This window comes from Rosa chinensis, chromosome 2 (genome assembly GCF_002994745.2).
Source record: "Rosa chinensis cultivar Old Blush chromosome 2, RchiOBHm-V2, whole genome shotgun sequence".
Classification (NCBI taxonomy): Eukaryota; Viridiplantae; Streptophyta; class Magnoliopsida; order Rosales; family Rosaceae; genus Rosa; species Rosa chinensis.
Window position 1 is genome coordinate 12,791,325 of NC_037089.1, and position 126,931 is coordinate 12,918,255.

The following is a 126,931-nucleotide window of genomic DNA, read 5'->3' on the forward strand; positions in this document are numbered from 1 at the left end:
ATGTCATGAATCCAAATTCCACAGAAAAAAGAAAAAAGAAAAATATTACTCGAAAAAATTCAGAAAGAGTAATCAGAGAAAGAATTGGAGATTCAAGAAAAGCTCCAATTACAAGAAGCAACAGGATGAAGATCCAAAAAAGAAATTCTTCAAGAAAAAGAAGAATACTCAGCAGCATAAACAACCTAGCAAGAAAGCTTGCAGATGTTGGTTGTGTAAAGCTGAAGGGCACTATGCCAATGAATGCCCAGAAAAGGGTAACAGATCTACTAAAGCTCTCTTTGAAGAATATGAGCAAATAGTAGAGGTAGCAAACATGAAAGGCTACGAAATAGCCTATTCTGATGATGAAGATGACGACAGGTCAGTTTATTCTGCCTGGTCCGAAGAAGAAGAAAGTTCATCAGAAGAGTCTGAGATAGATTCTGAAGTAGAGTACTTCGAATCCAGACAAATGAACGTTTTGAAAGTCAAAAACTGGGAAGAAAGCAAGACAGAATCCTTCATGTCTTCTTATCAGGTGAACCCTGGTTCATTCGTCTGTGACTACTGTTTATGTCACGAGAAGAATGGTCTCCCTATGTTCTGTGAAGAGTCTAAAAAGACGTATCACAAAGAATGCTTCATAGCTGAAGCAAGAAGAAAAACCAAGAATGGTCTTGTCAGCCAATGGGTTGAGCAAGAATATGAAGAGTATTTCGCTGAGAAAAAAGCGAAAGAAGTTGAAACTCTGTTCCAGGAAACCATGGAACAAACAAAGAATGTTGCAGCAACTGTAGTCCAAGAAACGACTATGGAACAACCATCTTCCTCAGAAATAAAGGAAGAAATCATCGATGAAGATATTGAACTGGTTGAAATACCAGAAAAGGTTCATCTCTTAGATAGACAAGAGATAGCTGCGGATACTGATACATGGGATCTACTTGGCCAACCTTCCGGCAAGTTTGATTACAAAGTCAGATATGATCCTCCCCCCTGGTTCAGTAATCCAGACAACAAGGAAATAACTCCTACAGATTGGGATGATGATGACAAATCACCCACTCAGGAAAATGTTCCAGAAGAATGTAAACCATTCATTCCAACGGAACAAGCTCAAGAAAATGAGCCTCACCAATTGAAAGTCGTCTCTACAAGTAGATACAGCAACTACATAGAGATCGGACTCAAGTTCCCTGATCACAGGAAATATCATCTACATGCTTTTGTAGATAATGGATCAGGTTTTACTGTTGCAAAGAGATTTGCAATTCCAGACGAACTCTGGAACGAAGACACGAAAAAGTCAGCTACTGGTGTTACATTCGATGGAAGCCATCTCACCATGAAGAAAGTAGCAAAAAATGTTCATATCACCATTGGTGGAGGAACATTTATCATCCAGAATGTTTGGCAATCTGAAGGCCAAGGATCTGATTTCTTGTTGGGCAATGATTTTATTCTCCAACAAAGATTCATTCAGGATGAAGAAGCGATAGGCTTCAGGAAAGGAGAACGGGTGTTCTGGGCTGACCGCCTCCCACATGCATTCAGTGTGACCGGTCCCGGTTTTACTACTCAGTATCAGAGATCGCAACAGAATAGTGGTGATCTTACCCCCTACAAACCCAAATTTCAACCCATACTCCAAATCAAACAACAAGAAGAACTGCTTGTTGAAGAATCTTCAGAAGAAGAAGAAGAAGCTAGTGAAGATGAAGAAGCTAGTTTCATCCACGAGCACAACCTCAAGCACTTTCAGAACAAGCTTGAGTCTCAACAAACTCCCACTCTTGACAAAATCAAGAAACTACTCGAGCAGAATGTGGATACAAATCCTCAGAAGTTTTGGGAAAAAGACCCAGTGGTCTGTGAATTGAGATTGCATGACATGAATGCTATCTGCCATGTCAAAGCCATTCCTCAGTACAAAGAGGAAGATCAAAAAGAATTCAGAAGTGATATTGAAGATCTCCTGAAGAAGAGATTAATTCAACCTTCCACTAGCCCTCATCATGCTCCAGCATTCTACGTGAGAAATCATGCAGAGAATCTAAGAGGAAAAGCTAGAATGGTTATTGACTATAGAGATGTCAATAAGAAGACTGTCAAAGACGGATATCAGATCGCTCAAGTCAGAGTCCTGATCAACCAGCTCAGAGGAGCTAAAGTCTTTTCGAAATTCGATGCAAAGTCGGGTTTCTGGCAGGTCAAGATGCATCCTGAGAGTGTACCTCTCACTGCATTCGGAACACCACAAGGTCATTACGAGTGGCTAGTAATGCCTTTTGGTCTCAAGCAAGCTCCCTCAATCTTTCAAAGAAAGATGGACAACATCTTCAAGCATGTAGCGGAGTTCTGCGTCGTCTACATAGATGACATCCTGGTCTTCTCCAAAAACAGAGAAGAACACATGAAGCACCTCCACGAGGTAACAAAGCTGATAGTCCAGCATGGAATTATCCTAGGTGAGAAGAAAATCTTCTTTATCCTCGATGAAGTTGATTTCCTAGGAATAAACATCAAGAATGGAGTCATAAAGCTCCAACCTCACATCCTTGAAAAGATCTGGAAGTTCCCAGACAAAATCCCTGATGCTAAGAGTCTAGAGAGATTCCTTGGTGTCATAAATTATGGGAGAGATTTCATCCCTAGAATCTCAGGGTTAACAGCAATGTTATCTCCCAAGACAAGTTCCAAAAGGAAATGGAACTTCACAGAAGATGATGAAAAGATCGTGAAGCAGATAAAAAACCTCTGCAAGAACCTCCCTCCTCTTCAACAACCAGAAGAGAATGATGAAATTATCCTCCAGACAGATGCGAGTGATAATTACTGGTCCGGTGTTGTTCTGGCGAGAGCGCCTGGAACTAACATTGAAAAAATCTGCAAATTTTGTAGTGGCAAGTTCAGCCCTGCAGAACTGAATTATCCCACAGGGGAAAAGGAAATTTTAGCTGTCAAGAAAACGATTTTAAATTCTCCAGCTTATCTGGGAAAAACCTTTACTGTCCGCACCGATTGTGCTAAAGTAAAGAATTTTAAAAATTTTAAACTTGACAAAGCTGCTGATAGAGGAAGATTAGCCAACTGGCAATTGTTTCTTAACCAATATGATTATACTGTTGAATTAATTGCAGGAAACAAGAACTATCTTCCAGACGCATTGACCAGAGAACTGGCAATGTTCAGCCAAAGAGAAGACGACGAAGGTCGTAATCCCAGAAGCAGAAGGACTGGGAAAGAACAGGAATCTGAAGAAGATCCAAAAGAAACCAAGGAGAAAATCCTTAAAAGGTTTCTGCTAAGCTCTAAAGGCTTGGCCTCAACTGATCAATCCCAGGGTAAAGGATTGGCTAGCCCGTCTCAAACGGCAGACGGTAAAGGCACATCAAGACCGTTGACGGCTGCTGCTTTGCCAAAAAGCAGACCAACTCCTAGTGGAGTTATAAATGTTTTTAATTACGAATTAAGAACTTTTGATACTCCTGTGTTCAGAACTGGCAGGAGACTAGCGTATCACCAGAAGGCAATCCTGGACAATCTCTTATTTGCCTTTCAAGAAAGAAGCAGTGGATTAATGTTCCCAGCTCTGTTTGCATTAGCTGAAGAACTCTACGAGAATGGTAGACCACAAGGTGAAGAGCTTCATACACAGCAGAGTGCTGTAAGGAAAGAAAAACTATCCTTCCTTGAAAGTCCAGAAAGTGCTAGGGTCCCTATCATAGCACTCAATGAATCAGATTGGTATGAATTCCATAATCTGATAGGAAGGCACAATCCTGAAAACCTAGTTCCTCCAACCCTCTTTATTGTCTCAGGACCATATGTTGGAAGATACCTGGTAAATGTTCAGAGTGAACATCCTCAAGAACACAAGCTATGGCTTGTTGAAAATGGTTTTGTCCATAATTTATGGACTAAAACTAATGATGATCTGAGAGGCTTGCCGCCTATTATTGTCAACACGGTCAAGAACATCAGAAAAGACAACTGTATGCTTCGTCTGAAGTTCAGATCCACACCTCCTGAATGGATCCAGAAGACAGATGGTGAAGTTGAATATATTCCTCCATATCATTATGTGAGAATTATTCAAAGAAGATATCTTCAACCAGCCTGTGTAGCATACAACGGCCAACCAAATTCTAGCATTCCCTGGATAAAGGCCATGGCTCTTGACTACATCAAAAAGATCATCTCTGAAGACATCAACAACACATTCCTGGCAGCAGGAGAAAAGACAATTATCACTGCTTACGATCATCCTGACGTAGTCAGCAGCGATATATTCCTATCTCTAACCAGAAAAGAGATAGACTCGACAATGGCATGCATGCGTTGGGTGGAAAAACTTGAAAATGACAACCACTACAAGATGTATGTTGATACAGACGTCGAGGATAATGCAACAACAACTCGCATGGCCCAGACAGACAACAACTCCTTTGTCTTTGGCCACCATTCTGAAACAGACGAGAACATGTGAAGCTACAGGTGAAGAATCAGCACCAAAATAGCAACTGTAGAACTTTAGACTTTTCTAAAGCTACTTTTGCTTTTTCCTTTTCAAAAAGAAAAGGTTAAGTGAAAAACATTTCACTTTTTCCTTTTGCTTTTCCCTGACCGACCTCCACCAGCAGGAGCACTACGAAAAGCAGAAGTCACGGAGTTGTCCTGTACATTTTTGTATTTTGAATTCTAGTTTGAGTTCCGCTCCCTATATAAGGAGCTTCAGCTTCTCTTAGAAGGCATTCGAAGAGAAAGGCACTAGTTCTATATTCGAAAATTAGATCAGAAAACTCCTCTGATAATAAAAATAGTAGAATAGCAGTGTGCTTCCTTTCCTGTTTAGGAGTGAAGTAGTGTGCTTCCAATACAAGTAAGTAACTGTTCTCATTCTTATGGATAGCTAAACAGCTTTTGCTGTTTACCTAAGAATGAGGCTCTGATTGTTTAAAGTTTTATATGTATATTTGAATAAATAAATTCAGATGGATGTTCACCCACTTCTTTAAATGTTTATGTCATTATCTTTACATCTCGTATTCATCTTTATCATGCATAAGTTACTATGTCAAAGTTTGAACATTCGAATGCATGCATCCCATGGAAAGCTAAAGTTCTAAAACTTTACTGTTCAGCCAAAAGAATCAGTTTTAAAACAGAAAAATTAGGACAAGCAGCAGTGATTCCGCCCTGTGAGTAGCCGTTTAGACAGGAAGTCGTTAGGCGAAATGTGGCATGTTGAAGGCTAGTCTTGTTTTTGTTTTAATGTTTTTTGTTGTTTCCTTTTGACTGAATAGAACGGTAGAAGAATCTAAGGTCAACATAGGATACAGATGGCATTTGTTTGTTAAAACTATCCCTGTTAGTCTTTGTCTTTCATCAATAGTGAAATACCAAAGTGTTGGGCAGTTGGGAAAAATACCAAGGATTTTTGGGTATGCGGGAATTACCCCTTCAATTTATGTATTTTTACTTTTGATTTTCCTAGTTAGAATCATTCTTTAAAAAAAAACAAAATTAATGTAGAGATCATATTTGCGAAAGTTCAAGCAAATTAAACTTTCATAATGAATCTTGATTCTTTCATCTGGTTCAATTATTTATGATAAAAGTGGATGGTTAAATGATCTTAGATTATTCGATAAAAAGAGAAGGAAAAAAAACAACTATAATTGATTAATTTGGTCTGGAGATGATATTTAACTGAATGAATGAACGTTTCAAATTATGAAAATCAAAAGTGAAAATATTTAAATCTCGAATAAAGAATATAATGTACAAATGTAAAGAGTGATTGTTATATTTCGAATGACATCAAACAAGTTTCCCCTGAATTCTATTGATAATGGTTGCAAATTCATGTGGCCAAAAACCACAAAAACAAAAAACTTTTGTTGCCTTTCATTTAATTCTTAGCGTAGAATAGGCTCTTTGTTTCATGCATCAAGTTGCCAAAACAGTAGATGCATGAAAATTCATACTGGCCCAAAAGAAATATGCAAGTTTTAGATGCACTGAATTTGTTACACTATGGGATGCCATATATAAACAACACTAATTTAAAGGAAAAGCAATAGATGCATAAAAGTGCCCACCATATAATAAGACAATATCACATTGATGCCACAAATGAAAAGTGCATATACCAAATTTGATGCATTGTGTGCATGTGATGGCAACCCGGTAAGCATTCCCGCCCCACCAGCACTAATTACTCTATCAGGTGCAGGAGAGGAGGCACCAAACTATGACGCTGACGTGCTACACCAATATCACCTCGCTGAAGTTTCAGAAGCTGGGAATAGAAGCATAGTAGTCCGACATCGAAAATAAGGAAGAGATCAGTCACTTCCCCACCTATAAAGTATAAAAGGTCCACTCATCTCTCCTCATTAATTACGCATTTACTACTTATCTAACGTTATTTTGTCAACACAAATACATTGACTGACTTAGACATCGGAGTAGAGAAGACCGCCAACCGCGGTCTCCCTCTGACGCTCTATGTATTTTATTTGACAGATAGCGGAAGCAACAAGAACGTCGCAAGTAGCGGTCCACCCTTCGGACCCGCTTTAACCAAGGTTCTGCTAATCTTAGACATTAACAGTAACTTAATTTTATTTTTTGTTTTTAATGAAAATTTCAATAAAAAAGATAAAGAAAGAGTGTGGATTTCAAAAATATACTTTCTTTTAATGGGGAGTGTGGATTTCACTCCCCATATGATAAACGATACGTTAAACTTATCTAGTCATTTTGTTTATCTCGTTTAGTAACAATTTTACTGTGAATTCAAGCATAAATGATAACATGAAACGCAACTTATACCAAATGACATGAAACAACACAAAAATGTAGCGTTGACATAACTCTTGCTAAACAATTAAGTCTTGAGTTAAGCGAGTCAATTGTAACAAAATATACTTATTTTAGCTTATCAATTTTCAGTTAGTGAGTTGTGACCTATTTATAAGTTATAATTCCAACATTGTAGAGGTCATGAGTTCGATTCTTAATTACTTACATATGTAAGGGTGTGGTGGATTTAGGGGTTTTTAAAAAAAAACTAAAATAATAAATATAAAAAAAGTTGACACGAAACACGATTAGCATAAAATTAAACATGATAACTTCACACAATGTTGATGTGTCATTTATGTCACAATGTGATATCAACATTAACATATTGATGTAAACCAAACCAACTTCCTATCGTGAGCCCATGATAACTAACTCAAGACAAGCTAAGCTAGTTAATTAACTAATGTTTATAGCCAACCTACCTCTATATTAAACTGTATAAATAATGTATCCATACATTGATGTACGATAGGTAAACTCTATAGTAGAAATTTGGGTCAAGAAGACAGTATTAAAGCTTGACCTGACCCGTTTCTAGGGCCTCTGACAAGTACGCGGGTGAATCAAACTATCATCTATCAGACGCAACCCAATAGCTTAGAGGCAACCATCATGAATTCATCGTCTTGCTCGTTTTGGTTATCAACACTTGAATTCCTAATTTCAGGCAAAAGCATGGTGGAATGATTGAAAACTCAAAATGTCATGTTTCAGATCAGAAAGAAAAAGAAGTTGAATTAAAATCAAGTTAAATGACATGCTAACATCTTCATATCAATAAAACATAATCAATAGAACCATCCCAATTTTGATAGGTTTATAGAAATACACGATCATAACATATCATTTTCATGTAAATGAAAAATATTAAATATCAGAGTTACAGACAGACATCAACTACTTTTGACCTCTAATTACAATATCCCAGGAGAATATTTTGTTATCACTAAAATAGCACCTTGCTTGTGACAGTGTACTCTAGGGTTCTTCACGATGCATCCACTTCATCTGGTCCACATACTTTGCCCTTGCCTTCCTTCTATTTAAGGGGCAGCTGAAGAGAAATAGAATACAAAAGAACTAACGTTTAATAACTTGATTTGATTAATCTTCTCAAAAAAAAAAAAAAAACTTGATTTGATTAATGAAAAATGAAAAGTTTCTTTTCAAAGATACTCCAATTTGAAAATAATTAAAAAGAAACAGAGAAGAAATTATACTAGTGAATGTCATCTTTTGATATGTAGTACATAATGACTGGTCATTCAGATCTGGACTATAAAAACAAAAACTTTATCAAACACATTATGCAACCTGCAGTATATTGCATCATGGAAATGAAGCCTGGTAAGGATGCCACTATCAGATGCATAAGCAGGTGATTATGTTATGTGCGTTTTCCCTGTTTCAAAGGAGGCAATAGCCTTTGCTCCCTTATGTCGTTTATAGCAAAGCACAAACACAGACTAAAGCAAGAACATATCAAAGTTTGGTGATGCCTTTTTATAGCCACTAAAAGTCACAACCTAAAATTGACAAAATCAAATGGTATGATATTATTGGATTCAAACAACTACAAATGTGAAAGAAACAATTGCAGTGAATGAAGAAATTAAAGATGGGGTTGGAATTTGAAAATGAGTGACTAACCAAGCCAAGTAGAGTCTCTTCATATGCAATCATTTCCATGAGATATGTATTCCTGCTCAACAGATGCATTCCGGGCTTCTGTTTCGTATGACCAATCCTTATCAAATTAAGAAACTTCTGTTTCCCGAGTATAGTCGCTGTGTGCATAACTGTACTAGTTTCCATTACAGAGAGTGGCAAAAAATACATTATATTCTGAGGCTGATCGGAAACCTCTAAGTTAAAGAGCTTGGTCCATGAGTCAGCCACGCCATATTTTTTCATCACCCACAAATCAATGGAGCCAGCAGTATAAAATTCTGCACAATCAAATGCACACAGACAGTCTCCGAAAGCCCCGAGATGCTTAACCTCACCATCTAGAATAGGCAGCGGCATTCTTTGGAACTCCTCCTTTGCTAGATCAAAAGCAAAGATGCCAAGTTCATCCAGCCAATGGAGTGCCTCATTCGAAAGAGTCCCCTCATATTCAAACTTGTAGTCGAAGAGAGGGGCTTCAGTCCTTTTCCAAATGTTGGCTCTTGATGAGAAGATGTGCATCTCCTTGCCCTTCACCTCATCAACAGAACTGACTCTGAAGTCAGCAACAACTCTGTAGTCGTCAGTGGCCGACAAATAGCCAAAACCACAGCCGAATAGACGAGTTTTTGAGGGACGATCAGCTGGGTCAGGTAATTTTTTGAAGAATTGAGTTGATGGGTTCCAGATATAAATGTGTTCTTCTTTATGAAGAGTTGCGAGTATCAAACCATTGCAGGAGCACAGTGGTATGACATAACGGCCCCCCGGTTGCGTGAATGGGCACCTAACCGAAGAATTGTATCCCAACGGCGACGGCGCATCCAAGTCTAGTGAGTTGAATTCAGATTCACAGGCGGTGGAGAAGAGGAGCCTGTGACGGAGGGTTTGGTGTTGAGAGGCTATTTGGAATTGGGTCTTGGCGAATTCTGGGTCGGCCAATATGATGGAACGCCAGCGTTTCGAAACGCAGGTGAAGCGGATTAGGGATTTGATCTGCAACCTCTCCAGGATCCGAACTATCAAGTCTTCAGGTAAGTAATCCGCCATTTGCAAATTGGGTGCAAAGAAATGATGGTTTAGCTTCTGTGGGTTTCTAGATTTTGTGTGAGATTTACGTGACTCAACTGTCCCTCTCTTTATTTTCTAATTCAAGCACGGAGAACTTCATACTAATACAATGATGAGCAAGAAACTCTAATTATTTGCTAACAAATTTTGGTCTTGAAGTTTTCGAATTAGTATTTGGTTTAGTCACGCTCAATTCATGCTAATATTCCAATTCACGATTATGATGCGTCAAAGATTTGGTAACCATGAATATGACATCACATGCATGTTAATATTGGATCGAAATTATGTAGTGGTAATTTGTGTTAGTGGTCTTATTTATCGTGCTATTATGCCAAACTCATCCGCATATGATAAATGGTATGTTGAACCTATAGTCATTTTGTTTATCTTGTTCAGTAACAATTTCATTGTGAATTCAAACATAAAAAATGACATGAAATATCATCAAACGACACCATATAACACGAAATAATTCAATTGATACTAAGTAATGTAAAATAACACAAACTGTAGCATTGACACAAGTTGTGCTAAACAGGTAAGTCCTGAGTTAAATGGGTCAACTCTAAGAGCAAGTTGAACTGTCTCAATTGTAACTGGTCTCACTCATCAAAGTGACTTGAGTCACAAAATTGATGATTTCCACTTTCCATTGGTAAAAAAATCCAAAGACCAGTTAACCGAGGTCAATTTGTAGGTCACCGAATTGACTCAAAGACTAACCCAGAGCAACTGGCCTCTAGAGTGGCTCAAGCCTGATCGTTGCTGTCATTAGCGAAAATTGCCATGAACAACAATCTCAGAGACCGCCAATGACACCCAAAACGACAATTCATTAAAACCCAAAAGGCCAAAACTGATTATACCAAAACATAGAGCATGAAGAATAGAAGGATTTCCTCACCTTATGCATCACCGATAAAGGTCGAAGTTGCTAAAATTAATTGAAGAACAGGCGGAAAACCCGAAACTTTCGAGCCTCAATACTCCTTCCTCGATTAACGTATGACTTCATTGCGACCAGAAGTGTGTCCGCAACGATGACATGAACTGAATTGCACCGGTGCACCACCCTAAGGTAGTTAGATGACGAAGTTTCGGTCAGGTCACTCTATCGGGTCGTTGGGCTGGAGAAACGGGCCGCGAGCTCATAAGCTTCTAGGTCAATCTGGAGCGTCCACTATGATCCCCACCATTATAGTACCTTTTAAATGATTTTAGATGGCTCCAACGAAGCGGTGTTTATTTTTGACTCCCTAGATTGCACTGCAGAATTTTCTTTTTATTTAAAATGAATTTTCATAATTCCCAAACTTCGGAAATTCATAATAAATAGTTTAAGTGTCTAAAAAATTCTCCAAAAATTTCCATGTACTCGTCGAGTCTCTTGCTTTATTATCGGACTCTTAAGTTGAAGATTTCACCTTGTGAAAAATTTTGAAATATATTCCTAAGCACATTAATAATTAACGAGATCGTCAAATAGTTTTCGAATGATCTCACCTTAACTCATTAAATTTTTCCGGGGCTCACAATTTACATAATATATTTCTTATTTACAATAAATAAATTAATAGAATATTGAATGAACAATGTCCTGACCTAGTAACCTAGACCCAATGGGTGGAAACAAACATAAAAAAGCAGTTAACAATATAATGATTTAATGACCTAGTGACTTAATGAGTGAACTTCCTCTAACACAATATGCTTATTTTAGTTGATCAATTTCGGGTTGACACTAACTGACATGAAAACCAATTAATTAGCATAAACTTAAACTTGATAACTTCATGCAATTTCAATGTGTCATTTAAATTGCACTCTAATTATAGTCAACATTGACGTAACGATACATTAAATGTAGACCAACCTTTTATTGTAGCAGACTAACTCCCTACAATGATAGACTAACTGAAGATTAGGATAAACTAGTATATACTAATACGTAGAGCCAAGTCAGCCAACCAACCTTTGTATCAATACATTAATGTATCGGAGGCGAATCTCACGTGATAGAAATTTGGTCCAAGAAAACAGAAGTAAATCTGGGCTGCTTGACCCGACCCGGTCTCTGGGCCTTCTGACTAGTACGCGGGTGAATCACACCCTCCTTTATCAGACGCAACCCAATAGCTTAGCGGCAACCGTCGTGATTTCCTCGTCTTGCTCGTTTTGGCTGTCCACGCTCGAAACCCTAATTCCAGGTAAATTTCCCGCTATTCTTAATTCACCTTCCAAATCGGTCATTTCCAGTTCAGCTCCGCCCTTTTGATTCCTCACCGCTCGCAATTTTTCTTCTTCTTGACTTCCCATTTTTGCTTTTCATAGAGATTCGCGGCGAAAATCACAACCCCGATTCCGATGGAGGGAATCGGCAGCGACCGAGCCGCGGAGACGTCACCAGTGGCCCAATGGAAGAGCGATTTCTCGAGAGCATTCCAGTACTATCTGGATCGGTCCACGCCTCACACGCTTCAGAGGTGGCTTGGAACCCTAGTTGTGGCGATGATCTACATTCTGCGTGTCTACTATGTCCAGGGCTTCTATGTGGTCTCGTATGGGCTCGGAATCTACGTCTTGAACCTCTTGATTGGCTTCTTCTCACCCAAGGTTGACCCGGAGCTTGAACCTTTGGATGGGCCTTCACTGCCTACCAAAGGTGCTGATGAGTTCAAGCCTTTCGTTCGCCGCCTCCCCGAGTTTAAGTTCTGGTAAATCTCTTCATGCATTTACCTCCATTGTGCAGTAGTGGTGTGTATAACAATCATATTTGACTGTATGAATAGATGTTAAGTAGGGAAATGGAGTTCACTGGATGAATCATCAATCTGTTAGCTAATTTCCCTGTTTTTGGACCAATGAGTGGCCACCTTAACTGTTTCGGTAGTTCACAGTGAGCTTAGCTCTGTGCTTTTGAAGGATGATTCTGCTGTCAAAGCGGTCTCTTAGCTGCTGGCTTATTGCGATCAGGTTGCAGAAATTATTGCATGCCTTTTCTTAATGGGGTGCTTATCTTTCTGAGTTTAGGTTGCAGAAGTAATTAGTTAGTATAATCAAGCATTAAATTTCAGATTCTTGCTGCAACTTAATTCATGGTCCTGGGCAGTATACTGCATTGGTCCTATACCCTAGCTTCATGAAAGAACTGGTTACGTCATAAAATCAAAATCAAAAGCAATTAGCAAAGTGAATTGTCATTTGTTCAGGATTTTGGAGTTATTAAGTATATGGATGTTGTATTGATTTTGTACTCACCGGTTCTTTTGACTTTCAGGTATTCAATCACAAAGGCTTTCGTTATTGCATTTATCATGACCTTCATCTCTGTACTGGATGTGCCTGTTTTCTGGCCGATATTGTTATGCTACTGGTTTGTGCTATTTGTCCTCACAATGAAACGACAGATCCTACACATGATCAAATACAAATATGTCCCATTTGATATTGGAAAGCAGGTGAGTTCTTATCTCTGTGGTTGTTCCACTTCATTCATCCTCAGTATTTGTTGAAGCAGCTACAATATCATCTCCATTTTTTTTTTGACAGAGGTACACTGGAAAGAAGTAACCTGGATAGAAGCGGTTTTTCTACATATCTAAACACAAACCCAGAAAAGTGCTGTCGGTTTGTAGACCTTGTGCTAAAGCAAAATGATAATTTTGGGATCTTAAATACGCTTCTGAAGGTAATATTGTTAGTGCATTTGTAACATGGGTTAGATTCTCTAGTTTAGGAGAAATGTATGACAGGTCTTGAAACACATTTAATGTTTACTGTAATCTTTCTGGTGTTGTGTGTGCACTTACGGGGGCATGCACCCAATGTCCGTGTGTTTCTTGTAAGCAAATTCTGAAGCATGATAACTACTTCATATTCCAGATTGGCCTTTGATGTGTTCTCATAATTATTTCACCTGCCTTTTATTGTTCATGTTAGGAGAAAGATTTACAAACCAAACCTAGAATGAGAAGCTACTATCTATTCGTTTTAGGCTAAACAAGAGATTGTGTGATTTTGGGCTATATCTGAATCATTCTGACCCTAGGAAATGGCTTCAGGGGAATTTGTCTATAAGTCTGACTTCCTCTATCAGCTGCAGCTAGACAATCTTGAGAAAGACCTGTGGTAGGAAATTCTTGAGTATTGCCTGTGAGTGAGGCTGTATACACTAAACACACTGACAACTGTTGGCACTCTTCTGGTATATGCTGATGAACTTGGCCACAAACTCTGCATAAAAACTTCACAGTTAGTCATAGATGTGCTTAAATAGGGTGAAGGATTTGGATAGTTTGTGTTTGTTACCTTCTAGTTTCAGTAAAGCACTTGCTCCTGCTGGGAGTCTTTTCTCCTGTACGGACAAGTTTAAGTTAGGTTCACCTTCTTACCCAGGAAAAATAAGGTATGAGGGAGATAACTCCCATTGTAAGCATGCCAGTAATATAGGTCCCTTTTACCACCATCCATTTCTTTAAGGAACTGTTCTACCACCTTCTGCATGTTTGAAAAGTGCTACTCTTATCACAAGATTGTACATTAGGAAACAAGTAAATTTACAATAGAGGTTTTGACGCATTACCAGTAAAATCAGTTTTGGATGTACACAAGAAGCTTTTGAAACTTTCCCTGGCTGAAAATAACAGGACAAACACTTTATATGTTTGGAAGATTAGTGATAATGTAATTCGTCCACATAAGTGTCAGTAACCATGCATTGCTGATTGATGTGTAGCCCCATTTTAGGTTTCACAGCAATCAAACGATTGATGATGAAAATGTTTTTCAAAAATCTGAACTTCACATTTTGAGAAGCCATAAGATTGCTTAGCATAGGTAATAAAAACATTAAAACTATTTACTGTTTTAGTGATGGGCCAGCTAGGATTTCTGCAGCAACTTCCCTAGTATCTCTTCTCATATGGTTGGAATTGCTTGGTCATCTACCAAAGGATAGCTGCATGGGTAGTTCAAGCCTAGGTAAGTGAATAAACAATGAAGTCAAATTTCTTGACACTGTTTTTTCACTGAGTTCTTGTGTGCTCTGGTTGCTTCAGGACCTATGATTGCTTTTCTTAGGTACTGCTTAGATTTATTAGCAATCTTATAAGCAAAGTTGATAGGGAAGTCAATGTCTTCCTTGCCATCTTAGCAAGAACTTATATAATCTGCCAAATGAAGTGGGGTTATTGGTAAAGGGAAAAGTGAGGACATAGACATAATTATGACAATGTAAGATTTACTTGTTGGGTCACAGGAGCTTCAAGCTTGATATTTTTGCATCAATTTCTTTACTGTTCCAATGGTGTCTGCATCATCTTCATAGCAGAGTAAAATTTACTAGTTTGAGTAACAGACCACTATCCATTTGATCAAATGCTAAATATGCTCTGATGCTTGGTCAAGATGATGAAGAAGCACTGGAATGAAAAAGTAGGAAATGTTGTAGCTTTGAGTAAATGAATCAAACTGGGTTTAGAGGGATATTATGCATATATGTGTTGAGAACTTGAGAATGGACCTTATGATTTCCCTTGAAATTGAAAGTGCCGAACCTATTGCATTCTCATTGTACATTGAGTTCGATATGGTGTACAGTAGGGCTGGATTCAGAGCTGTTGGGGCGGTTTTTGGCTCGGAACCGATGACTGAACCGCCACAGCGGTTTTCCAGATTTGCAACACCGAAAAGTTCATATATTCTCGGAACTGACTTAGTTGGTTTAACAAACATCGAGTTCGGTTTCAGCTTTCAGAGTGGCTTAACTGACGCTGATCAGCGCAAGCCCATTGAAGGTCGGTGAAGGGTAATTGCGGTCTTGGGTGACGCCGTATTTTAAGGTCCGTTGCGGTCTTGGGTGCTGGACTCTTCGTCTTCTTCGGCTAAGAGGTACTTGTCGTGGTGGCAGCGGAGGTGCAGCGCCTTTGAATTGAGGAAGAGGTCAATTCCGATTCGGAACGTGTTGGAATTGGTCTAAAAGAGACGTAAAAAATGAGTTGAAGGGATTGAAATTGGTTTGATTAGATTGGTTTCAGTTTCAGACAAATGGTGTGAACATTTATATCTTGAAGAGAAGAGAAAGAAATTGGATGACGACCGGAGAAGAAGAGAGAAATTGGAGAGAGGAGGGAAATGATAATTACAAAGATAGGTCATGAGGTGATGAGAGTGAGTCGGAAGAAAAGAGGTAGAAGAGATGTATTTAGGTTAGAGATTAGGATCTAGTGTGTGCTAGCCCTACCTTAGGGAAGCATATAACAAAAATAATAAAAAATGATAATTAAATATAGAATACCAGTTTGGTTCAGTTAAATCGATTTTTAATGTATAAAACTGAAAATCGGCACTGAGATGGTCGGTTCGGTACAGTTTCCGGCACCAATAAATCGGTTCAGTCTGATTTTAGTTTCTTTTAGCTAGTCCGATGCGGTTAATGTCAGTTTTTAGTTTTTCGGTGTCAAATTGTCCACCCTTAGTGTGCAGGACCTACACTAGGTTATGCAAGTGAATCTAAAAATGCTTTTGTTAGAACTCAACCTACTATTTGAGAGCAAACTCCAAGCATGATAAATGGTACGTTAAATACTTAAACCTATTTAGTCATTTTGCTTATTTGGTTTAGGAAAAATTTCACCGTAAATTCAAGCATAAAAGATGACATGAAATGTCACCAAGTGATATCAAATGACGCAATTTATACCAAGTGACATGAAATAACTCAAAAATGTAGCATTGACACAAATCGTGCTAAACATGTAAGTCTAGAGCTAAGTGAGTCAATTCCAACACAAAATGCTTATTTTAGCTGATTAATTTTGGGTTAACACTATTTGACATGAAACACGATTAGCATAAACTTAAACATGCTAACTTCATGCAAGGTTGATGCATGCATCATTTAAATTGCACTCTGTACAATCAACATTAACGTATCGGTACATCACATGTAGACTAACTCAATATCAGACTAAACTAGTCCTACTAATACGTATAGCCAACCCACCTATGCATCAAAGTGATGGATCAATAGGTATCATAGGCGAATCTCCAATGATAGAAATCTGGGCCACGGAAACAAAAGTAAATCTGGCCTGCTTGACCCGACCCGTTTATAGGAGTTCTGACGAGTACGCAGGTCCTTTATCAGACGCAACCCGAAAGCTGTAGCGGCAACCGTCGTGACTTCATCGCCTTGCTCGTCTCGAAACCCTAATTCCAGGTAAAATTCTCAATTCACCTTCCAAAACGGTCATTTCCAGTTCAGCTATGCCCTTTTAATTCTTCACCGCTTGCAATTTTTCTGCTTCTTCTTCTTGACGCCCCTATTTTTGCTTTCACGGAGATTCGCGGCAACTCGATTCCGATGGAGGGACTGGGAGGCGACGGAGCGGCGGTGACGTCACCAGTGGCCCAATGGAAGAGCAATTTCTCGAGAGCATTCCAGTACTATCTAGATCGGTCCACGCCTCACACGCTTTATAGGTGGATAGGAACCCTAGTTGTGGCGATGATCTACATTCTGCGAGTCTACTATGTCCAGGGCTTCTATGTGGTCTCGTATGGGCTCGGAATCTACGTCTTGAACCTCTTGATTGGTTTCTTCTCACCCAAGGTTGACCCGGAGCTTGAACCTTTGGATGGGCCTTCATTGCCGACCAAAGGTGCCGATGAGTTCAAGCCTTTCGTTCGCCGCCTCCCCGAGTTTAAGTTCTGGTACATTTCTTCATGCTTTTACCTCCATTGTGCAGTAGTTGTGTGTATGACATTCATATTTGAATAGATGTGAAGTAGTCTGAAATGTTAAGCAGGGAAATGGAGTTTACTAGGTGAATCATCAATCTGTATGCTAATTTCCCCGTTTCGGACCAATGAGTTGCTACTTTAACTGTTTCGGTACTTGACAGTGAGCTTAGCTCTGTGCTTTTTAAGGATGATTCTGCTGTCAAAGCAGTCTCTTAGCTGTTGGCTTATTGGGATCAGGTTGCAGAAGTTATTGAATGCCTTTTGTTGATGGGGTGTTTATCCCTCTGGAGTAATTAGTTGACAACTTAACATAACCAAGTTATAAATTTCAAGTTCTTGCTGCGACTTAATTCATGGTCCTGGGCAGTATACTGCATTGGTCCTATACCCTAGCTTCATGAACGAACTGGTCATCTCATAAAATCAAAAGCATTAAGGAAATTGAATTGTCGTTTGTTCAGGATATTGGAGTTATTTAAATATATGAATGTGGTATTGATTTTGTACTCACCAGTTCTTTTGGCTTACAGGTATTCCATCACAAAGGCTTTCATTATTGCATTTATCATGACCTTCTTCTCTGTGCTGGATGTGCCTGTTTTCTGGCCAATATTGTTATGCTACTGGATTGTGCTTTTTGTCCTCACAATGAAACGACAGATCCTACACATGATCAAATACAAATATGTCCCATTTGATATTGGAAAGCAGGTGAGTTCTCATCTCTGTGGTTGTTCCACTTCATTCATCCTTGGTATTAATTGAAGCAGCTATAATATCATATCCATTTTTTTGGCAGAGGTACACCGGAAAGAAGTAACCTGGATAGAGGCGGCTTTTCTACATATCTAAACACAAATCCCAGAAAAGTGCTGCTGGTTTGGGGACCTTGTGCTAAAGCAAAATGATAATTTTGGGATCTTAAATACAATTTGGAAGGTAATATTGTTAGTGCATTTGTAACATGGGTTAGATTCTCTAGTTTAGGAGAAATGGATGGCAGGCCTTGAAACACATTTAATGTTTACAGTAATATTTCTGCAGTTGTGTGTGCCCTTACGGGGCATGCACCCAATGTTTGTGTGTTTCTCGTAAGCAAATTCTGAAGTGATAACTACTTCATATTCCAGATTGCTGCCTTTGATGTGTTTTCATTATTATTTCACCTGCCTTTTATTGTTCATGGTAGGAGAAAAATTGACAAACCAAACCGAGAATGAGAAGCTATTGTCTATTTGTTTTAGGTAAACATTTTTTAGGCTATATGTGAATCATTCTGACCCTAGGAAATAGTTTCAGGGGAATTTGTCTACCAATCTGACTTCCTTTATCAGCTGTAGCTAGACAATCTTGACAAATACCTGTGGTTGAAATAGTCTCGAGTATTGCCTCTCAATGAGGCCGTATACACTAAACATACTGACAACTGTGGGCACTCTTCCGGTATATGCTCATGAGCTTGGCCACAAACTCTGCATATAAACTTCATAGTGAGGCATAGATGTTCTGAAATAGGGTGAAGGATTTGGGTAGTTTGTATATGTTACCTTCTAGTTTCAGTAAAGCACTTGCTTCTGGTCTTATATCCTGTAAGGACAAGTTTAAGTTAGGTTCACCTTCTCTTGTATGAACTTGCATAGTAAGCATGGCAATAATAAACTTTCCTTGGATGAATAACCTGACAAACAATTTACATGTTTAGAAGATTAGTGGCTAATGTAAGTTGTCCACGTAAGTGTCAGTAACCATGAAATGTTGATTGCTGTGTAGCCCCATTTTAGGGTTCACAGCAATCAATGACTGATGATGAAAATGTTATTCATAATCTGAACTTCACATTTCGAGAAGACATACGAGTGCTTAGCATTGGCAATAAAACTATTTACCTATTTGGTGATGGGCCAGCGAGTATTTCTGCAGCAAGTTCAACTAGTACCTCCTTTACCATATGACTGAAATTGCTTGGTCATCGACAAAAGGATGGTTGAATGGGTAGTACCTCCTTACCATACAATGAAGTCAAATTTCTTGTCACTTTTTTTCAACAAGTTCTTGTGTGCTTTCGTTGCTTCAAGATCTGTGATTGCTGTTCTCTTGTTCTGCTAGAGTTATTAGCAATCTTATCAGCAAAGTTGATAGGTAGGTCAAAGTCTTCCTTCCTTGCTATCTGAGCAAGAAGCCAAGAACTTACATATTCTGCCAATTGAAGTGGGGTTAGTGGTAAAGCGGAAAGTCAGAACATAGACATAATTACGACCGACATGCAAAACTTACTTGTGACCACAGGAGCTTCAAGCTTGATATCAATTTTTTTGATATTCCAATGGTGTCTGCATCATCTTCGCAGCAGGGTAGAGTACACTAGTTTCTGAATAACAGTCCATTATCCATTTGATCAAATGCTGAATAACAGTCCACTATGCGCTGATGCTTGGTCAAGATGTTGAAGAAGTAGCACCGGAATGAAAAAGAAGGAAACGTTGGACCGATGAGTAAATGAATCAAACTGGTTTAGAGGGATATTATGCATATATGTGTTGAGAGAATGGACCTTACGGACTTCCCATGAAATTGAAAATGCTGAAGCAATAGCATTCTGATTGTCCATTGAGTGAATGAGTTCTATTTGGTGAAAAGGACCCATGCTAGGTTATGCAAGTGAATCTGAAAATGCTTTTGTTAGGACTCAAACTTACAATTAGAGCAAACTCCAAGCATGATTAATGTTAATTGTAGCAGGATTTTTTATATTTTTTATTTGTAAAAACAATATATGTCTCACACATTTCTCTATAAAGCTAAGCCTATTGCAAAAAAAAAAAAAAAAACGAAGCCTGGATTTTGGTGTCACAACGTCACAGAAATGAGAAATCTGATAGTGGTCTGTATCACTCACTGTATGGTATGCGACACAACCGAACCGATCATCGTCGTTCCATTCATTGTGATTTGTGATGTTCTTCGGTAATAAATAAAGGATTATTTCTTCTAAAAGAACCCTACGTATTTACGTCCGTAAAATTTGGGCAGTATCTTTCACAAAGGAGAAAAAGAAAAAGGAAAGAAGGAATAAAATTATAAATCCTACTTGGTCAAAATCTTCTTCTTCTTTAACTTCACCTGTTCTCACATTTTCAGATTTTGATCGATAATCTTGGCCAGAAAGTGCCTTTCAATGACCAGCCAAACAGAACGTCCTTCTTCTTCCCCTCTTGGATGGACATACGATGTGTTCCTCAGTTTCAGCGGTGTAGATACACGCAAAAAATTTACAGACCATCTTTACACTGCTCTGACGCAGAAAGGGATATTCACATTCAGAGATGAAGAGGAACTTGAGAGGGGGACGGCAATCAATCCAAAGCTCTTGAAAGCCATTGAAGAATCAAGATATGTAATAGTCATTCTTTCAAAAAATTACGCCAGTTCAAGATGGTGTTTGGATGAGCTTGCAAAAGCCGTGGAGTGCATGAAAGCCGTGGGACAAACAATCCTGCCGGTGTTCTACGATGTGGATCCATCTGATGTGCGAAAACAAGCGGGGGATCATTTCGGAAAGGCCTTTCTGAAGCACAGAGAGGACTTTAATCCAGACAGGGTGCAGAGGTGGAGAGATGCTCTTTCTCAAGTAGGCAATCTCTCCGGATGGGATTTGCGAGATGGGTAATCTTACTAGTCTTCTTTGGTTTCTTTTATAGTTGAAATTCTGGGATTTTTATTGTTCATTTGACTTGGTAATTTCTGATAGCTTAGTGAAGTAATCTTTTCAAGCAACCAGATACAGCGTAACAATAGTAAAGAGTGAAATCTCTTTTCTTTTTAGTCGATAAATGTATTAACTTTAACAAATTGAGAGCTAAGCTCAGAGAGAGAGAGAGAGAGAAGACGTGAAAGAAAAGAAGTTCTGTTGTATTGTTACTCGATCAATAGTTTTTCTTGGCTATTGATGGAGTTTACATTGACAATTAGGCAACAACCAAAAGCTGTTACATCATACATTTACACACTCACAGACTCACGTACAGATGTTCCCAATAGTTGTAACTAGTTTCCCTTTGTTGTAACATGACAACTTTACTTTAATTTTAACATTCTTGCAAGTCAAATGCTGGTTTATATATATGCTCCATAACATATGGATCGATCTCTGGTTGACACAGGTGTTCACCAACTTACCATGGGACTGCAATAATTTCTTTATTTTTTCCTTCTTGCAGATATGAATCAAAAGTAATTCGAGATATAGTTGGAAAGATTTTCACTACATTAAATCAGCTGGCAATACCCATATTACCGTCAACTCCTCCTCCTCCTCGATGGAAATACGATGTATATGTCAGTTTCCATGGGGATGGTCCTCACTTGGGTTTTGTTGATCATCTGTATGATGCACTAGATAAGAATGCAGTTGTTACCTTTAGAGATGACAAAATACTTGAGAGAGGATCATCCATTTCTTCAGTAGTTCTTAAGGCTATCGAGGAGTCAAGAGTTGCCCTCATCATTGTTTCAGCAAACTATGCTTCTTCATCGTGGTGCTTGGATGAGCTTTGGAATATTTTTCAATGCAAAAGTATGGAGCGAGATATCATACCAGTCTACTACGAAATGAATATATTGCTATTACGGCAACAAGGGGGAGTTAATAAGATCCTTTTGAGACCGGAAGTAACGGAACATGAAGAAGTTTATTGGGAGAAATGGGACAAACTAAATATGTGGCAACAACAGTGCAGGGATGCTTTGGTACAGCTGTGCTACATAGATGGGTTTGCTCTGGACTCCGAGTACGTACACGTATTATCTCCTCTACACTTTGATATGTTTTCTGTATTTTATTTGTTACAATTAATGCTTGATTCATGCTGACAACATTTTATTTCTCCTTTTCTTCTTCTCAGGAATGTGCCAGAAACTATAATAGGTCAAATTTGTGGCGAAGTAAAGAAATCGTATACACCATCTACAAATGTACACAAGGGCATGGTAGGACTACAAAAGGGCATGGTAGGACTGGAATCCCGCATTCATGATTTAGTACGTAATTATGTATGTCCACATTTTCTTAACGTACGTATCATAGGAATCCATGGAATGCGAGGAATAGGTAAGACAACTGTTGCCCGAGCTGTTTATCATCATATTCGTGATGGTTTTGAAAGTAGCTGCTTTCTTTCCAATGTTAGAGAAAGGTCCAAAAAGGATGGTCTAGTCTCTTTACAAGAAGAACTTCTTTCCAGAATGCTGTCTACAGAAATTGGAGTAGAGGATGAGTATGCAGGAACTGCTCTGATAAAAAAATGGTTATGCAGGCGAAGAGTACTTTTTGTCATTGATGATGTGGATGATCTAACACAATTGGAGAATTTGGCTGGATGTCATGACTGGTTCGGCCTGGGGAGTAGAATTATCATAACTACCACAGATGTTCATTTATTGAAGGCATATGATGATGGTGTTGATGGTATATATGAGGCGACTGGATTACTATATGGTGAATCTCTTGAACTTTTATGTTTGAAGGCTTTTAAGAAGAGCCAACCACCTGAAGATCATTTGCACCTGTGCCACCATATTTTGAATTATGCATGTGGGCTGCCATTAGCTCTTGAGGTCATTGGTTCCTTTCTATGTGGTAGAAGCATGGGAGAATGGGTAAGTGCCATCGGTAGGCTAAAGAATAAACCAGAAAGAAGTATTATCGATGTGCTTCAGATAAGTTTTGATGGACTAGGGGAAACAGAAAAGGAAATATTCCTACATATTGCATGCTTTTATAAGGGGAAATCCAGGGATCGTGTAATACAAATACTAGACTACTGTCAGCTTTCCCCTGTTATTGGTTTAAGTGTTCTTGTTGACAAATCTCTCGTTACTATTTCCAACAACAAACTGTTGATGCATGATTTACTACAAGAAATGGGCTGGGAAATAGTTCGCCGAGAGTCTCCTAATAATCCAGGCAAACGTAGTAGATTATGGTCTCATGAGGACATCCACACTGTGCTGAAGAAAGATAAGGTAAGAGTTCATTTGTCTAGAATAAGCATAAATAGGCAGATTCATTTCATTTGTCTGACCTGTTTAGGTCCAGTGGTATTTTTTCTTTACTCTGGTATTTTCTTTCATAATCAGGGAACAGAAGCAGTTCAAGGCATGGTGATGGACTTGCCCAAGTTAGAAGTGGCTCAGTGGAAACCGGAAGCCTTTTCAAATTTGTCTCAACTTAGTTTCCTCCAAATTCGAAATGTGGACCTTCCCAAAGGCCCCACTTGTCTCTCTAATTCGTTGAAACTCCTCGAATGGAGTAGATTCCCTTTAAGGTTTCTCCCACAAGATTTTGAATCAGATGAACTCATTGAACTTAACTTGTGCTACAGCAACATTGAACAGCTTTGGCAAGGAGCAAAGGTATGACTGTTAGTTAATAGACTAGTCTTAATTGTTCATTTGTGTAAAGAAAATTGTCTGTTTTGCTTCGCAGCTTACTGATTTCATTTTGTTTAATATACATGTACTGAACAGAACTTTGACAAGTTGAAGTTCCTCAAACTCTGCCATTCTGAAAGCCTTTGTGAGACCCCAGACTTCACAGGCGTTCAAAATCTTGAACGATTAGATCTTGAAGGATGTAAAAAGTTGGTTAGAATTCATCCATCCCTTGGAGTTTTCAGAAAGCTTATTCTATTGAATCTTAAAGACTGTGAAAGTCTCATGAGTCTGCCAGATAAAATCGAAATGGAATCTCTCGAAACTCTAATTCTTTCAAACTGCTCAAGTCTTAAGAAGATCCCCGAGTTTGTTGGATATATGGAACGTTTGTTGGTGCTTAATCTTGACAAGACTGCCATTGAAACACTGCCTCCCTCAATTGAGCGCTTAAGTGGCCTCGTTTCCTTGGATTTAAGCAACTGCAAAAATCTTGTTTCTCTTCCTCACACCATTAATGGATTGAACTCCCTCCAAAATCTAAGTCTTTCTGGATGCTTGAAACTTGGCGAACATCAGGGTAGTGTGAGGGAGACGGGGTATATGGAGGGAAATGGTGCAAGCAGAGCTGCTGTAGCAGAATTGCCATCATGGAAAGATAGTTTAAGCCATTGTTTTGAAGTGGTTCGAGAGCATTTCTCATGGTCCTTGCCTTCTAGATCAATGCAAAGAGTCAATACAGAACCAATGAGTATGCAGTTGAATTTATCTGGTCTCTGTAATTTAACACATCTAAACATAAGCAATTGCAATCTCGGTGATGGAGCATTTCCCAACAACTTTGGCTGCTTTCCCTCATTGATGGCATTGAATCTGAGTGGAAATGATTTTGTTAAGCTTCCTTCAAGCATCAAATCATTTCTTAAGCTTGAAAACCTTAACTTGGAGAATTGCAAAAGGCTTAAAGAGTTGTCGGAGCTTCCATCAAATAGTAAATTGGATGTAAGGGCAGATGGCTGTTCATCACTGGAAATGCTGTTTGATGCATCCAATTTCAATAGATTGGAGAAATCATATTTTAATTTCATCAATTGCTTCAGACTAAATGACAGTCAAGGCTGCAGTAACATAGCATTTGAAATGCTGAAGACATTCATTCCTCAGGTACTCTCTCTCTCTCTCTCATGTACATCCTATTTCTTATTTCTTCTCTCTCTCTCTCTCTCTCTCTCTCTCTCTCTCTCATGTACATCCTATTTCTTATTTCTTATGGCATAGGTAATCTCGAATGCAAGGGAAACTTTTCAAATTGTAATTCCTGGAAGTAAAATTCCTGAGTGGTTTGATCATCGAACTGTTGGGAGTTCATTAAGTGTAAAGTTACCTCCATTTTGGAGTAACAGTAAGTTTATGGGGTTTGCTTTTTGTGTTGTTTTTGTAATCCATGAGCTCCATGGGTTTGGTATACCGCATGAATTCAAGACTTTCAACGCTACACATCATCTTGTATGTTGCATGACCCTAAATGGGTTTGAGTTACAACAAGTATATGGCAAACAGCCTGCATTTCGCTTTAGCGAACAGTTTTGCCAGGTCGAGTCAGATCACCTTTGGACATTCTATGTATCCCGTGATAAATATTTTGCTGCAGAATGGTGGAATAGCAGTTGCAGTCAGCTTGAGTTCTTATTTAAAACCAGAGGGCCCGGTCTGAAGGTGAAGGAGTGCGGGGTCCATTTGATATATGAGCAAGGTGTACAAGAGTTGAACCAAAAAATGACTCAATTGAGCAAAAGGGTTTCTCCTTGTGGGAATATATTGATTGATGTTGACAAACCCGTTGAAGAAGAGGAAAAAAGAATAAAAAAAGAAAAGGAGAGTAGAAAAAAGAGAAACCAGTTGAAGCAAAAGCCAGTGAAACTGGTTCCAGAACCTGCAGACTAGAAGAACTGTATAATTGGGACACATTACAATATGCTTAACCAGAACTCCCTTGATGAAGTTGGGAGTGTAGATTTCTTTCCTGAGGTAACCATTGTTTTTCAAGGGACACAGGTGTCCTGTCCTATTTACTTAAAGGCCAATCTCAGTGTACTGATGTATTGATATTGACCTACTGTTTCTTGTTTATTTCAGGTATTCCATCTCAAAGGCGTTTATTGTTGCATTATCATGACATTTACTTCTATGTTGGATTGTTGGATGTACCTGTTCTCTGGCCAATATTGTTATGCTCCTAGGTTGCCTATTTGTCCTCACAATAAAACGAAAGATCCTACACATGATCAAATACAAATATTTCCCATTTGATATTGGAAAGCAGGTAAGCATATCGTTTTGCTTTCTTCCCATTTTTGTGCAGGTTATCCATCCTCAGTATTAATTGAAGCTGCTACTATCTCCATTTTTTTTGACAGAGGCACACCGGAAAGAAAAACCTGAATAGGAGTGGCATTTGTACAACTATAAACACAAAGCCAAGAAAAATGCTGCTGACTTGTGGACCTTGTGCTAAAGAAAATTGATAACTTTGGGCTCTAAAATAGACTTTTGAAGGTAATATTGTTAGTGCATTTGTAACATGGGTTAGATTCTGTAGCTTAGAAGTTAGAAGAATGGACTGGTCTTCATGTGTTTCATTCTTGCATACTGAATATTATTTCACCTGCTGTTTATTGTTCATGTTAGGAGAAAGATTCACAAATGAGTGTGCTATTATTTATTCTTTTTAGGCTAAACAAGAGAACATGTGTTTCTGTGCTATATCTGAATCATTCTGACCCTGGGAAAAAGCTTCAGGGGAATTTGTCTCTCATTCTGACTTTCAGTATTAGCTGCAGCAAGACAATCTTGACAAAGACCTACTACCTATAAAGGTGGTAGGAAATTCTTGAGTGTTGCCTCTCAATGAGGTTGTTGACACTACACATACTGACGACTGTTGGCACTCTTTCGGTATATGCTCATGAACTTAGCCACAAATTCTGCATAAAAAGTGCATAGTTAAGTATAGATCTGATAAAATAGGATGTACTTTAGTGGTTTGTGCAAGTTACCTTCTAGTTTTAGTAAAGCACTTGCTCCTTCTGGGAGTCTTTTCTCCTGTGAGGACAAGTTTAATTTAGGTTCGCATTTTCAGCAAGTCAAATTAAGTATGAGGGAGAGAACTTACATAGTAAGCATGCCAATAATATAGGTCCCTTTTAGAACTACCATCCATTGCTTTAAGGAACTGTTCTACCAGCTTCTGCATGTTGGAAAAGTGCTACTCTTATTCCAAAATGGCCTTACAAAATTGAAATGGGGAACAAGCAGATGAACAATAGAGGGTTTGATGCATTACCATTAGAATCAGTTTCGGGTGTACAAAACCCACAAGAAGCTTTTGAAACTTTCCCCGGATGAAAAATAACCTGACAAATATATGTTCAGAACATGAATGGCTAATGTAAGTTTTCAATATAACCGTCGGCAACTATGAATTGTTGATTGATGTGTAGCACCCTTTTAGGGTTCACAGAAATCAATGACTGATAATGAAAATGGTTTTTCATAATCTGAATTCTGAACCTCACATTGTGTTAAGACATAAGAGTGCTTAGCATCGGCAATAAAACTATTACCTCTTTGGTGATGGGTCAGCTAGGATTTCTGCAGCAACTTCAACAAGTACCTCTTCCCATCCAATTGGAATTGGTTGGTTATCTACAAAAGGATAGCTACATGGGTAGTACAACCCTAGGTAAGAGAATATACAATGAAGTTAAGTTTCTTGACACTGTTCTTCACTAAGATCTTACTTGTGTGCTTTGGTCGCTTCAAGGCCCATGATTGCTTTTCTCAGGTTCTGCTTAGATTTGTTAGCAATCTTATTAGCGAAGTTCGTAGGTAGGTCAAAGTTTTCCTTCCTTGCTATCTGAGCAAGAACTTCCGTAATCTGCAAATTGAAGTGTGTTAGTGGTAAAAGAAAGAGTCAGAACTCAGACATAGTTGCTAAAATGTAATACTTTACTTCTTGAGTCACAGGAGCATCAAGCTTGATAACTGTGCACCGGTTTTTCACTGATTCAACGATGTCTTCATCATTTTCACAGCAGAGAATGAGTTTACAAGCTTCTGAGTAACAGTCCATTATCCATTTGATCAAATGCTGAATATGTTCTGCTGCTCGGTCAACATCGTAGAGAACTAGCACTGAAATGAAAAAGAACTATGTTAGCTCTCGATAAATATATCCAAGTGTTTTAAAGGGGATTACGCATGTATGGGAGAGAGTGAACCTTTATGATTTCCCTTGAGATTAATAGTGCTGATTTCAGGAGCAATGTCATTCTCACTGTTGATTTCCTTTACTAAACCCATCAATGCATATCTAGCATTTGCTTCAACACGGACATTAAGCTCTATATGGTGAGCACTGGATGTCAATGGAACCATTACTTGCATCGACATTTGTTCCTGCCAGCATTAGATAACAAAATGAGGTCCAGTATCAGGTTATGTAAGTGACACCTGAAAATTCTGAATAGGTGTACTATTGCAATTTTGATGGTAATGTGCCCCAAATTAAGTTGAACTAGAAAACTTTCACATGGTTCCTTCAAATGATGGAGAAGATTTGGTTACTCACTCAGTCATGCTATTATATTTCATATAAGTAATACTCATAATTTCCTAGGAACAACTTGCAAAATCTAAGGCTTAACTAATATTTCAAACTTGCAATGTTGACAGTTTGTTCTTCAGTTCAGTATCTATTCGAGTACAGAGTACCTGAATCTGGAAGCATCTTAAATCATGAGATATCTGCAAAAAAATAAGGTCACATAGAAGATCAATTCAGCCAATATTCAAGGAAAAACAAACATTAATTCATCTTTATTGCATTAGAAGGAACCAAACATACTTCCCAGCTTGCATCACCATATATCTCTCTTAAGAAAGCCATTGTTAGAGCTTTTTTCCCAGAACCAGGTGGTCCAGATAACAAAATGTGGGGAAATTTATTGTCAATTACCTGCAAAGTTCAATAAATAGAAGTAAGAAACTACCAAGGAAAACATATGCATGAGGGAATATATTATATATTCACATAACTCACCAGATCCTTGAGAAGTTGAGCTTCTTGCATGTGGCAAGTGAATCCATTCAACGAAGCCGGTCGATGGTTATCAGCCCAAAACTGCCTAAGACTTTCATCCACAAATGCCTTCTGTATAAATGAAGCTTCATTGAAAACAGGAGAATGCTCAGGTGATTTTGTTTTCCGACAAGACCCTCCCTTTCTCATACAAGCAAACAGTGAGTGACTCTCACTTTTCTTTCTATTTGCTGTGAATTTCTTGGCACTAGCAGTTGTGCTCCCACTTGTACCACTCATCTTACTGCTTTGCCTGCTCAATGCTGAGCTTGATGTTGTTGTGGTTGTCTGTGACAAATTATAGCTTAATGGAGTCCCTCGAGCATTCTGATCGAAACCATTTCCTCTTGGGGTAACCATTTTGACATTAGGACTAATTAAGCGGTTCTCAAAACCACTACCATTCTTTGGTTTTGGTATGGGATTGACAGTTTTGGGCAGTGCATTCTTTGGTTTTGGTGTGGGATTGACAGTTTTGGGCAGTGCCAAGATTTTGCACTCACGAGAGAAGAAGATATCACCTGGTGCAAAAGACTCTGAACTTCCGAAAGCTAATGGAGAATTAGCCTCCAAAGGAGTTCTAGCAAGCTTTGCATTGGCAATCATCTCATTGATCTCACCAACAGACGGCGATTTTGTGTGTTGTCTTTGTTGCTGGATCAACCCTTTTGAGATTGGGGATGGTGTTCTCTCCCTTGCAGTTGGTGTTGTTAATACCGGGGCCTTTGACAATGGTGATGGTGTTCTCTCCCTTGCAGTTGGTGTTGTTAATACCAGGGCCTTTGACAATGGTGATGGTGTTCTTTCACCTTTAGTTGGTGTTGCACTATAGTTGCCTTTTTTTTCTACTTCTGATCTTGCTCGAACTCTCGGGGCAGTAGATGATCTTCTGCTTTGGGGGTCTCTACCGGGCCTTCTTTGGCTTTGTTTCCTGTTTGAGTTCACAATTTGATCAGCATCATTCACATCATGCCCTTCTTTTTCTGGTTTCAAAGGAGAAGCACCTCTTCTGCGCTCAGCTTTTGACAAGGGACTGATATTTCTGCGAGTTTCAACACCTGCTATTGGTGAACAAACAGTACCATCTTCTCTTCTTTGCTTGTATGGTGACTTACTGCTGGTTCTTCTTCGGACCGGGCTTACTACTGCATCATTTCTTGCAGAAGAAGCATCATATTCAAACCTGGAAGCGTGCCTCCGGCTATGTTTGAAAGGGCTAATGTTTCTTGCCAACTCCAACCCTGCAGCTTTTGTCACCTCAGATTCTAAGCCTCCACTGATCTTCCTATTGTGGCCATGCCACGGCGTTTCTAGGAAATCAGTCTCGTTGTCAGATGGTTCATAACCACTGCGCCGGGTCTTCAGTGAGGTCTGAGAAGTTCTGCTATGCCTTGAAAAGTGATTCTCCATTTTTACCAAGCGCCAGAGCTTACAACAAATCCAGGCGAATACTATAGCTATCGGCTGATTTTAAGATGGAATGGAAGACATAACAAGGCCAGAATCAAAGAGTTGAAGCTGAAGTTTTGGATTTCAATACTCCAAATATTCATAGAGACAAGAACTTTACGGTTTGGACCATTTGAAAACCTGAGAATATTCTATTATATAGAAAACAACAAGAACAACTACAAGGAAAAGGATATCTAACAAAAGGGCTATTGAGGTAGGCATTCATTTAGGAGGGAGGTGCTTAAAACGTGAAGCAGCGATGCTTACGAAGAAGAGATATTGGTGAAGGTAACAATGTTGGATATGCTGGCCTGCTGGGAATGTCAAATATACAGCTAAATAAAGGGGGTAAAAAACAAAAGTCTTTGTTTTTCCTGTAACTTCTAAGGATTCGTCTGTGTCTTATCTTTCCTCTGGTAAAGATAGTAACATAGAACGGAATCACTGCTCGGCATAGCATCACGCCATGACAGCATATCATTTGGATTAGTCTATCCTGGACAAATGCTGTGGCGTCTAGACAAGATATCCTATGAGTTCAATGAAGAAAGAACAAATTTATAGAAGGCAGGTAAGATGACTCAAGTAGTACTTTGATAAATGGATTTACAAGTGTATTACAAGTATAACCTCAGATCAAGTATGAGAGGCATTGCTAAGCAGCTAAGAAACTTGTATTGTGTTCAAACTGTTTGGAGAGAGGCTTCAGCTGTCGAAGTTGATAGCCATTCTAATAAAGCCTTGTTTACAAGCTCTGGAACTTCATCGTGTGGACAGTGGCCAGCCTGCAAATTTACCAAAGTCGAATTTGGATAGAACTCTTTGATTCTGTTAGCCTTGGCAGGACCTACCCATGGGTCCAAGTCACCCCAGAGCAACAACAATGGGCAAGACATCTTGCTTAGGATACTGTCAAGAGTATACTTGGTCTGGTTTGACATGAACCGCGTCATCAATCTGCACAAAGAGAAAAAAAGAGCACCAGAAATAGAAAGTTATCAGACGCCACTTTTGCTAGACAAAGTTTATGAACAAATTTTCAGGATTTCGCTATCTTCTTCATTCTTAGTCGGACCATCTGATTTCATGCGGAGAAGAACATGACATGCATGTTGGAGAGAGATCTTCACATACCTGTAGTAGACTTCTCCGGCATTGGGGTCAGCTGCTGGCATTGTTATGGATTCTACCAGATAGTCATCCACATTGGAGGTATTTTTGTACACCTGTGTTGGAGAAAATAAGTAATTTAGACATACGATTTCATAAAATTTTATGAAGGATTTTGAGGGCAAATAGATTACATGAGGCAGTAAATTATCAACTGGCAATATCATAGGAACTAGGGATCGCGATGAAGCTGCATAGGAACTGGGGATTGGGATGAAGCTGGACTCATTACTGTGAGCTAAACTTCAGGCTTGGTAAGCAGCCCATTTATTAATTTTATTATTTAAACTAAGGCACTAAGCTGGATAATATACTCAAGACTACAAGGAACTTACACTCTTTAAAACGGATTCAATGCGAGCGGGCTGCTTTGCTTGCCAGAATAAAAATCCAAGTACTACTCGCTGGAAAACTTCCTTCAGTGGCTTTATGATGAACTTCTGTAGGACTGTTTCCTCGTCAGACTTCTCAGGTTCACTATTTGCATTTCCAAACTGTCCTGCTGAATTCAATAGTGCAACTCCAACTACTTGCTCAGGCAATCCAACTGCTGCAACCAAAGCAGTAAAACCTCCTAGGCTGAAAATTTACAGTGAGTGGTAAATCATTATTTCAAATGTCATCAGAAAGAATACAAATACTACATGTTTTCCAGCTTGCAATTGTGAATTTAATGCAAGTTGGTCTCTAAAGAAGATTGTATGATAATTCAAAATCACGATCATCCCCATTCACAAGTCCTCAAAGTCATTAAATTGGCCACATAGGAATATTCAGATACCACAGTAACACTTTGAATTTTAGATTGTTACCTATTTCCAACCAAAACTGTTGGTTCTTTCACTATCTCCTTCAAGAAGTCCACTACTTGATCTTTCCAAATCATGGCATCATATTCAACCAGTGCTTTTTCACTCCAACCGAAGCCCAGCAAGTCTACAGCATAAACCTTGTACTTTTTAGCCAACTCTGGTATGTTGTACCTGTTAAGTGGGAGATCGGACAGCATGAAAGATACTACACATACAGCCACCCTTAGAATAACCATATAAATAGTAATAAGGTTACGACAAGAAAAGAGCCAACTTCTTGCAACTCAATGCTAATTGACAGCAAATGGTTTTGAATTGCAGAAGCAAGAAAAACCAAACGGTGGACCAAGCTAAAGGACTATGCAAGCAACTATAAACACATAAACTGAAGCTAAAGGAATATACAAGCAACCATGCCAATGCACTTGCAATAAACCATGAACACTAAAGGAAAGACTGGAGCAGATGGGTTTAAAGAAGCAAACAAACCTCCAGTGAAATGAAGAAGCACCAAAACCATGAATAAGAAGAACAGCAGGCCCTTCTCCTTGCACGACATAATGAATTTTATGACCTCTCCAAGTCCAAAAATTGTACCCCTCTGGTTTGAAAGGCAGTCTTTCAATACCTATAGCCAAAAAGAAAACCCCCCGCACAGTGAATCATAAGAACTAAAACAAAACAACAAATGAGATAAGGTAGCAAAGAAATGGATTAACCTTGAGCAGGCTCAGTAGCCAAAGAAGAAGAACCCACTACTGAAAGCCCTGCAGCTGCAACTCCTGTAAAAGCAAAACCCCTCCTGCTCATCACACATTTACTTCCTTCAAAGTAAACCAACAACAACCCGGTAAATTTTTCACTACCCAGAAGCAAAAGATTCAAACTTTATTGACTGAAAGTAAAATGAACAAGCTTACTATGGTACTGAAATGGTCTTGTAGGGGCAATGAACCTGTTCTCAGGCACTGAATTAAACAACTGTGTTCTCACTGAAGTCGAAACCGCACACGAAGACGACATTGGAATATGGCTCTCAGAGAAGGATTGTGGAGGAAGAAGAGACTGTTAAAAGTTTCAACCTTTTTCTTCTTCTGTGGTTGGTGTACAATTGGAGTTGTGGAGGACCCAAAGGACACTGTTCAGGATTCTACTGTTCATAAGGAGATGTGGTTAATTGGTGGCCATCGGATATTTAATCGAGGGATAATAATAAAAATCAAGAATTATCAAGGAGGAAGGTAGGCAAGCACGGGATCCGGATCCCACTTTACTGTTTGTACTTTCGTGAAGACTCGTACAGTTCTACTCGGCTTCCACACGTACTCAAGTTTTGTTTTTTTGGGTCTCATTTCGTTCTTAGGAAGGAAAGCAATTTTATTGTCATTTTATAAGATGAGAAATTAATTTTTCTACAATTTTCCGGTGCTTGGTAATGTGAAGATTTTTTGTTTGAAAGGAAATTTGAATTTTTCTTGATAATGTAAAGATAGTTGTCAAGAAAGTTGTTAAAAAGTTTGTGAATAATGAAATAAAATATTAGAAAGTCAATAATAAATATAAAAAAAAGAATGAGATAATTTGAATCATGTTGTAAATATTATATGTATGTGGCTGTCTACTGTAAATACTCATGAATTATGTCCTTATGATGGAAATAAAGGATTTAATGAGAATGAAATACATATTTTTACCTCCTCCAGTTCTATCTCTCATTTGTTCTCTAGTTTATAACAAATTATATATTTTCAACAATATTTTCTCTTCCGTCGGAGAATATATATATATTTTTTTTTTAAAAAGGGAAAACATGATTGAATTTTCTTTTGCAAGACTCCAATTCCGTGACCCAAATAAAGACTCATTTTGGGGCCATAATCATGTTATCTATCTCTACTACTATAAAGCCAAGCGATCCTTTTGTGTCAAAGGCTTCACCAAAAATAAGAATGCCTAAAAAACCATACAAGACATAACTAGGCAATGAGGTACACCGAAGCAAAGCAAATAAATACAAACATATAATCTGCAAAATTCAGAAAATCACGAAAACCCAAATAAATTAAATTCGAAATGTGGGAACACTTATCAAGTCTGACCTCAAGTGAATTAGCAACACTGTCAACCGAGTTCCTCCATACTTTCTATGCGTTTCCGGTTTGATCGAGAATCCGCTCTGCAGACAAAGTACCTAACAGCGATAATCCAATCCAAAGAGTAACAAAGAATACCAGATATATCAGAAATAGGATACCCAAATCAACGGAGAACGAAATCTGAAAATTACCCAATAACAATTGGCTAGGTGAATCTGGAATCACCGATTTTGGTACTAATTTCTTCCTCTTTCTGGGTTTGATTTTGCGCTGCTCCTCTATCCCTTCGCTCCTTTTATATGAACCGTAAATTGAGAGTGGGGTGAATGGTGATGAAGCCATATCTACTCCGATCATCTCCCACATTCGTCTTCTGTCTCCAATCGTGCTCCCGGGCAGTAGTTCTTGGGGAGATCGTGCAAACTGCTGGCAGTTTCTGTTTTCGTCTAATCATTCCGTATTTGTTTTTTCTCAATTGTTTTTTTGTATTTTACGTTGTTAGCCTTCTTTCATGTTTTTCATTTAAGTCGAACTGTTCATATATGATGGGTAGTATGGGGAGTTCACTTTTTGGTGAAGCCTTTGACACCAACTCTACGCCTCCATTTCTAATCATGTTATCTATCTCTACTACTATAAAGCCAAGCGATCCTTTTGTGTCAAAGGCTTCACCAAAAATAAGAGTGCCTAAAAAACCATACAAGACATAACTAGTCAATGAAAAAAGAAAATTTGTTTTGATGGGCATTATGGTAAAACCAATACTATATACCTACAGCAGACGTTTAAAAAAAGAAAAAAGAAAAGAAAAACTGCCATAGCAACCATACGCACGAACTTTTTCACGAAACGAAGACTTTAGACATCGTGGGAGATGATTTGGGAAAAGATGGATTCAACTGTCAGATACAAATTATAGAAAAGGAGATTGAAACCCAATAAGACAGAAAAGAGGCATATTCAAACCTAGAAGAAGAAAGAGGAGGAGAGTACAATTACTGGTAGGCCGCGCCTTTACTGCTAATAGTTGGTTCATTGTTAGATTTGTTTGCCAGTTTGGATTAGGGATTTCCTCGGTTGAAACTTTACCTTTTCACTATTTGAATTTGGTCTTTATATAGTAATTGATTGTTTTTTGGTGAAGATACGTAAGGAGGTTATTTGTTTGTTCAAATGGAAGAGTGAACAATAGGTATCCCTTAATCTTGGTTCCATATATGTCAATGGCGGATCCAGGATTGGAACCTTGGACGGGCTAAATTTCTTAAACAAAAAAAAAAAATTATATATATATATATATATATATATATTATGGAGAATCTCGACGGTGCGAGAGAATTTTATAAATTAAAAAAAAAGTACATCTAGTCAGGGGGGACGTAGTGAGCCTTACCCCTCAAATGCATATCTATACAAAAATAAAAAACAAAATCAACAACAAAATAAACGTGCAATGCAATACAAGAACCTAAACTAACTAAATCTAACTCTACGAGTTCCACAAGCTTCAAACTCTTTGATCACCGATTCATTGTCAATAGATTCAGCATATTCTTTCTCAATGTGAAGGACCATACAATCACCAAGAAACTCATCCTCCATTTTGTTTCTAAGTTTATTCTTAATGATGTTCATAGCTGAAAATGCCCTTTCAGTGGTCGCCGTAGAAACAGGAATAGTCAAAACTAGACATTTTACTCTAACACCTATAAATTAAGAAATTAACTCTGAATTAACTACTTTTCATAATAACTAATTTAACATAAATAAAAAACCACAATATAAATTATATGAAAGAGAGTTGTTGGTAACGAAAGAAGCTGACAATAGTGATTAGGTCGAGCATGTTGATGGTGCAAAGACAAAGACAAATAAACTAAAACTAGCTGGCCCTGGAGGTTTATATATATGTGAATACAGTGAATTGCGAAAGATGATGAGCTTAAATAGAAAGCTGGAAATTTCTCATTCTCATTCTATATAATTGGTCCCTACTTTCTTGTTTAGTAATCGATCAACTGATCAAGTATATATGTTTCTCTACTCTAACACTAGCTGGTTTATACTTTATATTATTCTTAAATCCCATTCAATCATATCTACTCTAACACTACTTTCTTGGTTTATATCATATCCATCATTCAATCATGAATAAAACCACCTACCCAAAATCCCAAATCCACCTTAATTACTAATGCACAATGAACAGAACACACCAGCCCTACCTAAGAAATTGCAGAACTGCAGAACCCAGAACTGCAGAACCAAGAAGTCGGAGAGAAATCAGAGCTGCATACCAGATTTCCAGAATTCCAGACCAAGAGACAACCTTCATTCTTCAATCCATGAAATCATCAATCCAATACAACCTACGAAATTGAATTTCACATCAATCCTTAACCCTAGAAATTGCCCCAAATTGGATTGATTCAATTAAACAAAATCTTACATTCAATTAAAGGAGGAGGACTGGAGGCGAGTCAGGCGACGAACTGGAGGAGGAGGACTGGAGGCGAGTCAGGCGACGAACTGGAGAAGGAATCGAAGCACTTTGGGGAGGAAGACTGAACTATTGATGTCTTGAACTCTTGATCTCTGAGACTTGAAGTGGAGAAGCCGACTAGCCGAGCTCTGCTAGAGTTTAGAGGAGGAGGACTGGAGGCGACGAACTGGAGATTGGAGAAGGAATCGAATACGAAGACACGAAGTGGAGAGGTCGACTGGAGTAGTGGAGTTTGGAGTGGGTTTAGGACGGGACCATACCTAATAAAAAAAAAAAACTAAGTATATATCTATTTTTTTTTTAGACCCAAAATTTTCGGACGGGCTCCAGCCCGCCCAAGGCTGTATGTAGATCCGCCACTGATATATGTATTCATATTTGTATTGTTGTAGTTTTTCTCTTTTCTCCTCTGTTTAATTGACCTTGGTTTTCCCCAATTGCTTTTTGGTTTCAGCATTTACGTTTTTTTTTTCCCTTCATGTCTCCAGAGTTTGAAAATATGCATCTCATAATGGTGGTGAAAATATGCCCATGCTATGATTGTGGTATGAACAAGACAGTAGTAAGCTGCAATTATTCTCGACTATTAATTCTCTCAAGTTGGTTGGTTCTGGCAGTTTCCAATTTATTAAATCTGAGGGGTACCAAGCTAGGAACCTCTATGACTTTTATTTCCATTTCCCATCAAGCGTCACTATTCCTTTGGAATTTAATGAGTTCAGCATACGTATAGGTATATGTCATGCCCCTCCATTTTCTCTTTCCAATCAGCAATTTGATTAGCTGTAAGGACTATTCTTTCAAGGTTTCCATGTAAGGTTCTAGAGTTCTTCCTGTTTGTTTGTCTTTTTTTTTTTTTTTAGGGACAATGGTAATTTTTTCTAGGCTTTATATATGTTTGTTATTTGAATATTCAAATCTCTGTAACTCATACTTTTGGATAATTTTGGTATCATATTTTTCCAAAGCATGTTCAGCAGTTTATGCAAAAGTATTTTCTGTTTTGTTTTCCATTCCAACAAATTTGGTAATGCAATTGTATTGTTCATGAAAATGCAGCAGTTTGCCTTTCACAATTTCAGTGCAAATGGGGAAGAGATAGATCAGAAAACAAACACAAGACTTGAGCTATGGAGAGGCACTAAATATCTCAATTTGATTGAAAGGTATTTTACTTGCTGTTAGCTATTAAGTTTTGTTTATGTCAATAGTTGCTGCAAATTTCAGTCTTTTATTTTTTTGCAGCTCATCTGTATTTTAATTACTAACAGCCAAACATAATATATAGGCATTGGAGATCAAGCCTTTGCATTTGAAGGTATCTAAATTTTATTATATTTCTGTATGTTGTGAACATAGAACTGATAGAAGTATCGTGAGTTTATCTTTTTGTTCTTATTGTTTTTTACTGATTTTGTTAATAATGACAATAGGAGTAATGAACTTAATTTGTGTTGTTTTTGTAAGAGATCATGTTTTTATGTAGTTAACTTCTTGATAGATCTATGGTGCTGCAGAATGATTTGGCTTTAAAGTCTACGAGCTGTATGGAGTATGGAAAGCTATAGTTTGGTTTAATACAAAGGCCATATGATATATTACATTTGGAGATTACACTGCAACTTCTAAGTTTTGATTTGTTCTGCACTTTGATATAGTTGACAATGGCCAAGGCGCCTAAAGATGTAGTTGACAACGGTTCATGTTGGATTTTAGCAAATTAAGTTCATGTATTTGTTCAAAATTTATCATAAAGTGTCCTAATATATATGCTTCCCTTCTAAACAAATGTTTAAGAAGTAAATGGAAATATAGACCATCCATAGAAATTGTACCAAAAGTATCTAGAGTTGTAACTATATAATTGATGTGCGAGGACTGAATAAGAATTAGAGACCCTCGACGTCGAACCGGATGACTGAAACAACTCACAGCGCCGAATTTTCTCCATTATCTCTTTTTTTTTTCCGTCATAATACTCTTTACTCGAAGGAGTAAAATTGATGGTTTGCATTACTAAAATAGCAGTAAGGGTTCAAAGTAGACTGGTACATGAGCTGACACCAACCAATAAAATAAGAAAAAGAATTTCCAAAAGCCCAGATATGCGTGTCTTCTGTTTAAAAAACAAAACAAAAAAATTATGTTGGGTCCCTGACCCAATGCCGAATTTTAAACTCACTTACTCAACTAACAGATGTGTTTGCCCATTCACCCAATTTAATAGTAAAATATCATTTTTAACCTCAACTTAATTATTAAATTGTCAGTCAGTCATATTCAAAGCGCCCTTCTCAAGGCCTTCATCCGCGACGATTCTCTCTCCTCACAGCCTTCATCGGCGACGAGCATGGAGGCGAATATGGCTCTGATGTCAATTCCGGCGAGGAGGTCGAAGAAGTCCTCTCTCTCTCTCTCTCAGCCTTCATTTGCGACCAGTTCTCCGTCGTTGGCCGGGTTCGGCCTGAAGATCCGGTGCGCCGATCAGAGCTTCCTCTAACTCAGTTTGGTTCTCCGCCGAAGAGGGGTGGATTTGGGTCTGATATGCAGGTAAAAAAGAGATCTTGAAGAAGAGAGGTTGAAGAAATAGAGGGTGTGTGGTTGTAGGTCTGCAACTTGCTGGCATATGGTGGGATAATTGGTTCGGTGGGTGAGTAAAATAGAAATGGATTGAGTGGAGTGCTGGCGGTGATTGCAAGAAAAAAAAAAGAGATGGTTGGGGTGAGGAAGAGAGAGCTAAAGAGTGAGGTGAGGTCGTGGTGTTCAGTGTGTGTGAAAGGAAAAGAGGACGAGGTGATGAATAATAGGGTGGGGTGGTCTAGTGGTGATGCCCAGGAAGGAAAGGGTGAGGTTGAATAATAAGATAGAGTCAAAGCTTAGTGACTTGTCGTGTGTAGTGTTACTATATGGCCTAAGTTCCTGACCATGTTCATTGATCCCTAAACTTTGTTTTCACGGAGCTTTCTTGTTTGTATCTTTAATTCTTGTTTGATTATCATTGTGATTTAAAGTATTTAGTACTGTGAAGTAAGTTAATTATGTAAATGCATAGTTCTTTGCTGTTAACATGCTATATAAATATGGGAAACTATCCCTTGTTTTGTTAATATGGGAATCGTACGGCCCTAAGCTCCTCCTCGGCTGCTCCGATGGATCCCTCAGAATCTACGCTCCAGATTCCTCCGGCTCCCGCTCCCGCTCCCCACCCTCCGACTACCACACTCAATCCCTCCAAAAGGAACCCTACTCCCTCGAGAGAAACATCGCCGGGTTCTCTAAGAAGCCGCTGCTCTCTATGGAGGTCTTGGAATCCAGAGAGCTCCTTTTGTCCCTCTCCGAAACGATATCGTTTCACGGCCTCCCGAATTTGGGCACCATCGCCGTGATCACCAAGGCCAAGGGCGCCAATGTGTACTCCTGGGACGACCGCCGCGGATTCCTGTGCTTCGCCAGGCAGAAGAAAGTCTGTATTTTCCGACACGACGGTAATCACGTCATTTCTTCTTCAAATTTTACCAAATTTTACTGAGGTTGGATGTAACTTGGAATGATTTGTTTCAGGTGGAAGAGGTTTCGTGGAGGTGAAGGAATTCGGAGTTCCGGATGTGGTGAAGTCTATGTCATGGTGTGGAGAGAATATATGTATAGGGATTAGGAGAGATTATATGATACTCAATTCTACAACTGGTGCATTGACTGATGTGTTTCCTTCGGGGAGGCTGGCTCCGCCGCTGGTGGTTCCTATTCCTTCCGGGGAGCTTCTTCTCGGCAAGGTATTGCTTTTAGTTTGTGTTTCCCATTTGATTTGTATGTCAAGTGAAACAATTGCTGATTTGGTGATTCAAATTTCGTGTGTTTTAGGATAACATTGGGGTTTTCGTGGACCAAAATGGGAAACTTGCTCATGAAGGCAGGGTTTGTTGGTCTGAGGCGCCTACGGTTGTTGTTATTCAGAAGGCCTATGGAATAGCTCTGTTATCGAGATATGTTGAGGTAGTTTGCTATGACTCGTATTTTAAGCTTTGTTTGCTCTTCTTTGTTTTCTTTTGTAAGATGCTAGGTGATGATGGCAATTGTGTTTTGCAGGTTCGGTCCCTACGAGCGCCATATCCATTGATACAAACGGTTGTTCTTCGAAATGCTCGTCGTCTTCTCCAAAGCAACAATGCTGCTATTGTTGCATTAGACTATGCTGTTTATGGTCTCTTCCCTGTCCCTCTTGGTGCCCAGGTATTCCTAATGCTCTTGCTAACGGTAGCTGACTACAGCTTGTGGATGCATAATCTCTTTTGGTTCGTGTGTAAGACTTGTATATTTTCCTTGTAGATTGTACAATTAACAGCATCTGGCGAGTTTGAGGAAGCTTTGTCATTATGTAAGCTGCTTCCGCCTGAAGAAGCAAGCCTTAGAGCTGCAAAGGAGGCTTCAATCCATATAAGGTGATTGACTGGCTGCATTGTTAATCATGCTCATTCTATGCCTTTTTATTATATATTAAAGGAGTTTCTGTTATTATGTTACAGATGCGCTCACCATCGTTTTGATACTGGGGACTATGAGGATGCCATGGAGCATTTCGTGGCATCTCAAGTAGATATAACCTATGTACTTTCTATGTATCCTTCTATTGTTCTTCCTAAGACAACCATGATATCCGATCCAGACAAACTGATGGATATACCTGGGGACTCATCATATCTCTCAAGAGGTTCATCTGGTATGTCAGATGATACGGAACCCTCTGCACTGTCACATGTGCTGGAATCACAGGAGAGTGCAGCACTTGAGTCCAAAAAAATGAGCCATAACACTCTCATGGCTCTCATTAAGTTCTTGCAGAAAAAGAGATTCAGCATAATTGAAAAAGCTACTGCTGAGGGGACAGAAGAGGTTGTTTTGGATGCTGTTGGAGACAAATTCTCATCCCATGAGTCTAATAGGTATAAGAAGACAAACAAGGTAAATAAGTTGTCTTTCTCTAATATGTGCTTTCCATATTTCAGTATGACATATGGTGTTGATTGACAAAGTACATATGCAATGTTTGATTAGCATTTTGTAACCAAATTTAGTATGCTAGATTTTCTTTGCTGTTTTTTCTTCTTCTGTTCAAACTTAAATATGATGGAAGAGTTCTACTTCTGAAACTGATTCTTATGAATCTTAATTAAAAGAAAAGGCATAGATATGTTTACTTTACTTAAAATCAGAGTTGTTATAGTAACAGATGGAAGAGTTCTACATACCTGTACACTTTACCATAAATAACTCAAATTCCAGAAGTTAATTTTCTTCAATTAAGTCTAGTGACCTTGTGTGTTGTGTGTGTGCTGAATCTAGCACAAATTGAATAGTCCTTCACTCCTTTGTCTAACGCTAATTTGAAACTGTTCCCGGTCTTAAGTTGTGTAACAACAAATAACTGACATTATATTTGGTACCTAAGGGGCGTGGCAGCATTCCAGTTACCTCCCGTGCTAGGGAGATGGCAGCTATACTGGATACAGCCCTACTTCAAGCTCTACTTCTTACTGGACAGTCTTCAGCGGCCGTGGAATTACTGAAAGGTCTTAATTACTGTGATGTAAAAATATGCGAGTAGATTCTCCTAAAAAGCAATCATCATGCTGCTTTGTTAGAACTTTACAAGTGCAATTCAATGCACCATGAAGCTCTCAAACTTTTGCATCAGTTAGTAGAAGAGTCAAAATCTAATCAAGTGCCACCTGAGGTGATCCAAAAGATAAAGCCGGAGTCAATTGTTGAATATCTCAAGGTATGTTATTTGCTTGTTTATTTGATCTTTTCTGTAATCAAATGTGCTAGTTGTATTACGGGGAATTCAGATATAGTAGTGGTCCTGTGTTAGTCCTTTACATTGGAGTTTGGAACAAGATGGGGAATATCTTGATTACATCTTTCATTGATTTTCTTATGCAGCCTCTTTGTGGCACTGATCCCATGCTCGTCTTGGAGTATTCAATGCTTGTCCTTGAAAGTTGCCCAACGCAGACAATTGAGCTCTTTTTGAATGGAAATATTCCAGCTGATTTGGTAAACTCTTATTTGAAGCAGCATGCTCCAAACATGCAGGCCAGATACTTGGAACTTATGCTTGCTATGGATGAAAATGGGATATCCGGGAATCTGCAAAATGAAATGGTAAAGATGCCTTCATTGTTTACAAATTATAGAACTAATCATTAGTTGGACTTTAAGAGCAATTTGGAGTTGCCAAAAAGCTTTTTGTGCCACCAGTTTAAGCTACCCTGTAATACTATCTATAAACTTAGATGTTGGCAGTTATGTGCCTGTTTTTACCAATTAAAACTGCATTCTCATTGATTTAGTGATGGGCAGGTAAATATCTATCTATCAGAAGTCCTTGACTGGTATGCCGATTTAAGTGCTCAGCAGAAATGGGAGGAGCAAACTTACTCCATGACGAGAAAGAAATTATTGTCTGCTTTAGAGAGTATATCAGGTTATAGTCCAGAGGCTTTGCTGAAACGTCTTCCGTCTGATGCTTTATATGAAGAGCGTGCAATTTTGCTGGGCAAAATGAACCAACATGAGCTTGCCTTATCCCTATATGTTCACAAGGTATGTTCTTTATGTTCACCATCCAATAACTCATGTCCTTTTTAGTTCTTGCGTGTCTTTATCATCTATTATTTTTCTTATAATTCCGGTTGAATAGATTAAGTTCTTGATCTTTGTAGCTTCATCTTCCTGAGATGACACTGTCCTATTGTGATCGGGTGTATGATTCGTTGGCGCATCAACCGTCTTCAAGATCTTCTGGCAATATATACCTTACTCTATTGCAAATTTATCTTAATCCGAAGAGAACAACCAAGAACTTTGAGAAGCGGATTACGAATTTGGTATCGCCGCAGAACATAGGAACACCAAAGGTTGGTTCTGCAAATACAGTTAAAAGTAAAGGAGGTCGCGGAGCTAAGAAAATTGCTGCAATAGAGGTGGCAGATGACATAAGAGTCGGTCAAAGTGGCACTGACAGTAGCAGGAGTGATGGAGATGCAGATGCAGATGCAGACGAGTCTGGTGAGGAAGGAGGGTCAGCAATCATGCTTGATGAGTTTCTTGATTTGTTGAGCAGAAGGTGGGACAGAATAAATGGAGCTCAAGCTCTCAAACTTTTGCCAAGGGGGACTAAACTACAGGTACTGATCATATATGTATTGCACTATCGCATAACTAAAGCTGATCATGAGTGTCACTCTCCTTTTATGCCCTCATAGATAAAATCATAAAGAGTTATCTTCATGTTGTGGTAAATGAAATCATAAAGAGAGCAGAAAAGAATCACTCTCAGTTATGACTTTATCTACCACAACATAATATGCTTACGAAAGTGGAAAAGAATCTTTCAAGTTTGTCCTTGAATATTATTATTTGATTGTTGAATGTATGATATTGTGCTGATGTCATGTATTATTGTCATTTATCTGCAGAACATGCTTCCGTTTATGGGACCTCTTTTGAGAAAATCTAGTGAAGCTTACAGGAACCTTTCAGTGATAAAAAGTTTAAGACAAAGCGATAACCTGCAGGTATGCATATATCTTGCTTATACCCTTTAGTTGGTTAGGATCAAGAAAACCACTTATAGCATATGAGAAGCAGGCTATTTGTTTTAACTAAATTGAACCTAGACAGCTACATACACTTCTTCTAAATAAATCAATTTGTAAAAACAGGTTAAAGAAGAACTCTACGAAAAAGGGAAAGGGGTGGTAAAGATCACGAGTGACAGCATGTGCTCCCTCTGCAGAAAGAAAATAGGGACAAGTGTTTTTGCTGTGTATCCGAATATGAGTACAATAGTGCATTTTGTTTGCTTCAGGGACTCCCAAAGTATGAAAGCAGTGGGCAGAGGATCGCCCTTAAGGAAGCGACGAAGACCAAGTATTAAATGGTGCCAAAGATCACCAGTGAGAGCATGGTGCTTCCGTTGCAGGAAGAATATAGGGATGAGTGGTTTTTGCTGTGTATACCAGACAGGACGACAATTGTGCAATTTTGTTGCTTTAGAGACTTGATCTCCACTGAGGAAGTGATGAAGACCAGGTAATCAATTTGGGTAAAAGGATCGTTTCCTCTGCGATTGGCTAGCAAATACCGGAATATGAGCATAAACCTCGTCGGTTGGCTGTAAAGGCGGGGGAAGGGCTAGACTGTGCAGGCACTCCAACCATGCTCAATTTGACAGTAAATTTCTGGTGCGCCACCGACAAGACACGTTGTACATTGTGTGAGAGTTGTGAGTTTTGATTGTTTGGTTGTCGTCTTGGTCTTCTTCTAGAGCGGCCATTCAGATTCGGTTCGTGCTTCCAAATTAAGTAGGGCTTGTTTGGCGCAAAACTTAAATATTTATAGCGCTTTTTTAATTGGATGAATTCCACTGGTTTGGGCCCACATACAGCCAAGTTGGGTCATGGATGCTCCATATTTTTGAAATTACGAATACACCCCCTACTTAAAGTCGAATTTACTGATTTTACCAGAGTGTATATATATACAAGTGTGGATCTTCATCTGAATTTTGATCGGAAACTCAGAAGTGGTGGAGAAGATGATACGAGCGGTGATGGTGATAAATACTCAGGGCAAGCCTCGCCTTGCTAAGTTCTACGAATTTCAGGTCCTTCTGTTTTCGTTTTTTCCTGTTATTTTCTGCATTTTTTTTTTTGGTTTATTAAGATTTTTGTGTAGAAAAATTGGCTGATATTTCCAGTTTTTTGAGGTCAGCCTGTGGAGAAGCAACAGGAGCTAATACGCAGCGTCTATGGAGGTTCTTTCTCTCTCGTAATTTACATATTTTTTTTTGTTTCTTCTGTATAATCAATCTGGTTCTCTACTATAAATTAGGTTTTAAATTTGGATTTTTGTTTTGCTGCAGTGTTGAGCAGTAGAGCTGAGAATGTGAGCAATTTCCTGGATGCGGAGTCTATTTTTGGTCCGGTATTTTAACTAATTTTTTTTCTTCAATTTCTTTCATTTGTTATGTTTCTGTGTGATCTGAATTGAAGCAATTAATCGCGTTCTATCAGCTTTGCTTGCTTGAATTGGGTGCTGTGTATGAATCGGTTTCTTTCTGGTGCAGGACACTCGGCTTGTGTACAAGCATTTTGCAACTTTGTACTTTGTCTTTGTTTTCGATAGTTCTGAAAACGAGCTTGCCATGCTCGACTTGATACAAGGTATGTAGCATTTACTAGATTAGTGGATAGCTGGCATAGAGTTCACTGATTGACTGATTGCAATTCATATCAAATTAGAAGAAACTGGGAAACTCCTGTCACTGGAATTTGGATTAGTTTTAGAGACTGTTTTATTAATAATTGGACATACAATTACTAAAGTGATTTGCTGTTGAACTGTTAGTTCTCATGCTTCGTTATATTAAATGTTGCTTTGATTGGATAATTTGATTGCTTTAATTTTCATTCCTTCAGTTTTTGTGGAAACATTGGACAAATGCTTCAAGAACGTATGCGAGCTTGATGTGGTGCTCAATTACAGCAAGGTTGTTTACTCCTCTTATTTGGCTGTGACTAATGTTGTGATGTGTTGCATCTTGCATGTGTTTGTAACTTTGTAATACCTAAGAATTATGGGATTCTATTGAAAGTAGAAAAGAGGCAAAATTCATCAGGAACTTAAGTTAAAGAATTTGGTGTTGCTGTGTGACTGAACTGTCGTACACAAGGGTGGAGATGTAAAATCATTATTATTTTAAGAGATGTTTTCGGAGAAAATGTTCATGTTGTGCCTTGTGTTTCAAAGTTACTTGATGGGTTCAGAGCATTATACCTCACTTAGTTTTTTCTTCTTTTCAGTTGCATACTGTATTGGATGAGATAATTTTTGGAGGTCAAGTGCTGGAAACGAGTTCCACCGAAGTTCTGAAGGCAGTTGAAGAAATCTCAAAGTGCCTTTTGTGTCCCTCTCCCTCCGTCTGTCTGAATATTCTCTTTGAAGGTGGTTTGTATACCTGTTCTTGTTTGGATTGGAATGATTAATAGATGCTGTTTACTTTTGATGCAGGTTAGAAACAGCTTCAAACGCTATTTCATTGGTTCCAAAATCTGTTTCTAGCTGGAGGAGTCGATGGTATACAGTTTGAGTAATGTGTTACAATGCAAGTCTCTTGAGCTCACATCAAAGTGCCGAACTTCAAGAGGAGAAATTGACCGCTCACCTGTGTGTTATATGAATACCCCTATTTTTGGGGGATGCATTTACAGTGTCTTTTTATGGTACTTCCTCTTTCATAGAATTTTTGAATATGGAATGAGAGATTGTATCTACACATCTCATTTTTCTAAATGCACACCTCACGTTTTTGTATAACTTATAATTCCTATTTTCTTTTTCTGACTTAAAACAAAAAAACTGCAAATGAAGATTGATAATAAATAAATTCAAGCAACCTGCAATTTTAAGATTAGTACTAGGTATAATTAGCAATAACCTGCAATTTACACTCAAAATGTTTCAGTCCAATATTTTTTTAGATGGGTTTATCGACAACAATTGATTTGTTGATACCTAAGCATGATGATATATTGTCATTAAAAACAAAAGCATGATGATATTTTTCATTTCATCAAAATCACCTTTAGTATGGGTTGATCGACCATGGTGAAAGAGATCGAGGGTTGTGAGAGACGGTGGAGGCAGAGAAAAACCCTAGCTCCGGAACAGACTCTCACTACAATATAAATTTACTGTTTCTTCAAAAAAAATTCCAGAGTCAGAAGTTAGAACAGCAGAACAGGTCTTTGGTCTTTTGGTATAAAAATACTATACGAGTTGTGATATAAAAATTCTACGAGTTTCCTTGCAATTTCCTTGGTACGACGTGCACAGAAGGGTATCTCACTTGCATTTTCCATTTTGTTGAAAGATTTTCATTCAGCAGAATGAATTAACTTTAATGGGTTGGGAGATGATCCCCTTTTTCATGCATTGGAGTGATCACTAAGTACTCTTCATATTCTGCTTAATCTTGGTATGTTTCTTACTACTATTGCTAAAGCATATTTCAGTTAGATAATTAGTTTTCCAACATATATGTTATTCTTCATTTTTCACTATCATTGCTTTAATCTGTGAAAGGAAAACCAATCAAAATCATTTTTGCTATCGCTGAAATTATTCACTGAAATTGGTTTTGCATCTATATTGTTCAGTTCTAGAGACATCCATTAAACTACAAAGGTCCCCTAGCCATATATGGCCTCAGCTCCAACAGACCTCTTGATTGGCAAAATTGTGAGCAAATTGAAACGAGATTGAAATGATGTCCAGAAAGGTAAACAAAATCGAAGGAGGAACATGAAACCTGACCTCACTGACTATGTTGGATCCGAGAAGCGCCATTTTGTCCAGGCAGAGGAGAGAAACTGTTAATTTAGCTTTTCCGCAATGGCGTTTTAATAAGGCTGGCAAATTCAACCGATCCAAACCAGCCAACCGAATCCGTCCCGAACCAAGGATGTGTCGGTTACCGTCAATCTCGGTTACTAAACTTATGGTACGGTATAACTGAACCGAGAGGCTGTAATTGGTACGGTAGCGTTATTGAATCTTAACGAAATACAGTATACCGTACTGTACCACATATGTAATATAATATTTAATTATTTTAAATATTTCTTATATAATCAATCATAGTCGTTGATTTTCTTCAGTTTTATTCCATATTAACTAACAACCGTTAGATTAAAACTTTCCAAACCCTAATCCCTCAGTCCCTCTCTCAGTCTCTCGACGACTCACCTCGTCTCTCTCTCTCTCTCTCTCTCTCTCTCTCTCTCTCTCTCTCTCTCTCTCTCTCTCTCTCTCTCTCTCTCTCTCTCTCTCTCTCTCTCTCTCTCTCTCTCTCTCTCTCTCGAGCGAGCGAGCGAGCGAGGTTCTGACTTCTGAGCCTCTCTAACTCTTCGAAGAATCGAATCGTTCGACCCATTCGATTTCATTTCACGTCAAATCAATTCGATTCACATTAGTCGAAGTGTCGAACAATTGCTGCAGTACTGCTGGTAAGTACGAGCTCGGAGCTTCAATTGTTTTGGATTAGAAGCTTTGGATTGTTGAGTTGAGGTTCGAGACTTTGATCTACCCAATTTTAGTAATTCGATCTTGGATATGTTATATATTATCTTTAGATTTACCAATTTGTTATGGGTTTTAAACTTTTAATGGTTTTTCTTTTGTGCTTGGAGGAGCAAGAGCATCGAGGACTAAGTTTGATGTTTGAGGGAGAAGAAGGCAAAGTCAAATCAATTGAAGGACTAAGTTTGTGGCTCTCGATGGTGAAACTCTGAATTGTAAGCAAGACTCTATTCCATTGAAGGTATAATTCGATATATGCATAATTCTCTGTTTGAATTTTGATGACTATGTGTTGTTCTCTTTGTAAGAGCTTTTATCTGATTATGAGACTAAGAGTTGCAAAGCATTTTAAATGGAATACAGATGAATTAGAAAATGACAACCCAAGACTCATTTACAATTTTACATGCACCACAGCATTCACAATTTCATTATGATTCGAGTTTCCCTACTTTATATGTTGCTTTTCTTGTTTGGTCTAACATGCTCTATTTGGAGTTTCTAATCCATAATCTTGGTTCTATTGTTGCTTGGAGTTTCTAAAATGGATTTTTAGAAACTTTGAGTCTTTGAGTGAGGCAAGGAGCACAACAAGCAATATGAAGTGACGATGAGATGAAATTTGAGTCTTTGAATACTTTGTTTTCAACTATTGTCCACTTTGTTATTGTATCATTCATTCATTTGTGTGAACTGTAAGTGATATATGAAGTGATGATGAGATGAACTGTAAGTGATGATGAGATGAACTGTAAGTGATGATATGAATTATGAAGTGATGAACTGATGATGAGAGTTATAAGTTATTTGATTGTTTTACATTTGCTTATGGTCTGGGCCTTTAAATTCATATAAGTTATTTGATTGTTTTTCATTTGCTTTCAGTTTTTCAGTTGCTGACAGGTTTGGGATTTAAAATTTTCATTTGGGCCGTAGCTGAAAGCTGGCCCAATCTTAAACTCGGTTGGAGGCCCAACCAACCGATACCGAGAAGTTGGTATACCGACTTAGCTGGCCGGTAATGGTAGCTCATTTTGTGTACCAATAACCTCTAATACGGGAGGTGGTTTTGGCCTTGAAGGTCTGGTACCGTACCGAACCCAGCCCTACGTTTTATATACTCATGTGGGCTTTGTTTTCCTGGTGGGTGTTGTTTATTGGGCCCGGCCGGGCCCAAAAAAGAAGATGAAATAAAATATAAAAGTGACTCCACTCCAAAACCCTATCAAGTCCCCAGACCTCATCTCTGTCACTCCTCTCTCCCTATATTGCTTCACAGGGGAGAGGATCCTCTCCTGAGCAACTTAATGACCTGAGCTACCTGAGCTCTCTACGAGAAGACGACACGTGTCCAAACTCATCAAACGGTTTACATAGTGCCACATTGACTCTCCCAACTCTTCTATCTCTCTAACCCATAGAACCACTGCCATCAGAAGCATTGGCGACACCATAGCCTCGTCCTCACTGATGCTACCGTCCTTAGCTTTAGCTTCGATTCCTTAATGCCATGTTCGCATCCGATTCGAAATCATTGTTCATTATAGAGATCTCAATCACAACCAAGTTCTATAGAAGATTCTCTCTCCTCGACACTGTTTCGCAGATTATACTCTCTTTATTATCCAAAACCTAGTTTCGCAGGTGCTCTCTCTCTCTCTCTCTCTGTTAAGTTTTTTGACTCGTTCTTATGAGTTTTGGTGGTTGCTAATTTCCTTCTGGGATTGGTTGCGATTGAATTGATGGGACGAAATTGCTTGGGATTCAATTGATGGGTTCAATTTCTGGGGCTAGGTGTTCAAAATGATGGGTTTCTTCCCAGTAAAATTTCATCAACTAATACCTGGGTACTGGGTATGAATGACCCATTGCAATTTTCAATTAATACTAAATTATTTGGGCTTGTTTTTCATCCCTCGAATTTGGGGATATGCATTTTAGATTGATTTGTTCAATGATTGAGTTGTTTGGACTTTTGGAGCCAGAGTAGTGGATTTTGGAGTAGCTAAGGTGGTTGATGCAACTGGAAGGGGCTAAATCCATGTCGGTCAGTGCCGGTTCTTGTGGTTACATTGCTCCAGCCTCCAGGTTAGTGATTGAATTGCTCATTGGCCTACTTAAATTTCTATTTTTAACATCACTTTTATTCAAATATGGGATTGCCTTGAATTAAGTTCATGTTATATACCCATGTTCTTGTAGAAAGTTTAGATTTTGGACCTGAAATTTTAGTTCTTTATTCTCCATAATGATCATTTATGTGCGCACAACTTTCAGATTACAAACTCTACTTTAAAGGTTGTTGTATCGTTCTGTACCAGTAAAATAATGAAGTTGCAGAATATGCATACACACTGGCTAACCTCCCAAATGTAAGCTATCTTTTCTCATCAGTTTTCGAGCTTTCCAAAAGCTAACCCCCCAAAGTTCAATTCAACCCCTCTTGGTGTTTGGTTTGAGGGAAAAGAAAAAAAGCTAACCCCCCAATCTGTATGGAAGCCTGCACTACACAATTGCCTTTCCATTTCTTATAAAAATAAAAGGGCCAAATTCAGTTTACCCCCCTGAGGTTTGGGGGTAATTTCATGTTAATTCCTATCCTTTCAGTTTAATCAGTTTACCCCCCAAGCTTTCCAATTTCAATCAACCGTGTCCATTCCGTCCAATTTGGAAGTTAAGTCTCACTTTTCAGGGCTAAAATGGTCATTTCAAGACAAAAAAAAATTTCGTTTTTTTATTTTTTATTTTTTTTCTCTGTTTTTTTATTTTTTATTTTTTCTGTTTTTTTATTTTTTATTTTTTTTTCTGTTTTTTTATTTTTTATTTTTTACACAAACATTTCTTACCTTTATTGGTGATATATCCTAAATTCTTCCCTTTATCGGAGATATATCATAAATATCGTAGATCATCAAGCGACTTTCAACCACCTAGAGTATATTTTTGTTTTTATAAACCTATTATAACTTGTGGAGTATAGGTTGAAGACAAAATTTATATATATATAAAAAAAGAAGATAAAAAATTAAATAAATAAAAAAAGATAGAAAAAAAAATTTAATGAAAAAAATTTATTTCTTCACTATTTTACACTTTTTCTGTAAATTATTCTTTACAAAGACATTTTTTCACTTTATTGGGGATATATCCTAAAATTCTTCTCTTTATCGGATATATATCATAAATATCGTAGATCATCGAGCTACTTTAAACCACCTAGAGTATATTTTTATTTTTATAAACCTATTATAACTTGTGGTGTATAGGTTGAAGACAAAATTTATATATATAAAAAAAAAGATAAAAAAATTAAATGAAAAAAAAAAGATAGAAAAAAAAATTTAATGAAAAAAATTTATTTCCTCACTATTTTACACTTTATCTGTAAATTATTTTTTACATAGACATTTCTTCACTTTATTAAGGATATATCCTAAAATTCTTCTATTTATCGGATATATATCATAAATATCGTAGATCATCGAGCGACTTTCAACCACCTAGAGTATATTTTTATTTTTATAAACCTATTATAACTTGTTGTGTATAGGTTGAAGACAAAATTTATATAAAAAAAAAAGATAGAAAAAAATTAAATGAAAAAAAACAGAAAAAAATAAAATAAAATAAAATAAAAAGGAAAAAAAAATTTGGGAAAAAAAATTTTATGAAAAAAAAATAAAAAAAGGAAAAAAATAAATAATTTTTTTTTTAATTTTCTTTTTGTCTGAAATGACCATTTTAGCCCTCAAAAATCAGACTTAACGGTCTAAATTGGACGGAATAGTAGAAATTGGACACGGATGATTGAAATTGGAAAGCTTGGGGGGTAAACTGAGTAAACTGAAAGGACAGGGACTAACATAAAATTATCCCCAAATCTCAGGGGGGTAAACTGAATTTAATCCAAAATAAAACGTAAGCCTGGAACTCTTCTCTTACAAAAACAAAACAGAATGATGCACAACCTGCTAAGAACAAACCAAATAGACCATATTTCATATAAATTACTCAACTAAAAAAGAACAATTTCTGCAACCAATTTCTTGTATAGTAACTATAATAATCTGCAATTGACAATTACTCAACTAAAAAAGAACAACCAACACATAGAACACAACCAACACAACAAACCAATTGTCCCCTATATCTCATACTTTTCACTTTACTAAGCAAGGCATTTTTTTTTTCAAAGCTAAAGCCAATGCTGCTACAGATCAATCAACAATCAAACAATAACAATGAGATCAAGATCATGAGGAAAACAATTCAACGACAGATATTCACAATAACAATCTACCACTATAGATTACGCCAGATAATTTCACATGTAATAAGTCAAATTGTCATGTTCAAAATCATGTAAAATAACTTTTACAGGTCTTGAGAACTAGCCTAACTCTTGGTATAACCTTATAGATTACGCCAGATAATTTCACATGTAATAAGTTAAATTGTCATGTTCAAAATCATGTAAAATAACTTTTACAGGTCTTGAGAACTAGCCTAGCTCTTGGTATAACCTTAATTTGGAGTAGTTAGATCATAATACCGAACATAGTGTTCTTAACTAAACTAATGAGATATCTTCCAAAAAACAAGAAATTAGGAATTCCTCTTCGTCAATATCAAATGCAGAATTCCTAAACTCTAAGACACACAATATGAAGAGAGAACTTTCAAAAGAAAACCCAAAATAAAGGAGTATTACACTTACCTGTAGCAATGAAATGCAGGAGAAAGTAAGATAGAAGACTCAATGCTAAAGTTTTGAACTTTTGATTAGATCTCCCCGCACACACAGCCATTGAATTTAAAGACTGAAGACTAGTGTTTTTTTATTTCATAGTATAAGAGGCCAAGAACAAAAGAGAGAGAACGCGGGGAAATGAAACCAAGAGTGCGGCAACATAAAACTCAAAAAAATTGGAGACAGAAAACCTAAATTCATTGCAGCCATTAGATATGAGTTTGGACACGTGTCGTCATCTCGTAGAGAGCTCAGGTAGATGGGTCATTAAGTTGCTCGGATCCTCTCCTGCTTCACAGAACCCTAAAAGCTACAGCGCCGAACCCTTTTCTCTCTAACACCTATCCTCACCAATCTGTAAGATGGAACCTCACAAAGTAGACACAGCGGCCGGCGTTTCTCCAATCGCCGGAAGCTCGGTCCTCCGCCTGCAGACCAGTGATGAGGATGGATTGGAATACCAATAGTTTTACAGCCCGGTGGGTTTCGGGTCAGCTATCATATCGTCATCGTCGTCCTCAGATGACTCTGCTTCGCACCGAGTAGCGGCTCGCCGTGCCCGTCTTGGCCTTCTCTCGAGGGCCCGCGCCCTCGTCCGAGCCATCCGCCGCGCTCGTGGAGGGGCTTCACCGGGTTCTGGAGTGGGAGGGGTTCACCGGGTTCTGGAGTGGGAGGGGTTCACCGGGTTCTGGAGTGGGAGGGGCTTCCGGAGTGGGAGGGGCTTCACCGGGTTCTGGAGTGGGAGGGGCTTCACCGGGTTCTGGAGTGGGAGGGGTTCACCGGGTTCTGGAGTGGGAGGGGCTTCACCGGGTTCTGGAGTGGGAGGGGCTTCTGGAGTGGGAGGGGGTTCTGGAGTGGGAGGGGTTCACCGGGTTCTGGAGTGGGAGGGGTTCACCGGGTTCTGGAGTGGGAGGGGCTTCACCGGGTTCTAGAGTGGGAGGGGCTTCTGGAGTGGGAGGGGTTCACCGGGAGGGGTTCACCGGGTTCTGGAGTGGGAGGGGCTTCACCGTCTTCTGGAGTGGGAGGGGTTCACCGGGTTCTGGAGTGGGAGGGGCTTCACCGGGTTCTGGAGTGGGAGGGGCTTCTGGAGTGGGAGGGGGTTCACCGGGTGGGAGGGGCTTCTGGAGTGGGAGGGGCTTCACCGGGTTTTGTTGGTTTTGTTGGGACACTGGGTTCTGGAGTGGGAGGGGCTTCTGTGGGAGGGGGAGTTGCTGCTATCGACATGCCTAAAATTCCGGTCCGTCTCCAGCATGACTTTCTTGATTCACAGTTTGCCCAGGCCTCCAAGGATTTCAGAATTGGAATGCTCTTGGACGGCATTCTGATGACGGGTTTGGAGATTTTGGTTGTGATAGGAGCATTTTAATGCGACGTTTTAACTGTTATTTCCCTACATTTCTTGCGTTATTTCCTTATTAAAACTCTGTTTAGGGAAGTTTCCATTCTTTGATTGGGAAAGTTCCTAATTGTAGAAAGTTTCCGTTTTCTAGTTTCTATTTTCCATTTTTAGAAAGTTTCCATTTTAGTTTAAGAAATTTTCCATTTCTTATTTTAGAAAGCTTCTATTTTCAGGTTTTTGGAATAAATAAGCTGAATTGAGTTCATAAATGGAACGACAAGTTTGATGAAGATGACATGGCAAGGAGGGATTCAAGGAAGAGTTTTTAAAAAAGGAAAATACATTTTCCTTGGGAATTAAATTTGCCGTGTAATACTTAAGGAAAAACAAGGTGACAACGTGGGAATTGAAGATGATTGATTGAGGATTTCAAGGAGAGATTTTCTTGGGAGATTTTTATGGAAAGAAATATTGTTGGAGGAGTAAATTGGTGTGATTGCCAACGTGAAAATCAGAAATAATCAAGGAGATGACGGAAAGAGAGATTCAAGGGAGATATTTATGGAAGGAAAATATGTGTGCACCAAGGAAAAGCTCAAAAGGCGTCCAGATTCATCCCTAAATTCCCTATAGGAATGTTGGCCGAAATTCATGAAGAAAATCAGAATAATTTCAAGGAAATTCGGCAATTAAATATTAGGGAGGTATTTTAGAGAATTATGATTGGTTGGAACACATCACAAGGCTTACTTGGCATTCTATGATTGGTTGGACCACATCACAAGCTTACTTGGCATCATACCATTGGTTGAAGTGATGTGGAAATTTCTGATTGCTTGGAGAACCCTAGCCGTGCCCCTATATATTCTCCCCTTTTCTCAACGTCAAGGGTTCCTCTCCCCCATACAATTTACACTTTAGAAAAAAATCAGAAAATCTTCTTAGCATAGCCTTGAGTTTCTCCATCCTCTAGTCATCTCCACGAGTTCAAGCAAGGCCAAGGGAGAAGAAGCATAGCTGTGAGCATCCATCATCCATCTCCAACCTTGAAGCTTGCTTTCAAGATTCAAGAGACCACCACATCAATCGTTCATCACCATCCCCATCTCACGGTGTAATCCGATTCTCCTTTGTAACCTTTGCTTTGAATTTCGTTGGTTATGAACTAGTTGACATATGTGTTTGAACAAATATTAATTTCTGGAATTTTTATGATTAATTGAGAATTTTCAGATTCATATTATTGTGATTCGAGAGTTGCTTATGTGGGTTTGTTTAATTAAATTTGAGTTATAGATAACTTTTGTATTTTAATCTTATGTGGTTGCAAACACTTAGGGTTTCGATATAATTGGTGCTAGGTTTAAGAACATGAAATCGACTTTTCGTTTTGTGTAAACTTGAATCAAAGTAGTAAAAGTTTTGTACAAAGATCGAATTTAATTAACGAGGATTGCAATTAGGTGGACTTTTCCATACTAAGTTGTACACTTGAGTTGATAGCCTTTCTCTATGTGTAATGCGTTAAACATGACATGATTGACTAGCTTTCTAGGGTTTGATTGCATGTTTGATAGTATTAATCTAGGTGCTTTCGCTTAGGTTAATTAGCATTGAAAAGTAAAAAATGGGAATTCATTTGCTTTCGAATGTTTCACATGATCAACTCCTTTCTCATGACTTAGATGAACAATATTAGGGTTTGAGTCAATTTTAATCATATGTTTCGATTTTGATCTTTGTTCTCTCATTCCATTCGTATTTTTATGTTTTTGCATTTTAATTGTTTTGTTAACTTAGGATAATTTTCGAAATCAAAAACAAAATCCCCCCTTTTTCGTGTACAATGTTTACAGTTGTGAATATCTTTGTGAATATTATACTTTGTTTTAATTTTAATTGTTTAATTGTTTGACAATGACAGGTGTACCCTCAATCCCCGGAATAGAACGATCCCTATTTGCTTATACTACTAACGATATTTTCAGGGTTAAATTATGCGCTTGCTTTCAGGCGCATCAGGTTGACGGTCCTGGAGATACATCTTCTCGGGTTATCTTGTACTCATGTTACTATATGGTATTCTATACCTGGACTTTCTTGTTGAGGAAGAATCTGAAGAAACTACCTGCTAGGATGGAGTGGATGGCTGGGCTGTGCAGATTGATCTTGCTAGGAGTGCTTATGGCGCTGAATTCATTGGGAATTTCGATGGCAACTGAGAATGTGCTATATCTATTTGTGTATCTTTTTTTTCGTTTTGCAATGGGCATTGTGATCAAGTTTTACTCGGCATGGATCATTCTTGGATTTGCTGAAGAGCGACTTTGCTTGGGAAAAGATCATTTGGATAGGCTGGAAGAGCTGATGGATCAAACACAAGGTAAAATTCTTTAGTTTTGAAAAAACAGATGCATCGTTTATGCTTTCAAAACAGATGCATTGTTTATGCTCATCCCAATTTCCCTTGAACTTTTCAGGTGGTAGATAAGTGGAGCTTTGGGTCCTTGAACTTGTGGTTAGTAGTTAAGTGGAGCTTTGTGATACGCCCAAAATAGACGCTCAATTTAACCCTGCAAGAATGTAGTCGTCAGTAGTAAAGGATAAGCAAGGATCGTTCGATGCCAGAGATTGAGGGTAACAATATTATTCACACAAAAGAAAACAAAACAAAACAAAACTAACACTAAAGAAAACGTCACACACAAAAAGAAAAGAGAAAAAGAAGGAGGGACAGAGAGGAGGATTGCAGAGGTGTTGCAATCCTGAAACACACTAAACTGGGGGTTTTTGGGTTTTTAATGAAAATAAACAGAAAATAAAGTAAAGAAAAACGATTTTGAGTTTAAGGTTTGAAAAGATATGGATGAAGATGTTAGGAACTCGGAAATCCACCACCAAAATATGCTTGAGACAAATTTATCATCCTAGTTTCAATTACTAAGTCGTGAAAAAGGTTTCAATCAAGAACAAACCATGAAGCATGCGTGAGTTCTTATTACTTCCCTAGATTACTTAAGCAAGATGAACGCACCATTACTAAGCCTTTAGAATAAACAATCAAGGTATAGAACGCTATCCTATCAACAATTTATTCTAAGCATTAATCACATATAGAAGTTTGATTGAACAAGTATGCAAAACTAGTGTGGAACGCCTACCTAGCATGCAATCCTTTTTATTTGGTTTCACCTATTGTCCTATAGGTTTTACTACCATTGAAACAAGCATTATTAACCGTTTAGGAGATTAAAATACCTATTTCTAGCCCCACTTACAAGTTCATAATGTTCTATGCACGCATTCATGAACATAAACAAGTAAGAGTTATCTGTAAACCAAAACCAAATAAACAATTTCACAACAAAGCAATCACAAAACTAGGAATCAAAATATTGTCAAAAACATATCTTAGGGGCTTCAAACCTCACCCCTAACAAAAGTAGATTAGCCACACATTGTCTCAAAATTCACAACTAGAAACATATAAGTTTGAATTACAAGAAAATAAAAACCGTAAAGGGCAGAAGATGAGAGCCACGACTTCACTTTTAGGCAGCCTTGAACGCAAGAACCCCCCTCAAGATGGTACACGGCAAGGCTTGATGAAGATGGATGATGGTGTGCACGGTTTTTGCTCTTGGAGGACTTCGGAATTTCAAGATTTTGTGTGCTAGGGTTTATGGCAGGAGATGGCGCTGTAGGGTGGTATTTTTCAACGTTTGCAGAAGCCCTATGTGTATGTGGAGCACCCTCAAGATTCCTTTTCCAATTCTGCTTTGAAAACCTCCCCTAGTTGCTTGAGGATTACTCTGATTGGTGCACAATTAAATGATTTCCAAGCCATAATAATCTTCTAAAAATCTTGAGGAATCCTTATAGGACTCTCCTTCATATTTGCAGAAGCAATAACCTTCCAAAAATGCCCTGGAAATCCGTCCAAAGAAGAATCTCGGCCAAAATGCCCTGTTTTGACTAGGATTCAATTTCTGTCTTTGAAGCTTCCTTCTTGGACAAGGAACGACTTCTTTTTGCCAAGTTTCTGGATGGTTCTTGACTCCCACGTGCTCTATGACATCATATCATCTAGAATGATTAATAACCTTCTGGAAGAACTCCAAGAAAATCGCCGGAAAAGATCTCCCAAAAAGCTTCGTGAAAAGCTGACAGTTTCTGCCTTATCGGGAAGCCTAGTTTGTGCTTGATTTCCTGCTGCCTCGTTGACACTTCTGACCAGTTCTTTGGCTCTTGTTGAATTATAAAATCATTTCTTCAATGATCACTGGCCCTTTCTGCAAAGGTGCATCTGGAAGGATGCAAGAATTGCTCCTAAAAACCGTTCCCAGAAAGCTGATTCTGAAACTGCAGTTTTCTGCTTTGCAGCAACTGTTTTGCACAATGATTTCCGTCATCTTCCCTTGTAATTTCTGGCCAAAATGTTTATCAAACTTAGTCCTCTGCATCAATACTTCATGATACATGGCTCCATTGCTCCCTTTAAGCTCTTATTTCTCTTGAATCACTCCACAAACTACCTAAAAGAAAAACAAAGTTAAAACAGACTTTTTAAAGGAAATAGCTAAGAAAAGTGTAAGGGATTTCACACTATATTTATCACATTTATGCTCCTATCACTTTGATGGTGTAGATTCTGGATTTTGAAGCTTTAGCTCTACTTACCTTTCTCTTTTCATTTGCGTTTTCTTATATGTTATATGTTATGTTTTAGTAAATCTTCAAAGTTAAGTTGTTCATGCCTAAACTTTCCAGGCCACTTATGACTCACTAAGTAATTTCTCACTAAGTATCTATTGATTGAACTCGGATGTATTATATGTCAAGTCATGATCAGCCAGCATAAGTGAACCTATTCTTTCTGATGGTTTTATTATATCACTATGAGATTTATTCAAAGTATCATTCATTAAATTCAGATGTATTGTTATGTCAATCATGATCCCAGATTAGTGAACTCTTCCTTTAAATTGTTTGGTGGTTGTGTTATATTCTTTCGTTAGCATGGTACTTGTGCAGATTGTTATATGATGAAAAAGGGTTTTTGGATATGACCTGATCTCAATGAAATAAATTTTGATACATGGTTAAGTTTTTTACAAGAAGTTTTACATTTTGCTACCATGGTTGTACTCATTTCTATCTGCGATTGATACCTAAATGAAATTCCTTTGAAAGTTAAATTTGATTATTTGTGTTTGATTTCAATCCTTTTGAGATTTAAAGGTGCACAGTTCCTATGAGCGATGTCTTTGGAAAATCAACTGATTTCAGCTTTCACATATTCTACTATATATATTTTGTTCCTTTTTTATTTTTTATTTTTTTAGTCATTGTTCCCGTGTATGTTGTTTTTGAGCCATATTTGGTCCCATTGTTCCTTTCAAAGTTAAAATCGATTATGTGTTTGATTTCAAGATCTTGAGATTTAAATGGGTGCACAGTTCCTATGAGCCAAATCCTTGGAAAATCAAATGATTCAGCTTTCATATATTCCACTAAATTTTAAACCTTTTTTTTTAACCAGTTTGCAAATCATTGTTCCCCTTTGTATGTAGTTTTTGAGCCATGATTTGGTCCTTCAAATTTTTTTTTTTTGCCGATGTTTCCTTCTTTGATCTTCTTTCTTCTTTTTTTAATGAATTTGCAGGTTCATTTTTTTAATGGCCAGAGAGTCGTGATTTGGTCCTTGGAAACGTTTTCTTCACAGTAGAAAATCCGACTGATTTCATGATTTTGTCCTTTGAAATTTTATCTTCAATGATTTTTTTCAACTGGTTTGAATTCACGGTCTTGTTTTGTGTTTAAAATTCAGAGGTTGCCCTGGTTTGCCTGCACTCCAACTGTTGTTTTAGCCCAACTGCTTTGAATTCTTGCAGTCTCTTTAAAATTCACCAAGCAGGTTTGCATGGTTGGCATTCAATTCATCTGTTGTTATCCTGCTGTTAGTGCAACAATTTTGTTAACCAGAGTTTGTATTTTCCCAACGTTCATGATCCTTGTATATTTTTATCCCCATACTACAGCTGACTTGAATTGCTCAACAAAATAATTATCTGAAAGTCTTCAACAATTAGCAGGGTTCTGGTGGTTCGAATCCACCCAGATCTACCCTGAATCACTGATCTATATGGGCTCTTCCTAAAATATGGACCACAACTTCTGGCTAAATGATGAGTTTGACAATTTAAGGTGATGAGCTTATGACACAGCCTCTCATATGGAAGATTTAGTGCATGTCTTCACTTTGCCTGCTGAACACTGGCATTGTAGCATCTTTTAACATTTATAGTGTGCTTTCTAAATCTGCTTTGATAATTTCGGGAGGGTCCTTCGTTTTGGCCGGTAGAAGGGGACCTCAGCGGAACACCACATTGATTCCTGCTTTTCTTTCTTTTCTTTTTTGGGCTTTTCTGAAGCATTGGTGTTTTGTCTTTCATTTGGTTTACGTTTACCGTAGCCTCCGCGTGAGCAACGCAAAATAACGTTGTTAAAATATTGAAGTTGTCGCCTACAGTTTGGGAAGAACAGCTTCCCCTTAAATGCCCTGAATGTTTTAAACTTTGACCGTTTTGAGTCTCGCTGTCTCGGGTTCAGTACTTCTGAATTTACTTTCAGTGTTGTTTTCTAATATTTTCTAAAAAAAAAAAAAAACACTCAAGATGTCGCTTCCGGACTTGTTCTTGTGCTTTCAGCCTTCCACTATTTTTAGTTACCCAGAAGAATTATAATGCAAATAATATCATGAATAATGATCATCTTATGTTATTTGTGTGCTTGTATGCGGTTTAAAAGGCTAGTAATTATAAAACTAGTAGTAATCAATTTCTATACCGATTCATGTTCAAAAGAGTATCTTTAAGTGCTAATTTTTTTATAGTAATAATATTTTGTTATTGTCGCAAATGAATTTTTTTTTTTTTTTTAGTAGAATGATGTCAGTTCTTTATTGAAATTGAAAGATTACAACGATGCGATGTCAAAAGACATAAATAAAGAAAATAAACAAAGTGAAAGAAAAAGATGCAAAAATTGCATCTGAAATACAAATAATTAAAAAGACAAGAGCAGCAATGTCGAAACGCAGCGCTGATTAAACACTACGGATTGCAGCCGTGTAGTGAATTGAGTAGTCAATGGTTTGACTACCCATGCAACCCCAACGCACATATTGACCAAAACCAATTTGGTGCCGGAATGAGGGCACTCTCCCACCTAAAGATTGAAGCCGGTCAAGGGTGTCAGAACATGACCATGTTGGCAGACGATCTTTCACGAACAGATATCATAAACCTGGGTCCCAAATCCAATACCAGTAGTGAGCAGGGGCCCAAAGCCATTCCAAATGTTGAACAACATCCCAACGAACATGGTGGGCCGGAAACCAAGCCCAATAGCGAAATTGGGTTGGAAGCCAAACCCAAATTTGAGAATGGGTCAAATTTTATAATTTTAACATATTTTATCTATTTTTTTATCTTTTATCTTTTAGTTCTAATACGGTAATAGTAATACCAATAAGCTATGTATAAGAACTAAAAGATAAAAGATAAAATTATAAGAGAGCGCAAAGCGCGTTTGATAAAATTATAAAAATCTCCAACTCTTTTTCCTACTAACAGAGATGGCCGTCACCGCTCAAACTAGAAGACCCGCCCATACACCTTATTCCGCTCCCCGCTCTCGCCAAGCCCCAACCGTTAACAAATCGCCTCATTGGCTCGACTTCCTCATTCTCTCTGCCGTCTTGCTCTTTTTCCTTGAGCTGATCGTCGTTGTTGGGCGCATAGCTATTGACAATAGGGTCGAGAAGGCGATTCAGAAGCACGGCAGACGGGCTCGCAAGGGCGGACTACTCCGCGGCTAGCTGGGGTGCTACCGTTGTGGACCATTCTGAGCCTCGTTATGAGAGGGACTGGCCATGGCTTGGTTGGTGGAGTACGTGGTGGAATGGGGTTCACCATAAAGCCATTCATATGTTGAGCCCTAGTTTCGGAGAGCCAGGCCGGTGTTTTCCCTTGAAAGGGAGGAGTGGCTTTGTTGTGGTCAAGCTAAGGGAGCCTATTGTGCCGGAGGCTATTACTATTGAACATGTTTTGGATAGTGTTGTTGATGACAGGTCCGATGCTCCCAAGGATTGCCGTGTCACTGCTTGGTTGCAACATGATCGGTATGATGGCAAGAAGAATGAGTTTGTTTTGGCCGAGTTCAGTTACGACGTTCGGAAGAGCAATGTTCAGACATTTGGTGTGTCGGGATCGGTGGCGAAGGCCCGCGATGAGGCCGTTGTTAACATGGTGGAGTTGCAGTTTGGATCCAACAATGGAAGCCCCGTGTCTACTTGCATATATCGGCTCAGAGTTCATGGCCATAAACCTCGATCGTAGTCCCTCATTCGAATAAGTTTAGCTTCACTGTTTTTTTTTTCTTTCTTTTTCCTGTTGGTTATAGTTCCCTTTTGAACTTTGCCTATTGATAGCTAACTTATTCGGATTTTCTGGTTATGTGTTTAGCCCTCTGATCAACTTTACCATCTTTCATTTATAATCTTTCATAATATCTTTATCATTGATTAGGAATGTGTCAATACTGACCACTACCAAACAAGACTATAATAATATTAACCTGTTGGCATGGCATAGTAGGACAGAAATAAGTTACAGAGGAGACAATTAAAAGCAATTAAATAATGGATCGAATGTTTTTAGTTCATGATAACTGGACATGGCCTAATCAACTAAGCAGTATAACACTATATTAGCGCCACAAGGTAGAAAAAATTCATGAGCTCAGAGTTCTTGGCCATTATATACCTCGTATTCCCTCATGCTATTCACTGTTTTTTTCTGTTTTATTGTTGGTTTTAGTTCCTTTTAAACTGCTTATTGATTGGTAACTTATATGGACTTTCTCTTTATCAATTTTACAATATTTCATTACCTTTCATCATCTCATGATCATTGATTAGGGACGCGTCAATCCTTAACACTATTAACCCATACTACAACAATAATAACGCATGTTTAGAGTAGAACAGGACAAAAACTAAATCATTGTCTAAACGATTAAAAGTACTCAAAACATGTAAATCTTTATTTCTTCCTTTTAGTTTATGGTAATTGGACGTGGCGTAATCAACTAAGCAACTCTTATACTAGCGCGACATGGTACAAAGAATTCATGAGCTTAGATTGGTCTAGGCATACTGTGACAACCCAAAATTTTAATAAATATTTTTAGGATTAAATTCTGCTTACTACCCTGTACTTTCAGGGGTTCGTCAGTTCAGTCCCTATACTTCTAATTTAATCAAAAAAGTCCTCGCACTCTTCAATTTCATCAAATCGATCCATTTCCTCATCATTCCGTCAATTTCCACTGTTTAGGTGCTGATGTGTCCAGACGCCGTCTGATCTGTCAGATTTGTGGGACCTTTCCACATGTAAAATTCCCAAAATGCCCATAGACTATGAGAGTGAAAATGGGGGTTCATCATGATTGCTACCAACTTCCATATCACTCTCACCAAAACCAAACCCACGGACCAAACACGGTTGCTTGGCCAACAATTGCTGCTTCAACACCATCTTCCTCAGCGATTCGTCGCTGTGTTTCTTAACCACCGCCTTCCCATCCTCCACCCAGGTCAGGGTCTATGACGACATGAGGCTGCAGGGGTTATTACTCCGCGCGACGTGTCGTAGATCGAGATGCTGCACCGTCGTCCATTCCATCGGAGATTTCTTTCACCTGCAAATCCAGCACCCGAGATCCTAGTTGTGATCGTGAATCGTTGACTATGGAGAAAAGAATTGGATCAGACAAGGGGTGGAAGGATTTAGATCTTGATTGAATTTGAAGAGAAGAAAATTGGAGTTACCTGAAGAGAAGTGAATTGTTGATCGTCGCTCAACTCTTCGGCTCTCTCTCTCGACCATGTGGCGGACGTCGTCGTCGGAGTTGAAGTGTGGGCGGCACAGGAGCTCGATCCGGAGTCGGGGAGTTAGGGGAGAGATCGGAAATCTTCGACTGGAGCTTGGAGAATGCAATGGTCAGGTCGACGGAGATGATCCGGGTCTAGCCGCCGACGTAGCGGAGCTTCCCAGACGGTGGCCGGGGGTGGAATGCGCCGTTGGAGCTGCAGACGAGCTTGAACTTCTTGGGCTGGGTGTGGTTGGTAATGAGCTTCCGATTTGGATTTGGGAAGAACGAAATTTTGTAGAAGAATGAAATTTTGATTTGGGAAGAGATCTATATCTTTGGTTTTGATTTTCATGTTGGGTTTACATGCATCTTGATTTGAATTTTGTTCAGATTTGGTTTTTCTGCATCTTAGTTGAATCTAGAGGACTCATCTCAACCAAATTGGGTTAATTCGCACACCCAAATACTTAAATTTTCTAGGTTTGCTGTGAGCATGATCTTTGGCCGCGAGGGAGGACATTGATGAGAGGTTGAAGAATGAACCCATACCCTCTCTTGTTTATCAGTCTCTCTCTCATCTTCTTCCGGCCATGTTGATCGGTGGAGGAAGTGAGGAACCATAACTAAGAGCTGAAAAGAAGAAGAGCTCTGAGAAGAAGAAGAAGAAGAGAAGACGGGGTTCTGGGGAATTAGGTGTTCGGGTGGGAAAGGGGAGGGAGATATATTGGAGGGGTAGCTTGGGAATTTTGCATGTGGGAAGGTCCCACAAATCTGACAGATCAAATGGCGTCCGGATACGTCAGCACCTAAACAGTGGAAATTGATGGAATGATGAGGAAATTGATCGATTTGATGAAATTGAAGAGTGCGAGGACTTTTCTGATTAAATTAGAAGTGCAGGGACTGAACTGACGAACCCCTGAAAGTACAGGGTAGTAAGCAGAATTTAATCCATATTTTTATTTACAAATTTGTATACATATATATGTGTTGTTCCTTATATGCACTTGTTTATGAAGAAAGATGAATACCAGTTCACTATTTAGTCCTCATTTCGATCTCGGCGACGTCGTTTTGGCCGATACTGACACTCTTCGTCTACAATTAGGGTAGGTGGCCAACTCCTACTGATTTTCAAAATCAGCGCCATGGAGACTCCACTGAGAATCCTCAGCCTCAACCGCCACCTCAAAACGACGCCGTCCGCTCTTTTCTTCTCCCCCAAATTTCACCCACCTCAAAAACCCTCACTTGCATTTCCCAATTATTTCCGGCTAAACGACGCCGTAAAGAGAACCCCTTTTGCTCTTTCTCACTCCTCCTCTTCCTGGAATCCAAACCCCTTCAAATTCAACCCCTCAATTTCCCAATCTCCATTTCCGATCACCAATTTCAACCACTCCCTGTCGTACCAAAACGACGCCGGTTTCAGATGGAACCGAGCGGTCCACAGCGGCATTGACGGAAATGTGGGATCTTTGGGGGCCCAAAAGCGGGAAGTGACGGTGGTGTTGCTGGGCTGGCTTGGGGGTCAGACCAAGCACCTGAAGAGGTACGTGGAGTGGTACAATTCCCGAGGCTTTCACGCTGTGACGTTTGTTGTGGACGTCAAGGAGGTGCTCTGGTTTGATTTGGGCTACCGGGTTGAGAAGCGGGTCGCGGAGCTGGCCCATGAGCTGGCTTCGTGGGTTGAGGGCGGCGGAGAACGGTGTTTGGTGTTTCACACTTTTAGCAATACGGGTTGGTTTGTGTAGGTACTCTTGATTTTATGTTCTTGCTGTGAAAATTGAGTAATGCTTGATTTTGACAGCAAGGAATGGGTTTTTGAACTTGTTTATGGTTGTTTATTTTTGCAGATATGGTGCAATACTTGAAATTTGGCTGGATAGACCAGACTTGATCAAGAAGATTAAAGGGTGTATTGTTGATTCAGGAGCTGGAGCCCCTTTTGATCCTAAGGTTAATCATATTTTCACGTCGGGTTTTGAAATGTTGATTGATTAGTTACCTTTTAATAGCACAAGTACTGAAACTTTGATGAATATGTCTGTTGCTTAGATTGATTGTTGTGCTTTTGATTGGTTTTGACCTTTCTATCGAGTCGACTTGCTTGCTAGATAACTATCCAATCTGGTAGAAGCTGAAATGAGAGAGAAAGTTAGAATGCAATATGACTCCTGACTATAATGTGTTTCTTGATATGAATTTCTACTGTGACTAATTGAATCTGAGACATGAATTTTAATCAAATTGGCCAACTACAAAGTTCGTATATAGAATTTATTCATCCTCTTATAGTCTGTCTTATGAATATCTATTCAATTTGATTGAATCTATATGGCGCTGATTAAGAAAGTCATTATTGCTTTGCATTAGTGGTACTGTTTGTAGGTTGTAAGATTATAACTTTCTTTGACCTTTTAGGTGTGGGCAGCAGGATTCTCTACTGCGATTATGAAGAAACGCAGCTCTTTAGCAAAACCTGCGGTTGAGACTAAAGAATTAAATGCCTCTGGAGGTGGTGCAGCGAGCTTGTCAAAGGTGCAAGAAGAGGAACCTCCAGCAATTGAAACCATGCTTCTGTTGGTATTAGAGAAGCTGTTCTCACTCATTCTGAAGTTGCCTGATGTGGATAAGTATGTAATCTTATTGCGTCGTAGTTCTGTGAAATATTAACAATCGGCTGTTCCTGAAAATGGACAGAACTTCTCTAACCAGATGTATAATTTTTTTCCTGCAGGAGGTTAACCAAGGTAGTTTCTGTCCTCTCGACAAACCCTCCTCATTGTCCACAGCTTTACCTGTACAGTACGGGTGATAAAGTCGTCCCACACCAGTCCATCGAATCCTTCATCGCAGAGCAAAGGCAGATAGGTAGACCCGTGAAGTCCTTCAATTTCGGCACATCTCCTCACGTCGACCATTACAGGACTTTCCCCAACATATACTCTCAGGAACTTAACAATTTCTTGAAAGAATGCTTGGCTACAACAGTTAAGCAGATGTAAACTTATTCAAATGCAGATTGTGTAGAATAATACTAGTCTGTCCATCACTGCTGGGTGTTGTGGCAATAGGAAGAACCTCTTTCTGTAATTTCACCAAACTCATTTTTGAGGCTATAAATCAGTTCACTTTTTGCAGCAAAAATCACCAACAGTAAATTCCCCGTCTGTTGGGCCAGGATAAAAGCCCAGAAAAGTTTTATATCTAGTACAAAGTGGATTTCTAACCTCTTTGAGATAAATAGTCCCCCAGGAAAATTAACACAAACAAAACTACAAAAGTTTACCAACTTCTCTTTGGGTAAAATCCGGCAAACTCCGGCCAATTTGCGGCCATGAATTTCGAAGCTTTCCTGCATTTATTGTGTGGGTATGTCCAGGTTCATTGTACTTAAGAGTAGGGACTAGGGACAGACCAACCATAAAGCTGAGCAGAAATAGAATATCAATTAAGGCTTAGACTCTAGTGTCAAAAATGGCGACTTCGGAGGATTCGTTGGTCATCTCCAAGCTCTCTCCGGCCAATACGTATTCCGCGGTGGTTCTCGGCGGCACATTTGACCGATTGCACGACGGCCACCGCCTCTTTCTCAAGGTGGGTTTTTCGTTTGGTGGGTTTGTGAATTGAAATTGAAAGGTACTGACTTTAGTTTCGGGTGCGGCCAGGCGGCGGTGGAGCTCGCCAGGGATCGGGTTGTGATCGGAATATGTGTCGGACCCATGTTGGCGAAGAAACAGGTTTTCTTCTGAATTTACTTGGCCTGAGTTTGGTGTGTTCTTTGGGTCTATTCTTTTACTTTCTTGTTGGCTGGTTGGTACTGAGTTTTCAGTATAGTTAGTTGTGAAGTTGATGACCTAGTATTGGATTAAATTGTTTTAGTTTATACTTTGTAGCTTATACAGTAGATTCTGATAGTAATAATATGGTTTTTGGTTACACTTTTGCAGTTTGCTGATATGATTCAACCCATTGAGGAAAGAAAGCATAATGTTGAAACTTACATCAAGGTATCATACCTGAAATTTGTGAGATTGGATTTTTGAACTTAAGAGTTGGAGTTTTTTTTTTTAAATTGGCAGAAATGGATGATGAGGTGGTGTTGAAGTAGTAATATTTATGTTTCATATCCACATATGAACTGTGGTAAGAAAAAGGTCCACATGATTCCCTCCCTAAGTCAGTTAACTAGCAAAATTTCTTCTCAAACGACGCATCATCAAATCTCTCTATGCAAACTGTTTATGTTAACAAGTTTTAAATACCTCTTTTTAGGTCCATATATACTGAAATACAGCAGCTTATTAGAGTTGTTACTTTCTATGCTGAGCCTCATGAAATTGATTTTCACACCAGCAATGTAATTTAGCCTGTGTAGCTGAATTGTGGGTTTGGATAGGTTCGTGTTTTCCGCCACCATATATTCAGGCCCAGCAACTTGTTATTTCCAGCAGGTGGCATTTGGTTGCTCGTGTTTCAGTTTTTGTATGGGTTACTGAAGGTGGAATATGTGGTGATACACATGGACCATCAACCTTGCTACCTAGGGGTATTGCATTTGGTGAATTTTGTAAGGTTTACTTGTGGCGTGGTTGTGTCCTAGAAAACATGCACTTCTCTTATAGTCTTGAATCTTGATGATTACTTTTGGTTCTCAATTTCCTGCAAATGTTTGCACAGTCTATCAAGCCGGAGCTGGTAGTGCAAGTTGAGCCTATTACAGACCCTTATGGCCCCTCGATAGTTGATAAAGATTTGGATGCAATTGTTGTCAGGTTTGTAGTCTTAATTTCACATTCACATTGCACGAGTAGAACTTAATCAAAATGTACTAATAAAGCTTTACATGTCTATCTTTTGTGGACTCTTTCAATGCTTTACTGTACTTGTAATGTATTATGAAGTTTTGATAGACCAGCACGTACTTTATGTTCAAACTAATCAGCTGGAATTGAATTCGGCTTACTTGATTTACTTTAAAACGGAAGGAAAAAAAACCATTCTTCACTAATTTTCTGTGTTTGTTGTCTGGCAGCAAGGAAACTTTATTAGGGGGACTGTCTGTTAATAGGAAGAGAGTTGACAGAGGCCTTTCGCAACTTAAGGTTTGAGTTAGTTGATGTGTACTTGATCTTTTACTGATATTAACATATCAATAGTACACTGCCTTTCGATCTTTGAAAATCTTTATGATTATATGGCCTTACTTTTGTGGATCTTGTGCAGGTTGAAGTTGTAGATCTCGTTTCTGAAGGAACTAGCGGAGACAAGCTTAGTTCAACAACATTAAGGAAGCTCGAGGCAGCAGAGCAAGCCAAGAATCAACAGCTTTCTGAAAAACCTACGGGAAACAAGTTATAATGTGCCATGTATAAGGCTTGAGGGTGTAAAGGTCTGGAAATAACGTACTTAGAGCGTGTCTTTCCAAGTATACCACACAGAATTTTTCAGAAGTCTTTGTATAATAATCTCAACTTATAATCTCTATTTTGGGAAATTAATATGTTGTTCTTTTACAAGTATTCTTGGCACTTTGGAATGAGTCAATTTACATATACACATTGTATAGATCATCTAAAAAAAACTTGGTGTTTATGCTGATTAACAAGTACAAAAATAAAGTCAATTTACATATACACATTTTTGTACTTGTTAATCAGCATTGAGCTTATGTTAGCCCAAAACGGCGTCGTATCATCTTGCAAAGCAACTAACTTCAGTGTTCACCGCCTTTCAGAAATGACACCAATTATCGTCAACAAGAATTTGAAACTTAAAACGGTTATATAAAGAACTAACTACCTCAAAGAAACCCACCTCACCCAAAACATTACGATCCCTCCTCTCACTTTCTCGCTCCTTAATCGGAAACCTCCTTCTTCTCCAAGAACCCGGATCACTCATCCCCCAAAACGCCGCCGTTTACTTTCACAGAGACAGTGATAGAGAACACACAGTGGGATACAAACAGAGCCAAGCCATCGATTTTGCTTCAAGGTTTCCACTAAACCCCTCTTTCAATTTCGTTTAGTTTCAAGGGTTTATGAAAAGGGCTCGTCTTTTTTGTGGGTTTCTACATGGGTTTTTCTTCACAATGATGAATTCCCTTCTGTAAATTCTGGGTTTTTCTTCTTGCTCTGTTTCTCTGTTTCAAGAACACTTTCCATTTCGTGTAAATTTTGTCAATTAATTCGCTTATACTCTTTGTTAAACCTTGAAATTTAAAGGTTCAATCTTTTTTGTGGGTTTCTACATGGGTCTTGGTTCTTAATGACTAACTCATTTCTGCTCATTCTGGGTTTTTCTTGTTGCTCTGTTTCAAGAACACTACTTTTTTCACTTCTCTCATAACGATTTTCTATGAAATTCAGATCTCTTGAATCATTGTAGAAGAGGAAATCCGGTAATCTTGAGAAGAAGATTCGACCTTTTCATTCAGTGAGGGTAATACTCGGAGTTTTCGTCTCTAATTTCAACTGGGTAATCTCACTTCTCTTCAAGTTTTGATCTTCTCCAACATTTCTGCAGGTGTGTTTTTGCAAATCCAGAGCACCAAAAAGAGAAAGTGAGAGAAAAAGATTCGAACTTTTCATTCAATAAGGGTAATACTCGGTTATTCCATCTCTAAATTCTACTGGGTATTCTCAATTCTCTGCAAAAATTTTGATCCTCCCCAACATTTTTTGCAGGTGGGTTTTTGCAGATTCTTGCAAAGATGAATGATTTGATGACCAAATCGTTCTTAAATTATGTGGACCTGAAGAAACAGGCCCAGAAGGACATGGAAGCCGAACTTGACGTTGAAGCTGGCCTAGGAGGACACCTCAATCCCAAAGACCAAGAGAACCTCTCTCAGTTCTTTCATGAAGTCTCAGCAATCAAGGTCGATATGGAAGAGATAACCCATCTCTTGTATGACCTTCAAAGCCTGAATGAAGAGGCCAAATCCACTCACAGTTCCAAGATTCTAAGAGGGCTAAGGGACAGAATGGAGTCTGATATGGCTGCGGTGCTTCGAAAGGCCCGGGTTGTTAAAGCAAGGCTCGAGTCTCTTGATCAGTCCAATTTGATTAGTAGAAAATTGTCTGTGGATTTTAGGGAAGGGAGCACTGTGGACAGAACTAGGATGTCTATTACAGGTGGCTTGCGAGTCAAGTTAAGGGATTTGATGTGTGATTTCCAGTCTTTGAGGGAGAAGATTGTGTCTGATCACAAGGAGGATCTCAAGAGGAGGTACTACAGTGCAGTGGGGGAAATGCCAACTGAGGAGGAGCTCGAAAAGATGGTTTCGGGGAGTGGGAAGGTTAAAATTTTCGAGGGGAAGGGTGAGTTGGAAATTGGGAACAAAGTCAGGCATGAGGCAGTGATGGACATTCAGAGGAGCTTGACTAAGCTGCATCAGGTATTTCTTGACATGGCTGTGCTGGTTGAGGCACAAGGTGAACAGATTGACAATATTGAAGAGAATGTAGCCATTGGGGGAAAGTATATCAGTGGTGGCACTAATAGTCTGCACTATGCTAAGCAGATGCAGAAGAAGAATAACAAATGGGTGCTTTGGCTTTGTGCTGTGGTGCTGATTATATTTCTGGTGTGCTTAATTTCAATGCTGGCTTCTTGAATAGGAGAGGGGTTTTGATTATTTTATAGGGACTAACTAGGTCTGTGAATACATGTTTTTGCTGAGCTTTCTCAGCTCATAGAGTGGCTTAGCTACTGCATTGTGGCTTATTGGCTTGTTAGGTTTGGCTTTTTGGTTTTTAGTTTTCATTTAGGTGGAGAAGAGTAGTTTCTCTTTATGCTTTTTGATGTTTTGTTAATCAACAGTAAATGTTAATGAAGTAGATTTTCCTTTACCTTTTCTGTCTCCTACTTGTTGAGCTTTTACTACTGATAATTTAGCTAAGAAAGGCACTTTTACTCTCATAATTCACATACTAACAAGACCATACAGGAAAACTGGTGATAGCTAAGTGAAATGTATTTCATTAACTGAAAAGGAAACATTATACACAGGATGAAAGCCTATACAGGATCACATTATTGAACAGTAGTGAGCCACTCAAGTTGAAAGTGTATATTAAGCTTTACTTGTCCTGTAGCTTCATAGCTTTTTACAACATGAAATAAGAGTGAAGGGGTTGAGGTGTATTATAATTTATTTCTACAAAATTGAAGAAAGTAATCAGCCACTCTTCAGTCGATGCTGAGATGTTGTGTAGCAGTCCAAGAGTTACCAGGTTCTAGCTGAACATTTCCAATCTGAAACGAACACGAGGGAGAGATTTGAGTTAAGTTGATATATAGTTTAGTACGCAGGGAAAAGAATATTTAGATTGTTCAATAAGCATAACATCTCATTCCTGACTGATGATGTCAAAATGTTGCAAGTTACGGACAATTTACGCTCAAGTACTGAACTCAGAATCATTCTAGCTATTTGATCAGTGTACTGCCTCAACTTTGGGACACCACTCATTCTTTGACCAAGTTCAAATAGTCAGTACTGAAGAAACAGAGAGGTTTATTACCTGTGCATTTTCCACACAAACAAAATCCTTGTAGCATGCTTCCATCGTCAGATATGGGTTCCATAAAACAGCGTCCGACCAACTACATGTGGAAAACGGAATAGTGGAGAGAAGCATGTGAAACCAATACACGGTAAAGATTTTGCCAAACAAAATGAGAATCAACTGAGATTCACTTACTTTGTGTTCTTGATAGATATTATATCACCTAAGCCATTATCGAGATGCAACTCATTAGGGGCATCCAGGTATACACAATCTACAAATCCAGGAAAAGTGACCACATCCCTGTGTCATTAAGATAACAATCAGAGAACGCAAAACAACTTGTGCCAAAGGATTTGTGTGATATTTCTCAAAGACGAATCGACTAGGATGAAAGCATTTTATTTAGGTTACTGCCCTATTGACCTTAATTTAGCCGGCCAATATACAAAAACAGAAGGCAAATGATGAATCATTTCACTTCTGTCCTATAATAGAAGCATGACATTGAAGGGCTACAAACCTCTCTTCCTTTCCCTCCAATGGATTCTTGGGATCAGGATCTTTATTCAGTGTTTTCCGGCCTTTCAAACCTTTAACTGATGCTGCTTGTGCAGAAGCCTGCATGATAAATCACAAAAACAAATTATCTTCATCATTTTTCTCCGAGCACATTTAATGCAATCTTTAGTACTTATGCTTGGCACTGGTTTATTAGTTATGCCATAATAAAAACTGAATTCCTCGACATAAAATGATTATACTTACACTGAAGTAAGTATGCAGCGCGGTACTGAATGAAAATGGCTTGCTGTCTGTATTTTTAATAACAAGTTCGGTGGAAAGGCTCTTTGTTTGCAAAGTAATCTGCAACCGGGGAGATATATAAGAAGTTAGAAATTTGTTTTCCAATCTACATTGTCCAGAACGAAAAAATATATGGAGCAGTCAACAAATTACAATTACGAAATTACTATTTATGCATGCAGTCTAACACCAAGAGGAAAATGGATTGCCAGTTGAACTAGACGAGCATCATTTTGATATAGGATTGTGTAAACTGACCTTGTACAAAGCTTGAAAACTGAAATCCCACAAGGCACGACTGTAAGGACCATCTTTCAGTTCTAAAGTTAAGATAGGATCTCCTTGCACATTTTCAGAATCAACGATCGACCAGTCTAGATTTCTTGCAAATCCATGCTATTAATTAAACAAACATCTCCAAAACTTAGAACAATATCAGAAGATAGAATAATGCAGTGATAATATCATGCAGCACAAGAAAGAGCTAGATCTCCAGAAGGGTATCCTTGATGGCAGGACAAGAATTATTTTTATTTTTTTTGTTTCCTTTTTTTTTATTTAAAAAAAAAAAGAAAAAAAAAACTAAAACAAAATAAGAGATGTTGCTATTAAGTTATGACTTGACAACACACAGTGTTCTTACTTCTAGTCAACTAACCAACAATTCTGTACAACCTTCACACCATTTTGACCCCTGCAGGCTGCACCGTTCACATGCACTTAAAAGTATCTTAAGGAAGTATTGCATGCATCTCACATGACCCATTTTCTTTCTGGCTATAAAAACCAGGGGTGGGGTTCTTATTCTCTCATAAAGAATGAGAATTGAAGGTCTGAGTACTAAGGAAGATATAGTGCAGAAGCTGTATGTGAGAATTGGAAGAAATTAATCCCCATCCCATTGACATATATTGTGTTTCAAGTATTGGGTTTAATTTCTTCCAATATCTCACCTCCAGCTTCTGCTGGAGATTAGACTAATTAGTTTAAGTTTCCTGATACAATTATAAGAATAAATCAATGAAATCAGAATGCAAAGTTGTAGGTGAGAACTGGAGGAAATTAAACCCAATATGCATAATGTCTGCTGCAAGGTGGGTTTAATTTCCTCCAATATCTTATCTCCAGCTTACACTAAAGTAAATGTTGACAGCATCAGATTACTGCTAATGCTGCATCATGGAATTGCAAGCTACACCTACTTAATAGCATCTCCCTAACATTATCTTCTTCTTCTTCATTTATTTTTTTATTTTACTCTTTTTTCTCTCAAAAGATAATTATGTTGTTCAAGAGTACTGGAGGGGAAGAACGGTTACCTGCTGCATCGGGCCGGGTCCAAACTGTGGGAAACAATGTGGAACTCCTCCACTATCCGAAGAGAGATATAGTCAGTATCTGACGAAAATCCCAATCTTTCAGGCAACAATTATAATTCAAAGATCACATGCTCTTGTTCATCCAAGATATGTATTCTGCTCTTTAAACTAAATGAAAAGCACATGAATTTCATCCCCTTAAAACATAAACCACAAATTGCCATATTCATTGCATAACTAACCCAAAAGAGATTTGTGATACAATCATTTCAAATGTTCTAGGTGGCCTAAACCCAACAGATACCTTTAGATTCAAGCTCATTGCCACTCAAGACTCAAAACTTGAAACCAAAAAGAACCAAAATTATTTCTAAAAATTCAAAACCAAGTAGGAAATAAAATGCACACACAAATCCGAAACAACCTGATCGGTTTCTTCCCATTAAACACAGCATCAGGTCTCACAAAAAGCAGGTTTTTCCCATTTGGGACTTTCCACGACGTAACGCAACCACCGAATAGATACACATCTGCCTCACTGCAACCCAACAAATTCAATTACCATCAGAAAAAAAATCACAACTTTTCAATTGCATATGCAAATTTAGCTACAAATTCAATGACCCATTAGAATAAAAAAGTCAAATTAAGTTCCATTAGCCTTATCTAAATTCATTTAAACCCCACAAATCAGTACAATGTACCTGCCATTGGAACCGGTCAGAACAACCTTGGGTAAGCTTCCTTCTCCTTCTGTAACCTTCACTCCAGAGGTAGCAATCTCCTTGTATGAACTGGCCATAGCAACAACAGGCGACCTTTGATAACAATACCTGATAATTACGAAGTGTTAGTGTGAATATTACAGGTAGTAAGTTGATGAAATAAGCGAGTGGGGCAATGAGAGAAGGATTAACAGACCGATTGAGTCGGCGAAGGTTTGGTGGAGTGAGGGTAGGGAGTGAAATGTGCATAGAAGCCATCGCCATTTTCTTCGATTGTGTGACTCTCTATTCAATCCACTCCGTTTATATCTTTGCTACTGCTAACTAGACTCTATTATGGGTGCGCCACAACCCCGCCAAGCCCAAGAGTAAACTAATTCGGATATTCTTTTGAGTGGTTCTCGGTACCGGGTTCATAAATCTGCTAAATCCAATCATTATTAACCCCATCTTGAGGCCCAATTTTGAGGCCCAATATAACAGGGTTGACCTGACAAGCGTGTGTTTGGGGAGGTATATGAGACGATCGTGAGGAAACGTCTTGGAAAATCGGGTCGAAAAGCAATCTACCATCAGCAACTGCAAAAAGCAATCGACCACTGCAAAAAGCAATCTACCATCAGCAACTGCAAAAAGCAATCTGCCATCATGGATGTCCATTGCTTTTTGCAGCGAAGGTTTCTGACCTCAAAGTTCATTCCTGCGTCCCCAAAAAGTTCATTCCCCCAAAAAGTCCACATTATATATTCCTCCATTCCCTGACCTCAAAGTTCAGTCCTGGGCCCCCAACCCCTCTATATATATAATCCTAAACCTCAAAACCCCAGTAATCTCCATACCCATCACTCCAACAAAAACTGTTCGGTTTTTCCTTCTCTTCTATTTTTCATTTTTATGCATCGATCTTTAACAAAGAACTTGTCTTTTCGATCTGTTTCTATACTTACCCTAATCCAAAAGTCCATGGCTGAATCCCGCCATCAATGGCCATCCTTGCTCTTACAGCCTGAACGTGTACGTGAACGTGATATTATCTTTGTCATCTTCAACATTGTTCTAGTAGACTTTGCAAGACAAACAGTCCCCTCCACCTTCGCCATTTTCACTTTCATCGTTCCAATACTCCTCACCTTTATCCAGATCAGATTCCCAGCCGCCGGAATACTGTCTTCTCCATTTGAAACCCACCATACCAAGTTCATGGTAGCCATGCTCAGCTTACTTGGCTTCTGTTGCTTTGCCATTGGAGCTACTCAAAACTTCTTCCCGACTCGTCACGCTGCAAAGCTTCGCATGGCTATGAATTTAACAGCTTCGCTCTCAGTGGCTTCACTTGTTTCTCTTTTGCTTCCCAAGCCGTGGGACCAAGTGCCGTACGTGACCTACTCCTTGTATTTTACAGGCCAGTGTCTTGGGTTAGTCAGAAAGATATTTCTGACTTATTACCACCACGTTGCAAATGGATTTGTGCGTACCTTACCCGCGCATCAACAGCAGTTGAGAAGAACGCGCCCACCGTTGTTGCCGCTGACAGTCAGTCTGCCCAATATCTCCGACCAGCCAATTGCGAACCATGGATCGATCACCGAAGTCAGAACCTTCCACTAATTGTACTTTCGGTCTCTCTTGGGCTTTAAATAGGCTGTTGATGCTTTTCCTCCTCTACACATATGGGTTGTTGGGCTTGCCATTTTTGTGTTTCCTAGCTTTGTTGTACCCTTTAGGCCATGTTTGTTTCTCGAAAAGTAGGCATTGGGAAATGAAATACTTTCATTTCCTGCGTTTGGGGACAGTCAAGGAAGGGAAACACTTTCCCAAAGGAAAGGAAAAAGTGGAGGAATTTGGTCCCCCCCTCCGGAAACACTTTCCCAAAGGAAAGGAAAGTGTTTCCTTTCCTTTCCAGTCAACCAAACATGGCCTTAGTTCATTACTTTTCTTACCTTTTTTACTGTAAAACAGAATTAGAAGATTATGAGTCAAATGGTGTATGACTTCTGAGTCTCTCTTTCATTACCGAAAGATAATGAGTTAATTATAAATGTTTCTGAATGTATCTAGCAAATATTTTAAAACAACCAGCGTTAAAATATTGTGTTAAAATTTTCAAGTTTACCCTTAAGAAATGTACACCCAACAAGTCCTTAGGAAAAATACACCCGGTAAAGTTCCAGGAAGAAAGATTTTTATTTTTTATTTTTTTTGGGAGAAACAACTGCTAATTTGAGCAACAAGAACACAAGGCAACCAGAAAAGAATGCTGCTTCTTCTCTAAGCAGTACAAAAAAAGCCATTTTTTTCAAGTGTCCCAACCTTTCTCAAAAAGCGATAATCAACTTGTAATAAAAAAAAAAAGCGATAATCAACTTCAAGTATATTATGTATTAGAATTTAGACCAAAACAGTTGGATAAAAGATCGAGGTAGGAGATGGATTTTCTATATAGAGGAATGGTAAAATCATTAGTAAGTAAAAAAACTCATATAGTCATATGCGTAAATGTTAAAGATGAACATCAAAATCAAAATTGATCTCAAGGTACAGACTCTGCTCTACGGAGGGGCTTGGTTTCTTCAAAGCACAAGAAGACTTGGAGGCATCGATCTAAGATTGGCACTTGACGCATTCATCCATCGGAATATGAATACTCCAGCCAAGAGAAAGAAACAAAAATATTGGTGCTGCTCTGTTACAAATTAAATGAATGAATTGCAAGGATTGAAGAGGGATGATTTCCACTAAATGGGCTAATGTAGAGATTGACATATATCTTCTTTTCCTTTTGTCATGGTGGATTGTGAATATATATTAACTTTGTCTAATCTTGTGGTTTTTTAGTTTTAGATTGAGATGGTATTTTGTTTCTATAATTGTATATTATGGATTCAATTTCAGTAGAATGTTGAAGAACTTTCGCTAGGTACAAAACAAATGTAGATGGAAGATGAAGATTATTACACCTTATGCTTTGTGTATTTGTTACATTTTAATCTCACACAAATAAACTTCTGCTTTTGCTGTAGTAATTGTTTGCATACTCTGAGAAACCTTATAACCTTCTGCAACTTTTGCAAGAGGTGGAAGTACGCGTTACTCCAAATTAAAACAGATTGATGTTCATGAGTCATCAGCATTGTGGAAGGTCCTTAGGCGGAGGCAGAACAGACAATAAAGGAGAGAGATTAGCCAATGAAAGTATCCTGATATCCCATCCTAAAACCCATCACAAATGGAGCAGCAAGAGGAGGACTGGAGGAGGAAAAGCCTAACGCGGTTTGTGGGGTAGGATTTGTGAAATGTAGGGAGGGAAGATGAACATTCTTGGCTTTTTAACAAATGGGCCGTGCATGTGGTGGCTCTAAATTCAACTTCTCTTGTTCTGGTTGCTTGTTATTCTATATGCATCTTGGTTTGTTTTTGAGTTTTTCTATTAGAACCTCCAAATTTACTCACTTGACCTCTATGCTTTTTACACCTCCTATCAAATTTTTAAATACTAAATTTACTCATTAAACCTCACTAAAGTTCCTCAAATACTAAATTTACTCATTAAACCTCACTTGACCTCTATGCTCTGTTACCTATATGAATGCTTTAATGAGTATGTAGTGAAATTGGAAAATGAAAATAGATAGGGAAAATAATAAAGAATGCAATATAATATTATTGAATTGGAAAGTCTAGAGAAAATAAATATAACAATTTTTTTGGTATAATTATTGTCCTTAATAGTCATTTTATAGTAGGTTATATATGTCATTTAATAATTCAAAATAGAGTGAGGTCAAGTGAGCAGATTTGGAGGTCCCAATAGAAACTCTCTTTGTTTTTTCTTTCATTTCGATGTTTTAACATTGTTGCATTGTATTTCTTAGTTTGCATTTCATATATTAATTATCATTTTCCTAAAAAAAAAAATTTAAAAAAAATTGTAATGCAGTCATCAAGTTTAGAGGAAGTGACGATGGTGTTCAAGTCAGTGGCGTAGCCAAAAATCTCACTTAGGAGGGTCAAACTTTATTAACTAACAAATTATACTCATTTCCAGTCATCCTCTGAAAATAACACAATCTTTTGCCCAAAATTAATATATATATTAGAATAATTAAGAAAATTTAGGTGTAATATTTTTTGTACTAGTGCTGAAATTGAAAGATCCTTAAATCATGTTGAACAAATTTTGGTAGAAAAAATGAAGTTAATGTAGCATATTAACAAAGAATTGTAAATATGCACATATGGGCATATATCGATCAATAGGGTAAGAAAACCTTGAAAAGATTCGTATTAATTAGATATATGTAGTGTATTAATAGTGTAAAATATTATTTCATTCCATTAAAGTTCAAGGATAATTAAAACTAATTAAGATAAATTTGTATTGAATTTTGAAAATGAAGACTAATTAAGGATTTTTCAAAAATTGAGAAGGGTCAATTGACATTCTGAATCCAAGTCTTGTAAAGGAGGGTTAAATCTCTATAGGCTTCTCTAAGATGTTTCTAGTTTGTTTTTTGTACCACAATTGCGTGTTGGCAAAATAGGCTAGATAATTGATTTTGCCTTAGGAAGCGAGGTTTTGTCTTGCTTAGTTTAGGCTTGTGTTCAGCGAGCGTCCCTTAGTTCGTAATGAGTTTAGTTTTAGGCTTAGATAGGTTCTCTTGGTCATCGACTAGTTACTTATGTAAGCTTTGTAAGCTCTGGCCTGTTTCCATGGTTGATTATTAATGCAATCAATTCCTATTCAAAAAAAAAATTGACCCTTCTCGCCCTAGGCTAGCTACGCCCTTGGTTCAAGTTTTCCCTTTTTTAATTAGAATGTTTTAAATTAACTGAAAGAGGAGTGTGTGTGATAGGAGGTTGGAGATGGAGGCACTGCCGCTGGCAATGTCGGACTATGAAGGTGCAGATCGCGGCGGGCTGAGTTCAGCGCCTTGTTCGCCGACTTCTGTGGCGGCGTTTGGCAGTCTGGGGACGTCCCATGCGGCGTCGAAGTGGTTGGAGGTACTGGAAGTGGCGGAAGAAACGGTGGCGGGCTTGGGATCGACGCCTGCTGCAAGTGCAGCTCGGGTTATTCCGGAAATCTCGGCGGGAAACCCTAATTCAAAATTAGGGTTGACCGCTGGGGTGGATGGGTTGACTGGGCCAGAGCTGCAGATTGGTGGGTTGGGCCTCAATTCTGATGGTGCAGACCTGGGGCATGTTTCTGCTGAGAGACATTCGAAGGCAGCCCTGGGTGTGAAGAGGAAGCAGTTCAAGCCAAGGTTAGCTATTATACCTCGGCAGTTTCAGCTAGGTGAATTGGTGGAGGTTCCGGTTTCTTTGGGGCCAACTCCAAAGAAAAGGGGTCGTCCTCGCAAGTATACTGTGGCAAAAGAAATTGAAGGTCATAATGCAGGTTCGGATATAAGCTCCCACTCGATAGGGCAGGAGCTGTTTATTGTTTAGTTGTTCTAGATGGGGTTTCAGCCTGTGTGAGTGTGATTAAGTTTCTATGAGTCTTCTATAACGTTTCTAGTTTCTTGCTTGTACCACAATTGTGTGCTTGGCAAGTGAGGGCTAGTTGAATAATTTCTTTCCGTAGGAGGCGAACCTTGGTCATTCTTGGATAGGCTTGCTTAAATGTGAGCTTCCCAATGATTTTAATTAGTTTGCTTTAGCTTGGATAGGTTTTTCCAGATTTTCTTGCCGAAATTCTTGTGTAAGCTTTGTAAGCTATGGCCTATTGGCTATTGGTTATTGAATAACAATCAACTTCTATTCAAAAAAAAAAAAACTGAAAGAGGACCAAATATTGTGTTACTATGTTCTAGTCATTCAAATGTTGTGTTACTATGTTCTAGTCATTCAAATGTATCAAACAAATAAACAGTTTTTGTATATTACAAGCGGTCCCTTGATGCTTTTTAGTTTGATTTTGTGGAGAGACTTGAAATGATGATTCAAACATAATAATACACGTACTATGATACAAGCGGTCCCTTCCACCTTCGCTATTTTCACTTTCACGGTGCCAATACTTCTCACCTTCATCCAGATAAAATTCCCGGCTGTCGAAACTCTACCTCTCCCATTTGAAACCCACCCCATCAAGTTCATGGTTGCCATTCTCAGCTTGCTTGCCTTCTGTTGCTTTGCCATTGGAGCCACCCAAAACTTCTTCCCAAATCACGCTGCAAAACTTTCTATGGCCATCAAGTGTACGGCTTCGCTCTCCGTGGCTTCGCTTGTGTCTCTTTTGCTTCCCAAGCCTTGGGACCGAGTGTCGTACGTGACCTACTTCTTGTATGCATGCCACTGTCTCGGCCTACTTAGAAATATTAATCTGGTTACAAAGACATTGCTTGTGGATTCGTGCGTAGCTCACGCGCCCTTCGATAGCAGTTGAGACAAACGAGCCACCCACCGTTGCCGCTGACAGTCAGAGATATATCCGACCACCCGATTGCTAACCGTGGATCAATCACTGAAGACAGAACAGTCCACTAATTGTACTAGTTGGGGTTTCCAATGTAATTTTGTTTTTCCTGCTCAGCACATGTTTAATTTTTTTCACTGTTGTTGCTTCCACGAGTTATATTTTTAAGTTTAAAACAAATATTAGCAATAGTGAGTTAGTTCTGTTTGGTCTACCGGTATAAATTTTTCATATTGCAATTGAGAGATCATGAATTCACTCACAAACTGCTATTTGTTATGTATTATTGTTGGGTAATAATAAATAAAACGTGAAATTCATTCATGATTAATTGATTATTGGGTTTAACAGTTTAAATTAATAAAGTTTTATGTTCTAATCATTTAATTGTATGAAACAAACAAGTGAACAGTTGATGCAAATTTGGAAGTCTTTTTTGAGTTTGTTAGACTCTTGAAAATGTTGAAATGATGATTTTTTGTGATTGGGACCCTAACGCAACATTACCTACGAGAAAATTGTTGGCAATACTGTTTGACGGGTCGGACCCAGCCCAACATGCAATAATAATAACCAGACCTTCTTATTCTTATTGTTCGAAGGCCCAGCGTTGTTGATCAAGGTGTCAACTGTGAGCCCAACTCGGCAACAGAATTTCTAAAATGAAATAAATACACAATTTGTCCGAGCTTAAAAAAATTACTTATTGTAATCGATGCTAGGACCAGGATCGCTGGTGAAGAACCAGCGTCTAGTAAACGCGATTGTCCAAAGGTTTCAGAGATGTATGACCACCGCCACAGCTGTCCTGAGCTTCGGGGACGGCAACCATGGCTCTCTGGGCTTGCCCACTTCCTTAATGGGCCTTGGTGTGGACGCCAACGAGCCCACCCGGGTCCCTTCTCTACCTCCTGACATCACCAGTCACCGCCGGGCCTTACCAATCCCTGGCCGTCACTTCCGAAGGTCAGCTTTGGGCTTGGGGCCGAGACCTCGAGGCCCAGCTCAGCCGTGGAGGTCCTTCTCCGAGTTAAAGATTTCGACTTTACTGCTTCTTTGAGGCCTAAGAAGCAGCTAGCACAGATGGACCCTTTTGACCATTTCCGTATTTTTTTACTTGTGCATTGTGTTGGAGCAGTTTTATGATTGTTCAGAAATCGATTTTGAGTTTGAGAATTAAGAGATACTGTGAATAGTACTGGTAATTTAGTAATTGAAGTCAAATATAACGAAAAACAAGAGATAATTTTGGCTGAATAACTTAGATATCTCATTCACCTTACAAGAATGAATTATATACAAATTCTGATAAGACAAGTACTACTCCTAAGGTAAGTAGTAAACCTAATAATACTACAGATATTACATAATATTACATATCACGGAATATTACAGAATATCTACATAAATAAGGTAAGTATGACTCACGCCAACACTCCCCCTCAAGTTGGCGCATACAGATCACGAATGCCCAACTTGTCAAGTGAGTCATGAAATGCCTTACTCGATACTGCTTTTGTGAGAACATCAGCTAACTGTTCTTCTGAGTGGACAAAAGGAAAAGAGATAAGCTTAGCATCGAGCTTCTCTTTAATGAAATGTCTGTCAACCTCAACATGCTTAGTTCTGTCATGTTGAACTGGGTTGTGAGCAATATCCACCGCTGCCTTGTTATCACAATACAAATTCATGGCTCGTTTGGGTTTAAATCCCAAATCACGAAGTAAATTTCTCAACCAAAGTAATTCACAAACTCCATGAGCCATACCTCTATACTCTGCTTCAGCACTTGACCTGGCCACAACCTTTTGTTTCTTACTTCTCCAAGTAACAAGATTACCACCTACAAAAGTGAAGTAACCAGAAGTGGATTTTCTATCCGTAACACAACCTGCCCAGTCTGCATCTGTATAACCACTAATATCCAGATGACTATGCTTTGAAAACATCAAGCCTTTTCCAGGTGCAGACTTTAAATACCTCAGAATACGGATCACAGCTTCCATATGAGTTTCACTTGGATTATGCATGAATTGACTCACAACACTGACTGCATATGCAATGTCTGGCCGAGTATGTGAGAGATAGATTAATCTACCAACTAACCTCTGATAGCGAGCCTTCTTTGTAAGAGTTTGATTAGGGTACTCAGCCAGTTTATGATTCTGCTCAATAGGAGTATCAGCAGGTCTACACCCTAGCATTCCTGTCTCTGTCAACAAATCAAGCACATATTTTCTCTGGCACAAGAAAATTCCCGAACTCCCCCTGGCGACCTCAATCCCCAAAAAATATTTAAGAGAACCAAGATCTTTCATCTCAAACTCTGATGCAAGAAGATCTTTTAATCTTTCAACCTCCTCTGAATTATCACCAGTAATTATCATATCATCAACATAAATAATCAAGGCAGTTAATTTACCTTCACAGCGTTTCAGAAACAATGTATGGTCAGAGTTGCTCTGCTTGTACCCAAAACGACGCATAGCTTGAGAGAATCTTCCAAACCAAGCTCGTGGTGATTGTTTGAGTCCATACAAGGACTTATTTAACTTACACACAAATCTACCTCCTGTGCTTGCCTCATATCCTGGTGGTAGATCCATTTAGACTTCTTCAGATAGCTCTCCATGTAAAAAGGCATTCTTCACATCAAACTGTTGCAAGGGCCAATCTAGATTAGCTGCTAGAGACATCAACACTCGAACAGTATTAATCTTTGCTACTGGAGCAAAGGTCTCCTCATAATCCACGCCATATGTTTGAGTATATCCCTTTGCAACAAGTCTTGCTTTATACCTGTTCACTGAACCATCTGCATTATGTTTGATAGTGTACACCCATCTACATCCAACAACTCTCTTTCCTTGTGGAGGTGGCACCAACTTCCAAGTATTATTCTTCTCCAATGCCTCCATCTCTTCATTCATTGCTTGAGACCATTTGGGATCCTTGAGAGCATCCTGCACTTTACTGGGAACACATACAGAGGATATTTGATTCACAAAAGAAGCATGGGATTTGGATAACCGGTGGGTGGATACAAAGTTAGCTATGGCATACTTAGACTTAACATCTAAACTTGGTTCATATTGACGAGGTGGTTTACCACTAGTGGACCTAGGAGGCAAAACATGCACACTATCACCAATATCAGAGTTTGAAGAAACACCACTAACCTCAAGATTGGGACGCTCCTCAAGGATTGGTTGACAAGGGTTATCTGTATCTAAGAGGGGTGGAGGAGCTTGGCCTTCTCGGAGGGTAGATGATTCGGCAATTGTCTTTTCTATTTCGGAACTCGCAATGCTCTGTTCGGCAGTTGCATGGCGAAGGGTAGACGATTCAGCAATCGCCGTTTCTGTTTCGGAACTCGCAATGCTCTGTTCGGCAGTTGCATGGCGAAGGGTAGACGATTCAGCAATCGCCGTTTCTATTTCGGAACTCGCAATGCTCTGTTCGGCAATTGACTTTTCCGTTTCGGCAGGAGTGACGTTGGCTTCAATGGGCTGAATTTCAATCCCACAAGACTTCTCTTCCAAAAAAGTGTGTTTCTCCCCCTGAAGTGAAGGATTGATGGGAGAAAAGTAACATGCATCCTCATAAAAGGTGACATCCATGGTAACAAAAACTTTCTGTGTAGGGGGATGGAAACACTTGTAGCCCTTCTGATTAACACCATAGCCCACAAAAACACATTTTAATGCCCTGGCATCGAGTTTGGACCTTTGATTCTTAGGAACATGGACGAACACAACACACCCAAAGACACGAGCAGGGAGATTAGAAAACGAAGGGACAGACACATGATTTGAAAGGGCAGCATAGGGGGTTTGACCATTGAGAACAGAGGAAGGTAGCCTATTAATGAGATGACAAGCAGTGAGAATTGCATCTCCCCAAAGATACTTAGGCATATGAGCACTAAATAGATGAGACCGGGCTATGTCAAGAACATGACGATTCTTTCTTTCTGACACCCCATTTTGTTCAGGGGTTTGAGGGCAAGTAGTTTGATGAATAATCCCATGAGAATGAAAGAATTGGTGAAACTGAGAATTGACAAACTCCCCCCATTATCAGAACGAAAGACTCTAATATTGGCTCCAAATTGATTTTGAACAAGAGCAAAAAATTCTTGGAAAGCAGAGAAGACTTCATATTTGTGTTTCAATAAAGCGACCCAAGTAAGACGGGTATAATCATCAATAAACAAAACAAACCAATGTTTTCCAGACAAGGTTGACTCACGGGAAGGTCCCCAGACATCAGAATGAATAAGCTCAAAAGGAGAAGAACTCCTAGTAGTACTCAAAGGATAACTAGTACGATGACTTTTAGCTAAGACACATGACTCACAATGCAACTTAGACTCATCAATGCCCAGAAACAAGGATGGCATAGATTTCTTCATGACACTAAAGGAAGGATGTCCCAATCTCCGATGCCATAGCCATAATTCTTCAACTTGATTAGTAACCCCAGTCGAAATCAAAGCTGCTTGGACTGCCTTCTCCGGCTTCATTCCGGCGAACATGCAATCCAGATGAAATAGTCGACCCCTCAGATAACCCCTGCCGATTATTTCCCTGGTGAGGAGGTCCTGAAAAATCACATACAACGGAAAAAATGTTACAGAACACCGAGATTGAGTATTAAGCTGAGGCACAGATATAAGATGATGAGAGAGATCAGGGACATAAAGAACATCATGTAGTGTCAAAGAAGGGGTGAGACGAACAGACCCTATTCCTAAAACAGGAAAAGAATCACCATTGGCATTGACAACAGAGGAAATAGAGGGTGGATTGAGAAAAAGAAAGAAACTACGATCATAGGTCATATGGTCAGATGCTCCAGAATCAATTATCCAAGTATTGCCACCAGTAAAGCCAGAAATTTTTAAAGCAACTCCAATCTTACCATTACCACCGCAACTTACGGATGCGGTATCCTTACCAGTAAAGTTGGTGTGATCTGGTTTTGTCACTGCAGCCTTTCCCTTGGGTTTGTTGTCCTGAGGTCGGGGCCTATCAAAGTAGCCTGCTAGAAAACCAACCAACCTGTAACAATTTGCTTTGATATGGCCTGGATTCTTGCAGTAGTTACAAGTCAGACTTGAGGAGAACACGGGGGAAGAACCTTGAGGAGAGGGACGCATAGAAGAAGGAGCTTTCACCATGGTGAATATGCAGCGGAAGGAAAAACAACAAAGTACTTGGAAATATAAGAAGGCAACGGTGATGAAAGGATCAAAGGACAAGGAACAAATCCAAGCACAAAGAACAAGAGTCAAGGATCAAAGAACAATGAGTCAGAGTCCAGGATCGGATCTCTGCTCTGATACCAAGTCAAATATAACGAAAAACAAGAGATAATTTTGGCTGAATAACTTAGATATCTCATTCACCTTACAAGAATGAATTATATACAAATTCTGATAAGACAAGTACTACTCCTAAGGTAAGTAGTAAACCTAATAATACTACAGATATTACATAATATTACATATCACGGAATATTACAGAATATCTACATAAATAAGGTAAGTATGACTCACGCCAACAATTGACCACTGTAATGTTACTAGTCTAGTGCATGGTTTTAGTCAATGATTCTTTTTAGAGTAAAATTCAGCAATGTAATTTGTTAATGTGACCAAGATTGACCAAAAGCATGCACTTTTTTCTTTTTTTTTGGATTGATATGAAAAGCCCCATTTTGATGGAATTTTTTGATTTGTTGTCTCACTTACTCTCAGCCTTTTATATGAATTGAGAAATGGTAAGTTGCTGCATATTAAGCATTTATTATTATTGGCAGAGATTTGTGGAATGAACCAAGGAGAGTAACAGGATTGGATCAAGTAAATGTTTGTTCTGCATTTGCATCCGGTGTCATTTCTGCGGCCTTTGGAGATGATGGTTCTTTGTGGGTTTGGGGAAAGTCAAAGCGTGGCCAGCTTGGTCTGGGAGAGCAAGTCATGGAGGCTGTGGTGCCTTCCCGAGTTGAAGCACTTGCTGGAGAGAAAATAACTAAGGTGTGCTCTTATGCTTAAGGTAGGAATACCGAATAATAAACTCTGATGCAACAAGTGACTCCCAATTGGCCGGAAATGGAAATAAAATGCATGAACTTTGTCTAGGATTGTTGAATGTTGTTTACTTCATAAGATGGAAGTTTTTGGAGCACAAATGTTCTGTGGCAGGTTGCACTTGGTTGGGGGCATGCTCTTGCATTGACCGAGGATGGAAAGTTGTTTGGTTGTGGTTATTTTGCTGACGGTACGTTAGGAAGCATTAAAGAATCTTTGGAGACATCTCCACTAGAATCTACTTCGAATAGTCAAGAACTGTCGAGTTCATCTTTGGAAGCTGCTGAGAAGTTGGTTTTAGAAGGAATGGCTAAGGAGAATAACATGCCAATAGTTTGGGAACCCAGTTTGGTCAGGGAACTTCAGTGTATTATTGTTGTAGACATTGCATGTGGACTTGATCATTCATTAATTCTTTGTGGTGGGTCTGTTGTTTACATGTATATGCTTATGCAGATATAGATATTTGCTTCTGCATGTTTGTTCTAATTGCAGAGTAGTTTCAGGTGATGGGAAACTACTGAGCTGTGGGAGCAACGTATATGGTCAGTTGGGAAGAGAAAAACAGGATGTAGGATTGTTTCCTGTTGATATAAGTTTCCGTCCAATGTCTATAGCAGCCGGGCTTGGCCATTCTTTGGCGATTTGCCAGGTTCCATCATCAGATATTATGTGAGGAGCCGCAGGTGTCATTTCATGGGGTTGGAATCAGACCTCTCAGCTCGGTAGGGTGGGCCAGAAAATTTTCCATTGGAGTTGAAGGCTTGGAAGGGAAAACTCCTGTATCAGTAGCAGGAGGTCGTGGGAATTCCATTGCTCTAGCATCAAAGAGAGAAGTGTGGGTTTGGGGTTCTGGTAAGAATGGAAGGCTTGGGTTAGGAAGCTCCTGTGATGAACTTGAACCAATTTTTCTGGACTCCGTAGAGAGTTTGATGTTTTACAAGCTGTAACACAAATCATTAGCATTAGACATGAAATCAAATGAATTATACCATAAGATAAAAAAAATAAAAATAAAAAAAAATAAATAAACAACTTCAATTTTTCACAAACCATAGAAGGTGATCTGATCATCAAACATCACATGGTTTTTTCTCACATGTCTATGAGAATGACATCTTATCAGATGACTTAACCCATACAAAATATGGTCTGATGACTCAATCTTAACTCGGATCACAAAAGTTGTCACCCTATCCTTAAGGCTGGATACTTTATCAACTCTATGGCCTCTAAGGCCTATTGCCCTCTTGGCAATAACTGAAGAGTGCTTGGTTGTTGTAGTAGCAAATTGTCTTGACACTTGCCTCGCCCAATTTTCATTTGTTTGTGTGCTTACTAGAGCTATAAATTTGGCTTGGCATTTGGCTCACATGGTCTCCTTGATTTACCTAGAAGTTCAACTATCCATATAAATAGCAATGAAAACGAAACACTGCATTTGTCACATTGTTCATACAAAAAACAAACTAAAACCACCAATCAAACATGAAAGAAGTATTGTCCATACCTGTGTTTTCTGAAAATTCTTCTATGCACAGACGGCGTAAGTGACTCAAAACTTATTAGATGATCTCAACCATTAATATTTATAATCAAAAAATTTTTTAATAACTAAACAGTGTATTTAATGTAATCCAACCGTCTATTCATATTAGTGCAAGTGCATGTCGGTGCTTTGAATCCTCCCTCAGAGTTTTCTCAAATTAAAATCTAGACTTCCAAAATCTTTTCGAGATTTGATCTTACATGTTGGAGTACCCAATAGCTTTCCCAACTATTTGTGCCTTGTTGGGTTTTCAGCTTCTACTTGAATCTTAAGGTAGCAAATTGACAGAAATAAATCATAGAATAACAAATTGACATCATGATAAAAGTTAGCAAATTAGCAATTAAAGCTTTTTTTTTTTTTTGGTGAAAATGCTTTTTTTTTCCTTTTGAAAATATAATAATATTCTTATGTTAACTGAAATTAATTTTGGAGAAGATTTTAATTCTTTAAATTAAGTAAAATTATTTTTTGATGCAATTTCTAGGTTAAATAAAATAAAAAATCGCTGGGAAAATGCCATGTGGCACCCCCACTTGCCCCAAAAAGAAACAATTCGGATTTCATTTCTTCCTTCGCGTCTGCCTCCATGCTGTGGCACCCCCCACTTGCACTAAAAAGAAACATATCTTGCGGTCCCCATGCAATTGACTTGGGTGACCCACAATGCAAAACGGAGCTCAAAATGGGAAAGAAGCCTAAACGGAGCTCTCCTATTGTGAATGACATCACATTGAGAAATATAACTCTACTTATGTCTTTTCCTATAAAAAAATTAAAAAGAAATTTTACTTAAAGTATTTTTAACAGATTCTCTATTTTAACTTCTTAATTATTTTAGAGAGCATGTTTAGTTTTTCTTATATTTTAGCAGCTGCACGAAACTCTCTCCATTATAGCTTTTAGCTATCTCGCTCTCTATATTCTCTATAATTTAAAACATGTTTTAGGGAATCAGAAATTGAGAGATAATCGCTGTGTATTCTCATTGATAATAGGGGCCTCTTTATATAGAGGATTACAATGCATAGAGATAAAATCATACAAGGAAAGAGAATCTCTAGATTCTTCTAATTGAACCCTATTACCACTAGGTCAAGTAAACTAGAGTTTGGATTAAACACATAATAGAGATATCCTTAAACACTCCCCCTTGTGTTGTCCAAACGCGGTGCTTCTCTCGTTGACTCGTTAAAAACCTTGTCGAGTAACAAAAACCCAGTGGGACAAAAATAACCTCTGTCGAAGGGGAAAAAGAGCACAACACACCCTTCAAGTTTCGAGATGAACATGTAGACATCTCCCCCTGATGTCTGCACCTCCCCTTGATGACTACGATTATGGGAGTTCAGATAATTTCCGCAAGCCAATCCTTGCCACATGTTTCTCGATCGTGGATTTGGGCAATGACTTAGTAAACAAGTCTGCCTCACTGTCCTCAGATTGAACCTAGTTCACTTTGATCTCGAGGAGAGTCTGTTGTTGCTGATTGTAGAAGAATTTGGGTGATATATGCTTGGTGTTGTCGCCTTTGATGTAGCCTTGCTTCATTTGTTCAATGCAAGCAGCATTATCCTCATAAATGCTCGTTGGCTCATCTGTGGTAGACTTCAAACCACAATTGCTTCGAACATGCGTAACTATGGATCTAATCCATATACATTCACGAACTACTTCATGAAGAGCAATGATCTCTGCATTGTTCGAAGATATAGCAACCAGGGTCTATTCTGTAGACCTCCAAGATGTCACGGTCTTTTCCCATGGTGAACACTTGACCAGATTGGGAATGACCTTTGTGTGGGTCAGAGAGATACCCAATATCAGCAAAACCTTCCAAAACACATGTCGTTTTGGGATGGAGATAGAGAACGCAGGCCAGTGTTGGCGGCGTTCCTGGTGTGTGATGGGTCCGAATCCATCATCTCTTTGTAGGGATAGAGCAAGCCCATATCAATCATACATCTCAAATATTGAAAAATATCTTTTACACCAATCCAATGGCGTCGCGTTGGCGTAGAGCTATATCTAGCTAACAAGTTCACAACATATGAGATGTCCGGTCTTGTGCATTGGGATAAGTACAATAATGCGCCTATTGTACTAAGTAAGGCACTTCTGCCTCTAGCACATCTTCGTCATCATCCTTTCGACGAAGGGGATCCTTTTCAGGATCAAGACTAAGGACGATCATGGGGGCTTGAAAGCTTGACCTTGTCAAAATGCCTAAGCATCTATCGACACGATGCTCAAGTTCTAAACCGAGACATAATCGCGTTCTCCCAAAATCCTTCATCTCAAACTCGGATTTCAAGTGTTCAGCGGTTTCCCTTAACTCTTTAAGGGCTTCTAATGAAGATCATGTCCAATATGAACCGCGATAGAATCCGAAACTTGTCATAGAAACGCATGGGCATATCCCTTCCTAATCAAGTAGTCACTTTAGTGAGCGTTTCAATCTTATTGTAAACGCGCTCCGTGGTCTAGAGCCTCTTGACTTGGGTAAATGAAGTTCACCATGAACCTTCATGTATATTCCGTATCTAGATCCCCATAGAGATACGTAGTGACCACATTTGTAATCTACATGTTCAGTTATTCGGAAACTACCAAATTGACAAGGTAGTGGAGTGCAATGACATCCATTACGAGAGAATATATCTCATCGTAGTCGATTCCAAGGCATTATGTGAGAAGCCTTGAGCCATAAGGCGAGATTGCCATCTCTTTTTCTCATCACGCTTTCTAACGAAGACCCATTAGTCAATAGGTTTTGTGTCAGGAGGTGTTGGCATCTCTAGCTCGAAAACCTTCCTCTTCGTTAGAGAATCCATCTTAACCTGGATCACATCTTTCCATTTAGGCCAAAACTCTCTTCGTTGGCATTCATTCATCAACGGAGCGTGGTTCGATATCATCTGACTCAACAAACTCATGCGCAACGAAATGCGCAACTACATCATCAATTATGATGGAGTTTATATCCCACGTCTCAAGTACACTAGTGTAATTTTTATAGAGCTCTATATTCTCAGGAATAAGTTCTGACGTTGAGGCGTCCCCCAACGATAACCATAACCCGGAAGATTCTCATAAGACGGATTTTGAGTCTTGATGATCAAAGGATTGAAATGTGCCAAAGTATCCTTCGAACTCACAGGCCTCCCACGCATCTTAGCTGAGGCCATGGCCTGTAACGTCAGAGTGCCACTCTCTTTGGCGTTGGCAGCATGCCTACCTCCGTGTAGAGTGGCGCTATGTCCTCTCGTAGGGACGTACTTCCTTGCAGGCATGTTTGCAGCATATTTGTGTGATCTCGTCACTTTAATAGGGATCAAGATGAGACATAGTGGGGACAGACCACGACAATTCCTGTCGTTCCTGTTGAACCTCTGTGTTCTTATCTCCCCCGAACAACGGGAAGACTGTTTCATCAAAGTGACATTCGCAAATCTAGCAGTAAGGAGATCGCCTTGCAAGGGCATTAAGTGGCGGTCGATTGTTGGAGTCTCAAATCCAACTGAGTTGCCCATTCGTCTGTAAGGACCTATCATAGTGCGCTATGGCAACGCAATGGGCACATAAATGGCTCACTCAAATGTGCGTAAGTACAAAATAGTTGTACCTAGTCACTAGCTGTAACGCAGGGGTACATTGAGTGGCGGTAGGTCGTAGACGAATTAGCATAGCTGCATGCGATATTGCATCACCTTAAGTGGATATAAGGAGAATGGTGCGCATTACCAATGTCCAGACTATCATCGTAGTCGTTTCCGCGAGACCAATTGGGGTGTACATGGGAATATGATGTCCAACATCAATCCCAATGCAATAACCATCGAAAATCTTCGATGTAAACTCTCCAGCATAGTCAAATCCAATTGACTGAATATGATGATTTGGGGAGTGAGCCCGTTATCATATACAAGTGGACAATGGCACGACACGTAACCAGCGTGTTTGCGTGCCAACCAACATCATGAGATATTTAAACGTCCGCAAGTTGGTTGAATCAGTCCATAGAATCCCCATGGATTTGATGTAAGAACATAATGAGTATTTTCATATCCTTTGCGTAGGACAGTCTCAGTCCTAATTTCCCGAATGAACTGGCTTTACAAAATGAGCGAGAGGCCTTAGAAGCGACCAATGAGGATTTTGGTTGGGCCTGAGCGTCTGTAGCGCTATTAGAAGAAAAATGTGTGACTACATCTCCCATCATGGCATTGGAGCCATGGAAATTAGCGTGTATGGCGTCATCAGATTCTTGCTTCGTTTTGCTCAAAATGATGGATGTCAAAGTGAAGTCTTTAGTAGACGGATCATCATATCATGACCAGGATGACCTATCCTGTCGTGACAAAGCCAATATGTATCTAAATCCAAGAGATCTTCTCTCATAACTTTATTGGATTTAATAGCTCGAATAGTGACATAGAGTCCACTAGAGAGACACATAAACTTCTCTAAGATGCGCCTTTGTTCGCAATCGTTAGACGTATTCGTAAAGGAACTCATCTCCGTTCTACATGCGTTTTCGCATGGAATCCATTGGCTATTCATAGGGCAATTTTCCCTAAGAGCGTAGAGAGTTTTTGTGACAGTAATTAAGGTGCCATTTGGCAAGTGGAACTTGGGCTATTCCATGTCCTTGAATTAATATTGATGGCCCAGCCATCGTAGTCACAAAGTAATATGCTCAGAATCAAAATTGAGTCATAATGAAAAGAACTCAAAATTTTATTCATAAGCCAATAGAGTACATCATTGTTTCTTTGATCAAAGAAAATCTAATCCAATAAATATGCAATCGCCTACATCTCTTGAAAAATAAAAAGACTTAATCAAAATCGCCAGTTTCTGGGTCTTGATCCTTATAGTCTTCCACCCTTAGATCGAGATCGCCATCTTGATCTTCTTGTTCCATGTAATTTGCTTCCCTTGCTTCACGATACGTCTTTTATGCGTTTGCAACATTATGGGGTGCTGTACATGCTTTGGCCCAATGTTTAGTTGATCCACATCGAAAACAAACATCATTATTGTCAGGCTCCCTTGATCGAGGCGCCATTGGGGCGCGATTTGGACGACCAATGCTCTTAGTGGCGTTACCACCATGGTCGGAGGCTCCTCCTCTCTCTCTCTTCACACGTTGACCTCTACGGTTCCATGCACGCCTCTCTTGGCGATTTCCTTCCTCTTTAGGGCGAACATATGGACCAGAATGTCCAGAATTGTCCCTACTCTTAGGGTTTCGCTCCTTGCGTCCTCCATTGGGGGCGCGACTATAGTTAGACTCCGGAATAGACTTAGTTTCCACGGGTCTAGCATTATAGTTCTTCACAAGAATATTGTCGTGCTTTTCAGCTACGTTCATGGCGCCAATGAGCTCATGAAACCTTGTGATACGTCCTGCATTTACATCAATCCGATAATTCTTTGAAATCATCAGTGCAGAGACGGGGAAGGTAGAGAGAGTCTTCTCAATCAACATCGTATCAGTTATGGCTTGGCCACAAAACTCCATCAAAGACTTGATACGAAGGGCTTCCGAGTTATAATCAAGCACAGACTTGAAATCACAAAAGCGGAGGCTATGCCATCGCACTTTTGAATCAAGAAGCAGAGAGTCACGAACGTTGCCAAATCGCTGCTCAAGTTCTACCCATAGCTTTCTTGGATCTTCCTCATTGGGGTATTCATTTTGGAGCGCGTCATTCATGTGCCTTGTCATGAGAATTATGGCTTTAGCTTGTTTTGCTTCGAAAGCAGTAGCTTGCTCAATGGAGAGCACGTTCTGACCAGGCTCTTGGATGGCTCCTAGAAGTCCATCAGCCTTAAGATGTTGGCGCACATCTCGGACCCACCTATGGTATCCTGCGCCAGTTGTCTCTAGTGGAACGAAGTTCAACTTGTTCAGGTTACTCATTCTGAAAAACAACACAAGATTAGGGTTAGTTTCGGAGCGAAAAGGCTACCACGAAAAACTATTAAATTTCTGAGCGTAGTCGCTTCCAAGAAATTAGGGATTTTCTGAGCGTAGTCGCTTCCAAGAAAATCCAATTCCAAGAGGGGTTTTGGATTAGATCGAAACAACGATGTATGTGGTCGATCGTTTTCTTCTCAACAAACTCTAAGTTTGGAGGACTCTACAAGCTCCAAGCTTGGAGTGAGCACGAACCCCCACAGTTCGGCTTTTGGTCTCCCCTATGAAGAAGAAAGGGGGGTAGGAGAAGGGATGATGGAAGTCCCTGAGAAAAGAAGAAGAAATTGAAAAAAAACGGGAACTTTTAGAAAAGTTTACCTTGAAAAGTTGCCGGAAATCTTGATAGGAAAAGTTGGCCGGAAAAATGGGGCAGGAAATTTACAGTAGCTGACGGGGAAGTTACTGTAGATGACAGGAAAAGTCGCCGAAAGTTGGCCGGAAAGTTGTCGGAAAAGTGACCGGAAGTTGGTCGGAAAAGTGTTGACCGGCGTTGACTGACAGTTGATCGGAGGGTTGACCAAGCGGCTGACGTGGCACCGGTTGTTGACGTAGCAGGCTGACTGGAGGCTGACGTGTATGCTGGCGTGGCAGATGACGCAAGGATGACGTCAGAGGCTTCAGGCTGCTGGGCTTTGGACTTCGGCTTCTGGGCCTTGGGCTGAGATCTGGGCCTAGGGCTGACCGGAGTTGGACTTGGTTGACTGAAGCACAGATTGATGATGCAGGCGGCGGTTCAGCGGTTCAGTTGGTTCAGGCGGCCGGTTCGGGTGGTGATTTTTTGGCTCCGGTGATCTGGGGTCCGGCTGCAGCTACTGGTGGAGTTTGGTAGCAGTAGGAAGGAAGGAAAGGTTCGAACCGGGCAGGGAGGATATTAGTATTTCCGGGGGCCGGTTCTGATATTTTCCGGCTGGTTCTGGGGACAGCACCGCCGGTTCTGGGCTCCTGGAGGTGAGAGCTTCAAGGTGGGCGGCGGAGGTTTCTGGGGTTTGAAGGCTACGAATATTAGGTTTCAGGGTTAGTGCTTCGTGCTGATAACGTGTTTTAGGGAATCAGAAATTGAGAGATAATCGCTGTGTATTCTCATTGATAATAGGGGCCTCTTTATATAGAGGATTACAATGCATAGAGGTAGAATCATACAAGGAAAGAGAATTCTAGATTCTTCTAATTGAACCCTATTACCACTAGGTCAAGTAACCTAGAGTTTGGATTAAACACAAAATAGAGATATCCTTAAACAAAACATTCATTTTGAGTTATTTTATGTAATTTATAAATATATTTAAATTATTTAATTTTCATTTGAAAAATAATATAAATTTAAAATTAACTAAAATAGAGAGCCTGAGACAGAAGTATTTCTAAAGTGGCTAGCCAAAATGACTTTTTAGGTACTTTGGCTAAAATTTGACTAAAAAATGGCTAACATTATTAAAAATGCTCTTATGTCTTTACTTATGTGTTTGTGAAATTTTTACTATTATACACGCATAATCCGATGGTGTCTAAACATTGTAGGAATTTTCTACTGTTCATCACAAGAGCTCACACTTAATTATTCATAGTAAAAGTTTCAATTTGTTTATAAAGATTTAAATTACTTCAATTATTGTTAATTAATTTTACTTATCAAGCGTAAATTTAAACCCAAAAAATCTCACTTGTGACGTTGCATCACTCACTCCCTCAATGAAGCGAGCACATGGGCTTCCAAAATTCTCACTTCCTCGGCTAAACAACCATATCACAATCAGATGAATCGTGCATATCCCTTTTTTAAATCAAAGAAAAAACAAGCACAATCCTTATAAAATCCCAAGAATTATAGTTTTTAATCCCATCTCCTTCTAAATTTCCAAGAACTATCATTTTTAATGCCGTCTCCTTTCACAATCCCACAATTAGCACAAAGTCACAAACGCACAATTAGCACAACCCCCTTTTTAAAAACCCTTAGAGTATCTCCAACAGTAAAAGCTATTTTTTTAGCTAAATCATCTAAAAGTTAAGAGAAATTTTAAATACACACCCCAAACTACTTAATACACATCCCTATTATTTTATATTTCAAATAAGATTTTATAGGTAGATTAAATGACCAAAATAGACATCTATATATTAGAAGAAAAATAATAATAATAATCATATATTCCTTATATGATTCTATAATTATAAACAAGAATAAAGTTAGAAACTATCTAATTTAAATTTTCCTTAAATAAATTGTAATTAAATGGGGTGAGAAACCATATCATTTACAAAATCAATGGCATTAAATGTTTTTAAAACAAATTTCTTTACTCCCACTTTTAGTTTTTTTTTTTCTTTTCTAAAAGTTATGATTAGTCAATTTATTATCTAATATAAAAAAATCACAGGTATAAAATTTTGTAATTGTTAATTTGTTTGACCATCCAATGACAATTTCGTAGTTCCGCCATTGTGGAGAAACACTTATACAGTCTTGGTTGAATGTTCGACTCAAAATTTTATACTTGATCAATATGGTGTTTTGTGGATGAGAACTTAAATAATACAAAACCTATTTCTAAGCATCTATTTGAAGGGAACAATAATAATTCCTTATGGATTTCTCAATAACTAACACAAGTAATTAATATGGTCAATTATAAAATACTAATATGTTAATATATACTAATCAAATTAAATAGTAGCCTTAATGTAGTTAAATAATAGTGTATTTCATGGTTTTTTAGGTTAAGGATATTTTAGGTAATTTGGGTTGTGTATTTAGTAAAATATTAGAATGAGAAATTAAATGGTTGGTGTATTGAGTAAGGAGTGTGTACTAAGTAATTAGGGGTGTGTATTTAAAACTTCTCAAAAGTTAAATTTAGGTAGTAAATTTCTAATTTTTCCTCCAGCAGTGTTAGCTAAACTAAAAAAATTGAACAAGCAGTGTTTAGCTTTTTGTTATTTTCTCTCTCCTCCCTAGCTAAATTTAGCTAGAAATTTTAGCAAAAGCCAAATTTGACTTTCATATAGCTATTCTGCTGGAGTGCTAAACTATCTCAAATTAGCCAAATTTATAACTTTTTGTTGAAATAGCTAGTCTGTTGGAGATGCCCTTACAGTTCTCACATAATACTTTCTTACCTGTCCTCTGCTCGAACCCATCGATCACTACCCTTCTATATATCGAGCATAACCCATTTGCTAAAAAAGCCAAGAAAATCTCATATCTGAAGTTCTGAACATTCTGATATCTGTATTCAAAGTGCAACCCATTCCTTACAAAAGCATGAATTTTCACCTTCCCTAGCCTCCATAAAAACCCAATATGCCCCTTCTCTGATTCTTCCCAAACCCAAACTCAAGAAAACCACGTTTCTGTTCTCACTCCTCCTCTTCCTGCTCTCTTCGTTCTTAAATACCCTTTCCAAAACATGGCCGATTTTCCGTATCAAGTGCAACCCTCAGTCTCACCACGTGAACGTTATAATATCTTCTTCTTTAACCTTGTTCTAGTAGATTTCGCAAGACAAGTTGTCCCTTCCACCTTCGCCATTTTAACTTTCATAGTGCCAATACTTCTCACCTTCATCCAGATCAAATTCCCGGCTGCCGGAATACTGTCTTCTCCATTTGAAACCCAGCATACAAAGTTCATGGTTGCCATGCTCAGCTTACTCGGGTTCTCTGGCTTCGCCATTGGGGCCACCCAAAACTACTTCCCAACTCACGCCGGAAAACTTCGCATGGCTATGAAGTTCACGGCTTCTATCTCAGTGGCTTCACTGGTTTCTATATTGCTTCCGCAGCCTTGGGACCACGTGCCGTACATGATGTACGTCTTCTATTTGATAGGCCACGGTCTCGGTTTAGTACGAAATATATGTCTGGCTTATTACCAGCACGTTGCCAATGGATTTGTGCATGGCTTACGTGCGCGGCAACAGCGGTTGAGAAGAACGAGCCCACCGTTGCCGGTGACACTCAGTGGGCTTAATATCTCCAACCACCCAATTGCTAACCATGGATCGATTACGATAGTCAGAACCCTCCGCTAGTAACTCATGGGCTCTTTGTATCAAAAAAGTTTTCGCGTAGTGTGTTTTGTTGCCTTTTTCCTCGTCTGAGCTCGGCTCGGTTCTTTGTATCTTTCTTAGTGGTCTTTTATTTTGGCGTGAAATTCACCTTTTTTGGGCAAATCAAACCATGTCCTTTTCTCACGCACATGGGACGGGTGTGGTTTGCAAAAACAATTGGTTGTGACGTCATTTCTTTTCTTGTCGATGATTTAGGTTTTTCATTTTTGAAGTGAGATACTCTACATTTCACAAACCGTTAGTTGTTATGTGTTACTGTTGTGTAATAATAAGGAAAATGACACGTGCAATTGTTGGCTATGTTAGTGACTACGCTGCTTGATGTTTGTCAAAATAGGCTATAAAAATATATATCCGATCCATATATAGATGAATAGCCGAGTTTTATTTTTTTGTCTATATGATGCATTGGAAATTGTCTATAGCAGTACGTAGAAATTGTGTATTAATCATGATGTAGTACAAATTAATGAGGAATTGAGATCTAAACATGGTCTTTGATCTTTCATTCTTTCACTGCTGTTTGTATTTAGCTTCGTTGCTTTGTTTATTTTTTGGTTCATTGTATGCCAGGTACAGTTTTGAATGGTTTGGTTTTGGAGTTCAGCATTTTGTATATTTATTTTTAAAGCAACTTATGGAAATCGTACATGAGTTCTCACACAAGGAACATCTAGCTGGTTTAAATTATTCTAGCAGCGAAAAGAGTAGTGTCGATTTGAGAGTGCGTAAACATTCGTTTACCTGAACATTGATCTATTTGGAATAAGGAGCACCTGATATATATATTCATATAGAGGATTGACAAGAGGAAAAAAGAAAAAAAGAAATTTGCTCCATTGTCTTCAATAAAGAAGCAGTTTGGTATAAGTGCTACCAAAAATATAAGTACTGCTCAAGTAGACTTTCATGATGGTCGATGTTCATCATTGTGAAATGACAATTATAAAGAGCCTCTTCCTATATGCATGAGAGACTTCTTTTATTATGCAATTTTTTTTTTCTATACTGAATGCACTTAATAAAGAGTAACCAAATTGATTCAAGTTCAAAGAGATTGCTGAGACCAACACACCAAATCAAGTATGAATTTATTATCAGTGAGCCGTGGCCTGTTGGTTAGCTAGCCTAACTAACACCGTGGAGGTCATGAGTTCAAATCCAATGACACCGGGGGTGTGGTAGGGAGTTACACTGTCGTCCAGAATAAAAAACTAAAAAAAAAAAAAAAGGTATGCGTTTATTAACAATAGAAAATCACATTAACATATCCGGTCAGAACACATAATTGCACGCGCGAGCGCACCCTTCCGCACGTGCAGGAAGGCTAGTTTGAATAATAACTCAAAGATTTTTAGTTTGATTTTGTTGAAGAGACTGTCTCTCGAAATGATGTCAGAAAATGAAAATTCCGGAGCAGAAATTACTGCCCATGGACCGACCTTCTTATTGTCAGAAGGCCCAAGGTTGTTGATCAAGTTCTCTACTGTCAGCCCAACTGCGGCCACAGAATTTCTAAATCAAATAAATACACAATATTTTCGAAGCTTAAAAAAAATTAATTATTGTAATCGATGCCAGGACTGGGATCACTGGTGAAGAACCAGCGTCTAGTAAACGCGGTTGTCCAAAGGTTTCAGAGATGCATGACCACCACAACAGCCGTCATGAGCTTCGGGGACGGCAACCATGGCGCTCTGGGCTTGCCCACTTCCTTAATGGGCCTTGGTGTGGACGCCTACGAGCCCACTCGGGTCCCTTCTCTACCTCCTGACATCACCAGCGTCACCGCCGGGCATTACCACTCCCTGGCCGTCACTTCCGAAGGTCAACTCTGGGCTTGGGGCCGAGACCTCGAGGCCCAGCTCGGCCGTGGAGGTCCTTCTCCCAGGTAAAGATTTCGACTTTACTGCTTCTTTGAGGTCTATGAATCACAGATGGACCCTTTTGACCATTTCCGTATTTTTTTAACTTGTGCATTGTGTTGGAGCAGTTTTATGATTGTTTATAAATTGATTTTGAGTTTGAGAATTCAGAGGAACTGTGAATGGTTATGGTAATTTAGTAATTGACAACTGTAATGTTATTAGTTAATGGTTCGTTTTAGAGTAAAATTCAGCAATGGAGTTTGTGAATGTGGCCAAGATTAACCAAAAGCATGCACTTTTTTCTTTTTTGGATTGATATGAAAGGTCCCATTTTGATGGAATTTTTTGATTTGTTATCTCACTTACTCTCAGCCTTTTATATGAATTGAGAAATGGTAAGTTGCTGCATATTAAGCATTTATTATTATTGGCAGAGATTTGTGGAATGAACCAAGGAGAGTAACAGGGTTGGATCAAGTAAATGTTTGTTCTGCATTTGCATCCGGTGTCATTTCTGCGGCCGTTGGAGATGATGGTTCTTTGTGGGTTTGGGGAAAGTCAAAGCGTGGCCAGCTTGGTCTGGGAGAGCAAGTCATGGAGGCTGTGGTTCCTTCCCGAGTTGAAGCACTTGCTGGAGAAAAAATAACTAAGGTGCGCTCTTATGCTTAAGGTAGGAATACCGAATAATGCACTATGATGCAACAAGTGACTCCCAATTGGTCAGAACTGGAAATAAAATGCATGAACTTTTTCTAGGTTCTCTAGGATTCTTGAATGTTGTTTACTTCATAAGATGGAAGTTTTTGGAGCACAAATGTTCTGTGGCAGGTTGCACTTGGTTGGGGGCATGCTCTTGCATTGACTGAGGATGGAAAGTTATTTGGTTGGGGTTATTTTGCTGATGGTAGGTTAGGAAGCATTAAAGAATCTCTGGAGACATCTCAACTGGAATCTACTTCCAATAATCAAGAACTGTCGAGTTCATCTTTGGAAGCTGCTGAGAAGCTGGTTTTAGAAGGAATGGCCAAGGAGAATAACATGCCAATAGTTTGGGAACCCAGTTTAGTGAGGGAACTACAGTGTATTGAAGTTGTAGACATTGCATGTGGTCTTGATCATTCATTAATTCTTTGTGGTAGGTGTGTTGTTTACATTTATATGCTTATGCAGATATAGATATTTGCTTGTGCATGTTTGTTCTAATTGCAGAGTTGTTTCAGGTGATGGGACGCTACTGAGCTGTGGGAGCAATGTATATGGTCAGTTGGGAAGAGAAAAACAGGATGTAGGATTGTTTCCTGTTGATATAAGCTTCCGTCCAATGTCTATAGCAGCCGGGCTTGGCCATTCTTTGGCAATTTGCCAGGTTCCATCATCAGATGTTATAGGAGGAGCCGCAGGTGTCATTACATGGGGTTGGAATCAGACCTCTCAGCTCGGTAGGGATGGGCCAGAAAATATTCCATTAGGAGTTGAAGGCTTGGAAGGGGAAATTCCTGTATCAGTAGCAGGAGGTCGTGTGCATTCCATTGCTCTAACATCAGAGAGAGAAGTGTGGGTTTGGGGTAGTGGTAAGAATGGAAGGCTTGGGTTAGGAAGCTCCTGTGATGAACCTGAACCAATTTTGCTGGACTCTGTAGAGGGTTGTGATGTTTTACAAGCTGTGTCAGGGTTTGATCATAATCTTCTCTTAATTGCCGAATGATGAACATGACACAATGAATGTAATTGCATCTTTTCTGTGGTTTGGCTTCAGTTTCTCTTCAATGGCTTTCATGCTTCTATATATTGCCTTTAGTATCATTCATCCATCAGAATATGAATACTCCAGCCAAGACAGAAATATTGGTGCTGCTCTGTTGCAAATTAAATGAATGAATTGCAAGGATTGAAGAGGGATGGTTTCCACTAAATGGACTAATGTAGAGATTGACATATGTCTTCTTTTCCTTTGTCATGGTGGATTGTGAATGTATATTAACTTTGTCTGATCTTGTGGTTTTTTTAGTTTTAGATTGAGATGGTATTTTGTTTCTATAATTGTATATTATGGATTCAAAGTGACAATTCAGTAGAATGCTGAAGAACTTTCACTAGGTACAAAAGAAATGTAGATGGAAGAAGAAGATTATTACACAGTAGGCTTGGTGTATTTGTTACATTTTAATCTCACACGAATAAACTTCTGCTTTTGCTGTAGTAATTGTTTGCATACTCTGGGAAACCTTATAACCTTCTGCAACTTTTGCAAGAGGTGGAAGTACGCATTACTCCAAATTAAAACAGATTGATGGTCATGAGTCATCAGCATTGTGGAAGGTCCTTTGGCGGAGGCAGAACAGATTGAGACGCGCCTGGTCCATCTTCCACAACAAATGCCGTTTTCAATCCCCATCCGGTATGAAGCTCCAAATGACAGTGCAAGAACCAAACGCCTAGACATCCAAACAAGGAAAAGCTTATGCACTGAATATGACAAACAATGTTGCATTGCTTAGAGAATGAAGTATCAGTAAATGCAGTAGTTTGCTATTAGCGTACCTGGATTATCAGCTCTGAAACGAATGGCGGTCCAACCACCGGTGGGAACCGCAACGGTATTTCTCTCAACAGGATCAACCAAGTTGTACTTAGCTGGGTCCGTGGCAGGATCAAAATTCCCAATACCGGTTCCAACAACAAAAAAGTTGTATCCATGAAGATGGAATGGATGTGACTCCACTGTTAGAAGATTGGTGTCCTGCAAAACCAACTCAACTGTAGAGTTGAATGCAATCTTGCTCAGTCGGGTGGCACTTGAAGTCCCAAGATTGGCTGTGAGTGGTGCACCAGTATAGTTGAAAGAAGTCGGTGGCTTATCAGGAAAGTCAGTCTTAAATACCCCTTTGATGTTGAAGTAATGAGCTTGCAAAAGCGCAACCTGGGGCATCTCGAAAGAGATATTGTTCAAGGAAGCAACAAATCGTGTTCCGTTAAGGCAACTTGGGCAAGATTCTTTTCCGAAACCAATAGTGTAGAACAGGTGTCTGTCAACTTTGAGTGGAACATTTGCTGGGAATTTTGGAGTGTTTAAACTTTTGAGCTTATTCTCGTAGCCTAAAGCAAAGGTGGTGTCATTAGAGGAAGGAAGTTGGGGACGGATTGGTAGAACAGAGTTGGGGACTCCTCTGTATTGGAGTATGGCCGCGGCGGTCTTGTTGTCTATTGGAATTGGAACATCCATGAAAGGCCTGGCAGCCATGAAGTATCTGTTTGGGACTTGATTGGCTTGGACCAGAACGTTTGTGGTCTGGCCTGGTGCAATTAGTATGGCTTGAGTAGTGAATGGTTTTGTGTAAACTGCATCAACCTCCACTACTGTCAAGCTGTGACCAGCAATGCCGAAGAAAAGTACGTCGTTGAGGGCTGCGTTGATGATTCTCAGGAGGTATGTCTTCCCTTGCTCAACCTCTAATACATATGTATCTGAACAAGCAAAGAAAATAGAACAATATGGTCAACTTAGAATTTTGCACGATAGGTTAACCAAAAAATGGTCAAATGTTTTCTTTGTTGATATTGCGCTTATTATTTTAGTCTTTCAGCACAAAATCATTGCAAAAGAGCCAGGGACTAAAAGGCTTGCTTACGTTTCTCGGAGCATGGAAACAATGGCCCTGGCTTGCCATTGATGGTGTGAGCATCTGAGGAATTTGGCGGCAAGCCCATGTTGTTTCCTTGCTTCACAACTTCTTCGACATCCACATTCCACCATTCTCCTAGTACAATTTCGGCTTCCCTATATGGCTGTGGAAGTGGAAAAGGAAATGGGGTGCCTTGTTTAGGCATGATGACAATTGCGCCATAGACAGTGGCCCTTAGCCAAAGAATATGTGCATGCCACCACAAAGTTCCTCTTTGGCCTGTTACATTGAAGGCATAGGTGTAGCTATTCCCAGTCTGGATAGGACACTGTGTCACATATGCTGGTCCATCCGCCCAACCATTTCGGTACTGTTTCAATCCATGCCTGTACAATAGCAATGAGACAGAAGATCTTAATTTTTCACCGTCGGAAATATAACATGTTAGACCGTCTACCAATTAAACGAATGTTTATTCCTTACCAGTGAATTGACATGTTATATTGAGCATGGTTTGTAACATTGACAAGAACGCTATCTCCTTCCCTTACATAGATAGTTGGCCCCGGAAACCTCCCGTTTACAGTAACAATGGGTTTTGCATGGCACAATCTACTCACATTCTTCACTTGTATCTGTCAAAACACAAAGGATTTATGTCATCAAACTGAGAACCGCACTTCTATTTTTCTCTTATTTCAGAGCTATGACTGCATCTTACTGATATTGATAACCAATTACTTACATCAAATTGGTAATTCTTTATGGCAGCTTCTGCTGGAGAAGTGAATGAACCAAGAAACAACCCAAAAAAAACCAAGGCCAACCCGCACAAAATCTGTTTCCAGCTGCTAGTGCTAGCCATTTTCTCTGGCTAGCTATGAACAACTTCAACTGTAATGTGCTTATGTGATGATGCTTATTGGAGCCAAAGATGTCAATATTTATATGAACTCTTCTATCAGTTTGTTACAGGGGGCTGTGGCTCATTAGGTGAGAATTGTGAAGGGTCCTTGGAAGCAAAATACTGATAGGGACTCGCATTGCTTTGACTGACTTAAAGGCTGGGATTGCTATAAACCCAAGGAGAGGTTTTCATAAACCCCAGATTTTAAGATCCATACAGGATATATGTGAAAAGCACATATATGATAAGCTTTAGCTTTAAGGTAAAGGAATATATTCAAGATGATATACATAATGGAACTAAGCTTTAGTTTCAAATTAAGTGCCAACTATGCAATGGAAATGCTTTACTACTGGTATGTTTCTCTGGGTCAGATGTCATTCTCTAAAAGCCTTGTTACGTTATTGACTATTTTTGTATATGTTTATAAAGGTGATCGAATCAATTATATTTTCTGATGCAGAAAGACTTACTTGCAAGATTTCCTCCTGGCATTTAGGGTTGTTTTCGTTTTTGCTTATTTGGGGACTGGTTTCATTAAGCTACTTGCAAAAGAGATTTCCTCTTGCTTCTAGCCAAAGCGTTATGGTAATACATACATATATATATACGTACACCCTTATTGTTAGATTACCTACTGTTCTTCCATGTCTCTCTGATTTGCCACCTTTATGTTTTCATATATCAAAGCTCTTGAATTCTGCATATGTAGGGCTTTTCTACAATGAATTGAATAGCAAGTATAGCAAGTAACAACATGAAGTCCTGCACTCCTGCATAACTCATTAAGTAATAAAACGCTGCTATATAATATATAGTACTATAGAATGTGGAACTAGAATGCGTTCCAATGGTATACCATCAAAACTTTTGGAGTTTCACAATCAATTAAGCTTTTGCAATCTAGTAATCACTAGTAAATTGATCCGCACGATACTGTGGGTTTGTTTTTTTTCCAAGCTTCATATGTAATAGATAAATACTCGTAATCTAAAAAATATAGGCGCTACTTAGAATATGATTTGTTTTGTTGTTAATAATAGATAAACGATAAATGGGATACAACAACAACAACAAACTTTTCCCATGATTTGTAGAAATTTACAAATACAAAACAGAATTGTTCTCTCTAAATATATATATATATATATATATATATATATATTATTTAAAAAAGAAAAGAAAAGGTTATGGCAGAATTGTAATTTGAGTCAAAAGACAAGGGTAAAAACGTCACTTCATTTTATGAACAGTGATGCATAGTTCTAGGAGTTTTAGTATATTAGATACTAAACCCAAAAAAAAAAAACTGTTACTATGGGTGATGCGCAAGGAACAATATTAGCTCATTCTATATTGTTAAAGCACTCGCATGTTCTATGACGATTTAAATTTTTAAAGTTCAATGATTTTTTTGATAGCAAATTATTCTAAAACAAGTTTCAAGCCAATACCTACCTCAATAAGTAGACTATTGTGGTGCATAGGGTTACAAAACCTTTAGACATTTATAAGCTACAATGGCATAATATTGTATGCCATCAAAATTTCACAATGCTATACACACATATATATATATAGAGGATCAGAAGCGGACGTCTGTAACTAATCTAAAAGTGTGGATGCCACTCATGGAGGTTCGAGGCGGCGACGATGGTGGCTCTGGTTTTATCCTCGGAGACCTGGGACACCCCAGACGTGATCAAAGTCGAAATTGGTTTGCTCGGAGTTTCTGTTGAACTTTTAACACGGACCTCCGACTTCGATCACGTTAGCCCTCAACTTGATGGCGATCACGTTTGGGGTGTTCCTGGTCTCCGAGGATAGAACCAGAGCCGCCATCGTCGCCGCCCCGAGCCTCCCTGAGCGGCGTCTGCACTTTTGCGACAGTTACGGACATCCGCCTGTGATCGGGCCTCTATATATATACGTAATTTAATAAATTTATTCTCATTTTAGCTGGAACAAGAGATTTCTTTAGAGTTGAGTTTAATTCTCAGTGACATTAATATTGATCCCTTAAATTAATCATAGTATAAGCTTTCTGAGAATATTAGGTTGACATATGTTATTAACTTATTTTCCAACGTGTTAAGTTTTAATCAACATCCATAATCACTGCAAGGGAAAACCCCAAGCTGTTTTGTTGCCAATTCGTGCACTTTCGTCATGCAATAGTATTGGGGACAAAATCATTTTGTCACTAGTTTAATTTGTCTCTGATATTAGTGATATGCCATCAAAATTAGTTCATGTTCCTTACTACACAGTATACAAAAACAAAGTCTTGTGAATTTATCTCATTCCGGCTACAAAATCTATAAAGTGTTATGCTTGATATACATTATAGATTATGTCATATTCACGGACAATAACCTGTACTAGTCTTTAGTAATCGTCACTATGTCTAACATCAGATATTGATAACTCTACATAAACATGTACGTACTTCCCCAGATCTTCTGGAAGACGGAAACAGATTCTTGAATCGTGCCTGTGAGAAGTTTGTGGAACAAAAACGAAAAACACTGATCGATGATTTGTAAAAGCTAGGTTCATAAACAGTACAGCGATAGATCGAGATAGAGAGGAGCACGTCGATAATGGCTGGCAAGCAGCTGGAACAAAATAACAGTACGTCGCCATCGAAAACCAACTAACTGATTATTATACTAGCAGCTCTGATAATCTGATATACAGTATGTCTCCTCCTCAATCGAACCCTAATAATAATTGATGAGACAAATAACATGCTTGCATTATATTTAGTGGACGTCGTACACGCTAGGGCTCCACTTTATCAACCCACCAGCTATCGCATGCAACAGTTGTAACTTGCCAAGAATATCTCATCTTTGATCTTGTTTCTTTGGACAACCAAACGTGCACTAGCTTTTGTTGATAGTTTAATCCAGTTAGTTGACATTATGATCCGAGCTAGAGTTCATGTAGGTGGGACTTTTATGTTCTCCATGAGTAGAAAACTAGAAATTAAAATAGAATTAGAAAGAATGACTGAGGAGATTAGGATGATTCTAAAGTTCGGATAATACATCTTCATGTTGTTAATATGATCAGTTAGTTTACGTCAATGTATATAAGAAAAACCCTAAATTCAGAGTTTTTTTTTGTTTTTGTTTTTTAATGAAAACAGTCACGAATTTCTGTTGCACCAGATTCCAAGCCAAGAGGTAATCAAAGTTGAAAATAGAAGAAGTGCAAGGCAACAACAAAGGAATCACAGACGTTACTGGTTAATTCAAGGGTTTTATGTCAATAAGGCGAAAAATCAGCAACAAAATATGTTCTGCGAAAAATATGTTACCACTTATGTATGCTTATAGTTTCTTTTAGATATTCGAAATGAGAGAAAACTTGTAATATTCAACTTTAATTAGAGATTTCTAGATTATTACTAGAACAAACGGATTGATTCAACTTGTGGGATATTTCCAAGCATATTGAGCTAAACCTTACCTACCATTATTGTTTGCCTTCCAACGTCCTAGTTCAGTCCCATGAGAGAGTTTGCTTACCTCATTATGGATCACAAGCTTTTCAAATCAAATGAAAGTAACAATTTTTGTTCTCATGCTGGTAAGTGATAACTTATGCTTTCTCTATATGTAGGCCTCGATCTGCCTAAAGAAATCTAAATACCTAATTAATCAAAATTATAAAGGAGATGAGGTCTAGGTTTTTTTTTTTAATTTTTTTTTTTAAATTATATAATTTAAAGATGATCAAATGATTTCACTCATACCCCCATGGTGACTCCAATCCATGACCTCAATTTTAGATAGTGAGTGATCTAACCACTGAGCTAACACCACTTCGTTAATATGAGATCTAAGCTAGCTATACGCCTATTTATGAAGCAGACAATTGGATAATATCGAACATTGACAACCAACATGGATGGGTGCATGCACACCTATAGAAGTTTCCTTTGTACTCATTATGATTAAGATTTCCACCTTAGTGTCGATGGCTACTTGGTGAGAGAAATAAAACTGTGCTTTAAAAAAGCAAGATAATTAAATGGAGTACTAATTAATTAGTATAATAGTTTGTTCATCGAAACATTGAAATCTTCACTTAAGAATAGAATATTTAAGAAAAACTAGTTAGGTTGTTGTATTATGTTTCTCAAATCTAGGCGAGCTTAAGAATAAGTCAGCTCAATGTATAAACTTGCTTAATATAAATAGAGGGAAGTTAAGATTGTATTAGTTAGGGTTCAATGGATATATTGCTCATTTCACAATTAGATCACATAAAGCAAAAAAGTGGAATAATAGATCTCACATTAATAGTTTCGATTTTTTCTTCTTCTTTTTTGTGTAAAAAAAATAATGGCAAAATGTGCTACCACTCTGAGTCGGTGTTTGATTTAGACAAAGCTCTCCCCAAGCCTCAAGTGGATGATTGACGTTCGCCCAACTTACATGCTTAATCAGATTTTCGCTCTATCAAACCCCTGAATTAAATTAAATAGGAATTACCTTTTTTTTTTTTTTTTCCTTGAGAATTCGAATTCCGGATAATCATATCAAATCGATCACAAAGTGGGAATTTCAGGCCAAAGAAACAAAAGAAATAATAAATAAAGCGGGAACTTGATGACCAAGTGTCATATTTCTATTGGTCCATCAAAATGAGCAACGAGACAGCCGATTCCACCCATTAAAAAAAAAAAAATCACAAAATTACAGCTCACCAAAAATTTCATTTCGAGTTTAACGGGGGACTATTAAAATGGAAAGCAAAAAATTACAAAAGAGCGCCTGGAGATCCGTTTTTCGAGCGAGCCAAAAAAAAAAAACGAAACTCGCTCCTCTTCTTCTCCTCGTCGCTCTGATCCAAGCTCTGGTTTCGGTGCTGACGTGGCGGAGGCGAAGGCGGCGGTGTCGCAACCCATGAGGATGTGATCTCCTATGGCCTCGGAATAGACCAAGTCGGAGAACGCATGGTCGTCGTCGTCGTCATCCAGTTTGGCCGTGCTTCTCCGATTTGCGATCCAGAAACGTTCTAGGAGCTTCTCCCCCCGCCCGCCCGTTTCTGGATTGAAAGCTCTGCCGGTTCAGCGGGTTGGTTCTTTGTTTCTAGAAATTGAATTTTTTTTTTTTTTCGAAATTCTGCATTATTTTAATTTAATTTTCGGATCGCCGAAAGGTTGTGACTTTGATCGAAAATGATGGAAGCAAAGAAACAAATTTTTTATTTTTGAAAATGATTTTTAATATCGGCATTTGATGATTGCTGTGTGTGTGGATATTGTTTTTGGTGGTCCAAGAGTTTGTGGAAATGGATGAGAGGAAATTTAATATGCATTGAAAAAGACGTCGATTTTTGGAGTTTTAAGATGAATTTGTTGTTTATCTTTGAGATTTCTGAAATGCGCACCCATGATGGTTACTTAAAAGTATGGCCCTTTGATCATTTCACATTTTGAAATTGAGCCTGGTTTCTTTAGATGATATTGGGTTTACAGTCATATTACGTTATTGATTTGATTTTGGATGTGGAAGAGGATTATTGATTTTGTTTGATTGGTTTGTCAGGATGTCGTTCAAACACATTGTTCGTGAGCTGAGAGAGATGAGAGATGGAATTGGGAGCATGTCGAGGAGAGTGGGTGAAAGTAGGCTTTGGCACAGTCGAACCATGTCGCATATTGCTCCTGATCTGGCTTCGACACCTCCAACTCCTTTGATTCAACAGGGTCAGTGGGCGAATTTACCTCCAGAGTTGCTTTCAGACATAATAGAGAGGGTTGAAGAGAGTGAAACATCGTGGCCTGCTCGGTCTGCCGTTGTCTTTTGTGCTTCAGTTTGCAAGTCATGGAGGGATGTTACGAGGGAGATTGTCAAAACTCCTGAAGAATGCGGAAGGCTCACATTTCCTATCTCATTGAAGCAGGTATCACCTTGTACTTCATTGCCTAAAGATAGTGTTTTGTTGTTGTACTGACTGCCTCATCTGAAATATCATTATTTTGGTGTGCGCTTTTTTGTAGCCCGGGCCTCGTGAGTCTCCAATACAGTGCTTCATCAAAAGGAATAGAGCGACTTCCACATTTTATCTGTACTTTGGTCTGGTGCCTGGTAAGTCTAGTTCTTAATAGACATATTATAACCCTTTGTTGGTTTATTGGTGCAAGAACTGAGTCAGTTGTGTTGTATGCCATTGCCAATCTTAGGAACTGAATATAGCATTTCTACAGATAGTTATTTCCCAACAATTTAATATATTGTACGATCATGGCATTAGTCATAGTTCATAGGATGACCTCATCTAGGGGTTATTTTGCTCCATCATTCTCTCTGTCTCAAAATATCATCCACATAATAGAATGACCTGAATCATTGATGAAAGTAAATTTTCCGGTAGCAATATGGTGCTCACTTATCTCGTTAAATGACAGCTGAGGGCGCGAGAGATAAATTACTGTTAGCAGCCAAAAGGATCAGAAGGGCAACAAGCACAGAGTTTGTTATATCTTTGGTCGCAGATGATTTCTCTCGAGCTAGCAGTACATATGTTGGTAAACTGAGGCAAGTATCTCTACTACACTTGCAAATACTTTTCTCATCCATTCCTTATTTATGGTGAAAACTTACACCACAAACTTTTGCCAGGTCCAACTTCTTGGGCACCAAGTTTACCATATATGATAGCCAGCCGACATGTGATGCAGTAGACCAGCCAAATAGTCGATCATCTCGAAGGTTTAATTCTAAGCAGGTATCTCCAAGAGTTCCAGCGTGTAACTACAATGTTGGGACTGTCTCTTATGAGCTCAATATCCTCCGCACAAGAGGCCCAAGAAGAATGCAGTGTGCTATGCACTCTATTCCTGTCTCTTCTATTCAGGAGGGAGGCACCGCCCCAACACCAACATTGTTCCCACAAGTCTATGATGAACAATTTTCTCCCTCACCTAGTTTAAAAGACAAGGAGCTAGTCACAGATTTCAACTCTACACCCTCTACACCCTTTTTGCAGTCACCACTATCCAACCCGGGTGCAGAACCACTGATTTTGAAAAACAAGTCTCCTAGGTGGCATGAGCAGCTACAATGCTGGTGCCTTAACTTCAGAGGGCGTGTTACTGTGGCTTCTGTCAAAAATTTCCAGCTTGCCGCAGCTGTTGATCCATCCCACAATGTTTCAGCCGAACAGCAAGATAGGGTAATCCTGCAGTTTGGAAAGATTGGAAAAGACATCTTCACCATGGATTACCGCTACCCGCTGTCCTGTTTCCAAGCATTTGCAATCTGCTTAAGCACCTTCGACACCAAACCAGCTTGTGAATGAAACTTGATTGTAGAACATGATCATCATTTGCTGAATCTCGTTATTAATTTTGAACACATGTATGGTCACTATGTTCGACATAAAAGTTCTTCATGCTTTGATCATGCTGCCGGAAATTGTAGATATGCAGTCAATTGACTGTTCTCTTAACATTTTGTCTCATTGTTACAACTGAAATTGAATTAAGAAGTTGAAAGACTGTCATCGATTGATGTCATGGTGATTCTTTATTGAACAACTCAACTTGCAGTTACCCAAACTAAACTATAATTTTCTCTTGTCCATTTGGTTCCCAGCATCACCATCTTCTTCTATTCGTTCTAAATCGTACTAATATTTTGGCGTCAATTTTGCATTGTGGTCCTTGTTGAATGAAATTGATGACGGAATTCTGACAACTATTCCCTTTAACAGTTAAAAGGTGCAGATTCGTACTTGAAAGGATGATTTGCAATGCTCGGGACTCTAGGTGACACAGACTTCGTTATAGAAATGGCATGGATTCTTTGCTTTTGCTGAGGTTTAGAATCAAATGATTGCTCCAAGTTCAAGATAGAGCTTGAAGATCAAAGATGTTTTTAGTACAGGCAATTAGGGATGCCCACCAAAAGATAAAAAACTCAAAGCTTGTTTAAAGAGCTCAGATGATACTTGAAATCATTCAATTAATATACCAAATAACATCATGATGCAAAAATATTACACGGTCTTTAGGCTGGAATAGGACTCTTAAGTTGCAACTCAAGGTCCAATATTTCCATCTCTTACTATGCCGGGCCACATTTCTCATCTGATAGAAGCATAAGTAATGAACTTCCTTGAAGTAAACTGAAATGGCTGATGTGGAATAGGGTTCCTGCAGTACACAAATTCAAAAAGATCAGACAAAATTCTTCATCATCAATAATCAAACGGCAAGGAAAAGATAAGTGGACGCACGGTCTAGGGCCATATAGTTTGATCTGGCGCACATGCGTGTCCCTCCCATTAAGGTGATTTGATAACACTGAGATTTGCAGCATAAATGTGTTGACAAAAGTTTCCCTGTCAAACAAATCAGCATGAAAAACTTGACATTCAATATAAGAAACTAAACAGCACCCCCACACTACTAATAGTTTCCTTAAGCACGTCATTCCTCAAACATACTCACAGTTGAGGATATTTCACTATTATGTCTTTGAACGACATTCGCTTGTTTGCCTTGTTTCATCAATACTTACAATATCATAAAATGAAATAGCAAGATGCTATTAAATCCAACCCTGTCAGATGGGTTCGCACCAGTTGGATTTTTCATTGAACTACGAGAGTAGCTAACAATTTTTCAAATTACTGATAATATCCCACAAACTATTCATGTAAGCTCTTGCAACACAACCTTCCTGCACATATGCAGTGACACAACTATGTAGTCTAATCAAATCACAACCCAAGAATAACACACAGCAAAAATATGCAGGTGTAGTTCTACTGCTAGTAAACAAACAATGCTTTCACAGCTCTCACCTTGGATCATTTCCAGACAGAGATATATGAACCCAACCCCTCGGCTTATCTAGCTCAACGGTTTTTATGTCCTAAAATCATTTGAAGCACCATTGTCAAAGTAAACCAAATTGGGTATTTAGCATAAGATCATATAAAATTATACAAGGTACCATTGAGAAGATACAAACATATTACCTTCAAGTTGTGGAAGCCATCCCCAGCACGAATCGATATCTTCGATGGCGTATAGCTCTCATCAAGCTTGAAATCCACGTAGAGAACAACAAGCTTGAATTTTTATAATCCAACAGCACAAAAAGCCATCAATCAGAATCGAATTATCAAAATGATAAAAACAGCATTGAACTTTGACACGTACTTGGAGCTTGACTTTCTTCTGGAACTGAATGTTGACCGAGTGAGGTTGAGCGCCGTCCGATCTGCAGACCAAGAAAGAAGAAGAAATTAGAATCAAAGTTTTGGAATTTGAATTGTGGGTTGGAATGGATGATATAGAGAGAGGAGGGAATTGAATGGGAAGCAGAGGCTGACTGCCAGTAAGTGTCGAGATTGTCGTCGCGGAGAAACGACACGCCGTTGCCGGACTTCCAAGAGCTGACGCTCCAGGCGGCGTTCTTGCCCATTTCTCGGAGGTCGTCTTCCACCATTAGCACTTGGTTCCCTACCGTCAGCTTCCCTTCCTCTTCTCCCTCCGATGATTCTGTCGCCATTTTCGATTCTCTACACCCCCAAAAAAAAAAAAAACCTGATTTGATCAAGTAGCTAAAATCCCAATTGGAACCTTAAACCCTAGATATATAGCAGGCAAAGCAAAAACCCTTTATAATCAATTCTGGGAAGTGAAGAGTTATAGTCTTATAGAGTTGATGACTGAGAATTCCTAGTCTCCCAAAGTGATCAAAAAAATTTAAAAATAACTAAAGAAATTTACGTGAAAAATTTAATTCGCTAGGAGGAGGGCTCGAACCTCCGACCTTGTGGTTAACAGCCACACGCTCTAACCAACTGAGCTACCCCAGCTGCTGATGTTATAGTACACTTTAGTTCAATATATAAATGACTCATTTTTGATCCCACTGATAGAATTTCTGAGCAATTCATTATATGTTGTAGGCAAGTTACAGGGATGGGAGTATGTATCAGGACGTTCTGCATAACAGTTTGAGATGTGTGAGGAAAAATTAATGTTTACAGAGACAAATATATTATCCAAATTGTGACAAGGTTGTGGTTCTTTGAATATTGGAGTGGAGAACTGTTCTTCCACCAGTCAAAGTCAACTCATCTGTCAATGAGTTCAATTTCAATTGTCTCAATCAGTGTGAAGTGGAGTGGAATATGTCAAAGGTTCTAGAGCACGAGATATGGTTCAGAAGGATGACTAGGTGAGTCGGTCAACCATGTATCTGAGTACAAAAAGACAGAGTTCAAGTTCTCTTGAACTTCATGACAAAGAACCAAGGGTTTAGGAGTTCAGCGGGACGGTATATTTCGACTCCTAATACAAAGATATATATATACATGAAGAATTTTACAAAACCAGGCAATACATAAATTTTCAGGAGCACATCAACCTACATAACACTATACATTTAATGATGAGTATATAGCTGAAAAAGGAAGAAGTTACATTATGAATGAAGACTAAACTCACAACCTTGGCTAAAATATCTAGAAACCTGATAAAAACTATGTTGGATCAGTATCAGCACAAAAACCCATCAACCCCCAACCATATATACTTAACCTATGTCAATGATGATACCCTTTCCTCAGTTCGAAGCAGTGACTCTTTCAAAGCAGTTTCTGTGTTGATCAGCATTGCAAGAGATGCAAGCTGAAAGCACAAGCTTCATTTCTTCTTTTTCGGTGAAAGAGAACTCGGTTTTGAGAATATTGATAACTTCTTTCCAAAAAATCCTGATGCCTTAGAAGCTTTCTTCCCGTTCGAGTGATTTCCATTGTCTCTAGGTAGCTCATCTCTAGCTGCCTCAGGCTCAGGCTCAGGTTCAGCAGATTCTTGCTCATCGTCATAATCAATATCTCTCAAGAGACGTAGAACTTCCGTTGCGTTTATCCTTGTTCTCTCTGTCCCATTGGCAGATGAGAGGACAAGAGCAGGAATTACACCCTCATGCATGACCAAGTTACAATAGTCAATGCGCTGAGAGCATAAAGAAAGAAGGATATCAACAGCATGCTCTTGATGCTCTTTACTGCCAGTGTCTAGGACTACAACAACATAAGCAATGCATCCATCAGTTTCAGCAATAGAAATCCTGGCCCCTTCATAATCGCTCAGATTTTTCAATATAGCGATACAGTTTCCAGTAAGAGCACTGTCTTCAAAGAAAGGAACCAATTTTGGGATGCACTCCAAAGATACCATCTCTGAACAAATATCTCTATCGAAGGACAAATTGTGCAAAATTTTAAGGGCTTTTCCTTGTATACTTCTGCTCTGAGAGTCTAGAAGTTTTAGAATGGATGTAAGTGCACCAGATGATGAGATGTTAACTCTGCAGTCCTGGTGGACAGACAGAATTTCCATTATGGCAAGACCTTCTTCCTTTACCTCTGAATCAAGAGAAGATACTAACAGACTATACACGTCTTCACCTAAATAAGATATCCCGTTTCTGCAGCAGCAAGAAAGAAATTAATCTTTTTATTTTACACCAACCCATATGTGAGAGCAAGAGCACAATCGGCAATAGAGTAATAACAAAAGGCACATACAAGTTAAACCTACAATATAGATTCAACATTTATGCAATTCCATAGTATAAACAACATAAAAGTGCACGGCTATGGGCTTAAGACCCAAACCATTTACAAAAAATTAAGTATATTATGTCAACCAGAGAAAAGGTGGAATGAGGTGTGTTCCCTATTCTGAACCCAATACTCCCCAAAGTGACATTTTGGAACAAACAGTTGCCTTGCCCAAGGCATGTTCCACAACTACACAATTAAGAGCAAGTGATTCTCAGCCATAAAATGAAAATTACCTGTTTTTGCTGACAAAGGTAGATAATAATTTAAATCCATCTCTCTGAGCCTCTACATCATCCTGATCATATGCATCCCTCAAAAATTTGATGAGAGGTTCAACAAAATTCTTAGAGGACATAGCATAAGAAGCTTGAGGATTGCGTTTCAAATCGTTTTTAACATCTTCAACAGCCTTGCGTTGGGAATCCCATTTGAGCTCACTAATATTAGATAGAAATTCCAAATCTGTCTCGCATTTTTTAGCAGATCGGTATTTCAGAGAATCATCATCAATCTGCACCAGATTTGAGCCATCTTCTGTCTTAGAATTGAAACTGGTATCTAAGGATCCAAATGAAATAGTGCTGAGATCCATTTGTAGACGTAGATCATTCATAGAACTGCCTAAACTAGCAATGGAAGTGGAAGAGTTTTCCCATGAGCCAAGTGCTTCTGGTTGCATACTTGGGTTGGGGATGGTGACTCCAGACTCCGTACACCACCTTGATATCAACTCCTTCATGCCAACGTTTGGAGTCAATGAAAGGTGGGCCAGTTTGGTATTAGTTTTTGGGCATGTATCATTTCCCTCATTAAACCACTTCTGTATCCACATCCTTTCATATGTTTGTCCAGAAGCAATGACAACAGGATCGTACATCAACCTGGAAGATATCCCGCACAAAAATGCTTGAGGAGGTACAGCTCCAAGCAACATGTTACTTTGTGCCTCATATTCCCCATAACCAGTGTGAGGTTCAACTTCAGCACACTGATTATATCCAAAGTCGTTGCCAGAATTCTCAGAAGCAAGTGATCCTTGTTGCCACACAGGGGCACTCTCTGTTTGCTTTACCAATATTAAGCTTCCATACTTCTTCAATAGATACAAGAAATATGTCAAGATCTGCTTTTTTCGAGGGTCACTGTCACCAACTTTTTGTAGCAACTTCTTAATAGATCTTTTCTCTATTAAGACTTCCTTTGATGTGGTAATATGGAGCCTCAAAGATGCAAGTTGAAGAGCCTTGAGTTCAGAATCTTTTATTGAATTTGATGCAGAAGCATCTTGGTGGAGCAATTCTCGGATGACCTTCCCAGCCTCTTCTTCAGATGGATGCAGTCTAAATGTTGCAGCCTTAAGATCATCAACTATTTTAGAGATCTGCAAGTGACACTTCGTCATCAGCTCAACTAAATAACAAAGACTTCAACTGGTACGAAAACAAACAAAGAAAATACATGGAGAAAGTACAGCGACTCAAAAAGAGGTGATGCTGTCATTATTTTAAATACTAATCCACAGCATCCAAGGTTATGTCCAGTGCCTCCCATCAAAAGGGAGTCCAGGCTTTGAGGGAAAGGGAAATATCAAAAGGGAATCTACATTCTTGAGTAGGGATTTGACAAACCTCTGCCACCAAAATCACCGGAACCCAACTCTGAATCTGGCACAAACTTTGCTCCAACAAGTTCCTTGATTTTTGACATCTTGAGACTATCACATCCCCCGTAAACGCCTGCAAGTGATTTGAGGGAAATATCAACCATAGGATGACAGGGAGCTACAGAGATCATATTGAACAGAATGCACCCAGCATATGACAAGAAGAAACCTGCCTGATCGCATTTCAGCAAAACAATTAATCCATAGGCATTGGAGTATGCTGGTAAAGAGAGATTTCAAAGAGATAGCTTATCCTAAGGATCATACATGATGACTACCTCATGAAGAAACATTAGTAGACGTTGCCTAGAAAAAGGAAAAAGATGCAGCTAATCATCTTATATCCCCCTGTGTTTATTTAGGCCGGATGGCCAACAATCCTTAGTTTAACATGGCGAGGCAGCATTGAGCAATCAAAGATGCTGTTCCAACAAGAACTTTATTCATATTTGTGTCATCTTTTCATTTACATTTATTTGATTTGTAACTATCATGTTGACACATAAAGCAAAAATCTTTCACCCCATCTAATTTGTTATAATTAATCATCTGAGGTTACAAACCAGGTAGAGTTTGCTAGACTCGCTGCAATACTGAACAAGTTGATTGGCTTTCTCAATTGCACGATTCAACATGCATAGAGCCTGTATTCCCGTTGAGCAACGAGGTCTTGCTGCTTCTATGTCGGGAAATATCTTTGAAATTCTCTCCACCAACTTCCAAAGTTCAATGCCCATTGAACGGTGAACCTGAGACATGATAGAGCTGTGATAATCCAACACATATGGCTAGACATTTGAATCAACGTACTCAAAGTTTGACACACAACAATCCCAAGTCTGACATTCAATAACACTTACAAGATATCCTCATCGTTTGTCATTATCCGAAAATTAGTTCCAGTAATAGTTTTCAACTTGACACATCTTAACCTATCAATTGTTTTTCCACCACACAAACAGAAATAGCATAATATTGCGTCTTCTAGAAGAAAAATCAGTATAAGCTTTGGTGTGTCTTCTCTACAAGTTTTAGATCAGCTATTGAAAGCTCAGGAGCACCATATAATTTGATCTAAAAAAACAACTATTAGCTGTACATATAGCTTCATGCATTCAACCATGAGAAAGATGTATAAAGCCACTTTGTAAATATCTGAACTTCAAATTTCATACATCAATTACATACTAGTCAATTCACAATTTCATCACGTTTGAGCTGATTAGAGGATATCATAGCTGCAAACTGGAAGCAAACTCAAACACCATGCTTAGCAAAATCAGAGACTACTGTGTCATATTATACCTTAAAGGAATTAGGCTTTCTCTCTGTCCCTACTACTTCAGCAGCATCAGTACCCATTCAGGGGGAATTATTTCATATCTGGGAATTCAATAACAAGAAAAGGTTGGTCAACTTATTTTCTTTCTAGCAGTTAAGCAATCTTGATAATAACTAGTGAAGCAAAGGAAACAAAAGAATGAAAAAGAAAGGACTCACCAAGTAGCAGAAAACAGAACTATAATCACAAACTTCCTCCTCAGTCTTCTTCAGCGAGATAGATTGGCTAAATAATGAAAATAACCACAACATCCACCACTTGGAGTATATCAACCTTTCACAAAAACTTGGAGTCCCAAGATTCTATGATAACTTAAAATTCCCACAACCCCAGCCTAGCTATATAACTACAAACTTTACCACAAAGTTCTCCAATTTCAAGCAGAAGTCAGCTTTTTTGCAGATGAACAAAGCCCAGAAACCCATTAGTACAAAAAGCAAGAGACTTTCACAGACAGCCAATCAAAAAACTAAGCTTCTATATCAAAAAGCAGAAAACAAACCAAGAAAATAATAATGAAGGTGAAATATATAATGGCAAAAGTAAAGCAGCCCCACAATTGAGACGGGCAGTGTTAGTCTTGGGCAAGGGAAACCAAGTCTTTGGGCCAACAAAACTAAACCAATAAAATTGCTCACGAAAAAGTTTTATTATCTGCTAGTGTAGACTTCGTATAATACATGGACCAGTCAGCGATCAAGAAGCTTTCCTGGTCTTGTACATAATAGGCAAATAAGGTCAAAACAGCCGTCGCAAACACAGAAGCTCATGGCTTTGTGAACTATTGAACTGTCACAGGCCTGTGACGTCTGTGACGATATTGTACAAATGAAATAATGGTGTGCAATTTGGGTTCCACCACCCACCTCATAAAATCTGATTGTGAATTGCAATTACAATACAAAGGGTTGTGATGAATAAGATTTACACAAAAGTTCTATGAAGTTTCGACTATTTGGTCGATATATGACTGATATTTAAAATATCTTTTAAATTAAATTCTAAGTCACAAGATAGAATTTTTGTAATTTCAAAGTACAAAGTTTCCATCCAATTTAGACTCTGATTCTGGTTTCAATGCCAAAAAAATAAAAATAAAACCTTTGATTCTTGTTTGTGATGGCTTTGATGAACCACAAGTAGTGAATTGTAAAAAAAAGCTGACGATTCAAAGCGCAGACTAATTTGAAGGGTCTGATAATCCAACAGTAAAGTCCAAAGTAAAACCATTAAGAAAGTGCATGACCCCATTAACCGGCCTAACGACCACTGTTACCAAGTAATTGTAAATAGCATGTCCATCTCAGTAATTTCCACATTTCTTCCCCACTGAAACTGAAATCAAATACAATATAATCAACAAGATTCTGGCAATGTTTCAAGAAGATATGTTGTCTATTTTTGCCAAAGAATTTGTTGACTAATGAATAATGAATTAATGATACAAGATAAGAGTCATTGACTTGGGACCTCCGTCTTACTGTTGGGCGCTGGGTTTTGTTTGGTTCCAATATTAAAACTTGGCTTTGGGGTGAGGCCACTGAGGCCTGCCTTTGTGATTTATCAAAGTAAAAGGAACCTATAAAGTGAAGAGTGAGTGGTGACATGTAGGGCATACTTGAAAGCTAAGTAGTATAAAAAATCTGAGCTTAAGATTCTTAAGATATAAGCACATTGAGTATGGCTGATGTAGAAGGAACAATTGATGATGATACATGTGCTCCATATGGACCCAAGAACCCCTTTCATGGAAATAATCTAAGCCAAAACCTGTCACTCTCATGACTTGTTCATATGCCTCTCAATAATATTCCGGACCAAAAATTTATTCAGGTAAAAAAATCACGTTGTTCTTCATTTTTGGTGGTCATCAGGGTATCGAGAAGCATTAGTGTTTAACATGATGAAAATACTAATTGACTCAATCAGAGTGTTTGGAACATGTCAACGATATATTTTATAATGGAAATTATTTTCCTCCCTCATATTCTCTTATTACATGAAATATGGTCTAAGTATTCGATCATATTTTTTATGAGTACTTAATTTTATATATTTAAAATTTGTATTGAGTATCGAGGTATCGACTATCGAGTCACACAACTTTATTAACATGAAATAATTAACCTAGTATGTTTACTTTTGCCCTTGACCCCTCCAAATTTTCTAGGAGAAACAGAATGTATATACTATGAGTTTTTCTATTGGAACTTCCAAATTTACTCACTTGACCTCTATGCTTTTTACACCTCTTATCAAATTTTCAAATACTAAATTTACTCACTAAACTTCACTAAACTTCCTCAAATAACCTCACTCATATAATTTGCAAACAAATTATTATCTTTAAAATAAAAAATTTAGTCATTTCAATGATTTAATCACTCTATAAATCTTAACTAAATATACATTTCTAAATCAAACATGAGTTTCAAAAATTAATGTCTAATCAATAAGAAAATGTCATGAACTATTTTTTTTTTTTCTACTTTAGCTGTGCAAAAAAAAAAAGAAGAAATCATTTGTTTTTATTCTCAAAAACAAAAAAACAAAAAATCATTTTTTTAATGTTTATTTTTTTCTGTATTTTTTGTACCACATGATTAATTAACTATTTATTTTTTTTTTTTTGCAAATATAATGGATTGACTTAGATTTAGGTCATAAATCATAAGAGGATTTATTTTGTTTTCCCTCACCAATATGCGTTCAACATATATATCATACATTTTTATGTCACATGATCTTAATCATATTTTTAATTCTTATTAAATATATATGAATGCTTTAATGAGTATGTAGTGAAATTGGAAAATGAAAATAGATAAGGAAAATAATAAGGAATATAATTTAATATTATTGAATTGGAAAGTCTACATAAAATAAATATAATATTTTTTTGGTATAATTATTGTCCTTAATAGTCATTTTATAGTAGGTTATATATGTCATTTAATAATTCATAATAGAATGAGATCAATTGAGCAGATTTGGAGGTCCCAATAGAAACTCTCATATACTATATAGTGAAAGAGGTTGATGAGAGAGGAAAGTAAGAGTCTGCTAAAGGGTGAAGGGAAGCAGTGCTGGAATTCTCTTGGTCTAGAATATCTCCGATTGGCACTTTGCAGATGGGTTTTAGGGCTAAGGCCCTAAACGTGTTTGAGCCTTTGGAGGGGCCCAAAAACGATGGTATAGATTAGGGTTTCAAGTGAGGCCCAATAATAAACCAGGTAGGCCTCAATGAGATTGTAGCAAATCTTTGGTGGCTCCACAAATCGGCACATGCATGCAGGCTACACGACGAAACCAAACTCCACTTCCAGATCCCAAATCAAGATATAACAGACTCCAAAAGCTAAGATAGATACATTGTTTCAAAAAAAAAAAAAGGCTGAGACAGATAGAGATGCAAGAATAGATCTAACAGAACCATTTGCAGAAGCAATGGTTGAAAATCAATGGAGCGGATCACAACCCTATCCTGAAAGCTGAAATAGCCAGATATTGTTCGCCTGTTTCAAGCCATAGATCGACCACTTATCACCTCAGAGCTCCACTAGCTTACATATATATATGGTTCCCAGCTAGCTATATACAAGATTAAAAGGCTAGGGATAGATAGCCCGACGAAAAGTGCATTCTGTATACACACACACACAATAACTGGAAAAGTACATACGTTATATGATTATATATGCGCATATATATGCACATGCAACCATGCTCACACGTACGTACAGCACAGAAAGCGATTGATGGATGTAAGAGCTTTATTTATACTGGTTTTGGATCTGTTCACATCCTAAAGAAACCAAATGAAAAAGAAGCAGATATTGTGTCATATAATAGTTTTGTGTTCAGTGAAGCAGCCACGAATTTTGTTATCATAAAATTGTGAAAGGAGAAACTTGTGAGCATTGGCAAGCGTGGCTCGATATTCTTTTAGTTGTTTATCAAGCAATATATAAAATCAAAATATTGAGATCAATTGCATGATTCAAGATAAATGTATGAGTAATACTATGTTATATAATCACTAAATATAAGATTTTAAACTATCAAAAAATAAGATGATAATGTACGTACGTACATTAAGCTATGACACGATTTTTCTTTGGTTTTTCATTCTTATGCTACAAAAGAACAAGAGCGGCGTTCATATCTTCAAAGTTGTTAACTCCCACTAAGCTACAAGGTAAAAGACGAGGAATCCGTAGAGGAGCAGTGCTTCGATATAGCTAGATGGAAATGGAGACTTGAACTGATGGTGATAAAGATTCCAAGTTTCCATATATATAAATCTGCAACTATCAAAGATTATATAAGTTTATCAATGCAGTGCAATTCAAGGACCATTGCCAGTACTAGAGATTCCCCTCCACTTTCCCAAAAGTCCCTCTCAACCAATGATATGATCAATCACCCTCACCACTATATCAAAGTTGATTAGGCACAATCAAATTATGAACCAGATATTAATTGCAGTTTTATGAAGTTGGTCCAATTCTCATCAAGATATAACATATTGATCCACCCAGAAACCACAAAACTAAACTGTAGCCTAAATTTAGTCCTAAACCCTACACATATAATCAAAGAATTCCATGAAATTAATTGAGAAATGGAATAACTGCAGATTAGTCCAGCTGACATTAATTGAACAACTTCAGATTCTAGCTAGAAAGCTAGCAATGAAACAAAAGTATCAAAATTCAACTTGCTTATGCAAAAGGAGCAATATAACCAACTTGCTTGGTAGAGATTAAAGTGGATTCTTGGTATCTTCCAATTGGCAATTTATTACAAGAATATACAGAAAAATCCCAAGCAGCTAGCCATTAAAACTTTGATCCAAGAACATATATATCAGTCCATATCTTGCTTGGAATATATATTAGTAAGTGGAAGAATAAAAATCCAAGATATTTGTACCAGAGATTTTGGAAGTGGTCCAGTTGAATGCACATTGACCCAACTTTTAGATCAGTTTCATTCAGCATTTGAACTTGAAAACATATCTACCAAGTGCCTTGTATAGCAGGCTACTATATACAATTTGTACAGCAAGTACTAACAGTATTGGATTCCCATCCCAGAAGGCAAAATAGGACCCCATTAGCTAGCTTGTTCAGTTTTTGAATTCCATGTGAACAGTACTGAACAGAACATTACAATACCAATGTGCTCATACCGACAAGATCTAAACCTGAAAATCAGGATTGAGGATGGGGACTTATACCAAAAATCAACTCATGTGTATTCTGCAGTTTTGACTTTGTTCTACTGATATTGCCAAATCACTAAGATTGTAGGTTCT

The 126,931-nt window shown here is 38.6% G+C and overlaps 17 protein-coding genes, 3 long non-coding RNA genes, 1 other non-coding gene and 1 pseudogene across 33 annotated transcripts; 12 read left to right on the forward strand and 10 right to left on the reverse strand.

Annotated features, from left to right (window-relative positions):
• Positions 1–7,628: 7,628 nt before the first annotated feature.
• Positions 7,629–9,772, reverse strand: LOC112188854 (F-box protein CPR1). The gene is made up of 2 exons (XM_024328084.2): positions 8,506–9,772; positions 7,629–7,909 (listed from the first exon to the last, which is right to left on the reverse strand). Exons 1-2 carry the CDS (start codon positions 9,571–9,573, stop codon positions 7,895–7,897), a joined length of 1,083 nt encoding a protein of 360 aa, XP_024183852.1. The 5' UTR covers positions 9,574–9,772; the 3' UTR covers positions 7,629–7,894.
• Positions 9,773–11,643: 1,871 nt separating this feature from the next.
• LOC112187422 (protein RER1B) lies at positions 11,644–13,504 on the forward strand. Its single transcript, XM_024326194.2, has 4 exons — positions 11,644–11,804; positions 11,929–12,311; positions 12,875–13,055; positions 13,147–13,504. The coding sequence occupies exons 2-4, from the start codon at positions 11,962–11,964 to the stop codon at positions 13,165–13,167; spliced, it is 552 nt and encodes a 183-aa protein (XP_024181962.1). The 5' UTR covers positions 11,644–11,804; positions 11,929–11,961; the 3' UTR covers positions 13,168–13,504.
• Positions 13,505–13,758: 254 nt separating this feature from the next.
• Positions 13,759–14,285, reverse strand: LOC121051659. The gene is made up of 3 exons (XR_005806403.1): positions 14,180–14,285; positions 13,906–14,094; positions 13,759–13,830 (listed from the first exon to the last, which is right to left on the reverse strand). It is a non-coding gene; the product is annotated as an uncharacterized LOC121051659 (long non-coding RNA).
• A 2,370-nt stretch (positions 14,286–16,655) lies between these two features.
• LOC112187421 (protein RER1A) lies at positions 16,656–18,500 on the forward strand. Its single transcript, XM_024326193.2, has 4 exons — positions 16,656–16,816; positions 16,940–17,310; positions 17,871–18,051; positions 18,140–18,500. Exons 2-4 carry the CDS (start codon positions 16,961–16,963, stop codon positions 18,158–18,160), a joined length of 552 nt encoding a protein of 183 aa, XP_024181961.1. The 5' UTR covers positions 16,656–16,816; positions 16,940–16,960; the 3' UTR covers positions 18,161–18,500.
• Positions 18,501–20,413: 1,913 nt separating this feature from the next.
• On the forward strand, positions 20,414–26,582 carry LOC112187418 (TMV resistance protein N). 2 transcript variants are annotated; one of them, XM_024326187.2, is made up of 8 exons: positions 20,419–21,003; positions 21,558–22,127; positions 22,242–23,361; positions 23,476–23,751; positions 23,866–24,933; positions 25,048–25,797; positions 25,906–26,092; positions 26,187–26,582. In XM_024326187.2, the coding sequence occupies exons 1-6, from the start codon at positions 20,516–20,518 to the stop codon at positions 25,711–25,713; spliced, it is 4,188 nt and encodes a 1,395-aa protein (XP_024181955.1). In that variant the 5' UTR covers positions 20,419–20,515; the 3' UTR covers positions 25,714–25,797; positions 25,906–26,092; positions 26,187–26,582. The 2 variants fall into 2 exon arrangements, with proteins under 2 accessions (XP_040370425.1, XP_024181955.1); XM_040514491.1 differs by lacking the exons at positions 25,906–26,092; positions 26,187–26,582 and having other exon boundaries at positions 20,414–21,003; positions 25,421–25,615.
• LOC112187419 lies at positions 26,526–30,323 on the reverse strand. Of its 2 annotated transcripts, XM_024326189.2 has the most exons (11): positions 28,871–30,323; positions 28,676–28,786; positions 28,543–28,575; positions 28,050–28,227; positions 27,782–27,963; positions 27,570–27,706; positions 27,393–27,488; positions 27,113–27,182; positions 26,942–27,016; positions 26,826–26,871; positions 26,526–26,753 (listed from the first exon to the last, which is right to left on the reverse strand). In XM_024326189.2, the coding sequence occupies exons 1-11, from the start codon at positions 30,317–30,319 to the stop codon at positions 26,692–26,694; spliced, it is 2,439 nt and encodes an 812-aa protein (XP_024181957.1). In that variant the 5' UTR covers positions 30,320–30,323; the 3' UTR covers positions 26,526–26,691. The 2 variants fall into 2 exon arrangements, 1 of the variants encoding a protein (XP_024181957.1); XR_005806402.1 differs by lacking the exons at positions 26,526–26,753; positions 26,826–26,871; positions 26,942–27,016 and having other exon boundaries at positions 27,124–27,182; positions 27,393–27,474.
• A 596-nt stretch (positions 30,324–30,919) lies between these two features.
• LOC112187420 (pheophytinase, chloroplastic) lies at positions 30,920–35,295 on the reverse strand. 4 transcript variants are annotated; one of them, XM_040514494.1, is made up of 9 exons: positions 34,631–35,295; positions 34,443–34,534; positions 33,264–33,493; positions 33,063–33,125; positions 32,833–32,971; positions 32,344–32,514; positions 31,867–32,110; positions 31,496–31,587; positions 30,920–31,318 (listed from the first exon to the last, which is right to left on the reverse strand). In XM_040514494.1, exons 3-9 carry the CDS (start codon positions 33,364–33,366, stop codon positions 31,045–31,047), a joined length of 1,086 nt encoding a protein of 361 aa, XP_040370428.1. In that variant the 5' UTR covers positions 33,367–33,493; positions 34,443–34,534; positions 34,631–35,295; the 3' UTR covers positions 30,920–31,044. The 4 variants fall into 4 exon arrangements, with proteins under 4 accessions (XP_040370428.1, XP_040370426.1, XP_040370427.1 ...); XM_040514492.1 differs by having other exon boundaries at positions 33,063–33,167; XM_040514493.1 differs by lacking the exon at positions 34,631–35,295 and having other exon boundaries at positions 33,063–33,167; positions 34,443–34,600.
• A 519-nt stretch (positions 35,296–35,814) lies between these two features.
• On the reverse strand, positions 35,815–37,216 carry LOC112189664. The gene is made up of 3 exons (XR_002932030.2): positions 36,889–37,216; positions 36,665–36,808; positions 35,815–36,145 (listed from the first exon to the last, which is right to left on the reverse strand). It is a non-coding gene; the product is annotated as an uncharacterized LOC112189664 (long non-coding RNA).
• A 419-nt stretch (positions 37,217–37,635) lies between these two features.
• LOC121051459 lies at positions 37,636–38,529 on the forward strand. Its single transcript, XR_005805781.1, has 3 exons — positions 37,636–37,675; positions 38,002–38,108; positions 38,188–38,529. It is a non-coding gene; the product is annotated as an uncharacterized LOC121051459 (long non-coding RNA).
• A 692-nt stretch (positions 38,530–39,221) lies between these two features.
• Positions 39,222–45,456, forward strand: LOC112190487 (vacuolar sorting protein 39-like). Its single transcript, XM_024329917.2, is given in 12 exon segments — positions 39,222–40,427; positions 40,504–40,715; positions 40,804–40,935; positions 41,029–41,172; positions 41,269–41,381; positions 41,466–41,901; positions 42,389–42,718; positions 42,883–43,104; positions 43,303–43,545; positions 43,665–44,129; positions 44,421–44,519; positions 44,667–45,456. Coding segments are annotated over 12 exon segments (3,156 nt in total). The 5' UTR covers positions 39,222–40,009; the 3' UTR covers positions 45,009–45,456.
• Positions 45,457–45,468: 12 nt separating this feature from the next.
• On the forward strand, positions 45,469–47,319 carry LOC112190496 (AP-3 complex subunit sigma). Of its 4 annotated transcripts, none has more exons than XM_040515615.1 (7): positions 45,469–45,610; positions 45,718–45,760; positions 45,869–45,930; positions 46,073–46,169; positions 46,425–46,495; positions 46,809–46,950; positions 47,017–47,319. In XM_040515615.1, exons 1-7 carry the CDS (start codon positions 45,542–45,544, stop codon positions 47,019–47,021), a joined length of 489 nt encoding a protein of 162 aa, XP_040371549.1. In that variant the 5' UTR covers positions 45,469–45,541; the 3' UTR covers positions 47,022–47,319. The 4 variants fall into 4 exon arrangements, with proteins under 4 accessions (XP_040371549.1, XP_024185699.1, XP_024185698.1 ...); XM_024329931.2 differs by having other exon boundaries at positions 46,809–46,925; XM_024329930.2 differs by having other exon boundaries at positions 46,809–46,900.
• Positions 47,320–62,387: 15,068 nt separating this feature from the next.
• Positions 62,388–63,577, forward strand: LOC112183714 (SUN domain-containing protein 2). The gene is made up of 3 exons (XM_024322062.1): positions 62,388–62,596; positions 62,683–62,692; positions 62,981–63,577. The coding sequence occupies exons 1-3, from the start codon at positions 62,388–62,390 to the stop codon at positions 63,575–63,577; spliced, it is 816 nt and encodes a 271-aa protein (XP_024177830.1).
• Positions 63,578–66,155: 2,578 nt separating this feature from the next.
• LOC112190491 (transmembrane protein 53) lies at positions 66,156–68,270 on the forward strand. Of its 2 annotated transcripts, none has more exons than XM_024329922.2 (4): positions 66,156–66,864; positions 66,971–67,073; positions 67,539–67,750; positions 67,855–68,270. In XM_024329922.2, exons 1-4 carry the CDS (start codon positions 66,263–66,265, stop codon positions 68,120–68,122), a joined length of 1,185 nt encoding a protein of 394 aa, XP_024185690.1. In that variant the 5' UTR covers positions 66,156–66,262; the 3' UTR covers positions 68,123–68,270. The 2 variants fall into 2 exon arrangements, with proteins under 2 accessions (XP_024185690.1, XP_024185691.1); XM_024329923.2 differs by having other exon boundaries at positions 66,733–66,868.
• Positions 68,271–68,372: 102 nt separating this feature from the next.
• Positions 68,373–72,961, forward strand: LOC112190493 (syntaxin-112). Of its 3 annotated transcripts, XM_024329926.2 has the most exons (7): positions 68,373–68,714; positions 68,786–68,857; positions 69,068–69,127; positions 69,798–69,892; positions 70,153–70,222; positions 70,344–70,461; positions 71,786–72,874. In XM_024329926.2, exons 1-7 carry the CDS (start codon positions 68,595–68,597, stop codon positions 72,736–72,738), a joined length of 1,488 nt encoding a protein of 495 aa, XP_024185694.1. In that variant the 5' UTR covers positions 68,373–68,594; the 3' UTR covers positions 72,739–72,874. The 3 variants fall into 3 exon arrangements, with proteins under 3 accessions (XP_024185694.1, XP_024185693.1, XP_040371547.1); XM_024329925.2 differs by lacking the exons at positions 68,373–68,714; positions 68,786–68,857; positions 69,068–69,127; ... (1 more) ...; positions 70,153–70,222; positions 70,344–70,461 and adding exons at positions 70,952–71,114; positions 71,489–71,561; positions 71,646–71,719 and having other exon boundaries at positions 71,807–72,960; XM_040515613.1 differs by lacking the exons at positions 68,373–68,714; positions 68,786–68,857; positions 69,068–69,127; ... (1 more) ...; positions 70,153–70,222; positions 70,344–70,461 and adding exons at positions 70,952–71,114; positions 71,646–71,719 and having other exon boundaries at positions 71,807–72,961.
• Positions 72,962–73,080: 119 nt separating this feature from the next.
• LOC112190492 (putative glucose-6-phosphate 1-epimerase) lies at positions 73,081–76,840 on the reverse strand. Its single transcript, XM_024329924.2, has 10 exons — positions 76,681–76,840; positions 76,464–76,592; positions 76,184–76,297; positions 75,760–75,811; positions 74,699–74,836; positions 74,402–74,500; positions 74,157–74,254; positions 73,829–73,936; positions 73,649–73,730; positions 73,081–73,379 (listed from the first exon to the last, which is right to left on the reverse strand). The coding sequence occupies exons 1-10, from the start codon at positions 76,746–76,748 to the stop codon at positions 73,314–73,316; spliced, it is 954 nt and encodes a 317-aa protein (XP_024185692.1). The 5' UTR covers positions 76,749–76,840; the 3' UTR covers positions 73,081–73,313.
• A 6,774-nt stretch (positions 76,841–83,614) lies between these two features.
• LOC112183715 lies at positions 83,615–89,943 on the forward strand (annotated as a pseudogene).
• A 12,207-nt stretch (positions 89,944–102,150) lies between these two features.
• Positions 102,151–104,221, forward strand: LOC112190489 (ultraviolet-B receptor UVR8). Its single transcript, XM_024329920.2, has 4 exons — positions 102,151–102,489; positions 102,901–103,117; positions 103,295–103,601; positions 103,687–104,221. The coding sequence occupies exons 1-4, from the start codon at positions 102,173–102,175 to the stop codon at positions 104,169–104,171; spliced, it is 1,326 nt and encodes a 441-aa protein (XP_024185688.1). The 5' UTR covers positions 102,151–102,172; the 3' UTR covers positions 104,172–104,221.
• Positions 104,222–104,520: 299 nt separating this feature from the next.
• On the reverse strand, positions 104,521–107,013 carry LOC112190488 (laccase-11). The gene is made up of 5 exons (XM_024329919.2): positions 106,835–107,013; positions 106,573–106,724; positions 106,096–106,475; positions 105,008–105,931; positions 104,521–104,901 (listed from the first exon to the last, which is right to left on the reverse strand). The coding sequence occupies exons 1-5, from the start codon at positions 106,952–106,954 to the stop codon at positions 104,771–104,773; spliced, it is 1,707 nt and encodes a 568-aa protein (XP_024185687.1). The 5' UTR covers positions 106,955–107,013; the 3' UTR covers positions 104,521–104,770.
• A 4,755-nt stretch (positions 107,014–111,768) lies between these two features.
• LOC112190490 (tubby-like F-box protein 5) lies at positions 111,769–114,520 on the forward strand. The gene is made up of 5 exons (XM_024329921.2): positions 111,769–112,086; positions 112,561–112,918; positions 113,016–113,103; positions 113,424–113,553; positions 113,638–114,520. The coding sequence occupies exons 2-5, from the start codon at positions 112,562–112,564 to the stop codon at positions 114,314–114,316; spliced, it is 1,254 nt and encodes a 417-aa protein (XP_024185689.1). The 5' UTR covers positions 111,769–112,086; position 112,561; the 3' UTR covers positions 114,317–114,520.
• Positions 114,521–114,891: 371 nt separating this feature from the next.
• LOC112190495 (anaphase-promoting complex subunit 10) lies at positions 114,892–116,693 on the reverse strand. 2 transcript variants are annotated; one of them, XM_024329928.2, is made up of 7 exons: positions 116,574–116,693; positions 116,360–116,542; positions 116,187–116,247; positions 116,003–116,095; positions 115,826–115,896; positions 115,256–115,360; positions 114,892–115,172 (listed from the first exon to the last, which is right to left on the reverse strand). In XM_024329928.2, exons 2-7 carry the CDS (start codon positions 116,536–116,538, stop codon positions 115,103–115,105), a joined length of 579 nt encoding a protein of 192 aa, XP_024185696.1. In that variant the 5' UTR covers positions 116,539–116,542; positions 116,574–116,693; the 3' UTR covers positions 114,892–115,102. The 2 variants fall into 2 exon arrangements, with proteins under 2 accessions (XP_024185696.1, XP_024185695.1); XM_024329927.2 differs by having other exon boundaries at positions 116,360–116,687.
• An 81-nt stretch (positions 116,694–116,774) lies between these two features.
• TRNAN-GUU lies at positions 116,775–116,848 on the reverse strand. Its single transcript has one exon. It is a non-coding gene; the product is annotated as a tRNA-Asn (tRNA).
• Positions 116,849–117,357: 509 nt separating this feature from the next.
• Positions 117,358–122,318, reverse strand: LOC112186829 (U-box domain-containing protein 5). The gene is made up of 6 exons (XM_024325358.2): positions 121,770–122,318; positions 121,575–121,652; positions 120,833–121,018; positions 120,235–120,342; positions 118,840–119,987; positions 117,358–118,467 (listed from the first exon to the last, which is right to left on the reverse strand). The coding sequence occupies exons 2-6, from the start codon at positions 121,629–121,631 to the stop codon at positions 117,681–117,683; spliced, it is 2,286 nt and encodes a 761-aa protein (XP_024181126.1). The 5' UTR covers positions 121,632–121,652; positions 121,770–122,318; the 3' UTR covers positions 117,358–117,680.
• Between the last annotated feature and the right edge of the window lie 4,613 nt (positions 122,319–126,931).

Coding starts and splice junctions, on each gene's coding strand:
- LOC112190493 (XM_024329926.2), top strand. CDS start 68,595: ATGGCGACTTCGGAGGATTCGTTGGTCATCTCCAAGCTCTCTCCGGCC. Junction 69,893..70,152: donor TTGGATGCAATTGTTGTCAG/GTTTGTAGTCTT, acceptor GTTGTCTGGCAG/CAAGGAAACTTTATTAGGGG. Junction 70,462..71,785: donor ACAGCTTTCTGAAAAACCTA/CGGGAAACAAGT, acceptor AAAAATTTTGAT/CCTCCCCAACATTTTTTGCA.
- LOC112190496 (XM_040515614.1), top strand. CDS start 45,542: ATGATACGAGCGGTGATGGTGATAAATACTCAGGGCAAGCCTCGCCTT. Junction 45,931..46,072: donor CGGAGTCTATTTTTGGTCCG/GTATTTTAACTA, acceptor TTTCTGGTGCAG/GACACTCGGCTTGTGTACAA. Junction 46,496..46,808: donor TGGTGCTCAATTACAGCAAG/GTTGTTTACTCC, acceptor TCTTCTTTTCAG/TTGCATACTGTATTGGATGA.
- LOC112187419 (XM_024326189.2), bottom strand. CDS start 30,319: ATGGAGAATCACTTTTCAAGGCATAGCAGAACTTCTCAGACCTCACTG. Junction 28,576..28,675: donor ATGGTGATGCAAGCTGGGAA/GTATGTTTGGTT, acceptor ATTTTTTTGCAG/ATATCTCATGATTTAAGATG. Junction 27,017..27,112: donor ACCCGAAACTGATTCTAATG/GTAATGCATCAA, acceptor TCCAACATGCAG/AAGCTGGTAGAACAGTTCCT.
- LOC112187420 (XM_040514492.1), bottom strand. CDS start 33,366: ATGTCGTCTTCGTGTGCGGTTTCGACTTCAGTGAGAACACAGTTGTTT. Junction 32,972..33,062: donor GGCTACTGAGCCTGCTCAAG/GTTAATCCATTT, acceptor TTTTGGCTATAG/GTATTGAAAGACTGCCTTTC. Junction 32,111..32,343: donor ACAGTTTTGGTTGGAAATAG/GTAACAATCTAA, acceptor GTAAATTTTCAG/CCTAGGAGGTTTTACTGCTT.
- LOC112190490 (XM_024329921.2), top strand. CDS start 112,562: ATGTCGTTCAAACACATTGTTCGTGAGCTGAGAGAGATGAGAGATGGA. Junction 113,104..113,423: donor GTACTTTGGTCTGGTGCCTG/GTAAGTCTAGTT, acceptor GTTAAATGACAG/CTGAGGGCGCGAGAGATAAA. Junction 113,554..113,637: donor ACATATGTTGGTAAACTGAG/GCAAGTATCTCT, acceptor AACTTTTGCCAG/GTCCAACTTCTTGGGCACCA.
- LOC112190488 (XM_024329919.2), bottom strand. CDS start 106,954: ATGGCTAGCACTAGCAGCTGGAAACAGATTTTGTGCGGGTTGGCCTTG. Junction 105,932..106,095: donor GTTTCCATGCTCCGAGAAAC/GTAAGCAAGCCT, acceptor TTGCTTGTTCAG/ATACATATGTATTAGAGGTT. Junction 104,902..105,007: donor TTTCAGAGCTGATAATCCAG/GTACGCTAATAG, acceptor TTGGATGTCTAG/GCGTTTGGTTCTTGCACTGT.
- LOC112190489 (XM_024329920.2), top strand. CDS start 102,173: ATGCCAGGACTGGGATCACTGGTGAAGAACCAGCGTCTAGTAAACGCG. Junction 102,490..102,900: donor CGTGGAGGTCCTTCTCCCAG/GTAAAGATTTCG, acceptor TATTATTGGCAG/AGATTTGTGGAATGAACCAA. Junction 103,118..103,294: donor CTGGAGAAAAAATAACTAAG/GTGCGCTCTTAT, acceptor GTTCTGTGGCAG/GTTGCACTTGGTTGGGGGCA.
- LOC112186829 (XM_024325358.2), bottom strand. CDS start 121,631: ATGGGTACTGATGCTGCTGAAGTAGTAGGGACAGAGAGAAAGCCTAAT. Junction 121,019..121,574: donor GAAAGCCTAATTCCTTTAAG/GTATAATATGAC, acceptor ATCATGTCTCAG/GTTCACCGTTCAATGGGCAT. Junction 119,988..120,234: donor CGGTGATTTTGGTGGCAGAG/GTTTGTCAAATC, acceptor TGTCACTTGCAG/ATCTCTAAAATAGTTGATGA.
- LOC112190495 (XM_024329928.2), bottom strand. CDS start 116,538: ATGGCGACAGAATCATCGGAGGGAGAAGAGGAAGGGAAGCTGACGGTA. Junction 116,248..116,359: donor AATCTCGACACTTACTGGCA/GTCAGCCTCTGC, acceptor CTTGGTCTGCAG/ATCGGACGGCGCTCAACCTC. Junction 115,897..116,002: donor ATGGCTTCCACAACTTGAAG/GTAATATGTTTG, acceptor AAATGATTTTAG/GACATAAAAACCGTTGAGCT.
- LOC112183714 (XM_024322062.1), top strand. CDS start 62,388: ATGAGGGCACTCTCCCACCTAAAGATTGAAGCCGGTCAAGGGTGTCAG.
- LOC112187418 (XM_024326187.2), top strand. CDS start 20,516: ATGACCAGCCAAACAGAACGTCCTTCTTCTTCCCCTCTTGGATGGACA. Junction 21,004..21,557: donor GGATGGGATTTGCGAGATGG/GTAATCTTACTA, acceptor TCCTTCTTGCAG/ATATGAATCAAAAGTAATTC. Junction 23,362..23,475: donor CTGTGCTGAAGAAAGATAAG/GTAAGAGTTCAT, acceptor TTTCATAATCAG/GGAACAGAAGCAGTTCAAGG.
- LOC112187421 (XM_024326193.2), top strand. CDS start 16,961: ATGGAGGGACTGGGAGGCGACGGAGCGGCGGTGACGTCACCAGTGGCC. Junction 17,311..17,870: donor CTCCCCGAGTTTAAGTTCTG/GTACATTTCTTC, acceptor TTTGGCTTACAG/GTATTCCATCACAAAGGCTT. Junction 18,052..18,139: donor CATTTGATATTGGAAAGCAG/GTGAGTTCTCAT, acceptor TTTTTTTGGCAG/AGGTACACCGGAAAGAAGTA.
- LOC112190492 (XM_024329924.2), bottom strand. CDS start 76,748: ATGGCGATGGCTTCTATGCACATTTCACTCCCTACCCTCACTCCACCA. Junction 76,298..76,463: donor CTGACCGGTTCCAATGGCAG/GTACATTGTACT, acceptor GTTGGGTTGCAG/TGAGGCAGATGTGTATCTAT. Junction 73,380..73,648: donor TTTGTGTGGAAAATGCACAG/GTAATAAACCTC, acceptor TGTTCGTTTCAG/ATTGGAAATGTTCAGCTAGA.
- LOC112190491 (XM_024329922.2), top strand. CDS start 66,263: ATGGAGACTCCACTGAGAATCCTCAGCCTCAACCGCCACCTCAAAACG. Junction 66,865..66,970: donor AGCAATACGGGTTGGTTTGT/GTAGGTACTCTT, acceptor TTATTTTTGCAG/ATATGGTGCAATACTTGAAA. Junction 67,751..67,854: donor AAGTTGCCTGATGTGGATAA/GTATGTAATCTT, acceptor TTTTTCCTGCAG/GAGGTTAACCAAGGTAGTTT.
- LOC112187422 (XM_024326194.2), top strand. CDS start 11,962: ATGGAGGGAATCGGCAGCGACCGAGCCGCGGAGACGTCACCAGTGGCC. Junction 12,312..12,874: donor CTCCCCGAGTTTAAGTTCTG/GTAAATCTCTTC, acceptor TTTGACTTTCAG/GTATTCAATCACAAAGGCTT. Junction 13,056..13,146: donor CATTTGATATTGGAAAGCAG/GTGAGTTCTTAT, acceptor TTTTTTTGACAG/AGGTACACTGGAAAGAAGTA.
- LOC112188854 (XM_024328084.2), bottom strand. CDS start 9,573: ATGGCGGATTACTTACCTGAAGACTTGATAGTTCGGATCCTGGAGAGG.